Source organism: Coregonus clupeaformis, chromosome 21 (genome assembly GCF_020615455.1).
Source record: "Coregonus clupeaformis isolate EN_2021a chromosome 21, ASM2061545v1, whole genome shotgun sequence".
Taxonomy (NCBI): domain Eukaryota; kingdom Metazoa; phylum Chordata; class Actinopteri; order Salmoniformes; family Salmonidae; genus Coregonus; species Coregonus clupeaformis.
The window spans coordinates 13,012,879-13,157,057 of record NC_059212.1 but is presented as its reverse complement, the minus strand read 5'-3'; the positions used below and the strand labels follow the sequence as shown (position 1 = coordinate 13,157,057).

Below are 144,179 nucleotides of genomic sequence, written 5' to 3'. Positions count from 1 at the left end.
AGGGCAAAATTGTGAATGAGACCCTGGTCTCAATTGGGTTGAATAAATAAAAGTTAAATAAAAATGGATCCAGCCAACTTCCACCACACAATCAGAGCAGCGAAAGCTGTTTCTGGCTTTGACAGTGATAATAATACACTGAAGACACCTTCACTAGCCTTGAAACTTGGCCAGAGCCTTCAGAAGGTCACAGACATAGTTAGTTGTGAGGCTAGGATCTCCGCTAACAAGATAAAGGTTAAGAATGTGGATGTAAAAAAGGCTGTCCTGCTCCTCTCCTCTCTACCTAACTTCCCCTTACAGTCCCTTCAGTTTTCCTTAAGTCCCGTTAGTTTGGCTGCTCAGCTTATCTTAGTTATCCCTCACCCATCATAGCGCTGCCATTCCCAACCAATCAGAGCGCTTGGAAATGTGCATCTGGACACTGCACCCGCCCATTCAGGTCAGAGTGTCATCATCGTCCAAAGGGAGAAGATGCATGTTTCTGAGGACTTTGTATTGTCCACAGTAACACGAATGTCTGAATGTTGTGCATGCATCGAAATGTAAGTTGCAGGGGGGGTTTATTGGGGTTCTTATATGCTGTGTAATAACAGGTAATTACCACTAATTACTTAATGTTACTTTGATAAGTTTCAGCCATATGTTCTACTGTATGGCTGTTACTATTCTTTAATGTTGCGAGTTGCCAATACTGCTTTGCATATTGTTTACCGTGTGTAGCATTATTCCGCACTGCCATAAGTGTTATTATTGCATTGCTTGCACAAGTACTTTTGCAGGAGTGGTTTAATTGTTGTATTGGTAAACATCACAGGAGGTTGGTGGCATTTAATTGGGGAGGACGGGCTCGTGGAAAAGGTTGGAGCGGAATGGTATCAAAGTAAGTGGAATGGTATCAAGTACATCAAACACCTGGTTTCCATGTGTTTGATGCCATTCCATTTGCTCCGTTCTGGCCATTATGAGCCGCCTCCCCTCAGCAGCCTCCTGTGGTCTTTTGCATGCACACGCTACCGCAGCATTTTCCATAGTGGCCTTTATTAAGGTTTTTTATTGCGCTGCCATGTGCGAGATTCTAGAGTCATCCTAGACAGTTCTTGAACTTGCTCATGCACAGAGTAATTTACGATCCTGTGGCGTCAGCGGCAGATTCTCACATCAGGCCGGAGAGAGAGGGTGCCATGAATCGTGACCCTTTGTCAATCCAAGTAATTAGTTTCTCTCTCTTCAAGAGGTGAATGTTGAAGTTTATATTGATGCTGTGTTTATAGCCCTTTATAGACATGCTGTGTAATGTGTAATGCCATTAGCTATTTATTCATGTACTGTACATATATGTATATTGCATAGTTATAACCCATAACTAATACTGTGTATATGTCTGCATACCTTTGCCTTATAGAACCACAACAATAAGATTCCAAGTCATTCGGATAACCACAATCATATAAACATCCATAGTACAGTGATGGGCCTTAACATCACGTTCTAACCGGACAGCACTATAGTGGGCAGAACCAAACCAATCAGCATTAAGTATATAGCGGGTGAGGCCATTCACAGCCGACCGCTTAGACGGGTGAGGGCATACCATCCAGCTGTTTTTACATGGTGCTTCATTTCGGCGGATTAAGCGACCAACCGTTTCGACATGGTCCTTTATTTTGTCGGATTTAGCGACCAATAGCTCTTACAGTGGAGGACTTCAAACATGTCTATAAGACATGCTGGAGAGAGCGCATCGTGTCATGCTCACAATACATTGGAAGAAAAGTACAGATCTTGCCATTTGCTGACAATGTCAAGAAACTTAATATGTACCTTGAAGAAAAATTAGAAAACACACTACAGCCAACTTTCCAAAGAACCTAAGAGCGAGACGTGGGCACAACTGGCTAAAGTCACTCTTTCACAAATAATAGTATTTCACCGAAGAAGACAATGGAAAGCCTCCCTGATTTGAAGTGTCCTCATTCGTGTCGAGACAAAACTGCTTTACACACAATGTTGCCGGCTCCCTCTCAAACGTTGAACAGGCACTATGCCAACAGTTTAGTCACATAGAAATACGCGGAAAGCGAGCAAGAAAAGACCCAGTGCTTCTATCACTTCCAATGATCAAATCAAAGGAGCTGCTCATGGAGACGCGTGAACCTAGTGGGGTTCTGAAGAAGAACATATATATGTTCGCCATTCCAGGCTGTGAAACATCATTCCACTGATCAGACTGCCTGCGTCGCTGTGCCAAGAAGTGTGGAGATAAATGTCAAAAATCCTTCTCATCCACCAAATTGCGTAAACACATCCCCACGATGTACTCAACTTAAATGACACTGACATGGACCAGCTAGCAGATTTTCTGGGACATGATAAAAGGATCCAAAGGAAATATTACAGGTTACCCAAGGGAACACTTCACCTGGAAAAATTCACCAATGTCCTTGGTTTTGCACATCCAGGTTTATGATTTAAATATGAGTAAGTAAGAAATAATAAAGGTAATTGTCTCCATTTTTATATTAAGGGGTTTAGCTGGACACATCTACACGATAGTAAGAAATAATAGAGGTAATTGTCTCCATTTTTATATTAAGGGGTTTAGCTGGACACATCTACACGATAGCCAAGGAAGTCATAGAAGTACAGTGCCTTCAGAAAGTATTCATACCCCTTGACTTATTCCACATTTTGTTGTGATACAGCCTGGATTTCATAATGGATTAAATATATTTTTACAATGTCCCATCTACACACGATGCCCCTTAATGACAAAGTGAAAACCTGTTTATATAAATGTTAACAAATGTATTGAAAATACATAAGTATTCACACCCGTGAGTCAATCCTTTGTAGAAGCACCTTTGGCAGCGGTTACAGCTGTGTGTCACACCCTGATCTGTTTCACCTGTCTTGTGCTTGTCTCCCATTTTCCCCCATTATCCCCTGTGTATTTATACCTGCGTTTTCTGTTTGTCTGTTGTCAGTTCGTCTTGTCTTGTTCAGGTCGTACCAGCGTGTTTCCCGTTTTTTCCAGTTTTCTAGTCTTCCCGGCTCTGACCTTTCTGCCTGTCCTGAACCTGCCTGCCATCCTGTACCTGCCTGACTCTGACCTGGTTTACGAACCCCTGCCTGCCCTCGACCTGCCCTTTGCCTGCCCCCTGTGTTACAATAAATATCTGAGATTCGAACTATCCGCCTCCTGTGTCTGCATCTGGGTCTTATCCTGAGTCGTGGTAATGAGTCTTTCTGGATAAGTCTCTTAAGAGTTTTCCACACCTGGATTGTGCAACATTTGCCCATTAATTTTTTTCAAAATTCTTCAAGCTCTGTCAAATTGGTTGTTGATCATTGCAAGATAATCATTTTCAGGTCTTTAAGTCAAAACTGTAACTCAGACACTCAGGAACAGTCACTGTCTTCTTGGTAAACAACTCCAGTGGAAATTTGGCCTTGTGTTTTAGGTTATTGTCCTGCTGAAAGATGAATTCAACTCCCAGTGTCTGGTGGAAAGCTGACTGAATCAGGTTTTCCTCTAGGATTTTGGCTGTGCTTAGCTTTTTTATCCTGAAAAACTCCCCAGTCCTTAATGATTACAAGCATACCCATAACATGATGCAGCCACCACTATGCTTGAAGCATGCTGACCCCTTAAGGATAAATAAATAGGTGTCTGAAACGAGGGTATTTGGTGCAGTGACACACACAACCCCAACCCACCCACCCAAAAGTGATGATGAGACAAGTCTTTCTGTCCTCTCTCAAAAAAATATTTGGGTCATTCCACCAATTAGCGTAACTTTGTGAGACATTTTTATTTAACCAAATATGAATATACAATCATAAAGAGCACTTTTCAACTTAACCCACTAGAATAAAAACATGCAAAAATGTCTAAAAACCTGTTTTTGCTTTGTCATTATGGGGTATTATGTGTAGATTGATGAGGGAAAACATTTATTGAATCCATTTTAGACTAAGGATGTAACGTCACAAAATGTGGAAAAGGGGAAGGGGTCTGAATACTTTAGCCTTATTCTAAAATGGATTCAATAAAAAAACATCCTTAGCAATCTACACACAATACCCAATAATGACTAAGCAAAAACAGGTATTTAGAAATGTTTGCAAAAAAATTAACATAAATACCTTATTTACATAAGTATTCAGACCATTTGCTATGAGACTCGAAATTGAGCTCAGCTGCATCCTGTTTCCATTGATCATCCTTGAGATGTTTCTACAACTTGATTGGAGTCCACCTTTGGTCAATTCAATTGATTGGACATGATTTGGAAAGGCACATGCCTGTCTATATAAGGTCCCACAGTTGACAGTGCATGTCAGAGCAAAAACCAAGCCATGAGGTCGAAGGAATTGTCCGTAGAGCTCAGAGACAGGATCGTGTTGAGGCACAGATCTGGGGAAGGGTACCAAAAAGTTTCTGCATCATTGAATGTCCCCAAGAACACAGTGGCCTCCATCAATCTTAAATGGAAGAAGTTTGGAACCACCAAGACTCCTCCTACGTTTCACATTTAGTCATTTAGCAGACACTCTTATCCAGAGTGACTTACAGGAGCAATTAGGGTTAAGTGCCTTGCTCAAGGGCACATCGACAGATTTTTCACCTAGTCGGCTCGGGGATTAGAACCAGCGACCTTTCGGTTACTGGCACAATGCTCTTAACCACTAAGCTACCTGCCGCCCACGAGCTGGCCGCCTGGCCAAACTGAGCAGGAGAAGGGCCTTGGTCAGGGAGGTGACCAAGAACCCGTTGGTCACTCTGACAGAGCTCTAGAGTTCCTCTGTGGAGAACCTTCCAGAAGGACAACCATCTCTGCAGCACTGCACCAATCAGGCCTTTATGGTAGAGTGGCCAGACGGATGCCACTCCTCAGTAAAAGGCACATGACAGCCCGCTTGGAGTTTGCCAAAAGGCACCTAAAGACTCTCAGACCATGAGAAACAAGATTCTCTGGTCTGATGAAACCAAGATTGAACTCTTTGGCCTGAATGCCAAGCGTCACATCTGGAGGAAACCTGCCACCATCCCTACGGTGAAGCATGGTGGTGGTAGCATCATGCTGTGGGGGTGTTTTTCAGGGGCAGGGACAGGGAGACTAGTCAGGATCGAGGCAGATGAACGGAGCAAAGTACAGAGAGATACTTGATGAAAACCTGCACCAGAGCGCTCAGGACCTCAGACTGGGGCGAAGGTTCACCTTCCAACAGGACAACGACCCTAAACACACAGTCAAGACAATGCAGGAGTTGCTTCGGGACAAGTCTCTGAATGTCCTTGAGTGGTCCAGCCAGAGCCCGGACTTGAAAAAAAAACAATTGAATCAATTTTAGAATAAGGCTGTAACGTAACAAAATGTGGAAAAAGTCAAGGGGTCTGAACACTTTCCGAAGGTACTGTATATGGAGACTGTTTAGTGCCAAAAATAAGGGGTTAAATACATGTAAAAAATAAACATAATATTTGTTCCTATATCTCTCAGGTATCGTTCAGACGCTTCAGAAAAAAACCTCCTTTTGATTTTTGTTGTTCCATGTGATGAATCTGTTATTTAATGCTTGTATGGGCTAAAAGCATTAAGGCCAAAAATTATTGTTAAAATATTTTGTTTAGATAATTTTTTTATATACTTCAAAGGGGTATTTTGGTATGACCTTCTGAAAACAATTCCATATAGCGTAGAAGAACCCCCTCCCTGGCTTAGACAGGGCTTAGACTGTTATAGGTTAATAAAAACATGTTTTCCCATCTCAAGAAGTAAAAAAAAAAATAGACTATAGTAAGTGCCAAATAAAGTAACAGGGTTGACCGTAAACAGGGTTGATGAATTCATCTTAAATCGGCCATAACTCCCCTTGTGACAGGGGGATTGGAAGCTTGTTGTGTGCAACAGAGAGGGGCAATTGAATGCAAGCTTCACTAAATACCTGAAATTGTTAAAACATTTCTAGCCTGTCTATCTTTGGGTAACAGGGTTAACGTGTTATGCTCGACCGCTAAGTTCTCCACCACAAAACACCAGAAAATTGCAAAAATGAGCACAACCAGATCACCTGCTTTAACACTATGATTTGACTACTAGATATTCAATGTTTCTTTTGAATTCTTAAAAAAATGAATAGTTTCACTATGTGACCAGTTTCAAGAAGCTAGGCGTATGTCGCACATCACTACTTCACAGGAGAGCCATTTTAACATATTTTTGTTTGTATTTTGGTTCATTGTTTAGCTAGGTAGCTACATGTCTACACAAGTAACACTTCCACTGTACCGTTTACACCTTCTGTATCCTGTGCATGTGACAAATAAACTTTTATCAAAACTTTTATCAAAACTGTTTACCAGAGACGGTAATGTGAAGAACATTACCTGCACCAAAGTTAGATTAGGATACAGTGCCTTCAGAAAGTATTCATACCACTTGACTTATTCCACATTTTGTTGTGTTACAGCCTGAATTCAAAATGGATTAAATAAATAAATAAATCACCCATCTACACACAATACCCCATAATGACAAAGTGAAAACATGTTTTTATAAGTGTTAGTAAATTTATTGAAAATGGAAAACATAACATAAATATCTAATTTACATAACTATTCACACCCCTGAGTAAGTACTTTGTAGAAGCGCATTTGGCAGTGATTACATCTGTGAGTCTTTTCTGCGTAAATCTCTAAGAGCTTTGCACACTTGGATTGTGCAACATTTGTCCATTATTCTTATCAAAATTCTTCAAGCTCTGTCAAATTGGTTGTTGATCATTGCTATACAACCATTCTCAGGTCTTGCTATAGATTTTCAAGTAGATATAAGTCATTTAACAGTAACTCGGCCACTTAGGAACATTCACTTGGTAAGCAACTCCAGTGTACATTTGGCCTTGTGTTTTAAGTTATTGGCCTGCTGAAAGGCACATTCATTTCCCAATGTCTAGTGGAAAGCATACTGATCCAGGTTTTCCTCTAGGATCTTGCCTGTGCTTAGCTCCATTTCGTTTATTTCTTAACCTGAAAAACTCCCCAGTCCTTAACGATTACAAGCATACCCATAACATGATGCAGCCACCATTACGCTTGAAAATATGTGACTAGTTTCAGGAAGCTAAGCGTATGTCGCGCGTCACTACTTCACAGGAGAGCCATTTGAACATAAACTTATTTTTTTGGCAGAAATGCCTTCTTGAACGTGAACTTTCATCTGCCTTAATAACAAACTTGTATGCTATCTGTAAATACGAATAAAATTGTTAAATTATGAGCCTAGTTGGTTTAGCCACGGAAAAAGACAGCAACCTTCCCGTTAGCCATGATTGGCTGAGATAATGAGTGGGCTGGACATGCCGAGAGATTAGTTCGGATTGGTCTGCCATGTAGCACACTTCTGTCTATAACATGAGCTGGTCACTATGTGTAGGTAATCCTTTCTAGATATCACGTAGTAGAACTGCATAAGTGTTGCTCTCCACTTTCTGGAGGACCGAGTTTGGAAATCAGTGGAATTAGAGTATGATAGCTAAGGAGATGCAGAAAATTCTGGCGTTTGATTGCAAATATGCAGACCGCGTCGAAAAGAGAACATACAGAAGGCTGTTGTATAAAACACCTGTCTCCGGATTACATCTTCAAACTAAGGGCAACCATGGCATCCGTGACAGAGAGGGTGAAGCGTCCATCCATGTATATGGGTAAGATGGTCTAGCTAGCTAAATTTTCAGATATTACACGTTTCTAATTTTGTCAGAAAGTCATTTTCATTTAAAGTTAAAGTGTACTGTTAGCTAACGTTACATGTATGATCTGTGTAGTAATATTATTCGTATCTCAGAGCCATTTGCATTGCTAGTTATAGCCTAATGTTAGCTAGCTGCAGATTCATGCAGGGTAGTAATATTATGAGTTGGGATTATGGTTCATTGTTTAGCTAGCTACATGTCTAAACAAAAGACTCCACGATGCAAGTAACCATTTCAATAGAATGTTCATGATGTCACTACGACAACTGTCGATAAACGTAGCTGGTAAATACGCTCTAGCTATCTACTCCGATTTCAGAGCACTCTTGTCTGAGTGTGCCAGAGCGCAGAATAACTGACAAATTTACAAATGCTCAACACCCGTTGAATATGGCCGTGTCAGTAAACGTTGGCAAAAAACGGTATTAAATTGTTGCCAGCAGCACAGTTGCAGTCACCAGCGCTCTGGATAACATAAAAACTGCCTAACCAGCTCTGCTAGGGCGAGTAAAATGGTCAGAGTGAGCTGTTCTCTCATTTGTGTCTGGAAGTAGCTAGCAAGCTAGCCAACGTTAGCCAGTTAGCTTGGGTGCTTGAGTGCTGTTGTTAGGTCAGAACGCTCTAAACAACCCTACTCCTCGGCCAGAGCGTCCAATGCACTCTGAAAGCTCCAAGAGCAAAACGCTCTGAATTTACGGTCGGACAATCTGACAATGACATGACTGTAAGTCGCTTTGGATAAAAGCGTCTGCTAAATGGCATATTATTATTATTATTATTATTATTATAATGTGGGTATAACTGACAGTGGCTACCAATTGTGGCTAACATTTAACATGATATACATTTTTAAAAGTCTGGGCATATAATTAAAGCTGCAATATGTAACTTTTTGCGCGACCTAACCAAATTCACATAGAAATTATGAGTTATAGATATGTCATTCTCATTGAAAGCAAGTCTAAAAAGCGGTAGATATGTTCTATGTGCGCTATTTCTATGCTTCCCGTGCTTAAGTTTAGTTTTAACATTGTTTACTTACAGCTTCAAACAGCTGTGGAAAATTTATTTTACAGCAGTTTAGTTGGTACAATGATTATTTGCACTATGCTTGCTTGTTTTGTCACATACGTTCAAATTTGGCTAACTAATAGAATTTTAGCAACCAGGAAATGGCGATGTGCATCTTTAAAACATTCTAGAAATCATTAATCAACTCGGTAGGTTTGGTGCTATACTGTCATTTCTGCATGGCTACAGAAGCCTATAGCTTGGGTCGCAACATTTATTTTCAAGTTATAAGCCAGCATTTCATAAACTTCACTTTGGAAAAGGTGATATGTTGATATGCATCAGTTTGCTGCCATATGACTGGTTTCACATTTGTCTCCAGCGATCATGAAGATAAAATACATCTAAAACAATTGTCATTTATATTTACAATCCCGTTACCCAAACAGCTTACTCATTTAGCTAGTAGCTCTTATCAATAACTCTTCTCAATTTTAATTTGTAAATTACAATGCATGGAGAATGGTGTTATTTCTATTGGGGAAAAAGGAAGTATTTGTGGTTCCACTTGGAATGACAGGTTGCTTGACCTTATTCATTGCAAGTAAAGTGGTGGAATTATGAGGGAATTGATTCAAGGTCAAAATACAGAGCATCTGTAGACACACCTGTGTCACACCTTAATTTATTTGATCTCCACCCCAAACGAATAGCGGGTGAATAGCATGCTATTCTCATGCTTAAATTCAAGCTCAGAATCTGCATAGAGAGAAAAGTGCATAAGAAAATAATGATGTTCCATTTATGCACGCTTAACTCTTGCTGGAATTGCACCCTATATCTTTCTGCCTCTCAGTCTCTCTGCTGCACATATCAGCCAACCAGACTAAATATTGATGAGGATGTAGGCTAAATCAAATGTTATCAAATGTATATTTAAACTAGGTAGCTAGTTACACACACTTACCGGTGACCGCATCTCTCAAGCCATGCATGTTTGGATTCCAGCCTCATGTAATCTCCATACAGGGCAGTCTAGGAAAAAAGTTGCAAACCGGCAGGTGAGAGCTCTGTACAGGGCAGGGAAAGTGAGAGCTCTGTACAGGGCTGGACCCAGTTTCCCGATAGCGATGGAACTTAGGCTAAAGCCTTGTTCACATTACCCATAAGCGCACCGTTACGTTGCAACGGATGTCATGCATTTCAATGGGGAAGTCCACAACGGGACGTCCACAACTGAGTGGAATCGCACCCCCCCCTTGTGATTGAAGTCTCCATTGCAAGGCTGACGCAGCATACTTTGACATTTTCCAAACTTTGTGTCTTCTTCCGTCTAGCCAGTCCATCAAATAACAGGAAGTTACCAAACCACAGAAGTATATATGTGGTTTTCGGCAGGGGTTGGAACCAGTTCAAGGAACAGAACAGAAAACTGGAGAAAAAAATTTTTTTTGGAGGAACAGAATCAAAACCGTGAACAAAATGTATCTATACTGTTCTTGAACAGAACCATTATTTTAAAAGCATGGTAAACGGTTAATAACCTTATTTTACACTCAGGGCATTTTTTCCCACAAAAAAACATAACAAAGTGCCTATGGTCTCTCACTTTGTCACTCAGAAACATATTCCAGTGTCTGCCTGCCAGCTGAAAATCTTTGCCAGTGTGTGTGCATATGTAGGCATCCTGCCCCTCCTCTTCCGAAGCATAGTCTAGTAGCCTACTGACCTTACAAGGATGATTCAGAAATTAGGAAGATAGATTTTTAATTAGAGATGAATGGATTAACCTTTTTAATGCTAAGGATAATATCGTTTTCACATTGGATTTATGAACTACAAAAAAGGGTATGACGTGTTTTTATTTTAATTCTGGGGCTACTCTGCACACACAACCATGTTAGCTTGTTAGCTGGTCCAAAGTTAAGCCAACTATATGAAGTTCAAAGTTCCTTCATAGAAGCCGCTCCTCCATAGGTATAATTCTGTGGCCCTAATTCAGATTATGCATTTCATAGCAACAAGATGACCAGCGCTTCAAGCCAAGCCTCCTCCACCCTCTCTTTCTCTCTCCCCACCTGCAAAATGTCAGTTACATCTCGCACCCTACACTCGTCTGTCCAATGCACGTAAATAGCTTGCCTGCTCCATAGCAACCTGCTCTAGCCTGCATTTAAAAAAACGCATTTCAGAGGTTTAAAAAGGAACAGAAATAAACTATATAAACTAACTATTTTTTGTTTTGAACTAATTCAGCACTTTATTTTAGAGTTTTAGAGTAAGTACATTATTTACCTTCAGAGGTGAATGTATCAAACCAGTTGCCGTGCTAAGTTTTTTGTTGTTGTGCACTCTCCTCAATCAATAGCATGGTATTTTTTTTACTGTAATAGCTACTGTAACAGTGGACAGTGCAGTTAGATTAACAAGAACGTAAGCTTTCTGCCCATATAAGACATGTCTATGTCCTGGAAAGTTTTCTGTCACTTACAACAGTCATGCTAATCACATTAGTGCACGTTAGCTCAACCGTCTCGTATACGGGACACCAATCACATAGAGGTTCATGATGGTTTTGGGAAACAGCTCAGAGATTTAACAATGCTTCTACAAAGGTTCTAACGATGACCTTAGCCTTAACATGCTTTTGTTCATGACCCCCAAACGAACCGTCCCAAGATGGTTCACTGCCAGGTCGGGACAAAGATTACACACACACAGCAAAGATCAACAGGCGCAACCAATTTTTTATTTAATATTTAATTTAATTTAATATGCCATTTAGCAGACGCTTTTATCCAAAGCGACTTACAGTTATGCATGCATACATTTTTTTGTGTATGGGTGGTCCCGGGGATCGAACCCACTACCTTGGCGTTACAAGCGCCGTGCTCTACCAGCTGAGCTACAGAGGACCAATGGACGGGGTAAGGAGTGGTGTACTTGACGACATCACGAAGACTTGCGGGCAGTGGGTTTTGAACAGCAATGACAAAAAATGTATTTAAAAAAAAAGGGGGAAACTGGAAGGGCAAAGGGGCATGTGTTCTTCGCAGCTAAGAGCCCTATCTGTGCACGTGCCTGACAGCTTTTGATATTGACATTAAAGCTACAATTGTAGCAATTGTGTTTAAACACTTACCGCAATTAATGCAGTAAAGTTCTCTATAAGGACAGTCAGAAGATGGTTAGGTAACCCAGCGATCATACACTGTTTACCAGGGGGCAGGGATACCGACGTTAAGGCTAATCTAAAGATGGTGCTGGCTAAAGCTAAAACTGGCGAGTGTAGAGAGTATAGAGATATTGTTATCCACGTCGGCACCAACGATGTTAGGATGAAACAGTCAGAGGTCACCAAGTGCAACATAGCTTCAGCGTGTAAATTAGCTAGAAAGATGTGTCGGCATCGAGTAATTGTCTCTGGCCCCCCTCCCAGTTAGGGGGAGTGACGAGCTCTACAGCAGAGTCTCAGCACTCAATCGCTGGTTGAAAAACTGTTTTCTGCCCCTCCCAAAAGATAGAATTTGTAGATAATTGGCCCTCTTTCTGGGACTCACCCACAAACAGGATCAAGCCTGACCTGCTGATGAGGGACGGACTCCATCCTAGCTGGAGGGGTGCTCTCATCTTATCTACCAACATAGATAGGGCTCTAACTCCTCTAGCCCCACAGTGAAATAGGGTGCAGGCCAGGCAGCAGGCTGTTAGCCAACCTGCCAGCTTAGTGGAGTCTGCCAATAGCACAGTCAGTGTAGTCAGCTCAGCCATACCCATTGAGACTGTGTCTGTGCCTCGACCTAGGTTGGGCAAAACTAAACATGGCGGTGTTCACCTTAGCAATCTTATTAGGATAAAGACCTCCTCCATTCCTGCCATTATTGAAAGAGATCGTGATACCTCACATCTCAAAATAGGGTTACTTAATGTTAGATCCCTCACTTCAAAGGCAGTCATAGTCAATGAACGAATCACTGATCATAATCTTGATGTGATTGGCCTGACTGAAACATGGCTTAAGCCTGATGAATTTGCTGTGTTAAATGAGGCCTCACCTCCTGGTTACACTAGTGACCATATTCCCCGTGCATCCCGCAAAGGCGGAGGTGTTGCTAACATTTACGATAGCAAATTTCAATTTACAAAAAAAAAATGGCGTTTTCGTCTTTTGAGCTTCTAGTCATGAAATCTATGCAGCCTACTCAATCACTTTTTATAGCTACTGTTTACAGGCCTCCTGGGCCATATACAGCGTTCCTCTCTGAGTTTCCTGAATTCCTATCAGACCTTGTAGTCATAGCAGATCATATTCTAATTTTTGGTGATTTTAATATTCACATGGAGAAGTCCACAGACCCACTCCAAAAGTCTTTCGGAGCCATCATCGACTCAGTGGGTTTTGTCCAACATGTCTCTGGACCTACTCACTGCCACAGTCATACTCTGGACCTAGTTTTGTCCCATGGAATAAATGTTGTAGATCTTAATGTTTTTCCACAAAATCCTGGACTATCGGACCACCATTTTATTACGTTTGCAATCGCAACAAATAATCTGCTCAGACCCCAACCAAGGAGCATCAAAAGTTGTGCTATAAATTCTCAGACAACACAAAAATTCCTTGATGCCCTTCCAGACTCCTTCTGCCTACCCAAGGACGTCAGAGGACAAAAATCAGTTAACCACTTAACTGAGGAACTCAATTTAACCTTGCGCAATACCCTAGATGCAGTTGCACCCCTAAAAACGAAAAACATTTGTCATAAGAAACTAGCTCCCTGGTATACAGAAAATACCCGAGCTTTGAAGCAAGCTTCCAGGAAATTGGAACGGAAATGGCGCCACACCAAACTGGAAGTCTTCCGACTAGCTTGGAAAGACAGTACCGTGCAGTACCGAAGAGCCCTCACTGCTGCTCGATCATCCTACTTTTCCAACTTAATCGAGGAAAATAAGAACAATCCAAAATTTCTTTTTGATACTGTTGCAAAGCTAACTAAAAGCAGCATTCCCCAAGAGAGGATGGCTTTCACTTCAGCAGTAATAAATTCATGAACTTCTTTGAGGAAAAGATCATGACCATTAGAAAGCAAATTACGGACTCCTCTTTGAATCTGCGTATTCCTCCAGGGCTTAGCTGTCCTGGATCTGCACGACTCTGCGAGGGCCTGGGATCGGGAGAGACACTTAAGTGTTTTAGTACTATATCTCTTGACACAATGATGAAAATAATCATGGCCTCTAAACCTTCAAGCTGCATACTGGATCCTATTCCTACTAAACTGCTGAAGGAGCTGCTTCCTGTGCTTGGCCCTCCTATGTTGAACATAATAAACAGCTCTCTATCCACCGGATGTGTACCAAACTCACTAAAAGTGGCAGTGATAAAGCCTCTCTTGAAAAAGCCAAACCTTGACCCGGAAAATATAAAAAACTATCGGCCTATATCGAATCTTCCATTCCTCTCAAAAATTTTAGAAAAAGCTGTTGCGCAGCAACTCACTGCCTTTCTGAAGACAAACAATGTATACGAAATGCTTCAGTCTGGTTTTAGACCCCATCATAGCACTGAGACTGCACTTGTGAAGGTGGTAAATGACCTTTTAATGGCGTCAGACCGAGGCTCTGCATCTGTCCTCGTGCTACTAGACCTTAGTGCTGCCTTTGACACTATCGATCACCACATTCTTTTGGAGAGACTGGAAACCCAAATTGGTCTACACGGACAAGTTCTGGCCTGGTTTAGATCTTACCTGTCGGAAAGATATCAGTTTGTCTCTGTGAATGGTCTGTCCTCCGACAAATCAACTGTACATTTCGGTGTTCCTCAAGGTTCCGTTTTAGGACCACTATTGTTTTCACTATATATTTTACTTCTTGGGGATGTTATTCGAAAACATAATGTTAACTTTCACTGCTATGCGGATGACACACAGCTGTACATTTCAATGAAACATGGTGAAGCCCCAAAATTGCCCTCGCTAGAAGCCTGTGTTTCAGACATAAGGAAGTGGATGGCTGAAAACTTTCTACTTTTAAACTCGGACAAAACAGAGATGCTTGTTCTAGGTCCCAAGAAACAAAGAGATCTTCTGTTAAATCTGACAATTCATCTTGATGGTTGTAAAGTCGTCTCAAATAAAACTGTGAAGGACCTCGGCGTTACTCTTGACCCTGATCTCTCTCTTTTGACGAACATATCAAGACTGTTTCAAGGACAGCTTTTTTCCATCTACGTAACATTGCAAAAATCAGAAATTTTCTGTCCAAAAATGATGCAGAAAAAATTAATCCATGCATTTGTTACTTCTAGGTTAGACTACTGCAATGCTCTACTTTCCAGCTACCCGGATAAAGCACTAAATAAACTTCAGTTAGTGCTAAATACGGCTGCTAGAATCCTGACTAGAACCAAGAAATTTGATCATATTACTCCAGTGCTAGCTTCCTACACTGGCTTCCTGTTAAGGCAAGGGCTGATTTCAAGGTTTTACTGTTAACCTATAAAGCGTTACATGGGCTTGCTCCTACCTATCTTTCCGAGTTGGTCCTGCCGTACATACCAATACGTACGCTACGGTCACAAGACGCAGGCCTCCTAATTGTCCCTAGAATTTCTAAGCAAACAGCGGGAGGCAGGGCTTTCTCCTATAGATCTCCATTTTTATGGAACAGTTTGCCTACCCATGTGAGAGACGCAGACTCGGTCTCAACCTTTAAGTCTTTACTGAAGACTTATCTCTTCAGTAGGTCATATGATTGAGTGTAGTCTGGCCCAGGAGTGTGAAGGTGAACGGAAAGGCTCTGGAGCAACGAACAGCCCTTGCTGTCTCTGCCAGGCCGGTTCCCCTCTCTCCACTGGGGTTCTCTGCCTCTAACCCTGTTACAGGGGCTGAGTCACTGGCTTGCTGGTGCTCTTTCATGCCGTCCCTGGGAGGGGTGCGTCACTTGAGTGGGTTGAGTTACTGACGTGATCTTCCTGTCTGGGTTGGCGCCCCCCCTTGGTTTGTGCTGTGGTGGAGACCTCTGTGGGCTATACTCGGCCTTGTCTCAGGATTGTAAGTTGGTGGTTGAGGATATCCCTCTGGTGGTGCGGGGGCTGTGCTTTGGCAGAGTGGGTGGGGTTATATCCTTCCTGTTTGGCCCTGTCCGGGGTTTCTTCGGATGGGGCCACAGTGTCTCCGGACCGCTCCTGTCTCAGCCTCCAGTATTTATGCTGCAGTAGTTTATGTGTCGGGGGCTGGGGTTAGTTGGTTATACCTGGAGTACTTCTCCTGTTTTATCCAGTGTCCTGTGTGAATTTAAGTATGCTCTCTCTAATTCTCTCGTTCTCTCTTTCTCTCTGAGAACCTGAGCCCTAGGACCATACGTCAGGACTACCGGGCATGCTGACACCTTGCTGTCCCCAGTCCGCCTGGCCTTGCTGCTATTCCAGTTTCAACTGTTCTGCCTGCGGTTACGAAACCCCTACCTGTCCCAGACCTGCTGTTTTCAACTCTTAATGATCGGCTATGAAAAGCCAACTGAGAGACCTGAGCCCTAGGACCATACGTCGGGACTACCGGCCGTGGTGACTCCTTGCTGTCCCCAGTCCGCCTGGCCTTGCTGCTATTCCAGTTTCAACTGTTCTGCCTGCGGTTATGGAACCCCTACCTGTCCCAGACCTGCTGTTTTCAACTCTTAATGATCGGCTATGAAAAGCCAACTGAGATTTATTCCTGATTATTATTTGACCATGCTTGTCACTTATGAACATTTTTGAACATCTTGGCATGGTTCTGTTATAATCTCCACCCGGCACAGCCAGAAGAGGACTGGCCACCCCTCATAGCCTGGTTCCTCTCTAGGTTTCTTCCTAGGTTTTGACCTTTCTAGGGAGTTTTTCCTAGCCACCGTGCTTCTACACCTGCATTACTAGCTGTTTGGGGTTTTAGGCTGGGTTTCTGTACAGCACTTCGAGATATTAGCTGATGTAAGAAGGGCTATATAAAATAAAATTGATTGATTGTAACAACCAATGTCATACTTTGTCGTTGTTTGCAACAATGTTGCAATGTGAATATCGCGCAACCGGGTATCCATTGCTCGCCTGCTACCTCGCGAAACCATGGAGAGGAATTGATCAGGGCCCGGTTTCCAGATAGGATGGAACATAGGCTTGACATGCTGAACACACCGCCTGCGCGCATGTTTATTGTCTCCACCCACACCAGACACGATCAGGACACGCAGGTTGAATTATCAAAACGAACTCTGAACCAACTATATTAATTTGGGGACAGGTCGAAAAGCATTAAACATTTATGGCAATTTAGCTAGCTAGCTTTCTATTGCTAGCTAATTTGTCCTGGGATATAAACATTGGGTTGTTATTTTACCAGAAATGAACAAAGTCCTCTACTCCGACAATTCATCCACAGATAAAAGGGTAAACCTTTGCTCGTTTCTCGTAATCTCTCCTCCTTCAGGCTTCTTCTTCTTCTTTGGACTTTATATGGCAGTTGGCAACCAACTTTAAGGTGCATTACCACCACCAACTGGACTGGAGTGTGGACCTCAGTTCATCTTTCAATCACCCACATGGGTATATGCTCATAAAAACCAATGAGGAGATGGGAGAGGCGGGACTTGCAGCACGTCTAGCATCACACATAGAACCATGTTCTATTTTAGCGCCTGGCTACGCAGACGCTCATTGACGCGTGAGAGCAGTGTGAATGCAATGATTGAATAACATGTATGTGTACATTTATTTTGAATGCATGCAACGCGGGCAGTGTGGTCAGCATGTAAGAGTGTTTTAACAATGCATATTTTCTGCAACGGCTGAAGATGTAACATGCGATTCCCAAAACACCACGCAGAGCGAATGGTCAATGCTAAGCGTGTTGTTGGAGCATGTGTTGATACTGATAGGATCGAAGAAAGAGAGTGCTGCTCTCGGATCAGCTTTCTCCATTAAATAATTTCCTTAACATTAGAATTATTTCACAATACTGACGACAGATCAGCTCCTAGAGAGATATTACCACCTATGGCTGCAAATATTGAGGCGGCTTATTCTAATGATAACCAATTAAGATTCACTAAATCACCGATTTGGCACATCAGTGCGCACATGTTAGGCTACACATCATAAAATATATTGAGGCAAATTACAAACAGGAGCCAACAAGTAGAAAATCGAACTCAATTGAATGAACATGTATTTCAATATGATTAAAATAGGCCTATAGCCTACTGTTTATATTTTAAACGTTCACTATGCAGAAATCGCGCCACCATTTCCTGGTTGCTAATAGTTAGCCTCATTTCAGTTTATGTGATAAAACAAGCTAGAGAATGTAGAGAATCATTGTACTATCTAAACCGCTGTGAAATATTGTTTCAATAACACAATATTGTATTTTCAGCTCTTTGAAGCTGGTGTACAAAACTGAAAGTAGAAGATGTGAAAACGAATCTTAAGAACGGGAAGCATATAAATAGTGCACATAGAACATATCTACCACTTCTTAAGACTTGCTTTCAGCGAGAATGACAAATCTATAACTCACATTTCTATGTGCATTCATTACAGCTTTAATACAGTCACCTCGGTTTTCATTTGAAGCATATTTTTTATAGGTCGCTTGTTTGTATCAATTGCAAAGATATTGGCAACTTTTTATTTGAAGTCAACTTTGTTCTGAAGTTATCTGCTGTCACAGAGAGACGGATAAAATGTGATTCTGTGTTTAGCGGAGATCTTCTGTGTATAAAGTGAGGGCAAAAAAGCATCCAACAACGCATTTAGCTGTTCTACAAGTGGTCAGAGGCAGGCGTTAGATTACGAGCATTTTCAATTGCAACGTTAAGAACGATGGTTTTGGGAAACAGCTCGGAGATTTAACGATGCTCCTACGAAGGTTCTAACGATGACCTTAGCCTTCAGATGCTTTTGTCCATGACCCCCCAACCGAACCGTCCCAAGATGGTTCACTGCCAGTTTGGGATAAAGATTACACACACACAGCAAAGATCATATGTGCAAACAGTCCTCTACAACATACAGTTCACCCGCAGACCATAGCGCAGAACGGTATGTTATTTTAGAATTCTAGAACATCTTGATTCAGATTCAGTTCTAAGTAGGTCTATCTTGAACAGGCAGCTATAATTTACAGTATAATTCCTTTTCTGTGTGTAGACAATAGACAATTTGTGTGCGTTCCCCCCAAAAAGCATAATAAAACAGAACTGAAAGTAGATGATCTAACAGTATCATGTTACTTATATGTATAATGTTTTACTGCCACCTAGTGGGATATATATGTTTTAACAACTGTGCAACATCTTGCTGAGGTCCTAAGGGATGTGAGGATATGGAAGTTGGAAGAAGGAGGGGAAAGTTATAGGCTTTATTCATAGGATCACCAGGAGAGGAGTGTTGACTCCACTGGGACCAGATAAGGAGTATCGACCAACCTGGGCTTGATTATTGGCAATTGGACAGACTCTGGAATCAGCTTGCCAATGATCCCAGAAGTAGGTAGGCTAAAGAAAGTGGAATTGACCTCTGGGCTAGCTGCACTGCAGTCTCTGAAAAAGGAACTGCCCCATAACTTGCATATCACATGCATGACTTGTTCAGAGCTTGCTGCTGTAACTGACTGTACATTCCATCCTTTCACTCTGCTAACCTTTAATATACTCCATGTAGTATAAGTTGGGTGTGGACTGGGAAAAGAATAGGGAGAGAACAAGTACGAATCAATTTAAGAGGGGGAAAGAAAGAGCAGGAGATGGTGTTGGAGCATTAGACAAGGAGTCTACTGTGCACAATTGTGTAGGATATACTATTGCGCAACACCCCAAACAATTCCTTTAATTATTCTGGATAGAATGACAACAAATGACATAGCCTAGTGGACTTCTTCACAATATGACCTGGTAATGAAATAACATGACAAATACGTTTTGGTTTCCATGTTGCACCTGTAATTTGAAACAATACGAGGGGCTTGAAGACTACTTGAACTTGAATTTGAAGCTCAGAAATTCAAGTACTGGAATAGACCTATCTTGAAAATCAGACGTTTCCTCAATTTGGTACTTGAAAAGACCTTGTAAATATTGTAGCCAATGTATAAGTTCTCCTGCTCCCTTATAATTATCTGTGATTACATTTTTGATCCATTTTTGTGAGAGATGTGGCCACTTTTGTTTGTTTAATAATAACCGCAACATAGTAGCGTAAGACCCTTCTTCAATTGAAGGGTCTTACGCTACTATGTTGCGGTTATTATGAGGAGGACAACATCTGTTGGCTTCAACTTGGCTTTCCATACAAATCCTGCCCTTAAAAGGAACCTGGTCACTTTCTCATAAAAATAGCGATGGTGAGGTTAATGCTACCGCTGTTCATGGCTTTATTGTGTCCCTGTGTCAAGGGGTGCTGAAGGTGGGTGTGGTGCAGGAATCAAGCGCAGGACGCAGAAGCTCAGTCCAAAAGACTTTAGTGAAATATTCACGGAGTAAATGAGCACAATAAGCCCGGAGGCGAAATAACGGCGCACACAGGCGTCAAATAAACGGCGCACTAACATGTGCGAAAACCTCTCCAAACACTGGAGGGAAGTACGTAGCTCAAACACCAAACAGAAGAGCAATCACACACAAACACAGACACACACAACGAGACTTAAATAGGACACTAACGAGGACTAACTAGACACAGGTGTACAACATCAAGACAAAACCAAACGAACATGAAACATAGATCGGTGGCAGCTAGTACTCCGGGGACGACGACCGCCGAAGCCTGCCCGAACCAGGAGGAGGAGTAGCCTCGGCCGAAACCGTGACAGTACCCACCCCTTGACGCGCGGCTCCAGCCGTGCGCCGACCCCGGCCTCGGGGACGACCAGGAGGACGCGGAGCAGGGCGCGCGGGATGGTCCCGGTGGAACTCCGACAGAAGAGATGGGTCTAGGATGTCTCTCCGCGGCACCCAGCACCGCTCCTCCGGGCCGTACCCCTCCCACTCCACGAGATACTGGAGACCCCCCATCCGGCGCCTTGAGTCCAAGATGGACCGAACGGTGTACGCCGGAGCCCCCTCGATGTCCAGTGGGGGCGGAGGAGTCTCTCCTATCTCACCTTCCTGGAGTGGACCAGCTACCACCGGCCTGAGAAGAGACACATGGAACGAGGGGTTAATATTCTTATATTCAACAGGTAGATGTAACCTATAACACACCTCGTTCAATCTTCTCAGGACTTTAAAAGGCCCCACAAACCGCCGACCCAGCTTCCGGCAGGGCAGGCGGAGGGGTAGGTTTCTGGTAGAGAGCCAGACTCGATCTCCGGGTGCGTACACCGGCCCCTCACTGCGGTGGAGATCGGCGCTCGCCTTGTGACGACGGACGGCCCGCTGCAGGTGGACGTGGGCAGCGTTCCACGTCTCCTCCGAGCGCCTCATCCAATCATCCACCGCAGGGGCCTCGATCTGGCTCTGCTGCCAAGGTGCCAGAACCGGCTGGTAACCTAACACACATTGGAAGGGGGTTAGGTTGGTAGAGGAGTGGCGGAGAGAGTTCTGGGCCATCTCGGCCCAGGGAATGTATCGAGCCCACTCCTCAGGCCGGTCCTGGCAATACTACCTCAGAAACCTACCCACATCCTGGTTGACACGTTCTACCTGCCCGTTACTCTCCGGGTGGTACCCTGAGGTAAGGCTAACCGAGACCCCCAAACGCTCCATGAACGCTCTCCAAACTCGGGAGGTAAACTGGGGGCCTCGATCAGACACTATATCCTCGGGTACTCCGTAATGCCGGAAGACATGGGTAAATAGGGCCTCTGCGGTTTGTAGGGCAGTAGGCAGACCCGACATAGGGAGAAGACGACAGGCCTTAGAGAACCGGTCCACAACGACCAGGATGGTGGTATTCCCCTGAGAGAGGGGAAGGTCTGTCATAAAATCCACCGAGAGGTGGGACCATGGTCGTTGTGGAACGGGCAGGGGTTGTAACTTACCCCTGGGCAGGTGTCTGGGCGCCTTACACTGGGCGCACACCGAGCAGGAGGAGACATAAACCCTCACATCCCTGGCTAACGTGGGCCACCAGTATTTAGTGCTAAGACAATGCACTGTCCGGCCAATACCCGGATGTCCAGAGGAGGGTGACGTGTGAGCCCAGTAAATGAGTCGATCCCGAATCTCGAGCGGAACGTACTTCCGACCCTCAGGACACTGTGGAGGGCTGGGGTCGGTACGCAACGCTCGCTCGATTTCGGCATCGACCTCCCACACCACCGGTGCCACAAGACAAGACTCCGGTAGTATGGGAGTAGGCTCAACGGACCTCTCCTCCGTGTCATACCGCCGGGACAGCGCATCTGCCTTACCATTCTGGGACCCAGGGATGTACATGATTTTAAATACGAACCTGGTGAGAAACATACTCCATCGAGCCTGGCGAGGGTTCAGTCTCCTCGCTGCCCGGATGTACTCCAGGTTCCGATGGTCAGTCAAAATGAGGAAAGGGTGTTGAGCCCCCTCAAGCCAATGCCTCCACACCTTAAGGGCCTGAACTACAGCTAACAGCTCCCTGTCTCCGACGTCATAATTACGCTCCGCCGGGCTGAGCTTTTTTGAGTAAAAGGCACAGGGGCGGAGTTTAGGTGGCGTGCCGGACCGTTGAGAGAGAACGGCCCCTATACCAGCCTCAGACGCGTCCACCTCAACCTGAAAGGGTAATGCAGGATCCGGATGCGCCAGCACCGGAGCCGACGTAAACAGGTCCTTCAGTTTCCTAAAGGCCCTGTCCGCATCAGCTGACCACTGCAGGCGCACCGGACCCCCTTTCAGAAGGGACGTGATGGGAGCTGCCACCTGTCCAAAACCCCGGATAAACCTCCGGTAGTAATTCGCAAAACCCAAGAACTGCTGCACCTCTTTGACAGTGGTTGGGGTTTGCCAATTACGCACAGCGGACACACGATCCACCTCCATTCTCACCCCTGACGCGGACAACCGATAACCCAAAAAGGAGACCGACTCCTGGAAAAACAGACATTTCTCTGCCTTGACATATAGGTCGTGCTCCAACAGCCTCCTCAATACACGACGCACCAGGGTTATATGCTCGGCTCGGGTAGACGAGTACACCAGAATGTCATCAATGTACGCGACCACCCCTTGCCCCTGCATATCCTGGAAAATGTCATCTACGGAGGATTGGAAGACTGATGGAGCATTCATCAACCCATATGGCATGACGAGATACTCGAAATGACCTGACGTGGTACTAAACGCTGTTTTTCATTCGTCGCCCTCCCTAATGCGCACCAAGTTATACGCGCTCCTGAGATCCAGTTTTGTGAAAAACCGCGCTCCATGCAATGACTCCGTCATGGTCGCAATCAGAGGGAGTGGATAACTGTATTTCACAGTAATCTGATTGAGACCACTGTAATCAATGCACGGGCGCAACCCTCCATCTTTTTTCTTCACAAAAAAGAAGCTCGAGGAGGCGGGAGAAGTGGAGGGCCGAATGTATCCCTGTCTCAAAGATTCGGCTATGTAAGTCTCCATAGCTTTTCTCTCCTCTTGAGACAAAGGATACACGTGGCTCCGTGGGAGCGCTGCTCCTGCCTGGAGATCAATCGCACAATCCCCCTGTCTATGAGGAGGCAACTGCGTCGCCCTAGTCTTACTAAACACGAGAGCTAAATCCCCATATTCAGGCGGAATGTGCAGTGCGGGCACTTGGTTTGGACACTCCACCGAAGTCGCCCCCACGGAAACACCCAGACATCGCCCCTCGCACTGAGCAGACCACCCATCGAGAGCCCTCTGTTGCCACGAAATAGCAGGGTTATGGGTGCTTAACCAGGGAAAACCCAGCACCACTGGGTACGCAGGAGAGTCGATCAGATACAGCTGTATAGTCTCTTCATGACCCCCCTGCGCACACATCCTAAGTGGTTCTGTGATCTCCCTAATCAACCCCGACCCCAACGGGCGGCTATCTAAGGCATGAACGGGAAAAGGTTTGTCAACAGGTAGGAGAGGGATCCCTAAATCTAAACAAAACTTCCGATCAACAAAATTCCCAGCTGCGCCTGAATCTACTAGCGCCTTATGCTGGGAATGAGGTGCAACCTGTGGAAAACAAATAGGTATACAAAAGTGCGCAACAGAGAGCTCTGGGTAAGTGGGGCGTCTACTCACCTGGGAGGGCTCCCCAGTGCGTGGCCTGTTGTCTTCTCCCCCGGAGAACCCTCCCCAGCACCTGGCCGCAATGTGCCCTCCACGACCGCACTTGGTGCAGGAGACAGGCCCCCTCGGGCTCCTCCTCCTCCTTTCTCTAGCGCCGGCACCCCCGAGCTCCATAGGGCTCGGCTCGGAGGTGCCGGAGGGCGGAATGGACGGACCCCCCTCGGGACGTCCACGGGTGGCCAGCAGGGTGTCTAGACGGATGGACATATCGACCAACTGGTCGAAGGTGAGATTGGTATCCCTGCAGGCCAACTCACGTTGAACGTCCTCCCGTAGGCTACATCGAAAATGGTCGATGAGGGCCCGTTCATTCCACCCTGCGTCCGCCGCTAGAGTCCGGAACTCCAGCGCTAACGCCTGTGCGCTCCTCCTCCCTGTCTCAGGTGGACTAGACGCTCCCCCGCCGCTTTGCCCTCAGGTGGATGGTCGAACACGGCCTTGAAGCGACGGGAGAACTCGGCGTAGGAGATGGTGGTGGCGTCCATCTTCCTCCACTCGGCGTTGGCCCATTCCAACGCCTTGCCCGTGAGACAGGAGATGAGGGCGGAAACGCTCTCGTGTCCCGAGGGCACCGGGTGTACAGTGGCCAGGTAGAGCTCCACCTGCAGGAGGAACCCCTGACACCCGGCAGCTGTTCCGTCTTACGCCCTCGGGAGCGAGAGCCGAATCCCCCTGGGTTCCGGACCTGGGACTGGTGAACCGGCCGATGGGGTTGGCAGGGTAGGTGGAGGTGTGGGTACCCCTCTGGCCTCCCGTCGGTGCAGGGTGTTGATGACGTCCTGTAGAGCGGTCCCCAGTTGTCGTATCTGGTCATCCTGGCCGCGGACATGCTCCTCGAGCGACTCAGGCGTGACTGTTGATCCTGCTGATTCCATTCAATTGGTGTGTGATTCTGTTAAGGGGTGCTGAAGGTGGGTGTGGTGCAGGAATCAAGCGCAGGACGCAGAAGCTCAGTCCAAAAGACTTTAGTGAAATATTCACGGAGTAAATGAGCACAATAAGCCCGGAGGCTAAATAACGGCGCACACAGGCGTCAAATAAACGGCGCACTAACATGTGCGAAAACCTCTCCAAACACTGGAGGGAAGTACGTAGCTCAAACACCAAACAGAAGAGCAATCACACACAAACACAGACACACACAACGAGACTTAAATAGGACACTAACGAGGACTAACTAGACACAGGTGTACAACATCAAGACAAAACCAAACGAACATGAAACATAGATCGGTGGCAGCTAGTACTCCGGGGACGACGACCGCCGAAGCCTGCCCGAACCAGGAGGAGGAGCAGCCTCGGCCGAAACCGTGACACCCTGTTTCGGTCACATAGGCTACAGAAAAATGCCATGCATGTATCCAATCTATTTAGTCAGGCAACGTCCATATTATTCTCACATATTTTAGAATGTAATAATAATTTGAATATCAATGCATTGGCAAGGCCTAAAAAATGCATTATTCTTAAAGTGGTAATGGCCTACTTGTTGGACACGTTTTGCATGCTTTTTTATGGGGGGGTATGTAGAATTATAATTGTATAACATTGAGGCCCTTGAAAATTACAATGAAGTGCTTGAAAAAGTCATTGAATTTGACTTGCAAATGTCTGTATGAACCCTTCTTAAAGGATGTATAGTCCTAGACCTATGTTGTATAGGTGGAGTTATGGTACAATTTGCATATATTCACTTTTATTCCTCTGTGCACATGTGGAACTGCATGAAAATCCTTTTTATTTTTGTTTCAAACCATTCTGAATTTTTTATCCCAATGTCACACATTGGCCACATTATTTATAGAAAGACCCTACAGCACTGCAACAACAGTAAACACACACAAATATATGCGCACACACACACATTCTCTGTCTCCATCTCTCCCCCGTGTGGTGGAAAGATTTGTAGAGGACTTTGGGTTCCTCCCTGATCGATACAGTGCATTTTTCCCAGCAGTGGTCTGGTGTCTTCTTTCAGGTCCTCTCATCGATCTGCCATCAACAGACGCCAGCCAGGATCCTCTTCTGTCTGCATAAGGGCGGCAATGGCGTCAGTCATGTGACAGCAAGTGTCTTGTATGGGTGTGTTGGTGTGGACAGGTACAACTTGTCACCCCTTTGTTCTCTGTCTTCTTTCTCTCCCAATAACTAAACCCCCACATTGGTAGAGACGGCCCCAGGTGTAATCTAACAAACCACTAGTGTGACAAGATGGCCAGTTGGAGGGAAAAGGAGGGGGTATGACTCCCTTCTCTTTCTGACTGACAGACCGACCCCCTCCCACCACCATCTGGTGGCAGAGTTCCATATTAGGCTTTGTGTCCCGTGAGGCCAGTCTGTTTGACGTGACAATGACCATAAGAGTTGCCAAGACAGCACAAACAGATCTGGAACTGGGCAACTGTCCCCTACACTATAATTAAAAAAATAATAATATATTGGGCATGTAGCTGAACCAACATACATTCTCAAGTTGAATGTATGTTCACTCAACTTAGAATTTTAGGTTGAGTGAACATAAAATTCAACTTGAGAATGTATTCTACCTTATTTGCATATTTCCCAGTGTAAAATGTAACTATTCATGACAATACATTACATACTGTGTATCATAAGACCTTTCTTTGAGGGCCTAGTTACACCCTAACGCAGTGGTCTGAAACTCCTGGTTTACAGGCCAAATCAACCCTGCAAGTCACATTATGCTGGCTTGCAAAGTCATGTAATTCCTATTGAAATTCCGCCAGAGTGAGGATATCCAACAATTTGAACTTTTAATCACCGCAACCTGCATTGAATGACTGCCAGGTAGGAAAGATTGATTATTAAGACTACCAAAGTAATGTAAACTGGAACAGCCATCTCAGTAATGGGTGCAAAATGTCCCCAACTACTAACAGATTGGTTTAGTTTAGAAAAATGTAGGTAACACTTTAATTGACACCCAGTGTCATAACACATTACGACATGGTCATAACCATGTAATTTCATAACTTGTCATAGTATGGTCATGACACCTGTTGTGACATATATTTCGTTATTTTGTGGCTGGTTATGACACCTACAAAGGAGTTTCAAAACCCACATTTATTCAAATTAGTTTTTTCCTGCCAAGAAGTTTCCTTTCGTTTGAAAGTTTGTTTCTTAAATCTTTTGTTGTTGTTGTAATGAATTCTTTACAGTCATGTTTTTTCCATCATATTTTAAATCACTTGTAGAAAATACACTTTATGACACTGTCAAGAAGCAATATGACCATCAGAATCATATAAGCCAGATAGGCCTATCACATACATGCCCTTATATCAGTCATCAGTCAAAAAGAGGGTGTCTTGTCCTGCTCCTGAAATCTGCTCCTGCATTCAGCTCAGTCATCAGCAACAGAGCATTGGGATAGGTGCATGTCTCACATCAATGTGTGCGCAATTACAATGATAATTTAATATGGTCAATTTCCAAAAAAATTATATAACATAAAAATACTGTTGACATGTAGCCTATGGTGTTATGGATTGTTTTGCCTTGTGTGGTAGGTTTTGTGGGTTTTTACACTCTTATGTAGGTGTCATAACCAGCCATAAAATAACGCAATCTATGTCACAACAGGTCTAAATTTGTGTCATGACAGCGATTATGACATGGTTATGACCGTTTCATAACGTGTTATAACGCTAGGTGTCAAGTATTTTTTTAAACTTTGTGTTAAACGCTCTACAACAAAGCTTTCTTAGTGTCCAACAAGCTTTCTCTGGTCTTAACCTTGTTCTGAACACCTCCAAAACAAAGGTCATGTGGTTTGGTAAGAAGAATGCTCCTATCCACACCGGTGTGATTACTACCTCTGAGGGTTTAGAGCTTGAGGTAGTCACCTCATACAAGTACTTGGGAGTATGACTAGACGGTACACTGTCCTTCTCTCAGCACATATCATAGCTGCAGGCTAAGGTTAAATCTAGACTTGGTTTCCTCTATCGTAATCGCTCCTCTTTCACCCCAGCTGCCAAACTAACCCTGATTCAGATGACCATCCTACCCATGCTAGATTACGGAGACGTAATTTATAGATCGGCAGGTAAGGGTGCTCTGGAGCGGCTAGATGTTCTTTACCATTCAGTCATCAGATTTGCCACCAATACTCCTTATAGGATACATCACTGCACTCTATACTCCTCTGTAAACTGGTCGTCTCTGTATACCCGTCGCAAGACCCACTGGTTGATGCTTATTTATAAAACCCTCTTAGGCCTCTCTCCCCCCTATCTGAGATACCTACTGCAGCCCTCATCCTCCACATACAATACCCGTTCTGCCAGTCACATTCTGTTAAAGGTCCCCAAAGTACACACATCCATGGGTTGTTCCTCTTGTCAGTTCGCTGCAGCTAGCGACTGGAACGAGCTGCAAAAAACACTCAAACTGGACAGTTTTATCTCCATCTCTTCATTCAAAGACTCAGTCATGGACACACTTACTGACAGTTGTGGCTGCTTCGCGTGATGTATTGTTGTCTCTACCTTCTTGCACTTTGTGTTGTTGTCTGTGCCCAATAATGTTTATACCATGTTTTGTGCTGCTACCATGTTGTGCTGCTGCCATGTTGTGTTGCTAGCATGTTGTTGTCATGTTGTGTTGCTACCGTGCTGTTGTCATGTGGTGTTGCTACCATGCTGTGTTGTCATGTGTTGCTGCCATGCTATGTTGTTGTCTTAGGTCTCTCTTTATGTGGTGTTGTGGTGTCTCTCTTGTTGTGATGTGTGTTTTGGCCTATATTTTTATTTAGTTTATTTTTTAACCCAGCCTCCATCCACGCAGGGGGCCTTTTGGTAGGCCGTCATTGTAAATAAGAATTTGTTCTTAACTGACTTGCCTAGTTAAATAAAGGTAAAACAATTTTTTTTTAAAGTGTTACCGTTATTTATGTTTGTGTAGCATAACATTCATCAACCAATCAATGTACATGCAAAAACAGGTATTGATACAAACAATTCTGAAAATCAACCTGAAATAGAGCATGCTGGGAAATATGATAATGATGGGTGTGGTTTTGAGCAAACACCTTACTCAACAAGCTTGTTCAAATTCAGCTCACTTTGAGCAGAGTTTGTTGATTCAACTTACATTTGTAAGGCAACCAGCTGCAATAGGATTGTGTCAACATTTGGGTACGTAGCTGAACCAACATACAGTGTTGCCTTAAGGCAAACAGGAATTTTGTAAATCGACTCAATACGTGTTTATACATTCAGCTAGCTCACTGTGAGCAAAGTGTGTTGAGTGAACAAATGCTCACACATTAGCTACATTTTTTGTCTTTCTGAAGTCCACCCAACTCACAGAATAATGCTGAATAAGCAATTGGTTAAGTTGTCTTTTTTTGAGGGTGTAGAGTTTGGTTGTAAATATGGTAATTATAAGTGATGATGACCAGGAACACACTGTTGGTGTTAGTAATTTGTGGGCTTTGGTAACTCCTCTGCACCAACCTGGACCTATTTACACCATAAAACATTGTTAATCCATATCCCCCTGAACCTTTCTGCTTTGGATCAGGCTCTTTTGCATTACCCTGGACCAATTTACAAATACGAAACCAATAGCTTTCATGCAAATAATATGTATATTTTATATAAATGAGGGACTATAGCCAAAGGCAGATGCACTGTTGAGTTTGATTTGGCCATGGGGAACAAATATATACCATCAGGAAACACAATCTGTTATCATAGTGTCCTAACAGAGTGCTGACTAGAAACCAAATAGTATACCAAATTGTATTTGACAGTATTTTCAAATACTTATTTAAAATACCATTTTTTTAAAACCTGGGTTAAATGCATGGTAGTGAATTTGAGTTCAGTGTATTTGAGTATTTTCAAATACGTTCCAAGCGTATTTTCAAATACATTAAAATATTCAAATAACATATATCTGAATACTTACTTTGACAGTAATTGAGATATTGGAAATAGTATTTGAACCCAGGTCTGCACTGCACACACATTAGACATGTTCTTTCAGGGTGAGAAGTGGGGTCAAGGGCTGATTTAAAGTTCACACATTTAAACTGAAGTTCTTTGAAAAAATGTGCGGTACATTTATCTGCTAATAGTCTTTCACTTTAATGCTATATTAGATACAGTTAAGTAATGGAGCCCATTTACTTGAGACAATATTATTGATCCTCATTCATCAAATATTGATATCATTCTGCAAAACTTCCTCTTTCGCTAGGCTATTAATGGACTTACTGTACATTGTCATACACGCGTCATCTGCCATTCAAGATGGATTGCATAGAGACAGGTTAACTAAAGACTGCCTGTCACAAATGATCCTGACAGATGACTATACTAACTCAGAATTCTGACAGTATAGGGAAAGGATCAAGGTGAAATGAGGTGCAGATCAATGGAGGAATTGGCTTAGGTAAATAAATCACCTTACACCTTGACCAAACCAGCCCCACAAGTGCGCCATCATGCGCATGTTGATTTTGTCTATCCCCACCACACGCGTTCATGACACGCAGGTTAAAATATCAAAACCAATGGTGAACCAACTATATTCATTTGGGGACAGGTCGAAACACACATTCAGAATTCATGGACATTTAGCAGATGCTGTTATCCAGAGTAATTAGGTTGTAGTGCCTTGCTCAAGGGCACATTGACAGAATCTTCACCTAGTCAGCTCAGGGATTCGAACCAGTGACATTTCGGTTACATTTCGGTATACCTGAAATGCATATGGTCCTTTTTTTTTTGTTGCTGGATCTTTGTAGAATTTTTACCCATTTGTGAAATGATTGAATAACGTGTGTGTACATTTATTTTGCAACACTTGCACATGCAACGTGGCCGGTCTAGTCAGTCTGTTAGGCTATTTTAGGCTTACTGTAATTATTTGGGTTTTATAGTATTATTTATTCCATTTTCCATGTAGCAATATTCTTTCAATGTGAAAAATGTACTTCCCTTTACTGATATAAAGTCATATTCGGCAACAAAATCATGCAGAAATATTTATTAAATTGTTTGGTGTTAATTTTAGACCATTTTAATAAAGAAAAGTGCCACTGCATGAGTACATTTACATGCACACTAATAATTTGATTACAAACTGATTATGGCAGTAGGCCGAGCTTGGCAATAGTCATGAAAAACACTTTACTCTGCTTATCTTAATCGGCATAAGGTCAAAATGAAAGTAAGCATACGCCGATTAAAACACGTTTTTTTCTGAGTAATCTTTGGAATTATTAGGACATGTAAACAGCTTAATCGGCATTCCAGCTGTGTATTTGATCTGCTCATGTGCCAGCACCGGTAGCACAAGTTTCCCTCTTATAAGTGACTGAAGTGAGTTCGGTAAAACTGAAAGTATACATCTTAGAAATAGATTTCACATACAAACTGGAAAAACTGAAAGTATACATCTTAGAAATAGATTTCACATACAAACTGGAAAAACTGAAAGTATACATCTTAGAAATAGATTTCACATACAAACTTTATTGCAAAAATAACATGGTTGCTGTGGTGAACGTTTATGATTGGCGAATTTCTGCATTTATTTAAGTCCCATCAGGTAACCTGATTTCAGATGTGTCCATGTAAACAGGATTATTAGAGAAATCGTTCTTCTTGCAAAGCATGTAAACTATTATATTAATCTGACTAGCCACAATAATCATATTATTATGTGCATGTAGGCCTAACCCTAGTCAATGATTTGGCCATAGAATTAGGAAGTACAATACTAGAATGGATTTTTAACTTTCTTATTATGGTCCAATGGTCAGCCAGTGCTGTGATAAGATATTGTTTAAAACAATGAATGTGAAGAATGTAGCTGCACTGTAGGCCTATGTGTATTATCTAACTAGCCTGACAGTTTTAGAGGAATGATTCCATGAATTTTTCAAATTAATTGCTAATATGCCAACATTCCATTCAAACAATGACGTCAATCCACAGCCATACACGGACTCAAATCAGTTGATGATAGGACTTAGACAAGTTATAAATGCAACAAGTACTGATATTGTGTCATATAATAGGACTCACAGTTTTCCAAGAAAACCAAATCTGAGACATTTGTGGTCTGTTTACATATATTTTAGAGGCTATTTATACAGTAAATAAGAATACAACCTGTATAAACTGTATTTGTACTAATATGACAATATCTTAGGTTGACTATAATTCCATTACACAATTTCTGATAAATCACATGCCTTACATTTATTTTCATGCATAAGTAAAAGCAGGAAATGCATCATCTATGCCTCCACTCCCGTTCATGGTTTTGGATTTCTCCCTGACCAAGATGGTTGCCATTTTCGCCCCATTATGGAGCATTGAGGGGTTTATGACATAGCCCCTATAGTAATTTAATAGGATCTCTATGGATTTGGCGTACTCTCTTTGGGTTCCATTTGAAAATATATTATGGATTTGGCGTTCTCTCTTAGGGTTCCATTTGAAAATATATTACCACAGGTGCAATCCCTTAAAAAAATGAATCTGTTGCGGCAAAACTTCCCGCAAGACATTGAATCCATGATGTTTAGTATATTTAGTACATTTAGTAAGTTTAGTTTAGTTTTCTCTGTGAGAAGCAAGTTCGTTTAAAATGAAATGTGATATGGTTTATGTAGATACATTTCAATGTTGTTAATACATGAAGTAACCAAAAACCGGATCTAATTTGCATATAATGAGTTAGCAGTAAAATTGGCAGCAAACAGTAGAATGTTCACCACAAGTTTCCCAGAATTGTTTGCCAGAATTAGCCGCAACAGTTTGCCACATAACCAAATGATTATTTATTTATTTTTTACTTTTTTATTTTTTACTTAGGGGGTAGATCAGCTTTAATATTGCAGATAGATTGTAACTTCCATCAATGTAATTGTCTGCATCACTTCCAATCCCCCATTTGGGTTTTTTCTCTCGCAAATATATATACAGTGGGGAGAACAAGTATTTGATACACTGCCGATTTTGCAGATTTTCCTACTTACAAAGCATGTAGAGGTCTGTAATTTTTATCATAGGTACACTTCAACTGTGAGAGACTGAATCTAAAACAAAAATCCAGAAAATCACATTATATGATTTTTAAGTAATTAATTTGCATTTTATTGCATGACATAAGTATTTGATCACCTACCAACCAGTAAGAATTCCGGCTCTCACAGACCTGTTAGTTTTTCATTAAGAAGCCCTCCTGTTCTCCACTCATTACCTGTATTAACTGCACCTGTTTGAACTTGTTACCTGTATAAAAGACACCTGTCCACACACTCAATCAAACAGACTCCAACCTCTCCACAATGGCCAAGACCAGAGAGCTGTGTAAGGACATCAGGGATAAAATTGTAGACCTGCACAAGGCTGGGATGGGCTACAGGACAATAGGCAAGCAGCTTGGTGAGAAGGCAACAACTGTTGGCGCAATTATTAGAAAATGGAAGAAGTTCAAGATGACGGTCAATCACCCTCGGTCTGGGGCTCCATGCAAGATCTCACCTCGTGGGGCATCAATGATCATGAGGAAGGTAAGGGATCAGCCCAGAACTACACGGCAGGACCTGGTCAATTACCTGAAGAGAGCTGGGACCACAGTCTCAAAGAAAACCATTAGTAACACACTACGCCGTCATGGAATGAAATCCTGCAGCGCACGCAAGGTCCCCCTGCTCAAGCCAGCGCATGTCCAGGCCCGTCTGAAGTTTGCCAATGACCATCTGGATGATCCAGAGGAGGAATGGGAGAAGGTCATGTGGTCTGATGAGACAAAAATTTAGCTTTTTGGTCTAAACTCCACTCGCCACGTTTGAAGGAAGAAGAAGGATGAGTACAACCCCAAGAACACCATCCCAACCGTGAAGAATGGAGGTGGAAACATCATTCTTTGGGGATGCTTTTCTGCAAAGGGGACAGGATGACTGCACCGTATTGAGGGGAGGATGGATGGGGCCATGTATCGCGAGATCTTGGCCAACAACCTCCTTCCCTCAGTAAAAGCATTGAAGATGGGTCATGGCTGGGTCTTCCAGCATGACAACGACCCGAAACACACAGCCAGGGCAACTAAGGAGTGGCTCCGTAAGAAGCATCTCAATGTCGTGGAGTGGCCTAGCCAGTCTCCAGACCTGAACCCAATAGAAAATCTTTGGAGGGAGCTGAAAGTCCGTATTGCCCAGCGACAGCCCTGAAACCTGAAGGATCTGGCGAAGGTCTGTATGGAGGAGTGGGCCAAAATCCCTGCAGCAGTGTGTGCAAACCTGGTCAAGACCTACAGGAAACGTATGATCTCTGTAACTGCAAACAAAGGTTTCTGTACCAAATATTAAGTTCTGCTTTTCTGATGTATCAAATACTTATGTCATGCAATAAAATGCAAATTAATTAAAAATCATACAATGTGATTTTCTGGATTTTTGTCCATGACGGCGTAGTGTGTTACTAATGGTTTTCTTTGAGACTGTTGTCCCAGCTTTCTTCAGGTCATTGACCAGGTCCTGCCGTGTAGTTCTGGGCTGATCCCTCACCTTCCTCATGATCATTGATGCCCCACGAGGTGAGATCTTGCATGGAGCCCCAGACCGAGGGTGATTGACCGTCATCTTGAACTTCTTCCATTTTCTAATAATTGCGCCAACAGTTGTTGCCTTCTCACCAAGCTGCTTGCCTATTGTCCTGTAGCCCATCCCAGCCTTGTGCAGGTCTACAATTTTATCCCTGATGTCCTTACACAGCTCTCTGGTCTTGGCCATTGTGGAGAGGTTGGAGTCTGTTTGATTGAGTGTGTGGACAGGTGTCTTTTATACAGATAACGAGTTCAAACAGGTGCACTTAATACAGGTAATGAGTGGAGAACAGGAGGGCTTCTTAAAGAAAAACTAACAGGTCTGTGAGAGCCGGAATTCTTACTGGTTGGTAGGTGATCAAATACTTATGTCATGCAATAAAATGCAAATTAATTACTTAAAAATCATACAATGTGTTTTTCTGGATTTTTGTTTTAGATTCCATCTCTCACAGTTGAAGTGTACCTATGATAAAAATGACAGACCTCTACATGGTTTGTAAGTAGGAAAACCTGCAAAATCGGCAGTGTATCAAATACTTGTTCTCCCCACTGTACATACATACATACATACACATACATATACATATCCTTTAAAAAAAAAAAAAAATCCCTTTATTACTTTCCAACCCCACCACCAATTCCCTAATTGGAGTAAACTAGTGAACAACAATGCTTAGGCCTCTACGTCCAGCTTATACATACTATATACATTTTATGGACACAGTCAATTTTACAATAATTCTATTTTGTTTGTTTTTACTCCTGAACTTCCTCTACCTTCAACCTCTCCGATCATTTTCGTGACCCTGTGTAGCTCAGTTGGTAGAGCATGGCGCTTGCAACGCCAGGGTTGTGGGTTCGATTCCTATGGGGGGCCAGTATGAAAAAATGTATGCACTCACTGATTGTAAGTCGCTCTGGATAAGAGCGTCTGCTAAATGACTAAAATGTAAAATGTAACGATGTCCATCCGGTTTGCTTCTATATGCCATATCTTTCTAACTGTGCTCTTTCACAGAAGCTCTCAACCTATAACCTATATACTTATTACACAGTAAAAAATGGGGTGTTAATATTTCAGAGTAAAGTTATTTTAACCCAGATAGAGTATTTTCAACATTTTTGAGAGTAAAGTTGCTCTATCAGTGGAGTTAAAAGTGAGTGTAAAAATCTGCAGATACGCAGTGACAATTTCAACTCTACAGCAGTGATGAATACCCGCCACTCTGCTTTGCTGAAGTTTGGCACGTACGTTGGTGGAGGAAGATTGCGAAGGAGTAGCTAGGCCACAGATATTGCTAGGTAAGTTACATCCCCGTTTTTTCAACACCAAACCGGTATTTTTAACTTTACATAATTTTAGAGTTGTGCTGATGTCAAGGTCATATTTTAAGTTACGAGTTCCATGCGGCGGTCCCCCCTTGCAGTGACCTCGTCATCAGCCAGCTAAATTAGCTTGTAAGTTCAGATGGTTGACAGTAATAACTGTTATATGATATACCCATGGAATATGTTTGATATTTTTGTGAATGGCTTGCTGTTTCATATGGCTAAAAATAGGTAACGTTAACTTAGCTAATCAGTTCGTTTGAAGGACACCACCGTTTGGCATGAGCGCAGATTGTGCTTGTCATGCGGTTAGCTAGCTTGCAATCAGTATCGGTAACTGTCTTTCTTTGTGTTGCAATATTTTCACGAATGAAGTTTGTCAGAATGGTAAATACGTAAAATAACGTTCGCTAACAACAAAACATTTATACAGATAGTATTGTTAGCTAACGTTATTGTATAGCTTCCCAGGCTTCCTTACACTAACGTTAACTGTTTTTTATAAAGCTATATATAACGGTAATGTTAGCATGCTTCTGATAGTTAGCCAGCTAATGTTGGTGTTATAAAACGATAACTTAGATCACTGATTTGCATGACGGGTTTGTTTAACATTGCTTAACCATTTTAATGGTTAGCTACTGTTCGAACTAAAATGGCTAATGAGCTAGCTAACTTTGACACATAGCTAGTTATTTGGTAGCTAATGGGACAATGTGCCTCTAAACTTGAACTAGCCTACACCCATTTGCTGCAGAAAATGTCAGCTTAACGTTATATTCAACCAGCACAACTTTGTCTACTTCAGCCTTTGTAATTGCAGTGTAACGTCTAAGTAATGCATAGTGCATTGCGTAGCTAGTACTACTGAGATAAATGGATAGTTAGCTAACGCTTAGTTGAACCAGCACTAAATGATGATTTTGAATATATATTTTCTTTGTTAACAGAGGCAAAATGCTGTTGCGTGTTCAGCTCGGGGAAGAGCAGAAATACGTCAAGCTGTCTGAGCTGACATTCAATGCTTTCTTGAAAGAAGGTAGGTATAATAGGTTAAAGCAATACATATCACCCTAATGACAAAATAATACAGCATTAAGCTATTATCTTATGATATCTATTTAGGTCTATAGTCATTTCTGCTGTGCTTTATATTTTCAGTAACATAAAATCAGGTGCAGATCCTTGTCTTTCATCATTTTGTGAACACATGAGGCAACCTTAAGTATGAACTTGGATTCTTGTGAGAAGGGAATGCATGTTTTTCTTTTTTTTTCTTCTTTTTTTAACAGTGTGTCTAAAATTCAACATACCAGAAAGCAGAAAGCCAGACATTAAGGTGTATGACCAGTCTGACACAGAAGTTGACTCAGATGTTTTTGAAGAATTAGTAAAGGAGTCACCTGGAACTTTCAGAATCATGCTGGGCAATGGACTTGGTATTCATTCATTCAATTAGTTTTTTAGTTTAAAGGCCAGAATGAGAACCTTTATTGTCTTAAAAATAACAGTTTATTGTAATATGTTTCTATGTTTTGCACAAATTTCATAATGAACAGATACCTCTCATTCATCATCATGCTCGGGTACATCTGATGACACCATCATTCTGAATTTCACTGTGTGTGACGATGTTGAAGAAGTAGCGGCTGGCGAAGGAAGCCAGCCTAAAAGGCCATGCCACATAAACTATGAGGCAAAAGCAGTAAGTGGTGAACATTGCTGTTAAGTCCAATCTGAATGTTGTTTCATCATGTGACAGCATTACATATTGTTTTACAATTACGGAAAGCACATTTCTTTCCACCTATAGCTGATTGAAAAATCCTAACATCAAAGCCTGGTGGTGAACGCATTATGCAAGAGTATGGAAAAACCAAATCTCTGACAGATGCCACCAGAAGACAGATGATCAACATACTTGCTGCTGAGATGACCGAAACACATGGGTAAGCATTAAGCATATAGATGGGCTGTAAAGAAACATTGTTATTATTTTCCGGTTATTAATTATGTAAAATGTGTTGTGCAATATCAATTCAGTGTGATGTTAACTTTGAATTCATATGCTAGGACATCCCCCCCCAAAAGTGTCAGAGTGATGTATGCACAGGGGATAGTAGCTTTGTTTCCCTATCTAGAAGACCCATACTCACAACATGGATATGTAAGTAAATGGGTTATTGCAACATTATGCACATATTCACTCTATGAAATGGGAATAGTACTCCTTTATAATTTATTTATAATAATATAGGATCATTACTACGATCCGGAGAGTGGTTCCGGATACCTTGCATGGCGATTGAAGACCATACAAAGAAAAACAGCAGAGGAAAGAGGTGCCTCAGTCAGCAAATCTCCTAAAGGTATGTTTTCTGATCAGTGACATGTAATTATAATGGTGACCTGTGAATTGTACAGAAAGGATTTCTTAACACTGTATTTTGTCTTAAGTTGGTGGGCCAGGCCGTGATCGTCAGCCCTTCACCTATGACAGAGAGCCATCTGATGAGGATGTGGAAGCAGCTATTGCTGTTTTGAGACACTCTGCTGATGAAAACACTGTCCGTGAGAAGATGAAAATGACCTTCATATATCGGCAAGCAATGGTCAACGATGAAGCCAAATCATCAGATGTCTTCTCGGTCTTCCCAAGATTTCTGGACACACCAGGACTGGTATGACAACTTAATTCACTGCATCACCAAAAATATCCAATGAAGAATAAGGTAACACTCATTATTTCTGTCTTTGTGTGTTACATTGCAGATAGAACAAGATTTCAGACTTCTGTTTGGTGAGGCCACAGCCAACAAATTCTTGGAGAAGTGGCCAACCACTTTCAAAGCAAAAGTAATAAAGGAAAGCCATGGACTTGTATCCACCACAGAACTCTTGGATTTGATGCGCAATGCTGAGTCAGCTGCTGAAGTTGAGAATGGTATGAATGAACTGTTTTACTTTTTATGTGGATAATGTAGGTGTGCATTATATGTCCATAATGGTGCAAGTTGTGAATAAGAATGTTATGCTACGGCACAATGTTAACCAGGTTTTTATTTACTTATTTGTAGGCTGGGACAGTGACATGTCTGCCATCTTGCTGCTGCTACATTTGCTACCACCATCTGCACAAGGTAGAAAGAGGCCGGGAAAGATGTCTGCATATCAAGCTGTAGATCAGCTCATCAGATTTCAAAAGGTATGCTTAACAGTTGTTTAAAATATATATTCCATCATCTCAATCTTGTGCACAGTTTGAGGTGATCTTATCTATTGTCAGAGGTTAGTCACCAAAACAATTCTGTTGAATGTGTTTTTTTTGTAGGTTGGAACCAGTGTGCAGCAGCATCTTGACAACATCACCCAAAGCAGTCAGCCCTACCTTCTCGCCCAGGGATCCACACAGAGCAGCATTCACTCCTACTTCATTGTGGTTGACAAGCATGCTCTTCCATGCAAGGCAACAGGTTCAGTAGGAGCTTTTGACGAAGTCTTTAAAGCCCATTACGTATTTGGTACGTCATACAGTTCTTCCTTGAGCAGCTTTTTCACTTTTGTTCAAACAACCATCTATAACATCGACATGGGGGAAACAAAGGAGACTCCTAGAGTTGCTGAGTTGCGAGCAAGAATGGTGCGTTAGTTGAGATAAAACTATGAAGTGTTTTCTTTGCAAAAGTGACCATGGAAGTCCAAACAACCTTGTTAAGCACCTTAAGATAATTCATGGGCTATGTACAGGCAGGACTCTTTTTCTGAAATGTGGTCAAGAAGGATGCTCACGTTCTTTTGGTAGCTTTTCTGGTTTTAGAAAACATCTTAACAAGTGCCACGGAGAAAGTTTAGTAGATTCTATAGAAGATGATCTTTCAGACCCTCAAAGTACCGTCAACACCAGTAATATTTCTCATGTTGAAGTGTCGACTGAATGTTTAGAGGCTGAGTCAGAGTTATCTTCGCCATACATTGTAAATAGTTGTGCAGCTGTTATTTCTGATCTAAAGGCAGCAGGTGTTGGTCAAAGTACAGTAAATACTGTAGTGATTTCCATGGAAGAGATTGTTCAAGATATTCATCAGCATGCTAAAGAAACAGTGATAAAGCATGTATTTAGTAATGAAAGAGAAACAGAAATGTGCAAGAAAGTTGAGGCGTGTTTTGAGGGGTTAGAGAATCCTTTCACAGTTCTAAATTCGGAATACAAGCGATCAAAATTTATGACTGCCAAGTGGGAAATAGTAGAACCAGTTGAATGTGTGATTGGTTCAAGATTTGACACAAGACGAAATAAAAAGACTGGAACATATGATCAGGTAGTAGTTCAAGATAAATTCATGTATATTCCAATTTTATCTACACTGCAGTCAATATTTAAAAGTCAGTATTTTGCAGAAATGTTGCAAAGCTCAGCTACCAGCAACTCTAGACTGAGAGATATTTGTGATGGATCTTTTTTTTAAAAGTCACCCCCTGTTCTCAACTGAGAAGCAGACAATACAGGTCCAGATGTTCTATGATGATTTTGAGGTCGCCAACCCATTGGGTTCCAAGCGAGGTATTCATAAATTGGGTGGAGTATATTTTACTTTAAGAAACTTCTCTCCAAAATGGAATTCTTTTTTGGCTAACATACACCTGTGCGCCTTATTTCATACTCAAGATGTTAAACGATATGGTTTTAGTGAAATTTTTGCTCCCATTGTTCGAGACATTAAAGTGTTAGAGAGTGATGGTATTGAGATTCCATTATACAGTGGTTATGTACGTGGCACTGTAGTACAGGTAACAGGTGATAATTTGGGTTTGCATAGTTTGTTTGGTCTGGTGGAGTCTTTCAGTGCAAGGTACTGTTGCAGGTTCTGTTTAGCAGAAAAGGAGGACTTTCAAACAGAATTCTCTGAAGATTCTTCCAAAATAGTTTTACGCACCAAAGATATGCATACTGCTCACTGTCAAGAAATGGCTTGTAATCCATCCCTTCCGTATGTTTTTGGTGTGAAAAGGTCATGCATATTAAATTCATTGAGGTATTTTCACACAACTGAGAACTTCTCAGTTGATGTGATGCATGATGTGTTAGAAGGGGTTGGCCAGTACGAATTGAAGTTATTATTTCTGTATTTGAATGAAAAACATGTTACATCAGGAGAAATACATTCAAGAATATAAAAGTTTTGATTATGGTTTCACAGAGAGAAATAACAGGCCTGTGACTGTTAATTTAAGTGAAGGATCTAATGATCTGGGACTGAATGCAATTCAGTCCTGGTGCTTACTTAGGAATGTTCCTCTTATCTTTGGAGATTTGATAACTTCTACTGACCAACACTGGGGCCTGCTTCTTTTATTATTGCAAATAATTAACATTATATTCTCGCCCATGTTATCTCAAGGTCTATGTGTATATTTAAAACATTTGATTGTTGATCACCATACACTGTTTAAGAAGTTGTATCCTCAGAAAAAACTTTTACCAAAGCACCATTTTCTTATCCACTATCCCCGCTGCATCCAGAAAATAGGGCCTGTACTTCATAGTTGGTGTATGAGGTATGAAGGCAAACATAATTTTTTCAAAAAACAGCTTAAATCGTTTAAAAATATTACCAAAACGCTGGCAAAAAAGCATCAGAATCATATGGCATATAGTTGGCGAAGATCAACAACTTTTAGTCGGTTAGATATTGGTCCAGGGAAAATGGTGGCTTTAAATATGGTAAAAGGAGGTTCTGAAATTGCTTTGGCAATGCAAGTGCCCAGTAGCATTCAGGTTATGAAGGTTAATTGGGCTAAACATAATGGGTATGTTTATCGCCCACACTTGGTTATCTGTGGCGAAGTTGACTCTGAAGTGCCCTTGTTTTATCAGATTGAGTCAGTTCTGATAATGTGTGAAAAACTGTTACTACTCACAGTGCCTTTAGTTACAGTAACTTTTCAAGAACATTTCCATGCATATGAGGTGATCAGATCAAAGCATGATTTAGTTTTTTTCATGTCGACAACCTGCACTACCCTAGACCTTTTGACATACAAAGGTCATATGGAGGAAATGACACAGCTCTCCTTGTTGTGCCATATTGCTTTCTCTGGTGAACATTTTTATGATGTTATACTTCTGTCATAGACAAGGCAATGGGTGTACAATGTAAATTCACGGACATTGAAATTATACTTTTTTTTTCAATAAATGTGGGTGCTCTCATCTTGTATTATTGTGCTTTGTTTTATTTGATAGTATTGATATTTCTATAATTCAGTAACACTACATCATATGATTTAAATAAAAAAAAAAAAACACTGTAGAGAAATGAAAAGTAAATATCATTACACTTTAAAGTGTCATTTTTTAAAGTAAAATTGTAGTTGACTTAACTCTATACAGTGTAATCATATTACTCTCAACAGTGTGATTAAACTACAGTGTTAAATATTTTGACACATTTCATTGTTATTTTTTACACAATATGGAGTAGAATTAACTCTAAAAGTTTTACACTGACCAAAGAGTACATTTTACACTGATTTTGAGTGGGACCAAATGTTATCTGAAACAGAGTTAAATTCAACTCGATAGGAGTTAAATTAACACTTCTGTTTTTACTGTGTATGGACACAGTATGCTTACATTATTAGTTATCTTGTTGTTCTATTTGCCATATATTTTTCAACTGTACTGTGATGTTTTACAAAAGCTCTGAACCTTTCTATTCTCATTGTTTCTACAGGTTGTAAATTGAAAATAAACATTTTTGCTAAAAGTATTATTATATTATTGATCGATTGACTATGACTTTCAGATCACCCAGTAATGCTATCTGCAGGGTTAGCTCCAGGTAAATATTGCAATCCTTCAGCCATTCCTGGACCTGTGTCCAAAAACAAGCTACAAATGGACAGTACCAAAACAAATTATCTAATGATTCTGTCTCTTCGCAGCAAAATCTGCAGAGCTGGGAAGATTGTATCCCGCATATAAATAACATTATATTGGTAGCAAGAATTTTATATAATAATTTAAATTGAAAAATTCTAAGCTTTGAATCCGACATCGTTTTGCGTATCAGTTCATAAACACTATGCCATGGGATCGGTACGTCAAAAATCTCTTCCCAACTATTTTATCGATGGCTGTCAATCCTTTGGTCCTTAAATGAAACTGGTATACTTTTTTATTTATCACAGTTTTCTTTAACCAAGTATGCTCTTTAATGCAAGGCCGACAGACAAGTTCATTCCTTTTCCCCCCTCCACTTTCCTCTTCCATATTTGCTGTAATGCTGCAGTTATGTGGTTGTAATTTTGGGTAGAGCAGACATTTCCATATGTTTTTGTTAGCTGCATGTGCAACATAACTCCACCAGTCCTACCGATGATATCATTTATGAAGATTATACCTTTTTAAAAACATTTTGCAAACAATTGATGCAAACATTTTGGATCAAAATAAAAAGATGATACGCGTGTTATGTCTGCACAGCAAGCCTTGGTCACAGTGACCCTAAACATCACATTTGTAAACAAACATGCATCAAAATGGTTTACACTTTTAAAGTTCATGACCCTACCTTTACCTGGGACCAAAGTTACTGAATCAAAACCAAATAAAAAGGTCAACAGTTTTTTTTTATACATCAGGATGCTGTGTCTGGTCAGAAAAGCTTTTGATCACTTTTGTTTTCTTGAAAGCCACAGTTAACTTGGACTTGCATTTCCTGAAACCCTAAAAGCCAAAATTATGATAAATTAAATTAGCTGAATATACTCCCCTGCTGCACATTGTTTGCCACTATTGCAGACTCAATGGATTTTAGCATAGTATTGATGCTTTATTTTCGATAGGCTGCTACACCACAAATGAGGAGTGGGCAGCACATCTGCAGCTTACTGTCAAGATATGTCCTGGCATTTTTAAACAACTCTACTTTCTGAGATAAGCCTTTAAAACCTCATCAAGCCGCTTTATTTTATGTCACCCCTAGTTCAGCGGAGCTGCAGCATACGAGGGATCAGCTTCTGACAACAGCGTCCACACAGTCAGGTACAGTACCCTATGGCAGGCTATAATATTCCAGCCTGCACCAAAAATACTTTTCTCGACTATTCTCGGGTTTTCGCTTTCTCTCTCTCACACACACACCTGAACACCCGCCCATTTCAGTCATAAAACTCAAGCACAACACAGACACGCCAAAATAGCTGACGCGTTTACAGCGTCTCTGTCGGATCTCGTCTGTTTATCGATCTCACTTCAGCTCAGCATCCCACTCCTCTTCTGCTGTCCCTGCTGCCCCATATGAAGAGGAGGAAAAAAACGCACCCCAACCACACACATTCACATCGAAGCAGTCTTCAGTTTAATCGCTGACCAGCTTTTACGCAGCGGAACATGAGTGATAAAGATAAAAACGCCGGTAAGAAACTTTTATGTGCTTTTTTATTTGTGTCGTTCTATCTGCGAAGGTGCCGTGGATGCAGGCTATTGCAGCGTGTGTGTCAGTCAGTGTGTGAGTGGGTCTAGAGGCGAGGACCTTCTGTATGGACTGCGGTAGCCGACAGCAATCCTCAACTCCCACTTTTCTGTATTTTTATGTCCATTGCAATAGGTGCTTTGCGCGCAGTATATAGGCTATGGTGCAATCCTTTCCGCGTAAAAGGCCAGGGAAGTTGCAAATGTGGGCATTTCACGTTACTGTTGTGCAGAAGATAAATGCATTTTTGTATCAGTTGAGCGCTTCGTCATGTCAGGTGGTGAGGAAAAGTGCTTGCTGATCACTTTTTCGGCGCGAGATAAATGTTCTGTTCCGCCTGTCTCGAGCTCCCTGATTACATCAGCATGCGAGCAGTGGAGGGATCATTGTTGCAGGAACAAGTTCCGAATCTGCTAACATTTCCGACAGGCGTTAGGGCACAGCACCCGAGGTTGCCAGTTGTGAAAAATATAGTTTATTTATGACCCCCAAGACTTATACTACCCCATTTTGTTTTAATATTAGCTTATAATGAGTTGCATATTGCCAAGATAGTGATTTGTGAATAGTCATTAGTGAATACTGTATACAGTGAATTATTTTGTGCATTTATTGTGTGTAGGCTAGTTCTAGTTGGCTCAACGTTTTCCAGTGAACATGTTGTCTTTGTACTTCAGGTATTGTGTAATAGCCATGTGTAATAGCCTACATTAGCTGCAAAAAGTAATACCAGAAACGTGTTCACTGAAAGGGGACTTTCAAAGTGCTGAGGGCAGGTACATGTACTCTAACAATAAATAGGGCCTACATTTATGTACTCTATGCACGTAGAGTACATGTACACAATTATCATTCATACTTTGCAGCCAACATGACACATGCTGATTTAAAGCACATGCAACATACTTTATAACAAGCACATTAAATATGATCATAAACATACCCTATTCATTGCATTCACAAACGCACAGAAACGAATATAGAACAATTGAATCGATCCATGAATATGCTTATACCAGATCACACTCACGCAGAGGCATATGCATGCAAGCCAAACCTTTGTTCAAATACTATTTCAAATCTTTCAAATACGTATAGGTGTTTAACCTGCCTGGGGTGCCAGACATGGGTCTTGTATTTCTGGGTTTTGTATTCTATTGGTTCCATTGGGCCAGGTAAGCACAATCAAGCCCAGTTAAAGTACTTTCAGTGTTCTGCGTTTCATTAGCGAGCTTAGCCTACCTTTTACTGACTTAGGCATCTTTTCTGTTTACCCCTGGTTTTCTTATTAAGGACTGTGAGATTCTCAAACAGTCATGCTTACATCTTCATATTTCACATCCTGCCTCCCCTCCTCACTCTCCTCATCTTTCAAAATCCCCTCTATCTGTGTCATGCCTACCACAGCTGTCATCACCTTTAATTGCTTCTCCTCTCTCTCACACAGAAAGAGTTTGACAATCTTTCCAAAACATGTGACATATCGTTTCAATATGGTGTGCTGACGGATGCAACCTCAACCAATTAAATGCATTGGAATGTAAGGGCATTTATAATGCAATTCTTGAAGTAATATATTTTAAGCTTTACTTGCATATATTGAGTTGGGCTAGGAGTTCCAAATCCAAGTTTATTGGTTGCACACACAGATTTAGAGATGTTATCGCAGGTGCAGTGAAATGCTTGTGGGATGGGAGGAAAGCCCTTCTCGTGGTATTTTATGCTTGGGGGTGAAGATTCCCCTAGGTACAGATCTAGGCTCCGCTTCCCCTCCCCAATCCTAACCTTAACCATTAGTGGAGAAAATGAAAAACTGAATCAAGATCAGCGTCTAGGTGCAACTTCACCTTATTACCGTAACACTCCCTGAAGAGACTTAGTTTTCATCTCATGGGAATACATACACAACAGAATACAGTATGCATGTGTCACAATTGATTCATTAATAGTACTATCACGGTTCAGGCTAAGACCCAGATGCAGACACAAGAGGCAGATAGTACGAGTCTGAGTTGATTATAGTTCAAGGGGCAGGCAAAAGGTAAGTCAAGGCAGGCAAAGGGTCATAATCCAAATCAGTGTCAGGCAGGTACAGAACGGCGGGCAGGATCAGGGTCAGGACAGGCAGAAAGGTCAGAACTGGGAAGACTAAGGAAAACAAACTAAAGCACAGGAATCACGGGAACACGCTGGTAGGACTTGACGGTACAATATGAACTGGAAACAGGGGACAAAGGGCTGTGAGACATAGGTTTAATCCTAGACACATGAAAAGTTGAACGTATACGGAGAGTGCGGGGCAACAGAAGGCGAACAGCAGAGGGGGCTAAGGACCTTAGAGATGGGTAAAGGTCCGATAAACGGGGGGAAAGTTTGCGGGACTCCACCCGGAGGGTCAGATCCCGAGTCGACAGCCATACCCTCTGCCCAAGACGGTAGCCGCTAGACAGGAAGTAGGGAGGATGGTCTCGGGGTCCGATGGTGTGGTAGAGGGGCTGTACAGACGTGAGAGTGCGTCAGGCTTCACATTCTTGGACCCCGGGCGGTAGGAGATAGTGAAATGGAAACGAGTGAATAACAGGGCCCATCTCGCCTGCCTGGAGTTGAGGCACTTGGCGGTGCAGAGATACTCCAGGTTCTTATGATCCATCCACACCAAGAATGGCTGTTCCACCCCTTCTAACCAGTGCCTCCACTCCATAGTTCCTCTCAGCGGGGTTCAGGTGATGGGGAAGGAAGGCGCAGGGATGCAGCTTCTAGTCCTGGGGCAGAATGCTGGGACAGGACAGCCCCCACTCCGACGTCCGAGACGTCGACCTCCACCACGAACTGACGGGACGGGTCCGGATGGATTAAGATGGGAGCTGTAGTGAACCGATGCTTGAGGTCTGAGTACGCCCAGTCAGCTGCTGGAGACCATATGAACGGAACCTTGGGAGAGGTGAGTGCAGAGAGGGGTAATCAAGGGTGCTGTAACCCCAGACAAAACGACGGTAGAAATTGGCAAACCCCAGGAAACGTTGCAGCTGCATTCTAGATGTGGGTTGAGGCCAAACCACCACCGCTCTCACCTTGTCTGGGAGATTTTACGTATGGGTGGTCCTCTGTAGCTCAATTGGTAGAGCATGGCACTTGTAACACCAGGGTAGTGGGTTCGATCCCCGGGACCACCCATACGTAAAATTGTATGCACACATGACTGTAAGTCGCTTTGGATAAAAGCGTCTGCTAAATGGCATATTGTTATTATTATCTGAATATTCCCTGCAGCAATGATGTATCCTAGGAAGGAGATGGTGGAGCGATGGAACTCACATTTCTCCGCCTTCACGAAAAGCTGGTTCTCCAGGAGACGCTGGAGGACCTGTCGGACATGGAGCTGACCGGGAATAGATGAGGATGTCGTCGAAGTAGACAAACACAAATCGGTTCAACATGTCTCGAAGCACATAATTGACCAGGGCCTGGAAAACTGCGGGAGTGTTGGTCAGTCCGAACGGCATTACCAGGTACTCTTAGTGCCCACTAGCCGTGTTAAAGGCAGTCTTCCACTCATCTCCTTCCCGTATCCGAACCAGATGGTAGGCGTTCCGAAGGTCCAACTTTGAAAAGATGATCGCCCCCTGGAGAGGCTCGAAAGCTGAGGAGATGAGTGGTAGCGGGTAAAGTTTTTTAACCTTAATGTCGTTGAGACCCTGGTAGTTGATACACGGACGCAGGGTCTTGTCCTTCTTCTCCACAAAGAAGAACCCTGTGCCGGCGGGGAAGGAAGTTGAACGCATAATCCCTGCAGCGAGAGAGTCCTCAATATACCTTTCCATCGCTTTGGTCTCCGGACCCGACAGGGAATAAAGTCGCCCACGAGGTGGTGCCCGGGAGAAGGTTGCGCCGACTTCAGACAATGAGCATGGCAAAATGGGCTCCAACCCATGATGGACCCCGTAGCCAAGTCGATAAGGGGATTGTGCCTCTGGAGCCATGAAAACCCCAAAACCATCGGAATGGAAATGGGTTGAGTGGAGATACCCAGCTCCGACACCAAGGTATTGTCCATAAAGCTCTCGTCGGCCCCAGAGTCAATGAGCACCCGGATGGATTTGGACTGGCCTCCCCACAACAGGGTAGCATAGAGGGGGTTACGAGTAGTAAGGGATTGGAAACTCCCCGTATGGCTCATCAGGGTACGCGTACAGTGGGGAAAAAAAGTATTTAGTCAGCCACCAATTGTGCAAGTTCTCCCACTTAAAAAGATGAGAGAGGCCTCTAATTTTCATCATAGGTACACGTCAACTATGACAGACAAAATGAGAAAAGTATTTCCAGAAAATCACATTGTAGGATTTTTAATGAATTTATTTGCAAATTATGGTGGAAAATAAGTATTTGGTCAATAACAAAAGTTTCTCAATACTTTGTTATATACCCTTTGTTGGCAATGACACAGGTCAAACGTTTTCTGTAAGTCTTCACAAGGTTTTCACACACTGTTGCTGGTATTTTGGCCCATTCCTCCATGCAGATCTCCTCTAGAGCAGTGATGTTTTGGGGCTGTCGCTGGGCAACACAGACTTTCAACTCCCTCCAAAGATGTTCTATGGGGTTGAGATCTGGAGACTGGCTAGGCCACTCCAGGACCTTGAAATGCTTCTTACGAAGCCACTCCTCGTTGCACGGGCGGTGTGTTTGGGATCATTGTCATGCTGAAAGACCCAGCCACGTTTCATCTTCAATGCCCTTGCTGATGGAAGGAGGTTTTCACTCAAAATCTCACGATACATGGCCCCATTCATTCTTTCCTTTACACGGATCAGTCGTCCTGGTCCCTTTGCAGAAAAACAGCCCCAAAGCATGATGTTTCCACCCCCATGCTTCACAGTAGGTATGGTGTTCTTTGGATGCAACTCAGCATTCTTTGTCCTCCAAACACGACGAGTTGAGTTTTTACCAAAAAGTTCAATTTTGGTTTAATCTGACCATATGACATTCTCCCAATCCTCTTCTGGATCATCCAAATGCACTCTAGCAAACTTCAGACGGGCCTGGACATGTACTGGCTTAAGCAGGGGGACACGTCTGGCACTGCAGGATTTGGGTCCCTGGCGGCGTAGTGTGTTACTGATGGTAGGCTTTGTTATTTTGGTCCCAGCTCTCTGCAGGTCATTCACTAGGTCCCCCCGTGTGGTTCTGGGATTTTTGCTCACCGTTCTTGTGATCATTTTGACCCCACGGGGTGAGATCTTGCGTGGTGCCCCAGATCGAGGGAGATTATCAGTGGTCTTGTATGTCTTCCATTTCCTAATAATTGCTCCCACAGTTGATTTCTTCAAACCAAGCTGCTTACCTATTGCAGATTCAGTCTTCCCAGCCTGGTGCAGGTCTACAATTTTGTTTCTGGTGTCCTTTGACAGCTCTTTGGTCTTGGCCATAGTGGAGTTTGGAGTGTGACTGTTTGAGGTTGTGGACAGGTGTCTTTTATACTGATAACAAGTTCAAACAGGTGCCATTAATACAGGTGACGAGTGGAGGACAGAGGAGCCTCTTAAAGAAGAAGTTACAGGTCTGTGAGAGCCAGAAATCGTGCTTGTTTGTAGGTGACCAAATACTTATTTTCCACCATAATTTGCAAATAAATTCATAAAAAATCCTACAATGTGATTTTCTGGATTTTTTTTCCTCAATTTGTCTGTCATAGTTGACGTGTACCTATGATGAAAATTACAGGCCTCTCTCATCTTTTTAAGTGGGAGAACTTGTACAATTGGTGGCTGACTAAATACTTTTTTCCCCCACTGTACATACTGATGAGCCTGGTCTTTTAATGGGCAGGTAGATAAGAAATGTCCCGTAGCTCCACAATACAGATAGCTCTTGGTGTTTAGTCTGCGTAAGGGCACAGCAGGAGACAATCTGGCCCTGCCCAGTTGCATGGGCTCCGGAGGCGAGTTGGCAGCCCTCAGTGATTCCAGAGAGAGCTCAGGTGACCTCAGATTCACTGGGAGCTTCCTTTTCCCCATCCTTCTGTTTCAGTTTATAGAACTCTATTCCCCTTCCCCTAGCTCTGATCCAGGGTGTTACGTTCGGCTTGCTGACACTCAGCCAGCCGCACGCCCTGGACCAGAGCTCCATCTACTCTCCAAGCAAAGACATCAGATCACCATACCATTTTGGTTGATATTTGATTGAGTGGTCAGCAAACTTAAATTCAATTAGAAATAAACCAACCTTTGGAACTCTATTGGTGACTTGTGGTTGAAATCTGGGTTCAAATGAGACAAAGACTGCGTACGTTGTTCACTTTTAGCAAATTCAACCAATCAGCTACGTTGATGGACCATGATGACGTTGATATATTAATGTAATAATGGGAAACTAGGTTGACTCAACCAATTTTTGCTTTGGCCCGGAGGGCATTGGGGGCTGCTGATGTATCGATCAGCAAAAGAGTGGCATGCTAACTCATTCATGTTTATTAAGGCCCCTGATTATTAACTTAGTGGCACACCAAGTCATGATCGTCACGATCATCAACATCATCATTGCACTCCCACAAACAAGTTTATTACAGCCAAACGCTTCATGAAATCCCAGAATTCTATCTATGAGTATGAATGGATCGTATAGACATACAAGGAGTTCTAGGGAAAGTGAGTAGGACAGATGTTGTTGGGGAGCCATGTTCGGCATTGACCAATTTGGCTGTACAGCAAAAACAGACATGGGACCAGGCTAATGCTGGGCCTCCAAGTTGGGGATAGCAGTAGAGAGAGATTGTTGTATATGTAGTTTCAAAGCATCACTGGAGAAGTCCAGTTAAATTATTTGCAGATTTATTCCAAATTCTTTACAACAAAGTTGAATAAAAATGGCTGAACAGTAGATAGTTTGAGGTAACTAGAACACTTAGAAAGCAAGGATGTGATTGAATAGTTTGGGTTGTTTACAGTCTAGCATAGTGTTTGTGTGGGAGTCTTCCCCCTCAGGCTTCTTGCTTCTTTCTTCCTGTGTAGGCCTCTTCTCCTCTTCTCACCTGAGACAGCTGCTGGGCACTGTCATGTTGGATTCCGATTTCGCTGCTGCTGCTGGTATTGAAATATCTGACCGCTGCTATTTGCTTGTTGTTTACTTAAGCACGATCATGACCCTTTACTCTTGTGACAAAGTCACCACAATTGTGTAGCAGTCTAATGCTTGTGGCTAGCTGATGAAGTGGAGCTGCTGCATGGTCTTAGCAGTTGCTGTTTCTGTAATCTGTGAGATAAGTTCTACAACTGTACAAATCCCCAAATTACCACTACGAATCTAATTTGTATGCAAGAGGAGTAGAAAAGCAGTATGAAGGTCTGCGCTCAGGCTTGAAAATGGTGGCCGGTACGTGAGAGAACAAATATTCAGCAGATACTCCCACTCAAACCATGAAAAAAGAAAAAATCAAGGAGGCTGAGATGCAAAAATATACTTAATTTAATTCCATGCTCAAAAGAATACAAAAAGTGCCAGTGTAAAGTGCAAAAAGAGCTAAACAAAAAAGAGCATACCTTTTGTTGCCATGCCATCATTGTGCTGTATATTTTTGCATCTTTGCCTCCTTGGCTTTTTGCTTTTTATGGTTTGAGTACGTGTACCTGCTGAATTCTATTCAAGATGAGTGCCAAAAGTCTGTGGGTGGAATACAGTTCTTTACGCTTAAAGAGAGAAACTTACACATGCAAGTGAAAGTTGAATGTGAAAAAGAAAAAAACACACAGAAACGATTTGTGCTTGCAATGATAATAATGTGTATTAGTTTGTTAAATAGTTGTATAATACTTTAAAATGTTAATTCATTTACAACTCACTTTTCTTGTTACAAAGGATGTATTTTTACATTCACAAAAGCCACCATTCACAGACTTTTGCTACTAAATTCACTCCATATGTGGAGTACGTTTTTAGTGCCTAAATACATAAAAAATGTATTGGAGACAGGTTATCAAGTCATTTCACATGCCATGGAACATGGCATGTGTTCATTTTGTATACAATTTCCATTATCTGTAATTGAATAGTTTGGATCATAAAAACTTGCTATAAAAAAAGATTATGCATGCAGCAGTGTGTAATCTAACAATAGCAGAGACGGACTGTCCATTTTTAGCCTAGTGGCCCTGTATAAATTGGGGTTTTAGCGCAGAATGATCATTATTTGGCTAATAATTGGGTCCTCAAATCAAAAAGTGGGCTGGTGTGGGGGGCCTCGAATAAAAAAATGGCCTGTTGTGTTAGAAATTCCCAGGACGATTTCTGTTCCCAGTCCCTCCCTGAACAATAGTGACCTTGCTGTTGTTAACAAGCTGCAGCACTATGACATGGCATGTTCCAGAAATTGTTATTGTTTATTCTATATCCACATAAATGGATATTGACACATTTGATTATTGTTATGAGGGATCTCAACTGATGTTTATGATTACTGTATATTATTTACTTATAATTATTATGGCGTATAATACGATTTAACTTTCACTTTTAACTTTGAGCGTTCAGCTTTACAGTTCCTGTTACTGTCTGGTTTTAAGCTCCTATCACCTTACAAGGTGAACATTTTAACCTCGCTTCTATTGACATAATGAAGCGAAAGGAGAGAGGGGTTGGGCCAAGCTTCTGGCAACACCAGTATCGCAGCCAATACTGAGTTGACTCAAATGGAAGATATACTGATAGCGTACTTATCAATGTGTAGGCCTATACATCAAAATCTACAAGAAATGTCTGAGGTCTACATTGCAATATTGCTCTTTTAAATGTATTCTTAATTCCATAATTTGGTAGGAAATAGAAAGAGGCAAGCAGCAAGCATTGGTATATTCCCATATGGAAAATAATCTATATGAATCAAATAAGGATTATTTTATGGGTACTCCTGCAACATGTAACAATATGTGGTATATGTCTTATAAGACATAGGCCACAATCATACACAGGCATAGTACAAGACTCATATGTTTTACTTATACGTTATACTGTAGATGTGATAAACACAGGAATTGCATAAGAATTATACATGTTTTGTGTGTTTTCTTATTGGAAGTAGGCCATAATAATCATATAAGATTGACTTATATGAAGACTGACATAAATCAAATGTGTATGATCCTTTCCATATGGGTTAGCAGAGAATAGTCTTGTACAGTTTATACTGTAAAAACAACAACATCATTGGTGTACACCCCTTCTATCTGCACACTGTTTAGTGTCTATGTTTTCTTCCCATAACTACCTTAGTGTCACCTTCCTTTGCCATTTCCACCTAAGGGCACAATCTGTGAGACTGCTGTTCAATGTTCAGATAATGATATATTGATTCTTGAAGAATTATAACTTATAAATAAAGAGCTTATCCATTAGGACAAGTGTCTTACTCTATCTTAACTCAAAATCTAAGGTTGTATTGCTCCATTGTTTTGTTGTAATTTGAGTGTATAATGTAAAGCCTCAAAATATGTTGTAAACTATCATATACCCTAGTTTCAGACTCCTAATTATCCTTGCACCTCTGAAGACTCTAGCCACTTCCATGCCAGTCGGAAGAACGTAGGTGTTTTATCTCTGAACACTCAAAAGCTGGTTTCTCCACCGACTGTTGGATAAGAGCAACCATGGGGTGTTAACAAAACTCGGTGGAGACTAGAGATCCTGACTGCCAATGTGTCCAGCCTGAGACATTCCCTTAACACTAGAACCGCTGGGCCTCGAGGGACGCCCCTTCAGAACCGCTGGGCCTCGAGGGAACCCTCCTTCAGAACTGCTGGGCCTCGAGGGAACCCTCCTTCAGAACTGCTGGGCCTCGAGGGAACCCTCCTTCAGATCTGCTGGGCCTTGAGGGACACCCTTTCAAGCTAAAGAGCAGTCATTCTGACTGCAACATTCTAACAGTGTAATTAATACATTTCATATATGCTATCGCATAAATAATCATTTGGTTGTGTTTATGAAGGCCTTGGGTAATATTAGAATAATGTTTATTTTGTTTCAAATAACACAATAGCATTTTCATTAGTTTATGTTACTGTAGGCTGTATGTAAAAACAAAAAACACAAAAATTCAAGTGTTCAATACATTTTATTCATGGAGTGCCTTTGTTACAACTATGAAACAGAAAGCATGTGTGTTGCAACACGGTAACAGCTTCTTTTTATAATGACAAAATAAAAAAATAACCCCAACCACCAAGACATATGGTCAAGATGTGCGGTCAAATGATGAAAACATCAGTAGCCTAAACATCATTATAAGTGCCAAGTGGCCTTGATAAATAGTGAAACTCTGCACAAAAGCAATAATGGCATTGACACCTTCCTTATATTGAGTTGCACTCCCCCTTTTGCCCTCAGAACAGCCTCAATTCTTCAGGGCATGGACTCGCTCCAAAGAGATGCTGGCCCATGTTGACTCCAATGCTTCCAACAGTTGTGTCAAGTTGGCTGGATGTCCTTTGTGTGGTGGACCATTCTTGATACACACGGGAAACTGTTGAGTGTGAAAAACCCAGCAGCGTTGCAGTTCTTGACAAAACCCAATGTGCCTTGCACTTACTACCATACCCCTGTTTAAAGGCACTTAAATATTTTGTCTTGCCCATTTACCCTCTGAATTGCACACATACACAATCCATGTCTCAATTGTCTCAAGGCTTAAACATCCTTCTTTAACCTGATTCCTCCCCTTCAGCTACACTGATTAAAGTGGATTTAACAAGTGACATCAATAAGGGATCATAGCTTTCACCTGGTCAGTCTATGTCATGGAAAGACCATGTTTTGTACAGTCGTGGTCAAAGGTTTTGAGAATGACACAAGTATTGGTCTTCACAAAGTTTGATGCTTCAGTGTTTTTAGATATTTTTGTCAGATGGTATACATTTTTACATTTTAGTCATTTAGCAGACGCTCTTATCCAGAGCGACTTACAGGAGCAATTAGGGTTAAGTGCCTTGCTTAAGGGCACATCGAGAGATTTTTCACCTAGTCGGCTTGGGGATTAGAACCAGCGACCTTTCGGTTACTGGCACAGCGCTCTTACCCACTAATAATAATTATAATAATAATATAATAATAGGTCATTTAGCAGACGCTCTTATCCAGAGCGACTTACAGGAGCAATTAGGGTTAAGTGCCTTGCTCAAGGGCACATCGACAGATTTTTCACCTAGTCGGCTCGGGGATTAGAACCAGCAACCTTTCGGTTACTGGCACAACGCTCTTAACCACTAAGCTACCTGAAGTATAATTACAAGCAGTCCATAAGTGGCAAAGGCTTTTATTGACAATTATATTAAGTTTATGCAAAGAGTCAATATTTGCAGTGTTGACCCTTCTTTTTCAAGACCTCTGCAATCCGCCCTGGCATGCTGTCAATTAACTTCTGGGCCACATCCTGACTGATGGCAGCCCATTCTTGCATAATCAATGCTTGGAGTTTGTCAGAATTTGTGGGCTTTTGTTTGCCCACCCGCCTCTTGAGGATTGACCACAAGTTCTCAATGGGATTAAGGTCTGGGGAGTTTCCTGGCCATGGACCCAAAATGTTTATGTTTTGTTCCCCGAGCCACTTAGTTATCACTTTTGCTTTATGGCAAGGTGCTCCATCATGCTGGAAAAGGCATTGTTCGTCACCAAACTGTTCTTGGATCCTCTCTGAGGATGTGTTGGTACCATTCTTTATTCATGGCTGTGTTCTTAGGCAAAATTGTGAGTGAGCCCACTCCCTTGGCTGAGAAGCAACCCCACACATGAATGGTCTCAGGATGCTTTACTGTTGGCATGACACAGGACTGGTGGTAGCGCTCACCTTGTCTTCTCCGGACAAGCTTTTTTCCGGATGACCCAAACCATCGGAAAGGGGATTCAACAGAGAAAATGACTTTACCCCAGTCCTCAGCAGTCCAATCCCTGTACCTTTTGCAGAATATCAGTCTGTCCCTGATGTTTTTCCTGGAGAGAAGTGGCTTCCTCGCTGCCCTTCTTGACACCAGGCCATCCTCCAAAAGTCTTTGCCTCACTGTGCGTGCAGATGCACTCACACCTGCCTGCTGCCATTCCTGAGCAAGCTCTGCACTGTTGGTGCCCCGATCCCGCAGCTGAATCAACTTTAGGAGACGGTCCTGGTGCTTGCTGGACTTTCTTGGGTGCCCTGAAGCCTTCTTCACAACAATTGATCCTCTCTCCTTGAAGTTCTTGATGATCCGATAAATGGTTGATTTAGGTGCAATCTTACTAGCAGCAATATCCTTGCCTGTGAAGGCCTTTTTGTGCAAAGCAATGATGACGGCACGTGTTTCCTTGCAGGTAACAATGGTTAACAGAGGAAGAACAATGATTTCAAGCACCACCCTCCTTTTAAAGCTTCCAGTCTGTTATTCTAACTCAATCAGCATGACAGAGTGATCTCCAGCCTTGTCTTCATCAACACTCTCACCTGTGTTAACGAAAGAATCACTGACATGATGGCAGCTGGTCCTTTTGTGGCAGGGCTGAAATGCAGTGAAAAAGTTTTTGGGGGATTAAGTTCATTTTCATGGCAAAGAGGGACTTTGCAATTAATTGCAATTCATCTGATCACTCTTCATAACATTCTGGAGTATATGCAAATTGCCATCATAAAAACTGAGGCAGCAGACTTTGTGAAAATTTATATTTGTGTAATTCTCAAAACTTTTGACCACGACTCAGTGTAGATGTCGATATGACAGCAGTTAAAAATAGTTATTGTCAGCTCGTGTGCGTCTTCACTCAATGGCATCAGTTGGATTTCATTTAGCGGTTATCCCTTGTCCTAACAGTTGACACAATTTTCGCAACTTTCACTTGCTTGACACACTTTGACATACCTTTGTTTGGTTGTAGTGCGTAATAGTTGTATCTTTATTGTGTGCCCACAGCTGTGTAGGTGCCTTATTTTGACAGAGGAAGCTCGCGTCTCACTTTGTTCATGGTGTCGACTAGGCTTGTTTTCTTTGCAGTAGTTGTTTGCCAATGACTGTGAAGTGATGAAATTGTCCATGGTGACATTTCTCCCCTTGCCAACGGAAGGTTCTACAAGCCTCATCACCACATTCTCAGAGAATCGCTCACCTGCTGCCCGATGTGGATATTTTCCCAGATATTGAAAGCTGTTCAGCATGTACAATTACGCATGCTCTCACTGTGTATCCTACTCCAAGTAGGCCAGAGTAGATTGATAAGACTGCTTGGATTCGGTGGACTGATATAGGGTACATAGCATTTTAAGACTATAATTAGAATGGATCAGTACAATAGAATGGCCCGCCCTGTTCTTCATTCACAACAGCTAACTTACCTAGTCCAGTTAGGCTAGCGTGCTAGCTAATGTTACGTTACCTCTAATCGTGAATCTTCAGTTTTGTTGTTAAAGAAAAAAACTATGGTATCGCATCACTTCTCAGCTCTCGTCAAAATGGATTCCCCATCAGTTCAGCCTGAAAATCCCTCTGATAATCTTTGGTCACCGTGAACATAATTATTGTTAGCCGCAAGCCACTGGCAGCATCGGGGCTTGTTAGCACAGCCAGCAGAACACCACATGGGCATGATGACAAACGTTAGTGAAAAACAAAAGATTTTCAAAAAAATCTTGCCTAGAGAACTTCTGAGATTACTGTGTGTTGGTTGTTCGAAGTAAATAATGATCTAAGTTTGTGGGCACACCCAATCTACCAAGCGGGGCAGTATCTGCATTCGCTATGAATGCTGGACTTTGTGGTTCGCTATGAGCAGACAAATAAACAGGATGTCGAAACGTCCAGATTCTACCAGTGAAATTAAAATAAGCTTGTTCTAGTTTGTGAATTGGATAATGTTGATGTTTATGACAAAAACGTAATATTGTTAATATAGTGATGTATATATGCCGTGGCAGAGCCAGGGTGAAATTTGCCTTTAAACAAAAAAAAATTGGTTTGTGTGTTTGGAAAGTAAAAAAGACTTTACAATACTTTTCTATGCAGAAAAAATGCTGCAACAAACTTCCCCTGAAAGAACTGTTGCTGTCTAGGGTCTTGAAACATATTACTTCTTAAAATGGGAAATTGCCTTTATAATTACCTTGTAATTACTCTTGTTTATTTCGGCTTCATTAAAACAAGCACCTCTACATGTCATTTGGCATGTTACCAATTGTGTTTAATCATTCAATGTGTTAAAACATTTAAAGTAAGTACTTAAAAGTATCAATTTCTACCACTCAATTTCATTATGAAGTGAATTCCAGAAATAGAACTATAAAATAAACCGGATCGACCCCATCCCGCATAATCAATCTCTTTCCTTTCCTCTCTATGTATATCATCCTGTCTCTCTTTCTTTCTCTCTACCACTGCCAACTGCCTCCCCCTCCTGCTCCCTCTTTCCCTCCATCGTCTCCTGCTTTGTCTTCCCCTCTTCCTTTTGTCTTAACCCGCTCCTCCCTTCAGTGACTCCCTCCCACTCTCCCTCCTTCTGCTCTCTATTGTCTCTCTACCCCCCACCAAGCCCCCACTCATCCATAAACCCTCTTATACAAATTCCTAATTCAATCAAAGCCCACATTTGGTTTATGTCTGCTTCAGGGCTATCCAAATAGCAAATGCACACAAACTCATAAGCATGACTACAGTTCTACCAGTCCCTGTTCTCAATGTGTCTCTGAGCTTGGATACCATTACTGTGTAGTATTGTTCAACACATGTTCTTGTTCCAGCTTGTTAGTGTAACAGTTTTGCTTCCGTCCCTCTCCTTACACTAACCTGGGCTCGAACCAGGGACCCTCTGAACACATCGACTACAGCCTCATTGCACAACCACTCACGAAATATTGACTTTCGGCACCTACCAATGAATGATGGCATAAATCTTGGCAGGGACCCTTGATCGAACTTTGTTGATGTCTTGAACTATGCAACTTTCTCTACCTCTCCCTTTCCCATCATCCTTGTCTACCTCCCCCCTCCATGTTCAAATCTCATATTCTCGTCTCAGCTCACTCTCCATGGAAATGTAATTATGCAGCGCCCTCTACTGTAAAATGTGATGTATTGCGATTATTGTGTTAAGCAACGTTGAGCAATAATAGACACTACAGTGTCCTTACATTGCTTTATCATGACTTTTTAATGTGAGTACTGTCTAGCGAAACATACATAATGAAATTAATTAATGTTTGGAAACATTTGTCTGTTAACAAAATGGCGTGATGTATGCACTGTTTTGTTCTAGGGTCATAATCCAATCAAATCAAATCAAATGTTATTTGTCACATGCGCTGAATACAACACAACTTACCGTGAAATGCTTACTTACAAGCCCTTAACCAACAATGCAGTTTTAAGAAAATAGAGTTAAGGAAATATTTACTAAATAAACTAAAGTATAAAATTAAATATAAAAAAGTAACACAATAAAATAACAATAACGAGGCTATATGCATGGGGTACCGGTACCGAGTCAATGTGCGGGGGTACAGGTTAGTCGAGGTAATTTGTACATGCAGGTAAGGGTAAAGTGACTATGCATAGATAATAAACAGCGAGTAGCAGCAGTGTAAAAACAAGGGGGGGAGGGGGGTCATTGCAAATAGTCCGGGTGGCCATTTGATTAATTGTCACACCTGGTCTTGGGTCATTTTTAGTTACCTCATTCTTTTGGCTGTTAGTTTCCAGGGTTAAAGCGAAATTAAACTCTTCCCACGCTGTGAGAAAGCACACTATGGTTTTACCGGAAACTAAAAGGCTCTGTGCTGAACCGGTGACAGTACAGTTTTTCTCAATAGCGTACAAGCATTTTTTGGAACAATGTTGTCGATTTTCAAACAGAGTCCAAAAGACACAGAACTCTGTGGAATTTTGCAAAACAGTAAATGCGTTTTCAGATTGTAGTTGCCTTCTCAAAACATAAATACATTAATCAAAGCTATATTATACCGTCAAAATTGCAAATACATTCATCGAAAGAACATAACTGTCTGCAAAAAGATTAATGCAACCATACTTATCTCTTGAGTCCAAGCAGACAAAACATAAAGTTAGTCTGTCTTTTAAAAATCCAAGTAGATCAATACATTTCATATATGCTATCGCAAAAAATAATAATTGGGTTGTGTTTATGAAGGCCTTGGGTAATATTAGAATAATGTTTATTGTATTTCAAATAACACAATAGCATTTTCATTAGTTTATGTTACTGTAGGCTATATGTAAAAACAAAAAACACAAAAAACACAAATATTGTAGCTCTGTAGCTCTATTGGTAGAGCATGGCGCTTGTAACGCCAGGGTAGTGGGTTCGATCCCCGGGACCACCCTTACGTAAAAATGTATGCACGCATGACTGTAAGTCGCTTTGGATAAAAGCGTCTGCTAAATGGCATATTAAATTATGTACAATTACGCATGCTTTCACTGTGTAGACTACTCCAAGTAGGCTACACAGGGGGTGTGGCTTAAGGCACATACATGTAGGGGTGTGGCTTAAGGCATATACATTCTACAGTCTTTCAATGTGTGTTTCGGTAGTGACATCAAAGGTGGGACAGCATCTTTTGGAGAAACAATAGTGTTTAAAAAATTACAATAATCATGATTCTCTTTATTTTCAAACATGAAGTCAGGGTCAGGGTTTGGGATAGCCACTTCTCAATACAAATATGTGTATAAACAATTACTTTGTAATATATAAATGCCTTGGATTGAATTAGAACATATCATGATGTAAATAAATGTCCTAGGTTTGGAGACTTAACTTTTGTTTAAAATAGTTTTTTAGGGGTGGGACTGCAATTTGCATCACTTCTGTATAATCACCATACAGCCTCGCAGGAGAGTCCCACTAGCACTTATCAGGAGTGGACTGAAGCCCCCTTTGTCAATGATTCACTATCTATTTACTATATACATTTTTTATGTGGCTTATCTCTTAACCTATCTGAGGGAGTACATTTGCTAAGCATTTCCACAGCCAGCATTTACTGGCTGATAGGTATGCTGGCACACCCTATTGGCTATAAGACTGGTTGGAGGTGACTCATTTGCATATGTAGATAACTTTGCACACTCTGAATATGGAAGGGTCAAAGTGCAAAGTGCAAAATGTCAAGTTGTGGTTAGAAATCATCTGTTGTTTCTCAATTATTTTATTTTCATAATCAACTATGTGAGGAAATTTACATCAACAACAAATTGCATGCTCTGTTTCATACATGATTTCCCCTAATGTTTATGCAATTTGTTTGTGGTTAATTAAAAACATGTCAGTGACATGTTGCTACTTCAATTAAGCGCGTGTTGGGGGTACATCCTTCAAGAGACAAGGATATTTTATATGAATATGTCATAATCATATTATTATATCACTTATCATTAAGATATTCATAAGTCACAGAACCTTTATGTCTGTTTTATTTCACCTAAGATTGGAGAGCTCAACAGAATTGGTACTGGTACCTATTGGTACTGCAAGAAATGATACAAAATCAGTCCTGGCCAAAAATAGTCTTACTACTCAGATGTCTAGGTTGCCTACGTCATCACCAGACAGTGACCACTGCTATGTCTATGTACAGTAAACTAATAGTTGATGCAGAGCTCAGAGTGCACTAGGACTCTCTCTCTCTCTCTCTCTCTCTCTCTCTCTCTCTCTCTCTCTCTCTCTCTCTGTCTCTGTCTCTCTCTCTCCCCCTCCCTCATATTACGTCCGCTAGTAAAGACGCGGAGACAGGAGCTGTACAAATTAGGAGCACATTCTAACGTCCTTGCGTAGCCTAGCCTTGGAAGACAGAGTGTTGTGAATGACCGTTAGTGAACGAGAATAGAAGAGGAAAAAACCACTCACTATGCCTCATTTTAGCGTAATTTGTCCTGGAGACGGTGCCCTTCCGGCGTTTTGAGGCTTGTGAACCTAGAGAGCGGCTACTCTAAATCGAGGTGGCTATAAGCTATGCTACCTCACCCAGTGTTGTGATAGCGTGTCCGGATTGCTTGGATTGAGGAAGGCTCCCACCAACCCAAATCAATGAGGATTCTGAGGCCATTCCTTCAGAAAGGAGCGCATATGCTGCAGTGTTTCTGTGGAGAACGATCGAAGCCGACCACAATCACCGCCGGTGAGACATAGCCTCTACCCTTGCATGCTTTCTCTCTTGGCCGATGATGAAAAAGAGGGGTGAAACGATTTCATTGGCCATCCGAGTGTGTGAGTAACATCTTCCGAATCTGCATTAGAACAGGCTCCCCTCGCACTTGCCTCTGTCCCGAGTTTTGCCTCTCGCCCGCCGAAGCGCGGCGCAGTGACGGCAGTGCGCGAGACTCGTCATCCCCGCACTACCATAGAAAGACCCAAGTATTTGTGTTCCAAGTCCTAAAACAATCTAACACACCTCAGATATGTGGTTTTGTTCAGCGGCTTTATGTGAGATACCCGGCATTTATAGAGCTATTAGGAAATGCTATTTTAAGAATGAGTCATTTACAGCACTGCATATTAAGCAGGCCAGCCGGACAGCCAAAGGCGACAAAACGGGTTCACGTCTTAAACTTATGCGGCCCGGAATGTCAGTTTTATGCCCCTCAGCAAATATATAATGCATTTCATCACCCTAGACAGCAACCCAGAGCTTTCAACACGTTTAGGTTTAAGCACCATAGACAACGACTCATATCTTTCTATGTGTGTTTGCGTTTCAACACCATGGACAGCATACATAGTGACAGTCTTGAACTCAGTTATTTTGGGAGTATATTCCCCTGCTTTTACTTTTTCACTCAATATTTATGTTTCAGCACCATGGAAAGCGTACATATTCATAGTCTTTGTTAGTGAAAGATGCCAGTATCAGTTCACTCAGTTAGGCTTGAGACCCCTGTCAAGTCCTGCAGTCCCCTCAACACACTGCAACGCTGCTCTCTGCAACGATCCAACTCACATCCTTCTTCAATGACACTAAACACTATTAATATTCCTCATCATGATCTGATCAAATGAAGTTGACGTTAAATTGAAACAAAGGCAACACCATCCCATCACACTTCATTCTCCTCTCGTCACATAGGACCTCAAGTCGTTTCAGTTCTAACGCTTCTCAAATTCAGGGCAGAGACAATTAGAAACTCCATTAAGCACAGTTGATTCCTCGGGGGGTAGTTGGACCAAAAGCAGTATGCAGACTGTGATCTCCTGGATAGAGAAGCACTGTCACTGACTGTTCTATACAGCAATTTTTAAGAAGTTCAAGTGAACTTATTAGACTTGTAATTATACTTATACAACAAGAGTCAAATCATGTCTTAAACAGCATATGACTATGACTATTGGCATAGTATCGTAGTGTCAATTTAAGACATCACAGATGAGTGGTAAAAAGGACTTAATGTCTTAAATAGTGACGATACCCTTTAAGAAGTTCAAGTGAACTACAACAACCTCCTCCAAAGCTAATTCAGCATTTCATGTTGATTGTCATGTGATTGGTTTGAGACAGATAGGCCCCTATAGGGAAAGCAGTATATGGACTAAAGTCATCCCTGTCATTTTCAGACAAGATGAGTTATGCTAAAGCTTAATGGTGAAACGGTGCCTTATACAGATGTCTTGGAAGTTACACTGTCCCATATTCTTACTTCGTTTTAAGTTTCACAATGAGCATTTTACATTCTTCCACGTGACAGGAAATGGTATCTGCAGCAACTTGGAAATCTTACTGAAGCAACTTGGAAACAACGAATAAACTAGCTAAGTTGATTTTGATTAAACAATGGTGCATGACTGAGGTTTTGCAGTCTAAACTAGGTTTACTAGAACTAGTCTACTATTGCAGGTTTCTGACAGTATGCAATGCAGATTATTCTTGGGGTTAGCTTTGTCCCCACTACCGAGAACATTGTTCTGTCATTGTTTCACCACTTCTGTTTGAGAGTGTTAGGGGAGGGTCCATTCCTAGCCTGGTCCCAGATCTGTTTGTGCCGTCATGCCACTCCTTTCCACTCATTGTCATTTGGCATGACAAGGAGTCGACATGATATCACAAACAGATCTGGGACCAGGCTAATTCAATAGATACAAGGGGCAATCTGTAGGATGTGTATAATGCAAATAGCCATTTATGTCAATGAAATATCTATAGTAGTCCCAGGAACCATCATTTCAATTTACAATGAAGTAGGTAAACAGTTCAGTAAGTGTATGGTTCTCCAATTTGTTAAAACCAAGTGCCTGTCTTGCTAAGTGGTTTCACCTGTGCAAAGTTTGCACCTGTTTTTGTTTCCATGTTTGTTATTATGTGCAGTCAGTTGGTGGTCAATCAGAAAAAAACTGGTACTAAGAGAAGAGTTTTTCAGTTTTGTTTTGCTGAAGAAATTATTCAGTTTACTAGCAATTATAAATATGTGGGTCTTGGATGAATATATTACCTTTCTATATGGCAGCTCAGCAAGTAGAGATCTTGGGGGAGTTATAAGAAATAAAAAAACTCTCACAGATATTGGTTATGCCAAACTGTATCAGACATGCGTGTGTCCTGTCCATAACAGAGCAGGACGTTATTCTTTTAGGTGTCCACAAGTTTGTGCCTATATTGGCAATAACTGGGGACATGGGCTGGGAACCCTGTGAGGTGAGATGGAAGGCGTGCATGGTAAGACTTTGGAATAGACTGTTGGATATGCCAATTGCCAGAATAGCCAGCAAAGTTTTTCAATGGGATCTCTCCATAGGGGGAGCCTGGGCAATCAAAATGTCTGACCTTTTCCAACAGTCTGACTGTGAACATTTGTACGAAAACCAAATGTAGGGACCCTTACAAAAAAAAGACATGAAAATATCACGTGTTTTAAAGAAATATTCACAAATCAGATAAGGGATTGCACCATATAATAACACTACTACTCAATTATACTATTACTCCCCGCCACAGTTTAAGTTAAAAGCTGGGGGATGGGGCTGGAGAAATGCAACCACTCTCAAATCCATAGATGCAAGGACTGACCATCCATGATATCAAAATTATAGTTTTAGGGCTGGATTCAATCTGTATCGCCGAAGTATTGCGGATCTTCAGTGCTACGGATTGAATAAAGCCCTTAACCATGTTTTTAGGCTAAACTATGGTTGTTTACATTTACTTTGTTTACAAACATTGGAGTAAAACAAGCTTATATTTTGGGTTCTGACGGGGTACGACAGTTGAAATAAGCTCATGAGGCATTTATACGTTATATTCTTCAAGAATCAATGGGTACATACAGTATAATTAATTTCATTAAAGTCCGAAAATTGATGTAGCAACTAAGGATTGCCCCTTTAACAGGCAGTGACCATCATGCAGCAGAACTATGTCGCCATTTGAATGGGATCCATTAACCTGCCCCCCAAAAAATATTATTCTGTTCTGCAAATGTCCCACAAAATCGTTCCCTTGTCCCACATTTGGGCCTTTTAGATGTGGTGACCCTAATTCCACCGATGGAGACATTGCTACTGTAATATGTTAACACCATCTTTTCACATGGGAGGAGAATAACATTATTTCTACCCCACAAAGTGAGATTTTTACAGTTGGAGTTTTCTTACATGTGAAACGGCAAATTAGATTTTCACGTGATTGTTTTTCATATATGAACTTGCAATTCCACATGTGAAAGTGAGATTTTAAAATGTGTATGTTTTTTTCACATGTAAAACTGCATATCCAATATTCACATGTGAAAGTTAACGTGAAACCACAAATTTCACATGTGAAACTGCAATTCACATGTGAGGTGAAAGCATGTTATTCTCCTCACATGTGAAAAGGTGGTGTTATCATATGAACTCTGAATTTAAAACATTAGAAAATATGCTTTCACATGTGAAATTTAAGCTCAACATGTGAAAACTGTGATTTCAAATGTGAAAATGCAATTTCACATGTGAAAATGCAAATTTGACATGTTTTTTTTGTTGCACGCTATTAAAAAACAACTGACGATGCAGTATGAAAAGAAATGGGTGGAGGAGATTAATCATAAACCCAAATTGAGAACCTTTTGTTTGATTAACCTTTTACTGCAGTAGGCTAAATCAGGGTCACACAGAGTGTTTCTTGGTAGTCTTAAACAAATCTACTTTGAAACCAAAGTATACACCTCACAGACATGGTTATCGGCTTAAGAAAAACAAGACACCTGTACCATGTCAGATATAGAGTTGAAATGTATTCAATTTTGAGTTTGCACCCCAATATTACACTTCACAGAAGACTGAAATATAACAAAACCGTTTGACATACAGTGAGGGAAAAAAGTATTTGATCCCCTGCTGATTTTGTATGTTTGTCCACTGACAAAGAAATGATCAGTCTATAATTTTAATGGTAGGTTCATTTGAACAGTGAGAGACAGAATAACAACAAAAATATCCAGAAAAACGCATGTCAAAAATGTTATAAATCGATTTGCATTTTAATGAGGGAAATAAGTATTTGACCCCTCTGCAAAACATGACTTACTACTTGGTGGCAAAACCCTTGTTGGCAATCACAGAGGTCAGACGTTTCTTGTAGTTGGCCACCAGGTTTGCACACATCTCAGGAGGGATTTTGTCTCACTCCTCTTTGCAGATCTTCTCCAAGTCATTAAGGTTTCGAGGCTGACGTTTGGCAACTCGAACCTTCAGCTCCCTCCACAGATTTCCTATGGGATTAAGGTCTGGAGACTGGCTAGGCCACTCCAGGACCTTAATGTGCTTCTTCTTGAGCCACTCCTTTGTTGCCTTGGCCGTGTGTTTTGGGTCATTGTCATGCTGAAATTCCCATCCACGACCCATTTACAATGCCCTGGCTGAGGGAAGGACGTTCTCACCCAAGATTTGATGGTACATGGCCCCGTCCATCGTCCCTTTGATGCGGTGAAGTTGTCCTGTCCCCTTATGATCCTCTGAATCATTCAGATGTTCATTGGCAAACTTCAGACGGGCATGTATATGTGCTTTCTTGAGCAGGGGGACCTTGTGGGCGCTGCAGGATTTCAGTCCTTCATGGCGTAGTGTGTTACCAATTGTTTTCTTGGTGACTATGGTCCCAGCTGCTTTGAGATTATTGACAAGATCCTCCCGTGTAATTCTGGGCTGATTCCTCACCGTTCTCATAATCATTGCAACTCCATGAGGTGAGATCTTGCATGGAGCCCCAAGCCGAGGGAGATTGACAGTTATTTTGTGTTTCTTCCATTTGCGAATAATCGCACCAACTGTTGTCACCTTCTCACCAAGCTACTTGGCGATGGTCTTGTAGCCCATTCCAGCCTTGTGTAGGTCTACAATCTTGTCCCTGACATCCTTGGAGAGCTCTTTGGTCTTGGCCATGGTGGAGAGTTTGGAAACTGATTGATTGATTGCTTCTGTGGACAGGTTTCTTTTATACAGGTAACAAGCTGAGATTAGGAGCACTCCCTTTAAGAGTGTGCTCCTAATCTCAGCTCATTACCTGTATAAAAGACACCTGGGAGCCAGAAATCTTTCTGATTGAGAGGGGGTCAAATACTTATTTCCCTCATTTAAAAAATGCAAATCAATTTATAACATTTTTGACATGCGTTTTTCTGTTGTTATTCTGTCTCTCACTGTTCAAATAAACCTACCATTAAAATTATAGACTGATAATTTCTTTGTCAGTGGGCAAACGTACAAAATCAGCAGGGGATCAAATACTTTTTTTCCCTCACTGTAGAAACACTGTATTTTCAGCTGTTTTTTGAAAATAATGTTTAATATTTATTAAAATAGAAAAAATATTATTAACATTCCACCTATGAGGCCACTAGGTCATTTGACTGCAGGAAAGGTCTTCGAGTGCATTTGTGTGTGCGAGATATACAGTTGAAGTTGGAGGTTTACATAACTTAGGTTGGAGTCATTAAAACTCGTTTTTCAACCACTCCACAAATGTCTTGTTAACAAAGCTATAGTTTTGTTATGTCGGTTAGGACATCTACTTTGCATGACACAAGTAATTTTTCCAACAATTGTTTATAGACAGATTATTTAACTTATAATTCACTGTATTACAATTCCAGTGGGTCAGAAGTTTACATACACTAAGTTGACTGTGCCTTTAAACAGCTTGGAAAATTCCAGAAAATGATGTCATGGCTTTAGAAGCTGCTGATAGGCTAATTGACATCATTTGAGTCAATTGGAGGTGTACCTGTGGATGTATTTCAAGGCCTACCTTCAAACTCACTGCCTCTTTGCTTGACATCATGGGAAAATCAAAAGAAATCAGCCAAGAACTCAGAAAAAAAATTGTAGACCTCCACAAGTCTGGTTCATCCTTGGGAGCAATTTCCAAACGCCTGAAGGTACCACGTTAATCTGTACAACAATAGTACACAAGTATAAACATCATGGGACGACGCAGCCGTCATACCGCTCAGGAAGGAGACGCGTTCTGTCTCCTAAAGATGAACGTACTTTGGTGCGAAAAGTGCAAATCAATCCCAGAACAACAGCAAAGGACCTTGTGAACATGCTGGAGGAAACAGGTACAAAAGTATCTATCTCCACAGTAAAACGAGTCCTATATCGACATAACCTGAAAGGCCTCTCAGCAAGGAAGGAGCCACTGCTCCAAAACCGCCATAAAAAAGCCAGACTACAGTTTGCAACTGCACATGGGGACAAAGATCGTACTTTTTGGAGAAATGTCCTCTGGTCTGATGAAACAAAAATAGAACTGTTTGGCCATAATGACCATCGTTATGTTTGGAGGAAAAGGGGAGAGCTTGCAAGCTGAAGAACACCATCCCAAACGTGAAGCATAGGGGTGTCAGCATCATGCTGTGGGGGTGATTTGCTGCAGGAGGGACTGGTGCACTTCACAAAATAGATGGCATCATGTGGAAAGAAAATGATGTGGATATATTGAAGCTACATCTCAAGACATCAGTCAGGAAGTTAAAGCCTGGTCGCAAATGGGTCTTCCAAATGGACAATGACCCCAAGCATACTTCCAAAGTTGTGCCAAAATGGCTTAAGGACAACAAAGTTAAGGTATTGGAGTGGCCATCACAAAGCCCTGACCTCAATCCTATAGAAAATGTGTGGGTAGAACTGAAAAAGCGTGTGCGAGCAAGGAGGCCTACAAACCTGACTCAGTTACACCATCTCTGTCAGGAGGAATGGGCCAAAATTCACCCAACTTATTGTGGGAAGCTTGTGGAAGGCTAGCCGAAACATTTGACCCAAGTTAAACAATTTAAAGGCAATGCTACCAAATACTAATTGAGTGTATGTAAACTTCTGACCCACTGGGAATGTGATAAAAGAAATAAAAGCTGAAATAAATAATTTTCTCTACTATTATTCTGACATTTCACATTCTTAAAATAAAGTGATGATCCTAACTGACCTAAGACAGGGAACTTCCGACTTCAACTGTATGTTCAACCTACCTAAAAGCAAGAGATCGCTATGTGCACAGATAAGATCAGCGTATTGAAACAGGTCGGTATTGTGGTGAAATGGAAGAGGAAAGACTATGTAATCATTGTGACCTCGAAGAGATAAAAAATGAAATTAATATTATCCTCTATTGCCCTTTCTACTACGATATGCGCTTGCCCTTATTCCAGAAAGCCCACCAGATTTACCCTGGCATTATGTGGCTGAGCGATGAAGAGAAACTGAAATGTTTTCTAGTCCATTGTGTATTTTCTTTTGCTGAATTTTTAGATAAAGCCAAGAATAAAAGAAAAACGGTGACCTATAATTAAATTATAAAAAATATTTATCTCTAGACATATAGCAAAGTGCACATGTAGGTGTATGGGCCTATATCTCTCACACTTTAATATTCTCTTTGTGCCAGGCCGGGTTTAAACACCCTCCGTTTCATTTTTCTGTATTTCTTTATCTGTGTTTATTTTAATTGTATAATTTAGGGTTATTATTATTGCTTGGATAACTGTATTTACTATTATGTATTGATTGATTTTTCATTCTTTATGCGGTGTGCACTGCACAGAACACCAGAAGAATTATCACTGTGAATTATCACTGTGAATCATTATGTGTCAATTCATCCCGTAAGGGATGGGTTGCCAACTGCCGATTTGACACAAAAATAAATTGTCATTCATTCATTCCAAGAGGGACTAAAATGCTAATATTTTATTGCAAAGTGTAAATTACGGTGCATTCTGTGATCTGTTCCCCTCTGTAAATAACAGGTTGATACATTTACACAGGTGCAAACCTTTAGTAAATCTGGCCCCAGGTTCTTTGCTACTTCATCCCTTACAGAATCGTTTTTGTCAACAGTATTGTACTGGTTTTAAAAGGTGGATACACCTGTTAATATCATACACACTTCAAAACCTAATAGCTACATGACTTTATATTTGTGGCCACTTTTATGTAATTCTCACATGGAAATGAAAGCAGAGTAGTAACTGGGTTTAATGTAACTTCCCATTTTCCATTTTTTGTGATCAAATTGTTTTATTTTATGGAAATGATCAGGGAGTACATTATTCACATTGATCATCTGGGCATTTTTATACATGACCCTGAGTATGATGAGATGTTAATTGCTTAATTAACTCAGGAACCACACCTGTGTGGAGGCAACTGCTTTCAATATACTTTGCATCCCTCATTTTCTCAAGTGTGTCCTTTATTTTGGCAGTTACCTGTATCTACTCGCAGCTTTCACATAATAGAGTTCAACGCTATCAGTATGTATGCTGTCCATTTAGCTGAAACCTAAACGTGCTCAGAAAGAGCTGATTTGCTGTCCATGGTCCTGAAATGTTTACTTTATTTCCTGAGGGCCCTAAAGCTGACATTCCATCTTGCTGCATTATGTTTCTGGAATGGGGGAGAGGGTTGCAAATATGTATACCAATAGTGACAAGAATGCCAATAGAGTACATAAAGTAACACAATCTAAGATGCACTTCTTATTATATATCATGAAACAGTTCAGTATCACACTTCCCTTTGTGTCACATGGTCACATTTTCAAACAAAAGCAGTACGCTCTAATGGCAAGACAGCTAAATTGAGATAGCACTAAAATACTTGACGCATGACAACGACGCAATGCAAAGGTTTGTCCACAAGATGGCGGTAGATATAAGGACATCTGTAGAGCTCTTCTTGGAACGCTGTGGCCTGCTGTGGCACTGCACCGCGGGGTTGACAGGCTCACAGCTGGTGAACAAGATCACTTTGGCCACGTTGTTGTAAATGTTCCAATATTTTCAGAATTTGAGGGAATCTATTAAAATTCTAATTTTGTCAGGGATATTATGAGTTCATATCTAGTAAAACGAGAATCACTCCACAACAGACTGAATGCTGATTTAAAGGCGCTGTGCAGTAAGAAACGTCATTTTCCTGTGTTTTATATATACTGTATATTTCCACACTAAGCTGGAATAATACTGTGAAATTGTGAAAATGATGATAATGCCTTTTTTGTGTAAGATCTGTTTGAAAAGACAGCCTGAAATTTCAACCGGTTTTGGTGTGATGGAGTTTTGGCCTGCCTGGTGACATCACCAGGCGATACATTTGTTAATAGACCAATAAGAAAGAGAGTTCCGAACCTCTCTGCCAATAACAACTAGTTTTTAGTTTTCCCCTCCCCACTCAGACCACTCCCAGACAGTCCTAGCAAAATCCTTGCTTGAGAAATTGATCTTTGCTAAGAAGCTATTTTTGTATCTTTTTGACCATTTTTATTGAAAACAATCACAGGAAGATACATAATTGTTACCCAGAAATTATTTGATATTGAGATAAAAACAGCTGCATTGGACCTTTAAACTTTGTTGAGACAAAAATTACTTCATTTTGTTGATAAACAAATAAAGGAGAATTTGTACCTCACTGGGCAAAAACTGGTCATTTCAACCCCCAAAATCTATGTGATGTTGTTGAACCAACGTGGGAAACTAATTGGAATTGCAAAAAGTCATCAACGTAAAAGCATTTCTTTTTTCCACCCAACTTTTAACCTAAATCCAATGACATGGTGACACATTTGTTTGATTTCACGTTGAATTCATGTTAGTTGACAACTCAACCAAATGTAAATCAAAACTAGATGTTGAACTGACGTCTGTGCCCAGTGGGATTTGCACAGTGACAACTACACAAAAAGTATTTACTAACATTACATACACATATACTGATATGTTATGATATATGTTAATTATTGTCTACAATATCACAAATATTGTTGTAGAAAAACATAAAACCTTAACAAACAAGGATTGACAAAAAAAAGAATATCACTCACTGACGGGAGACATTTCAGGTTATTGATAGTATAGAATAATGAAGGTCAATGCTACACAGTTACATTTTAGCAGACGCTCTTATCCAGAGCGACATACAGGAGCAATTAGGGTTAAGTGCCTTGCTCAAGGGCACATCGACAGATTTTTTCATCTAGTCGGCTCGGGGATTAGAACCAGCGACGTTTTGGTTACTGGCACAACGCTCTTACCCACTAAGCTACCTGCCGCGCTATAGGGATACATACTATAGAGAGAAAAAACAAGTTAGGTAATGTAATAGAGACTGTTTAATGTTGACATTTCAGCACAATAATGTTGACATTTCAGCACAATAACATCCACAAAATGCAAACAAATGATGAGGGATTTCTCAACTACTTGTGTTACTGTAAATAGCACCACACACAAGAAGACATTGTGTGTGGACAGAAGGAATGAGGCAGTAGGCATCTTGAGGAGAGCGAACTTACATGAAAATATAATTTACAGTTCACATTGTGTAAAGTAGTTCCCCATTAGGGAAAAGCTTAACTTATTGTGACAATGACATATGTACCATTTGAGCCTGGTCTTTATTTGGCACCACAGTGGAGCCACCATAGAGAGCTATTCTATTTGTATTCTATAAGAGATGTTATATCATTTAATTATGTGGGAGCCACTTCCCCTTTCTAAGAATTCTCCATAATACCCATGAACCCCTTCTCCACCGAATGGTATATCAGATAATTACATGGAGTGAAAGACAGTGATTGCATCCCAAATGGCATCCTAATCCTTACATAGTGCACTACTTTTGACCAAAGCCCTATAGGCCCTGGCCAAAAGTAGTGCACTATATAGGGAATAGGGTGCCATTCAGGGCGACAAACAGTAAAAATGATAATTGAAGTAATTTGAGGTTTGTTATTGATTATATTTTCTGGTAGTAATTAAATATCAATTTCGACATATATGCGCTTGGATCCCCCCCCCCCCCCACCTAACAATATGCATGAACACTTAGGCACTAACGCACATGGCAAACACACACACACACACACAAACCCCTTTCACCGCCCCAGACCTATAAACTATGGACCCCAAGTGGCCCCTGGGTTGACAATTTTGTCTCTTACTTTGAAACTTACTTGAGAAGACAGGGGGTAGAGTCGAGACAAGGAGGGAGAGAGTAGCTTCCTCCATCATTGATTCCGTTTCGGAGAAGAGATGTCAAACCCAGACAAAGTTTGCCCCTAAATGTTTCATGCCAATTCTCTGTGGCAGGGAGGCAAGAGGTTTTCCATGTACTGTATGACTCACGTCCTCCTCCCTCCCACCCTCTAAGCCGCTGTCCTGTGTGTGCTCCTACATGAGGACACACACGTGACATAGTACACAGGACCAGAAAGAAAATCGCACACACACACACATATACAAACACACACACACACCCCGACTTTCATCAGTTAATGCAACAGAGGTCAGGAGTTGGCATTTTCCTTAAGAAGGCCTGCCACTGCCAGAACAATTTAACACTGGCAGACTTGATATAACACTTGTTATAACGTGCCATAACACCCTTGTAATGTAATGACACTCTAATAACGCATGGAACAGAAAATATGACTTTCACCAAATTCATATTCACATAAAGTCACTGTATTTCATGTGGTCCATATGTATATGTTATTTGTTTATGTTGTATTGTCGCTGCCTTATCAATATGGCCTTTCTTTCTACCAGTATCTGCATTGCATTGTGTGCTGGGATTCGTATAGGGTGATATTGCATAAAACATTTAGCCATCAGGTGCCCATTGACACTTCGAGCTAATGTAAGACCCAATTAAATAGGGATGTACTTGAATACTGCAGTGTATAAAACAATATAATATAAACTGCTGTATAAGAAATTAAGCCAATGGAATTGGGATGGTATAGTGGGAATATCATTGGGCCAAGTTGTCTCTGTAGCACTAGATGATATAACATTATTCACTGCTCCATTTAAAATTGAAGAAAGTCTCTAGTCCCATTGTCCCATGAAAACATGTGGTACTGACGTGCTTCTGAAATTCGTGGACAGTTTTGGGTTGACCGCGTGTAGGGACGACCACAGCACACCGTTATTTTGGAGATGCGCGCTCTCCCTCTGTCTCTCTCTTACGCATGCACTACTCTCTCTCGCCCTCTCTCTCTCGAACATGCACGTGTACAGACACACACTCTCTCCCTTGCTCCTCTCCCCCTCCTGCCTCTCTCTCTGTTATCTCTCTCTCTCCGTGCCCCTCTCTCTTTTTTTCTCATCCAAACCTCAATCACGTATGATTGCGTAGAGCGAGAGAAATAGAAAGGTGAGCCCATTCACGTCACACATCCATACGGAACGCATTGGAAATAATTATTTAGGCTACACCAATCGTTTTGTAGGCAATAAGAAAACAGGCGTTTTATAGCCTACCTACGGACAATATTAACAACAAAACGCATATTTGTTTTCTTTCATCATAATAGCCCAATCACCATGTTGCTGCTGCATTCTCGCAGACCTTTATCTTTCCCCGACAGTGCTCGGAGGGTATGCAACTGGTAGAGGGGCTGGCACAAATGCCCGGAGTCTCGAGAGTGAGTGGGGCAGCCAAATTGACAGCCGCCTACCTCTTGTCGCCTCTCGATTCGGCGTTGTATTTGGCTTAATAAATTGAAAGTTTGAGGTGTTGCATTAACGCAGCTGTTGATACAATTGTTTACAGTGAAGTTTAAGGTGTCTCGAATGCATTATGGTGCTGGATATTTTGCCACTTACCGAAATTCCGTGCAAATGAGGATTGTACAGAGGGGACAGTCGATCTTGTCAGAGTTGGCGCTATTCAACTGGAATACCTGAGATTCAATTTTGTGCACGCACGCTCCGACAACAAACTTATTTACCACTGTTGTATATTTTTTGAATAGCCTACATTTTGTAGCCAAGCTTTTAGCAGTGCGTAAATTGTTATATGTTTTATGAGTCAACGGCATTTGATGCTTTCCCTGGAAGTATCGTTCCCCAAGAGGATGCAGTCTAAAGCCCGATGATGCGCTGGACTTGGTGGATCGGAATGACATTTGAGTAAACCCCCGTGGACCGTAAATTCGATTTTTTTCCACCCGGTTCTTTTTGCACCAAACAGCCATCAAACAGTCGCACACAACTCGACCTCTGTCCAACGACTCTGGGCTCGGTTTCGGTTCGGCTCGCCCGCGAGGGAGATGGCCGCAATCGCCAGCTCCTTGATCCGACAGAAACGCCAGGCGAGGGAGTCGAACAGTGACCGGGTCTCCACTACTAAACGGCGCCCCAGCCCCAGCAAAGACCCTCGTTCCATATGCGAGCGGCATTTCTTGGGGGTCTTCAGCAAAGTCCGTTTCTGCAGTGGCAAGAAAAGACCAGCCGCTCGGCGGCGACCAGGTCAGTGCTGTAGTTTTGTGTGCAACGGTTCCCCCTGCCCCTCGACCGAGCCGAGCTAAGGCATTACCGCAGTCGAAGGCTCTTGCCTATCTAAATGGCTGGAGGTAGATTTCTCCGCGGTGCCTGAGAATGCGATGCGAAAATTCTACCTGTTCCATAGCTCACGTGTTGTCTGTCGAGAACCACCGCACGACACAACAGTTTACCCACATCCTACCGTATCAGCCTCAATGTAAAATTATGTATATGTTGTGACGTTACCAATATGTATGTTATATTGCTGTGGTCAGAATGATCTGTTATCTTAGCACCATTATTGCCATCCTATCCTATAGTCAAAGGCTGTGCATTTCTATAAGAAAGCAAGGCAAATATTAACATATATTTTTAATCCTGCAAATTTTTTACATCTCCCCTGCCAATTAGAAAATAATGCTACCTTAAAGAATTCAATAATTAATGCAAATTGAGACTTAGCGAAGATAAGTTGCACCGCAGTGCACCAAGGCTCTTTTGAGATGAAATGTTTAATGGTAAATGTTTATTGCAGCGGGGATGTTTACTGCAGTTTAGGGAGGTAGCTATAGTGATTAAGAGGCTACCCAGCCATAGTGATGGACACGGGTGCCGTGCCTACTACGCAAAGGTATCGTTCTTCCTATGCTCTTGGTGCACAGATAAAGAGGAAAGGGCAAATCATTCCTCTCCTTATCTAACCAAAGGCTGTCATGTGATGTACGGCAGGTGCACCGTCCCCACAGACAGACAGACAGACAGACAGACAGACAGACCAAAACCACAGACAGACAGAACAGAAACACAGCCAGACAGACAGACCAGAATCACAGACAGACCAAAACCACAGACAGACAGACCAGAACCATAGACAGACAGACATACCAAAACCACAGACAGACAGACAGACAGACCAGAACCACAGACAGACAAGACAGACCAGAATCACAGACACACAGACAGAACAGGACCATAGACAGACAGACAGAACAGGACCATAGACCGACAGACAGACAGAACAGGACCATAGACCGACAGACAGACAGAACTGGACCGTAGACCGACAGACAGAACAGGACCATAGACCGACAGACAGACAGACAGAACAGGACCATAGACCGACAGACAGACAGAACAGGACCATAGACCGACAGACAGAACAGGACCATAGACCGACAGACAGACAGACAGAACAGGACCATAGACCGACAGACAGACAGAACAGGACCATAGACCGACAGACAGAACAGGACCATAGACCGACAGACAGACAGAACAGGACCATAGACCGACAGACAGACACAACAGGACCATAGACCGAACAGACAGACAGAACAGGACCATAGACCGACAGACAGAACCTATACTGCTATAATCATTTGAACATTTTGACAAACAGCCAATGCTGGAGGAATTTGTCTGTTAAAAGAATCTTGTTTTTCCTTCTATCCCCCCCTGTAAGATGCACCCTCCAAACCTCCACAGGTGTCCCGTAAGGGCGGCAGGCTAGGTCAGTAGCTCAGCCTCCATCCGTGTGTGCTGTGTTGATATTACGTCTCCACCCCCCCGCTCCATCTCGCGCCCATGTTGATACCCCTTTTGCGAGGGAGGGGAGGTGGGTGGGTGATGGCTTACAGCACCTGTCTGATGCCGGTGACCCCTCTGCTGATTTTCTTGACACTATGCTTTCAATTTTGATTTTATTTCTCTTTTTTTTTGTCTTTTTCTTTATTCCTTGTAACGCTGTCTTCCAGTAGTCTCTTTTTCCTTGGCTACTCTCTCCCTTCTCTCCTTAGTTGTTTTGTCTCAGTCTTTCAGTTCGTATGTGTCAGATCCGTTTTTATTCTCACTTCGTTCTGCTCCTCCAGTGTGTCTTTGTTTGTGTTTCACATGTGTGTTCAACATGTGTGTTTCACATGTGTGTCACATGTGGAGTATTGCTGTGTTACTGGGTAGAGATCTGTTTATTTGTGTGCATCGACCTGCTGTGTATTCCCTGTCTAACTTGTCGACTATAGCAGTTGAGGTGATCATTCACCATTTCATGGTCATAACGCCATTTGTCAACATACCCAAATGTCCCTGTTTATGTCTCTGCATTGGGACATGTAAAGTTGTGCAATTTTGAATTGCTCCAGTCAACATTCATACACACAGGCACATTCTCCTATACTAAGCATACCTTAAGCACAAACACAGGCAATTTGCTCCTTCACTGTCCACACGTCTCCCTCAAACTCATACTTAAACACTCCCTCTATTTCTTTCTCCTCTCACACATACCAGCATACTTCACTTGCACGTCAACGCACCCGCACACAAAACACAACACAACACAACACGCACGTCCGTTCTGTTTCCCGCCTCCTCTGAATGGAGCTGACGTGCTCTGCTGTCAGTGATCACTTAGCCCTTTATTTACAGAAGTGCAGTTATCACATGTGATTTAGTGAGGTCGCCCAGCTAGCCCCCACTCTCCCTGCCCTACTCATGATGGATGATGGCGGGCCTGTCCCAGAGATTGATGGCTCCGCCCACGAGGGGAGGTGAGTTGTGGATTGATGGACAGAATAGTGTACAGTTGAGGCGACATGAACCTCCACTGCTGCGAGGTCAGCTCGCAGGCCAAACCCTGGGCTCAACTACAGCATGGATCAAATGCCACTAATCTGCTCCAGGACTAGCTCTGGAGGCCTACAGATCCACTGTGGACACTGGCCATGATTCTGATTCTGTTCTGATGTCAGATGCTACGCTGTCAGTCCTATCTGAACCCGTCCACATGTTCACACTTCACCTCTAAAGATCTGATCTTGATCAATGAATGGTTTGTTTCATTTAAAGACCAAGAAAATTCAATTGAATAATGAACTTGCGTCCAAAGACAATTTTGTTTGTTTAGCTCAGGCAAAGTAAAGGATTCATTATTTCCAGATTGCGACTTTCCGTTAACTCTCAGTTTGATGATGAAGATTATTTTGAACGTACACAGTTTATAACAGCCTGGTTGGATCACAACTGCCTTAACTTCAGCCGTGCTTCAAATGAACCTTTACATGACTCCATAAGCAGCATCACATCCACAATATAGGAGCTCCTTTCGTGCCTCTACTGTTCAATCCAAATCTAACACATGCGCTTTCATAAAGGCCAAATATTGAAGGGCCAAAAATCCCAAATGCAAGATAGTTTACTCAGAATCTATTTTCACTTCTAAGTGCTGCTGGTGATAAGCTCCATCAAAATGAAACTATCCACACAATCAAAATAACTGTGTGTGAATCATCACTGAGAGTTCGCAGATCGTTGTTTCTCACAGCGTGATCTTCTAGCACCCCCCCACCCTTTCCCAATGATAAACAGTCTTATTCACACATACATTTTGTCTTGCCTTGGGCGAGAGGACTCCCATAACCTTGGGCTAATACTCTGTATCCACCTGCTCCCTCCCAAGTGTTGATTGCTGCAACCTGAGCCCAGCACTATCTCGGCTCTCCTCCAAATATCACCAGCACCACCAAGTTGGAAGGTAACTCAGGGTTATTTCTAGATGGTATAACATTTTGGGCCGACTCTCCTCAGGATATAACCATAGCCTTTGATTGGGGATCAGTTGTGGTTTTGAAAGCCCTAAACGGCACAATGAACAGTAGTGGATTTTTGTTAGTCAAACCCACATTATGAAGTCCCGGCTCACCAACGTCGTCAGGCCCATCTAGGAGCAAACAGTTACTTAGGACAGGATACCAGTTTGAGATTATTGTGCACAACTGTTGTTTTTGCACAAATATCCCAACGACATCAGTGCATGATTTACGCAAAAGTTCAATTTAAGCGCATAAAAGGTTAGGATTCATCCCTTGGTGAACAGTGACAAAATCTGAATGCTTGCACAAGGCACCCATCTGATAAGAATTATGACGATCAGGCAAATCTCAACCCTCAAAACCCAAACAATGTCAGATTACATCATTACCTTCAAGAACGACCCATTAACATCACCAATGTACAAGAGTGCAGTAGATATATAATTTTTACAGGTGCTTCCGGATTCGAGGGTCAGTGTGTCATATAAAGGTTAGGAGATACCTTAGCAAGCAAGTTGGCAGTACAACAAGATAACAGTTAAGATGCGTAGGTTACTGTCGGCCACCCATTGATTCCCTTGAATTTTCTTGTTCAACACCAAGTCAATTCTCACCCCTGACCCTGACCCCAATCTGATACCCAGTCTTTTTACCGTTAACCCCATCCCCAACATCTGTTTTACTAGTTTGTCAATGTGAGCAGCAGTGGCGAGGTGTGAGGTCTTAGGGGTGTGGTCTGACGTGCCCCTGGGGGGTGGGGCGTGGTGGGGGTCTGTCCTTTGTTTCAGAGCCGCAGCTGAAGGGCATCGTGACACGGTTGTTCAGCCAGCAGGGCTTCTACCTGCAGATGCAGCAGGACGGCTCTATCGATGGCAGCAAGGACGAGAACAGTGACTACAGTGAGTAATTGGGGTCGGCACTACGACTCCCAGCATGCCGCATGGCTACCACGAGTCACTGGCCCAATTCCAATTCCTTAAAAGTGTGTCCTTCCTTTCTTGACATAATTACTGGTTAGACATGATTCGACAGGTGAACGCAAGGGCACCACCACATGGCTTTCACCTGTCTAGTCATTTCTAATCAGTGATTACTTTAAGGAAGGAAGGATGCACTTTTAAAGACTCTGAACTGGGATACTCACGTTACCCTATTTAGTATGACTTCCTTTATGGTATTGCATGATCAAAGCATGACAGAGGGGCTGACCTGCTAAGCTAGAAAATTTGGCCTGCTATTTAGTATTTACAGTGAAACAAAATGTGTGTGCAAATGTGTGTGCAGTTCTGTTATAGTTAAGTGCCAACATCTAATAGCAAGATCTATAACTATGTAAAATAGACCAGCTACGAACAATCAATTGGGTCAAACTTTTAAACAATGTCTTGCAGATTAGTCAATTTGAATATATCATTTTTTGCCTCTTGTGACAGTTTTAGACAATATTACACATCAGTGTAATATTGAGAAATAAACAGCCTAGAGTTGGGGTAAATTCCATTATAATTTAAACCACAGATAACATTAGCTAGCTAGATAAGGTTAACAAAATAGATAGTTAGCTATTTAGCTATTTAGGTTAGCATGCTAGCAAGCTACACTGACAGTTGTCAGTGCTGTGCCCTATTTGTTGATGTTTATCAACTTAGTGGAAATTCCCACACCCAATTATTGAATATGTATAAGTAGCCTTCATTCTTCGGAGGTGGAACCTAAACATGCGTTTCATCTCTAGGACAGGAAATTATGTCGAAATAGTGGCAACAATTTCCTCTGGGGTGGGGCTTTAAATTAGTTATTGGGCTCTGTTGCAGTGTTCTGGGAGTGATGCTGCACTGTAAATGTGTTTCCGTGAATTTGACAGTAAGTTATAGGCAGCTCGGTGGCATGTAAAATTCTGTATTTCATATTACAGTACACCTACTGTAATATAAATACAGTATCAAAGCAAGTACTGTGTAATAGAATTGACTGTATTATACAGTAAAAAATAAATGCTACCATAATCGGAATGAATTAATGAATGAATGAAATTCGTTTGAGGGGAGGGGTTTGCATTTCACTGTAGTTTACTGTAATTACAAGGAATTGGTGCAAGCAGGTTAGCTGCTACACTGTAAAAATAATCATATTTTTGCGGTAACTTACTGGCAGACAGTTACCTGAAAGTTACTGTAAAAAGAAAGTACAGGATGTTACCGTAAAATCCAAAGAAACTTTGGTTAAACAGTACATTCTTTGGAATTTACGGTAACATACTGTACCTGTTTTTTTTTTACAATAACCTACAAGTAACTGGCTGCCAGTAAATTACCGTAAAAACAACAGGATTTTTTTTACAGTGTAGGTCAAATGTTTACACATTCCAGCATAGGGCTGCAGGTAGCCTAACGGTTAGAAAGGTGAGCCAGCAGCCGGAGTGTTGTCAGTTCGAATCCCTACAATCAGGATTGCGCACCCGGTAAGTAGATCAGCACCAAACTACTTCAGTTTGGGAAGTTTGCTCAAAAAATCTGTTGGGAAGTGAGCTGTATTAAAGTCCTAGATTCCGTTGCTTGCCAGTGTGTCCTTGAGCAAGGCACTTAACCCCCCACAACAACAGCTCCCTGTGTGGCTGCACCTCTTCAAAACATACATATATATGTATGCGTGTCTTTTTTGAAAGCAGAAGTCAAATTTCAGTTGAACCTTGTGTGCAATTGACCAATAAAGTTATCTTAATTAATGTTTTGGGTTTTATATCACTTACACTTCTAGAGGCCTTAACAAAAGTTTGCAAACTGGCAGCAACTACAGGACAAAACAGACCAAAAGGACATGACAAAATGCTCAACCATTTGAGACTTGCTGCCACTCCAATCTGTCCCCTATATATTTTACAATTGATGGGGCTCTATAACCACATAGGAATAAATGTTGCCTCTTACAAGACATGCCTCAAAATATGTTAATGAGCTGGAAACAACAAAACCATGTACCCACTAGTGGTCAAAAGTTTGTTGGCACTCCAAAGATACAGTACCGAGTGGCGCAGTGGTCTAAGGCACTGCATCGCAGTGCTAGCTGTGCCACTAGAGATCCTGCTTCGAATCCAGGCTCTGTCGTAGCTGGCCGTGACCAGGAGACTCATGGGGCGGCGCACAATTGGCCCAGGGTAGGGGAGGGAATGGCCGGCAGGGATGTAGCTCAGTTGGTAGAGCATGGCGTTTGCAACGCCAGGGTTGTGGGTTTGATTCCCACGGGGGGCCAGTATGAAAAATACAAAAATAATGTACTGTGGGGAAAAAAAGTATGTAGTCAGCCACCAATTGTGCAAGTTCTCCCACTTAAAAAGATGAGAGAGGCCTGTAATTTTCATCATAGGTACACGTCAACTATGACAGACAAATTGAGAATTTTTTTCTCCAGAAAATCACATTGTAGGATTTTTAATGAATTTATTTGCAAATTATGGTGGAAAATAAGTATTTGGTCACCTACAAACAAGCAAGATTTCTGGCTCTCACAGACCTGTAACTTCTTCTTTAAGAGGCTCCTCTGTCCTCCACTCGTTACCTGTATTAATGGCACCTGTTTGAACTTGTTATCAGTATAAAAGACACCTGTCCACAACCTCAAACAGTCACACTCCAAACTCCGCTATGGCCAAGACCAAAAAGCTGTCAAAGGACACCAGAAACAAAATTGTAGACCTGCACCAGGCTGGGAAGACTGAATCTGCAATAGGTAAGCAGCTTGGTTTGAAGAAATCAACTGTGGGAGCAATTATTAGGAAATGGAAGACATACAAGACCACTGATAATCTCCCTCGATCTGGGGCTCCACGCAAGATCTCACCCCGTGGGGTCAAAATGATCACAAGAACGGTGAGCAAAAATCCCAGAACCACACGGGGAGACCTAGTGAATGACCTGCAGAGAGCTGGGACCAAAGTAACAAAGCCTACCATCAGTAACACACTACGCCGCCAGGGACTCAAATCCTGCAGTGCCAGACGTGTCCCCCTGCTTAAGCCAGTACATGTCCAGGCCCGTCTGAAGTTTGCTAGAGTGCATTTGGATGATCCCGAAGAGGATTGGGAGAATATCATATGGTCAGATGAAACCAAAATAGAACTTTTTGGTAAAAACTCAACTGCATCCAAAGAACACCATACCTACTGTGAAGCATGGGGGTGGAAACATCATGCTTTGGGGCTGTTTTTCTGCAAAGGGACCAGGACCACTGATCCGTGTAAAGGAAAGAATGAATGGGGCCATGTATCGTCTCTCGGTCTCCCGAGTGGCGCAGTAGTCTAAGGCACTGCATCGCAGTGCTAGCTGTGCCACTAGATATCCTGGTTCGAATCCAGGCTCTGTCGTAGCCTGCCACGACTGGGAGACCCATGGGGCGGTGCACAATTGGCCCAGCGTCGTCCAGGGTAGGGGAGGGAATGGCCGGCAGGGATGTAGAGCATGGCGTTTGCAACGCCAGGGTTGTGGGTTCAATTCCCATGGGGGGCCAGTATGAAAAATAAAATAAAAGATAATGTAAGTCGCTCTGGATAAGAGCGTCTGCTAAATGACTAAAATGTAAATGTATCGTGAGATTTTGAGTGAAAACCTCCTTCCATCAGCAAGGGCATTGAAGATGAAACGTGGCTGGGTCTTTCAGCATGACAATGATCCCAAACACACCGCCCGTGCAACGAAGGAGTGGCTTCGTAAGAAGCATTTCAAGGTCCTGGAGTGGCCTAGCCAGTCTCCAGATCTCAACCCCATAGAAAATCTTTGGAGGGAGTTGAAAGTCTGTGTTGCCCAGCGACAGCCCCAAAACATCACTGCTCTAGAGGAGATCTGCATGGAGGAATGGGCCAAAATACCAGCAACAGTGTGTGAAAACCTTGTTAAGACTTACAGAAAATGTTTGACCTGTGTCATTGCCAACAAAGGGTATATAACAAAGTATTGAGAAACTTTTGTTATTGACCAAATACTTATTTTCCACCATAATTTGCAAATAAATTCATAAAAAACCTACAATGTGATTTTCTGGATTTTTTTCCTCATTTTGTCTGTCATAGTTGACGTGTACCTATGATGAAAATTACAGGCCTCTCTCATCTTTTTAAGTGGGAGAACTTGCACAATTGGTGGCTGACTAAATACTTTTTTTCCACACTGTACTGTCCCCGTCCACACAGCCAGCTGTGTTCTCAGTACATCGCGCAGACAGTACCCGGAACTCTCTGGGAAAAAGAAAGGCAGAAGTGGTAACGTACAGGAACTCAAGTCCTTTTGTTCACCCGACATAGAATACCTCACAATCAAATGCTGACCACATTATCTCCCGAGAGAATTCTTACAGCCGTGTATATTCCCCCTCAAGCCGATACCATGACCGCTCTCAAGGAACTACACTGGACTTTGGGCAAACTGGAAACCGCATATCCTGAGGCTGCATTTATTGTAGCTGGGGACTTTAATAAAGCAAATCTGAGGAAAACGCTACCGCAGTTTTACCAAGACATTGCCTGTGCTACTCGCACATCAAAAACATTGCTACTATCCCTTCTGGGACGGCTACAAGGCTCTCCCCCGCCCTCCCTTCAGCAAATCAGATCACGCCTCCATTCTGCTCCTCCCTTCCTATAGGCAGAGACTCAAACAGGATGTACCCATGGTAAGGACTGTTCAATGCTGGTCTGACCAATCGGAATCCATGCTTCAAGATTGTTTTGATCATGCGGACTGGGTTATGTTCCAGATTGCCTCTGAGAATAACACTGACGTATACACTGACATGTTGACTGAGTTCATCAGGAAGTGTGTAGGGGATGTTGTTCCCACCGTGACGATTAAAACCAATCCAAACCAAAAAACTTGGATAGATGGCAGCATTCACGCAAAACTGAAAGCGCAAACCACTGCATTTAACCACGGCAAGGTGACTGGGAATATAGTTGAGTATAAACAGTCCAGTTATGCCCACCGTAAATCAATCAAACAGGCAAAACTTCAGTACAGAGACACAGTGGTCGCAATTCAACGGCTCAGACATGAGATGTATGTGGCAGGGACTCCAGACAATCACAGATTATAAAGGGAAATCCAGCCACGTCGCGGACACCGACGTCTTGCTACCGGACAAGCTAAACACTTCTTAACTAAGCCACTCCTTCGTTGCCAGGGCGGTGTGTTTGGGATCATTGTCATGCTGAAAGACCCAGCCACGTTTCATTTTCAATGCCCTTGCTGATGGAAGGAGGTTTTTACTCAAAATCTCACAATACATGGCCCCATTCATTCTTTCCTTTACACGGATCAGTCGTCCTGGTCCCTTTGCAGAAAAACAGCCCCAAAGCATGATGTTTCCACCCCCATGCTTCACAGTAGGTATGGTGTTGACATTCTCCCAATCCTCTACTGGATCATCCAAATGCACTCTAGCAAACTTCAGACGGGCCTGGACATGTACTGGCTTAAGCAGGGGGACACGTCTACCACTGCAGGATTTGAGTCCCTGGCGACATAGTGTGTTACTGATGGTAGGCTTTGTTACTTTGGTCCCAGCTCTCTGCAGGTCATTCCCTAGGTCCCCCCGTGTGGTTCTGGGATTTTTGCTCACCGTTCTTGTGATCATTTTGACCCCACGGGGTGAGATCTTGCGTGGAGCCCCAGATCGAGGGAGATTATCAGTGGTCTTGTATATGTCTTCCATTTCCTAATAATTGCTCCCACAGTTGATTTCTTCAAACCAAGCTGCTTACCTATTGCAGATTCAGTCTTCCCAGCCTGGTGCAGGTCTACAATTTTGTTTCTGGTGTCCTTTGACAGCTCTTTGGTCTTGGCCATAGTGGAGTTTGGAGTGTGACTGTTTGAGGTTGTGGACAGGTGTCTTTTATACTGATAACAAGTTCAAACAGGTGCCATTAATACAGGTAACGAGTGGAGGACAGAGGAGCCTCTTAAAGAAGAAGTTACAGGTCTGTGAGAGCCAGAAATCTTGCTTGTTTGTAGGTGACCAAATACTCATTTTCGACCATAATTTGCAAAAAAATTCATTAAAAATCCTACAATGTGATCTTCTGGAGAAAAAAAATCTCATTTTGTCTGTCATAGTTGACGTGTACCTATGATGAAAATTACAGGCCTCTCTCATCTTTTTAAGTGGGAGAACTTGCACAATTGGTGGCTGACTAAATACTTTTTTCCCCACTGTATGCACTCACTAACTGTAAGTCGCTCTGGATAAGAGCGTCTGCTAAATGACTAAAATGTAAAAATGTATTATGTGGGGTGGATTACAGTAATGTACTGTTAAACCAAAGTTTATTTGGAATTTACAGTAACATACTGTACCTTTTTTTACAGTAACTTACAGGTAACTGGCTGCCAGTAATTTTACAGTGTACCATTCGAAATACAGCAATTCTTACCCCACCCACAACATTTTCTCACAATGGACCATCATTTACAGTATGCTGCAGTAAAACATTTCAGAGTATTTTACTGTTGATAATACCCAACATTACCGTATAAATGATTGTTTTCTTTTACAGTGTGGTTTAGCTCAGTGGTATCTGGGAAATCCTCTCAATACCCAGCAATGCTGGCCCAGGGATAGAGGAGCGCAGTAAACTGCAGTAAATAATTCAGCAAATAGAACTAAAAATACCTCCTTCTCCATTTGTACCAAATTAATAATTCCCTCTGCGAGAAGCTTCATGCTCAGAGACTGAAGACGACAGACAGAGGAAAGGAGAGAAAGAACTGGCCCAACTGGCTCATGATGTCTTAATGCTATCATTTCTGTTTAAGAAGTTATTGTATAACCAGATTGCAACCAACTGCACTGTTGTTCATCTGAAGTGTTTTTACTGATCGGAATGATCGAAAATTGCGCTTTGGTTCATTCAACCTTCTATTAAATTTGTCTGAAATCAAATAATGAATTTGTCATATCAATTAGATTTTTTTAATTGAATGAACACTTCTTAGTTGCTTTCAACACCTTGCGCATGTGCATTGAATAGCGGTGGGGGCAATATAGCGGTGGCAGCCTATCAGAGTAGTTGGAGGTGTGGCTAATTAGGGGTGTGGCTTTCAGAGTGTCCTTTTTTCTAACCATTAGAGTGAATGTCATTCCAGTTAATGTGGTGTATTGTAGTTGCAATTTAAACTTATATATGCCAACTGCTAGCATCTGTAATGGTGTGTCTAACATAAACACTAGAGGGCTTAGGATCCCTATCCTCAATTTGCTTCTCTGTGTGTTTTTTTACAAGAAGTACATTTAAAAGATAAAAATGTTGTGTTGTGATTTACAAGGGAATGGGTTCAGGGAGAGTCAAGGTGGAGTGTCGGCGGGGTGCATTCTGCAGGGGTTGGTGTTCTAGGTGGAAATAGGGTTTTAAAAATAGTGGGAAGTTTTCCGGCAGTACACGGGAGGGTTTTAATAGTAGTATTGATTGGAGGGGTAAATGTCTTCGATTAATTATTGTATATGCACCATCGACACGTTAGAGGAAATTGTTTACATGCTTCTCTTGAATGTGGGCCTATAAACTGGTCAGGTTCCGCAGAACAGCACTTTTTTTAGGAGTTTTGCTATTTTGATACGGTTAAGGTACTGTTTTTATAAATCCATGTTATGTACAATGTTATGCACTGAATTTGTACTTGTATTTGAATGTGAAATGAAATACAAAAATATTTTTCCACAACAACAAAAGAAAAGTTATACTGAAGAGCCTGAAAAGGTTTCTGTGTTAAGGTAGCCTTTGCTTGGTTATGATATTGTGCTTCCTAAATGTGAAGATCTTTTGTAAATAATATTATACTGTATTATTATGTTGTTTAATACACTTAGTTTACAGGGATTTGATTTAATATGGTTTGTACTTACGTTAAATATTAGTCTGTATTTGTTATTTATTAGGTTTAACCAAAGGGAAAAGTAGGTTGAGTGTTGAAAGAATTAGGAAATATAGGTTTGTTAATAGTCAAATATAACAGTTGGCATTGGATCATATATTTTTGGTTTCAACAAATGTTTTTTTTTTTCAATTGAGAAACATAAACTCATTTTTTGGGGGGGGTCATATTTTACAGTGTGGTTTCTTTCAAAAACCAGGTAAAGATGTATTTTTGCCATGATTAAATCAAATTAATCAAATTGTCATGGTTAATATGTTCTATTTTGGTTGTTACCTGGTTAGATATCCAGATTACAACCAGATAAAAATTATTATTATTCTGGTTGCTAAAAACCTTTCCCTAGTCAACCAGTATACAACGTGACCATGATGTCTGTTTTTCCCACTGGGGGAAGGATAGAACATTTAGGAATGAATAGAGTAAGAGAGAGCTGGAGAACTGGCGAGCAATAATTACAAATAGGCATGAAGGGAAGGGAGGGAGGGAGAGGGGAGGATGAGAGAGATTGAGAGGGAGAGAAATGGAAGGAGAAAGCTTGGCATTCGGGGACCTATTGATCTGTGTGATGGATTATTAGAATAACCGATGACCTCCACCCTTGAACTGCTCAAACTCCTGACCTCTGCCATGTGCTGCCGCGATGGCAGGAATAATTTACTTTCAGGAGGCGGTTTGGTTGTACTTTTGGGATCAGCAGAAAAAACACTAACTGCATACTAGGTGTGACCGGCTATGGTGAAACCAAACAGACATTTCAATTACATTTATTTGGCCTCTAATTTTCCGACAATAGAAATGGTCCATGCTTATTCTCTAGGCAGCAAGCTGAAGGCAAATCTGGCAAGGATAAACTGTTTATTTCAGAGAACAGGAGGAATTCATGCACCAATGCAAACCATTCTGTTTAATTATCCAAAATTAGGCATTTAGTTTCTAAATGTCATGATATTTGTTGGTGGGTTGATAAAGCTGGTTTAGGGTGCAGGTGACTGCATTTACAGTACTGAGTGGGTGTCTCATTTGTAATATGATTGACTGATAGGGTAGTACACAATTACAAGAGAGTGCTGGAAACCACCATTAAATTAATTAACAACCGTGTTACATTTTGAGTCAGCAATCCGACACTCTAATTTCATCGTGTCGTCGGTTGATCGCTCCTCTATAATTACCTGCACAAATTGAGGCTCATGAAGACATCGCTGGTTTTGAGAGACCAACTCCATATACAATGCTAGTTCTTCGCCTGCTCTAGCATGCTATTGTTTAGCATTAGCTGTTAGTGCAGCTGAGAGAGCCTTCTCTATCTGTCACAGTAAGCCCCCCACTTCCTCCCTCCAAATTTCACCCAAAGGATGTCCCTCAGGATTATGGGAACTGCCCTTCCCATTTGCACGGCCCATACTTTCTAAACCGTCCCGGGGTTATATTATCTACCGAGCCCATATTAGCGCATCAAACAGGCTTACCTTCCCTTTTGGATTTGCCTTGGCCGATTACAGCTTCTTCGGAGGGCTGACATTCATAGGATTTGGCTTCCTCAAGTCACTTTGACACATTTGTCTGCCCTTTTGATTAATGAATATTTCTGGAAATCCTTTTACGCTCACATATGTTAGGTTAGGCCAGCTTTAGCTAAAGTTAAAGTTGCAGTTATAGACGTGTGAGGTACAGGGTCGACGTTAACTCGACGTTTGCCCATGTCTTTGCATGCATAAAGGCCATGATTGTTGAATCATTCGATAAAGTAGTCAAAAGTAGGGTTTTCTCTTTTGAATTCAAATGTAGGACAGCTACTGTCTCATTAGTTAAGTCACAGTTGTTGAACAAGTCAAATGAGAGCTGTGGCAGCTGATAATTATTTCATGGGGATGCAGATTTCTACTCCACACGTCCTACCACTTCTCTGATCTCAGGCAATGGCAATGTAGGTCTGCCTGAGGGGACTGCATCTGATCTGATTGAACCCTACAATATGTCTGTGCGGTTGATGGCTGATGTAGCGGCAGCTCTCATCCAGAACATTCTGTCTCACTCTCATGGAGTCATGCACGAATCCTCGGAGAGACAAGTTTGGTCATCAAAGCAACAGAGGCCTACGTCTGAAAGTACAACAGAGCGAGGAATGAATGAAAGAGAGAGTGAGAAAATGGAAAAGAAAGGAAACTAAGAGGTGCTGGACAACCCCGCCACATTGGGCCCAGAGTACAGTAGCTGAACGATCCAACAAAGCCTTTTCAGTGTAAGTGTATCACCTGCCTGGAGATCCTCAGGGGCAGATTTATACTATAGCTAGGCGAAAGCGGCACGTCGATATTTATTGAGTGAATTTGAATCTGCTGGGCAGACAGACGTGTGTTGGCACCTCTCCTCTCATCCCTGTGAGCTTTATCTGAGCTTTATCTGATTCTGTCACCACTTACAATCTTCTTAGTGCTCGTGCTGTATCCCTAACCACTCGACTTGGACATCCACCACTAGAGGAAGTCCACTTTAGGAAAGAGTCCACCTGAGAGAAGGATGTTCACTTTTTGTCAAATATTTGCTTTCAGGGAAGTCCACTTCAAAAGGAGTGTCCACTTCAGAGGGAATTCTGCCTCAGAAGGAAAGGACATATGCTGTATAACTGCAATGTCAGCCACTGTTCAAAAGCCCCACTTTAAGAGGTGCCATAAAGGAACATCAGTCAGGTCACACTGGTGTCAGAAGTGGGATCCATCTCCTGGGTAATTCAGTTATAATTGCGCACAGCAGGCCGTTCACAGGAAAAAGTTAAATACTAAAAGTGCGAGGTCAAAAGGTCTCAGATGAGGGTCTCAGATGAGTAATACCTCTCTCTCTCTCTCTCTCTCTCTCTCTCTCTCTCTCACAGCCCTGTTTAATCTAATTCCTGTGGGTCTGAGGGTGGTGGCCATCCAAGGGGTGAAGGCCGGCCTCTACATCGGAATGAACGGAGAAGGATTCCTCTACAGCTCAGTAAGACCCACCGCTTCTCACGGGCGTGTGTTTGTTGTGTGTCCATGCGTGTGTTTGTTGTGTGTGTATGGGTGTGTTGTTGTGTGTCCATGCGTGTGTTGTTGTGTGTCCATGCGTGTGTTGTTGTGTTTGTATGGGTACGTGCTACTGTTGTGCAGTGTGCATGCATATGTTTTTGTATTTGTTGTTCTTGTTCAGTTTTGTAAAATGTTTTCCTTCATTGTACATTACTACATTCATTCTACATTGATACATATTTCAATTTCTGTATTTGTGTGTGGGGCTGTGTAAAACACTTGTTTTATTGTGCAATAATTGTTACCTTGTTCATCGTTTCTTTCTAGTACCGTGCATGTACTTAATGCAAAAACGCGTTTCACTTTAAAAAATAATACTAACTGCCCCTAAAAACAAACTTCTCCTTTTGAAAACTGCCTATGTGGCATCGATATGTGTCAGAAACATGTATTATTGTGTCAAAATTTACTACAAAGTGTAAATAGGATCATTTTGGTCACAAAGTCAGACTCGTCCAAAACAGAGTTTTGTGAGTTTGTCACGACTTACTGGAGGGTTGGGTATGGGCTACTTACATGCCCACTTTTGCCGATGATGCCCAATTGCCCAGAGACAACACGTTGTGGTCCGCCCCCAGCTGCCAAGTGGACATTTGTTGTCAAGTCTGCATATGGGTGCCACACACGCACATTTCGCTCGGCAAATAGGAGAGAAAATTGCCTTCCATAAAGTTGATGCAATCTTCCAATGCATTTCAACAATATTGCCAAATGACCAGGAATGGATTACCGCCGACACGGTCACTTCTGCTGCATGTCAACCGTCAAACCACTGGTGTTGGTGAGTACTTTAGCAAAGTAGATAGCTGGTACTAGCTAGTAGCTACCTTTGGTTATACAACATTATTTGATATTGCTATCGAGCCAGGCTAGCTATGATACCACAGATGAAAGGGGAATTATACTGTACTGTAGCTAGCTAAATACATAAAGCTAACGTGTAATGTGATGTAGCTTGTCAGAGGAAGATGTGCAGCTCACGTTAGCTAGCTACCTTGCTAACAACAGCTAACTGTAGCCCATTGGCATTTAGGGTCAATACAGGACAGGCATTTGGATACTAGCTTGCTAGCTAATCATAGGATGTAGTTAGCTTGCTTTCAATAATGTTTCAACTCAAACTGGCTAGCTTACGTTAGCTAGCTAGCCAACTCCTTTCAACTCAGGCAAACATTTTGATAACTAACCCGGATTTGCAAGAGCTAGCTAGCGAGGTAATATGCCTGTTCTCATAAAAGTTTGTGTATTTTCTAGGGCAAAAATAAATGAAGGATGGTACCTATCTACTACAAATATAGCTATGGCTCTGTCAGCAAGCATTCAGCAACGTACACAGTTGGTTGCAAATTAACAGTGTAAGCATCACCGGCCTGGATCTATTCTGTAGTTACAGTCCCTCTATTAGCATATAAATTACTTCCAAACTAAAGTAACTTATTTTTCTCGCTATATGTTTATTGATTATATTTTATTTAATTCACAGGCTACGTACAAGACCTGGTGGATTCGTTGTTCAGCAGCGTCGTGGGAACCCCCTACCATATCAGGAGCTGTTACAGAAGGCTGAGGCAGTGGCCAGACACCAGTCCTGCTTCAGAGTAATGGAGGACACTTGAATCAGGTTGGTCACATTTGATCTGGTCAAAAGTCCTGGAATTCACCTAACCACCATTGATAATGTAATCAGTGCTGTGTGTACAGTATATGTGTGTCTTGTATGTTGTAAGGAGGTGCCCCCTTCCACTGTGCCAATGGACTACTCCTGGGCCTGAGTGAGTAATGCCAACCAGTCAGTGCCATGCTGGCACATGTCCCTTGTGAATTAGCTGTGAATCATAATCTCTGATTGGCTATGTTCAACCGTGTATTTACTGTTGGCTTCCATGACTGTATGGTGACGGTCTTTCTCTCTCTCCCTCCCTCTGTGATAAAGGAGCTGGGTCAGATATAGGAGCCTAAGTCAGGCTCCTTCATGACCAGGATCCTGGAGCTGATCTACGCTGCCATGGACATCAGGCATTGGCAAACACCTCAGAAGGGACAACAGTTGATAAGTAATAAGATAGTACACCCCAAGTGTTTAGTAATATCACTCTTTCAATACGTCACTCATCAACTCTTCCTCGTTTTACTACAGATGGAGGACAGAAGAGATACTTTTGAAATGGAGACCTCAGGTTGATACTGATGTCTGAACTGGGACAGAGATCTTGCACTCAGCATTCAAATTATACAAGATATCTATTACTTGTTATGGTCTTTTGTTATTATTGAATTGGACGGTACTATCAATGGGGGGGGGGACGAAGCCATACAGAAAGCACATTGTTATATTAGCAGAACACTGCTTCTACAGTGTTATGTGAAGTATGGTTTATTCTACATGGAACTGTTACAATTGAACATTATCTACGTAAGTGGCTCTGGATAAGAGCGTCTGCTAAATGACTAAAATGTCAAATGTAAATGTAATAAGTTCAGCAATTGCACTCTTCTCATATTACTGATTAGGCTACTAACCTCCTGGAGGAAGCTTTGAATTTGTCAGTAGCCTACAGAGTGGTATGAGAAGTGTGCCATCCTCCACATCTGCCTGTAGTTATTGAACTCTGCCTGCTGGACCAATGGGTTGAAGCAAACTGTCATATCCAGGATGGAGTGTCATGCACTCCACTTCTCCGGTCCCCTGACTGCACCTGTCCATAACCTGTAATACATTACATAGATGGAAGGGACTTCATCACCCACTGGAGACTTGAAGACATAACCTCACCCAGTGTGTGGTTAGACAGCCATTCTAGTTCTGGATAGACAGCTGAAGTTGTACACTACATACAACATATTGTTATTTGCTAGGTAAGTGTAGGCATACTGTCTTCATAAGCACATCAATATGATATTTACAGCATAAACTGTTTTGTCTTTGTAACACGAACACACTCCACATGTAGCCTACACCTGTAGGGATGTTAGTAGTACTAGGATTTTCCCCCCGGGAAAGATCTAACAGAGGACATAAGGAGAGACAAGACGAGACAAAATTAGCCAGTTATAGAACTAGTGTTTCTACAGCTAGTGTTGTAGGAGAGCTGAGCTGGCTCAAGACCGGGCATTGAACTCACAGTTGTCACCGTTTTCACAGTAACATGTCTTTACATGAAGTGATGAAACATTGAAACTAAGTTGCAAGCTACTTTGGTAGCAAGGTGTTGTAGAATGAGTGTCTTATGAAACACATTCCAGACACTGGCTCTTGCTATCTTGCCTTAACTGATTTCACAGAGAAATATCAGCTGGATAGGCTAGTCAGCTGCAGCCATCCCCAAGCTATGCTAGTTAGCTGCTTTCAGCTTGGCTAAACACAAGGTCAGCGCAGGCTTTAGCCTACACATAGAACTGAATTAGCTGACCATCTTGAGATTACAAATCAGTCGGGAGGGGAGAAGTCCTTAACTTCAACATTTCGTTCTCGCCATAGCAAAGCTATGGCAAAGACACACCCAAGAATGGCAAATGGCAAAGACACACCCAAGAAACACCCACATCAAACCACACCCCCAAGACAACTCTCGTTTGGCTTCAGTCATGGGCGCTAACATTTATTAATGACCAAACTTAAAAATGAGGCCAAATCAGGAAGTTCAGTCGTTCTTTAAGTTTAGGATGATGCAATGTTTCTGTGGGGCTCAATTGTGGGTGGGAGGGGGGTTGGTGTGTGTGTTTGTGTGTGTATGTGTGATAGCTGTGGTGAGGGTGTCATAGCTGTTCCCATTGGTGACGAATGCATGCCTCTGCACTGCCAGGAGAGGCTTGAGCACGTTTGTGGGAATTTGGTGCAGCAGAGAGGGAGAGAGGAGGATCTCCAAATGGTTACGTAACGGACAGCAGCACAACTTTCTAATCCTGTTAAAGAATATATATGGGGGAGAAGAGGGGTATGGGGTCCCCCAGGAGTGTCTGACTGCTGAGGGACCTGTGGTGCGGCTGTAATGGCCATCTGATCACTGCTCAGCCGTGATGAGTCTGTCAGAGAGGGTAGCTCAGCTTTAGATGTCTCTGGTGGCAACAAGTTCACAGAAATGCACATACACAAATGCATGCCTGCACGTACACACACACACACACACACACACAAATGTACAGTGAGGGAAAAAAGTAGTTGATCCCCTGCTGATTTTGTACGTTTGCCCACTGACAAAGACATGATCAGTCTATAATTTTAATGGTAGGTTTATTTGAACAGTGAGAGACAGAATAACAACAACAAAAATCCAGAAAAACGCATGTAAAAAATGTTATAAATTGATTTGCATTTTAATTACATTTACACTTACATTTTAGTCATTTAGCAGACGCTCTTATCCAGAGCGACTTACAGTTAGAATGAGGGAAATAAGTATTTGACCCCTCTGCAAAACATGACTTAGTACTTGGTGGCAGGCCCGTCGCCAGACCTCAGTCTTAGGGGGGCATATGAAATGCATGGGAGGGCAGGGCACAATTATTATTAGCCTACAGTACGTATATTTATAATAATCGCATACTCTATTTGCGCAGCACGTAATCATCACATTAAACATAACCAACAGCAATATGACCAGGTAGCCTATAGCCTACACCACATTACATAGAAGCAATGTTATGAATATCCATAAAACACTTGACTATACAACATATTAGATGTAACACCAGAAGCATCTCTCAAACATTGCATTTTAAAGCAGTCAACAGAGGGATATGCATTGCCATGAGACACACACACACACACGCACGCATATACACACACACACAGAGACTTTGAACCTACCGGTACTTTGAGTGGAGGCAGCGCTCTCCTCTCCTCTCTCCAGTCCATCCTGTCAGTACAGCGGGAGGCAGCGTTTCTCCGAGCAGAACCTCCTCATCAAAGTATCCTTCCACTCGGACTTAAACTTGTGAGTGAGGTCCTTTTCAAAAGCAAGCTGAATCAGCTGGGCCTTGCGTCTGTGCAGCATACTGCGCCAATGCTCTGAGAAGACGCTTTTGAGCGTGGAAAATGAGTTTTCACATATTGCTGTGGAAGCTCCTAAAGTTAGGGCAAGTGTGTAGGCTGTGAGAACATAGCCTGGAGTGCACAGTTGAATGTGCTGAGGATGTTGGCTATTGTCATTTTCTTCACCAGGAACTCACGAGCCACAGTATATTTAGATTCAACCACATCAGTTCCAGCTAATACCAGGAGAGGGGTTACCTTTGATGGGTCCAGGAAATTATCCTCGGCCTCTGGGTTCAAAGCAGCCAGTGCGCCAATGAGCTCGCTACTGCGCTCTCCAAAACGCGCATTCACCTCTCCTTGCACAGCATCGATAACACTGTAAAACAATCTCATGAACTCAGTCTTTTCATCTATGTCACTTTGTGGCTGACCAACTGTTTCTTCAACTGCAAATCCGCGGAGGTTCTTATTAATTGTGCGTCTTCTCTTGCTTGGACCAGGGTCGGCCACTGGAGGAGCGCAGAGATCCCACAGTGCAGAAAACTTGTTTTCTGTGGGCAGTGTCTTCACGCAGTCAGAAGCGCTGTTCACAAGTGTCACCGCAGTGAACAAGTCCATATCTTCGGCCTGTAGTAGTCTGTTAGGCGGCTCGAAAAGTGACAACAGTTTCATAACAAGGTGCGCAATGAAAAGAAAACTGCACTGCGTAATGGCACGAAGCAGCCCCGTAGCCTTGACGCGCACCTCCGCTCCAAGGCCTTGTGTGTTTTCCACCTCGGTCAGTAATGTGGATATGTCGTGAAAACTCTTCACCACAACTTTGACCGTTGCCAAGTGGCCAGTCCATCTCTGGTCCAAGAGACGTTTCAGGGTATCGCCTTTGTACAGAATAGCCACGGTTGGCTTCCTGATGAAGTTGTACAGCAAGTTACTCCAAAAAAATCATCGACAGCTGCTTCACTGGACATGGCATGAATCACAACCAGATGAAGTTGGTGATTAAAGCAGTGAATATATGGTATGTTACGATCCAGCTTGTTTTGGAGCAATTTCTGCACACCACCATGCCTGCCAGACATGAGTGATGCGCCATCATAAACTTGACTCAGGATTTTGTCCGTGCTGAGTCCGGCGCTGGTGAGCTCATCAGTGATGACACCTGTCAGATCCTCTGCATCACCTTTCTCAGATGTGGCCATTACCAAGAGGCGCTCACACAGACCATAGTTTTTGTCAACAAAACTCACAACTACAGATATGTTTTCTTGGCCTAAAGGATCCTGTGTGCCATCCACTTTAATTGAATACCAGCTATCGCCGACTTGTCTCACTATCTCCTCTGTCACGAGTTTGCTCATCATTTCGATAATCTCGTTTTGTATCTGTGGGCTGGTATAGCGTGCATTCTGTGGGATTGTTTTTGTAATCCGTGTCAGTTCAGGATCTTTGCGCATGGTGTACTCAAAGAGAGACAAAAACAGCCCCATTGAGCTATTATCATCTAGCACACTGGCAAAACCAGCATTATCTCCACGTAACGGCAATTGATTCACCACTAAAAACTCCAGCATATCAATTACAGCTGACATGTAGTATCTGTTGCGAGCCAGTTGCGCTGAATTTAAGAGAGTGGACATTTTTTTTCCTGTCTCTCTACGTTTTTCTGAATCTCTCCACATTGCTTCACAGGCTAAATGTTCTTTTGAAGCTGCATGCTTATTTAAGCTCTTGCCTGTTCCAATTGCATGTTTGCAATCATTAAATCCCTTAATGGAGAAGGTCGCGTCCGATGATACAGATTTGAATTTCCTGCACGCATAACAAAATGCAGAGTCCTTTTCCACCGAGTACTCAAGCCAGTCCCTGTTCAAATACCAGCTAGAGGAAAATGATCGTTTTTTTTTTACCAAACATTTTGACTGGATATTTCCTCAACACAACCTGTTTGGGTTTGTCCATACCGAGGTCACTCACACCCACTGATTCAACAGGCAGTTGTGGCCCAAATACTGCCCCAGTCGCGGTTGCAATTGACCTGCAGGTCCTGCCAGGCCCAGGGTCGGACTCCACGGAGCTACTAGCATCAGGCTCAGACTGTCGTCCAGGGTCTCCTTCTCCAACTACAACATCAGGAGGCGTCGGTGTCGTATCCAATTTGGCAGAGGAGACTGTCGGTGGGCTTTTCAACCACTTACGGATATCCATGACGAACTGAAGCGAGTAAGCCGGCGAAAACTCATCCAGCTTTCAAAAATGCGCGGTAACTGTTGAGCGGCTACACTGACGTAGGCTACGTCACGTACGTAGCCTAACTTTCTTTTTATTAAGGCCGTGATAGCCTGTTGCAGTGTAGATTCCCATCAATCAAACAAAATCACACCATTGTTTCTTTATATTTTTAATGTTTTAATGATAAAGAATGCAACATTAATGCAACACAAAATTAGCAACTATTATAATATAAAATGAAAGTAATTTTTTTAAGAGATCTGTGCCTCAAGTGGGGGGGACACAAGCATTTTTGGGGGCGGGCCCGGCCCCCTATGGCCAGCCCATAGCGACGGGTGTGCTTGGTGGCAAACCCTTGTTGGCAATCACAGAGGTCAGACGTTTCTTGTAGTTGGCCACCACGTTTGCACACATCTCAGGAGGGATTTTGTTCCACTCCTCTTTGCAGATCTTCTCCAAGTCATTAAGGTTTCGAGGCTGACGTTAGGCAACTCGAACCTTCAGCTCCCTCCACAGATTTTCTATGGGATTAAGGTCTGGAGACTGGTTAGGCCACTCCAGGACCTTAATGTGCTTCTTCTTGAGCCACTCCTTTGTTGCCTTGGCCGTGTGTTTTGGGTCATTGTCATGCTGGAATACCCATCCACAACTCATTTCCAATGCCCTGGCTGAGGGAAGGACGTTCTCACCCAAGATTTGACGGTACATGGCCCTGTCCATCGTCCCTTTGATGCGGTGAAGTTGTCCTGTCCCCTTAGCAGAAAAACACCCCCAAAGCATAATGTTTCCACCTCCATGTTTGACGGTAGGGATGGTGTTCTTGGGGTCATAGGCAGCATTCCTCCTCCTCCAAACACGGCGAATTGAGTTGATGGCAAAGAGCTCGATTTTGGTCTCATCTGACCACAACACTTTCACCCAGTTCTCCTCTGAATCATTCAGATGTTCATTGGCAAACTTCAGACGGCCCTGTATATGTGCTTTCTTGAGCAGGGGGGACCTTCGCGGGCGCTGCAGGATTTCAGTCCTTCACGGCGTAGTGTGTTACCAATTGTTTTCTTGGTGACTATGGTCCCAGCTGCCTTGAGATCATTGACAAGATCCTCCCATGTAGTTCTGGGCTGATTCCTCACCGTTCTCATGATCATTGCAACTCCACGAGTTGAGATCTTGCATGGAGCCCCAGGCCGAGGGAGATTGACAGTTATTTTGTGTTTCTTCCATTTGCGAATAATCGCACCAACTGTTGTCACCTTCTCACCAAGCTGCTTGGCGAGGGTCTTGTAGCCCATTCCAGCCTTGTGTAGGTCTACAATCTTGTCCCTGACATCCTTGGAGAGCTCTTTGGTCTTGGCCATGGTGGAGAGTTTGGAATCTGATTGATTGCTTCTGTGGACAGGTATCTTTTATACAGGTAACAAGCTGAGATTAGGAGCACTCCCTTTAAGAGTGTGCTCCTAATCTCAGCTCGTTACCTGTATAAAAGACACCTGGGAGCCAGAAATCTTTCTGATTGAGAGGGGGTCAAATACTTATTTCCCTCATTAAAATGCAAATCAATTTATAAAATTTTTGAGATGCGTTTTGCAGGATTTTTTTGTTGTAATTCTGTCTCTCACTGTTCAAATAAACCTACCATTAAAATTATAGACTGATCATTTCTTTGTCAGTGGGCAAACGTACAAAATCAGCAGGGGATCAAATACTTTTTTCCCTCACTGTATATAAATCCATAAATAGAGATACGAATGCTAAAATATTCATAATCACATGACGCTAGTACACTCACATACAGATACATAAATTCAGCATCTCCCATATAGTCAGTCAGGTTATAACAGCCGGAAATACTTTAACCCCAGTGTCAAACAGCAGCTGTTAAGGCTCTGCTACACAATCCTTCATCATCACTTTTATGGGCCGGAGCACAAATCTTTCCTCTTACACAAAGAGGATGAGGAATCTGTCAGAAGCCGTGAAGGCTTTTCCAGTAGTGGCTGAAAGACCCATTTTAATTAAACAGAGAGCGGCCATATACAGTGGCCCGTCTCTCCAGACATGCATCATGGGAAATTATCATGCCGTGGTAGAACGCAGATCACAGAGGCCTCGGCAAACAGCCAAGCGGGATTCATTCAATATTTACCAAACAGCATTAACGCCTGAATTCTCACTTTGACCTCTCTACATTGTAAACCCCAAAGCATTTTTTTCTCAAATACTTCTACTATGTTGAACTCAAATTCAATGAAAATTCATTATTACTTCAAATGTTTATGTGGTACTGACTCAAAACTATATGAGAAGTCACATCACCTCAATTTTCTTAAGTTATGATAACAAATTAACTTGTGCTTCTACATCTGCATTGCTTGCTGTTTGGAGTTTTAGGCTGGGTTTCTGTATAAGCACTTTGTGACAACTGCTGATGTAAAAAGGGCTTTATAAATACATTTGATTGATTGATTGTTTCCCAGCATGCTCTACTGCTGGTAGATATTTTTCTGTTGTTAAATATCTGTGTTTTTGCATGTACATTGAATGATTGTGTAGCATATGATTAATCAATCAAAGGTAAATAACATTTCTTAACCTTTTCAGGCGTGAGTTCCAAATATCTTTAACTGTCGCCCCAGCATAAGTTTTTTTATGCACGTGATGTCAGAATGCACTCACTGTTCCAAAATGTGATTGTTATGCAACAGGACAGTTAAACCGCGCTGCCCTTCTAAACAAGACACATAATTTTTTAACAACAGTTTGAATTGAGGTGTGTTCCGCCTCCTCATTAATTCACATAGAAGTAGCCCATTTCACTGTTGTGGACAAATTTTGTTTGAGGCTTTACTGAGCCGGACAAACTTCTCTCTTCGAGGAGAGCCCAAGCACTTCCCCAGTTCTTCCATAGATTAAGTATGCAAACATTTGCGCAGTCTAGCACAAACGTTTTCCCACTGGCACATTTTCTGGCTGGTGCTCGCATTGCCTTCATTGTTGTTTTCCGTACAAATAATAACTTTGGACATGTGTGTGTTCCTAAGTGCCTTATTTTCTGTATATCGTGTTGTCGTTTCTAGTGGAGCATACCGTATGTAACTATGGAGCATAATGTTTTTACAGTTTTATTCACGCTTTCAAGTACTGGTGACAAATCATGCATTCCTATTCTTGCATAGATTTTAATGGACACATATGATGTGTGTAAGATACTTTTTGGAAGGTTGTACTGATTATGATGAGCTAATGCTAAGCTACACTACATGACCATAAGTATGTGGACACCTCCTCGTCGAACATCTCATTCCAAAATCATGGGCATTAATATGGAGTTTGTCCCTCCTTTGCTGCTATAACAGCTTCCACTCTTCTGGGAAGGCAAAACACTAGATGTTGGAACATTGCTGCAGGGACTTGCTTCCATTCAGCCACAAGAGCATTAGTGAGGTCGGGCACTGATGTTGGGAGATTAGGCATGGCTCGAAGTCGGCATTCCAATTCATACCAAAGGTGTTCGATTATCGCCCTGTAGCACTCACTACAGAGTCCCAAACTGTCTCTGGAAGCAACGTCCGCACAAAGGTGTTCGATGGGGTTGAGGTCAGGGCTCTGTGCAGGCCAGTCAAGTTCTTTCACACCGATCTCGACAAACCATTTCTATATGGACCTTGCTTTGTGCACGGAGGAATTGTCATGCTGAAACAGGACAGTCCCGTGTAGCTCAGTTGGTAGAGCATGGCGTTTGCAACGCCAGGGTTGTGGGTTCGATTCCCACGGGGGGCCAATATGAAAATGTATGCACTCACGAACTGTAAAGTCGCTCTGGATAAGAGCGTCTGCTAAATGACGTAAATGTAAAATGAAAGGGCCTTCCCCACAAAGTTGAAAGCACAGAATTGTCTAGAATGTCATTGTTTGCTCTAGCGTTACGATTTCCCTTCACTGGAACTAAGGGGCCTAGCCCGAACCATGAAAAATAGCCCTAGACCAATTTTCCTCCTCCATCAAACTTTACAGTTGACACTATGCATTGGAAATGGTAGCGTTCTCCTTGCATCTGCCAAACCCAGATTCGTCCGTCGGAATACCAGATGGTGAAGCGTGATTCATCACTCCAGAGAACGAGTTTCCACTGCTCCAGATTCCAATGGCGGCGAGCTTTACACCACTTTAGCCGACGCTTGGCATTGCGCATGGTGATCTTAGGCTTGTATGTGGTTGCTCGGCCATGGAAACCCATTTCATGAACTCCCAACGAACAGTTATTGTGCTGACGTTGCTTCCAGAGTCAGTTTGGGACTCTGTAGTGAGTGTTACAGAGCGGTAATCATTTTGTTCAGTTCTCGGGAGCGGCAGTGGCCCGCATTGAAGCGGGTGAAGAAGGTGTTTAGCTTGTCCGGTAGCAAGACGTCAGTGTCCGCGACGTGGCTGGATTTCCCTTTATAATCTGTGATTGTCTGGAGTCCCTGCCACATACATCTCATGTCTGAGCCGTTGAATTGCGACCACTGTGTCTCTGTACTGAAGTTTTGCCTGTTTGATTGATTTACGGTGGGCATAACTGGACTGTTTATACTCAACTATATTCCCAGTCACCTTGCCGTGGTTAAATGCAGTGGTTTGCGCTTTCAGTTTTGCGTGAATGCTGCCATCTATCCACGTTTTTTGGTTTGGATAGGTTTTAATCGTCACGGTGGGAACAACATCCCCTACACACTTCCTGATGAACTCAGTCAACATGTCAGTGTATACGTCAGTGTTATTCTCAGAGGCAATCTGGAACATAACCCAGTCCGCATGATCAAAACAATCTTGAAGCATGGATTCCGATTGGTCAGACCAGCATTGAACAGTCCTTACCATGGGTACTTCCTGTTTGAGTCTCTGCCTATAGGAAGGGAGGAGCAGAATGGAGGCGTGATCTGATTTGCTGAAGGGAGGGCGGGGGAGGGCCTTGTAGCCGTCCCAGAAGGGATAGTAGCAAGTTTTTTGATGTGCGAGTAGCACAGGCAATGTCTTGGTAAAACTGCGGTAGCGTTTTCCTCAGATTTGCTTTATTAAAGTCCCCAGCTACAATAAATGCGGCCTCAGGATATGCGGTTTCCAGTTTGCCCAAAGTCCAGTGTAGTTCCTTGAGAGCGGTCATGGTATCGGCTTGAGGGGGAATATACACGGCTGTAAGAATTCTCTCGGGAGGTAATGTGGTCGGCATTTGATTGTGAGGTATTCTATGTCGGGTGAACAAAAGGACTTGAGTTCCTGTACGTTACCACTTCTGCCTTTCTTTTTCCCGGAGAGTTCCCGGTACTGTCTGCGCGATGTACTGAGAACACAGCTGGCTGTGTGGACGGGGACAGTACAGTGTGGAAAAAAAGTATTTAGTCAGCCACCAATTGTGCAAGTTCTCCCACTTAAAAAGATGAGAGAGGCCTGTAATTTTCATCATAGGTACACGTCAACTATGACAGACAAAATGAGAAAAAAAATCCAGAAAAATCACATTGTAGGATTTTTTATGAATTTATTTGCAAATTATGGTGGAAAATAAGTATTTGGTCAATAACAAAAGTTTCTCAATACTTTGTTATATACCCTTTGTTGGCAATGACACAGGTCAAACGTTTTCTGTAAGTCTTCACAAGGTTTTCACACACTGTTGCTGGTATTTTGGCCCATTCCTCCATGCAGATCTCCTCTAGAGCAGTGATGTTTTGGGGCTGTCGCTGGGCAACACAGACTTTCAACTCCCTCCAAAGATTTTCTATGGGGTTGAGATCGGAAGACTGGCTAGGCCACTCCAGGACCTTGAAATGCTTCTTAACTAAGCCACTCCTTCGTTGCCCGGGCGGTGTGTTTGGGATCATTGTCATGCTGAAAGACCCAGCCACGTTTCATTTTCAATGCCCTTGCTGATGGAAGGAGGTTTTTACTCAAAATCTCACAATACATGGCCCCATTCATTCTTTCCTTTACACGGATCAGTCGTCCTGGTCCCTTTGCAGAAAAACAGCCCCAAAGCATGATGTTTCCACCCCCATGCTTCACAGTAGGTATGGTGTTGACATTCTCCCAATCCTCTTCTGGATCATCCAAATGCACTCTAGCAAACTTCAGACGGGCCTGGACATTTACTGGCTTAAGCAGGGGGACACGTCTAGCACTGCAGGATTTGAGTCCCTGGCGACATAGTGTGTTACTGATGGTAGGCTTTGTTACTTTGGTCCCAGCTCTCTGTAGGTCATTCACTAGGTCCCCCCGTGTGGTTCTGGGAGTTTGGAGTGTGACTGTTTGAGGTTGTGGACAGGTGTCTTTTATACTGATAACAAGTTCAAACAGGTGCCATTAATACAGGTAACGAGTGGAGGACAGAGGAGCCTCTTAAAGAAGAAGTTACAGGTCTGTGAGAGCCAGAAATCTTGCTTGTTTGTAGGTGACCAAATAGTTATTTTCCACCATAATTTGCAAATAAATTCATTAAAAATCCTACAATGTGATTTTCTGGAGAAAAAAATTCTCAATTTGTCTGTCATAGTTGACGTGTACCTATGATGAAAATTACAGGCCTCTCTCATCTTTTTAAGTGGGAGAACTTGCACAATTGGTGGCTGACTAAATACTTTTTTTCCCCACTGTATATCTGTGGAGCGCCATAATTCTGTGAAACAGAGTATGTTACAGTCGCTGATGTCTATCTGGAAGGAGATCCTCGACCTGAGCTCGTCTACTTTATTGTCCAAGGACTGAACATTAGCGAGTAATATACTCGGAAGTGGTGGATGGTATGCACGGCTCCTGATTCGGACTAAAAGTCCACTCCGAATACCTCTTCTCTGTTGTCTTGGAGCAGCCTCTGGGATAAGTGGAATCACCTTGGGGGTACAAAGGATCTAATATCCAAAAGTTATTTCCGGCTGTATGTAATAATGCAAAAAACTTTCTGAACTAATAATATGAAAAGTAAGAAAAAAAATAAAAAATAATGCAAAAGTTGCTTAGGAGCCAGGAACCAGGCGACCATGTCTATCGGCGCCATCTTGTTCGGGTGAATACAAATTCCAACTGTTGGATATCCCTAAATCTGGCTGGATTCCAATTGGAATTACCCATCACTTTGCAAGCCAGCATAATGTGATTTGCAAGTAGGGTTGCAAAATTCCGGTTGGAAGATTCCTGGAAATCCTTCAACCAGGATTTTTTTGAAAATCTGGGAATTTTAGGAATGTCTATTCAGAGATACCTTTGAGAAGATGGGAAACCCAATTGAATTCGTTTTGATGTTGCTAGGCCTCAAAATAAGGCCTTATGAGATACATAATGTATTTTCATAAAGAGTTTAATTATAATGATAACATTTGTCACAGTGACTCATCTTTTTGAGTAATGACTAGAAAATCACTTTAAGTAACTGTACTCTGGGATATTAAGTGCAAGGGGTTTCCTCAAATGTTTGGCTAATGACAGCACATTGGGGTTTACAATTTTAGTCATTTAGCAGACGTTCTTATCCAGAGCGACTTACAGTTAGTGGGTTCATACATTATTTTAATTTTTTTCATACTGGCCCCCCGTGGGAATCGAACCCACAACCCTGGAGTAGCAAACGCCATGCTCTACCAACTGAGCTACATCCCTGCAATGTAGTCAACTTGACCTCTGATTGGCATTAGGCATGCTTAGGGCTGTTGCGGTAACCGTATTACCGCCACACCGGCGGTCACGAGTCATGAAGGCCAGTAACGCACAATCCCTCCATCAGTGCTCAAACTGTCCGCAATAGGCTGAGAGAGGCTGGACTGAGGGCTTGTAGGCTTGTTGTAAGGCAGGTCCTCACCAGACATCACCAGCAACAACGTCAACTATGGGTACAAACCCACCGTCGCTGGACCAGACAGGACTGGCAAAAAGTGTTCTTCACTGACGAGTCGCGGTTTTGTCTCACCAGGTGTGATGGTCGGATTCGCGTTTATCGTCAAAGGAATGAGCGTTACACCGAGGCCTGGACTCTGGAGTGGGATCGATTTGGAGGTGGAGGGTCCATCATGGTCTGGGGCGGTGTGTCACAGCATCATCGGACTGAGCTTGTTGTCATTGCAGGCAATCTCAACGCTGTGCGTTACAGGCTCATCCTGACATGACCCTCCAGCATGACACTGCCTCCAGCCATACTGCTCGTTCGTGTGCGTGCAGGAATGTCAGTGTTCTGCCATGGCCAGCGAAGAGCCCGGATCTCAATCCCATTTAGCACGTCTGGGACCTGTTGGATCGGAGGGTGAGGGCTAGGGCCATTCCCCCCAGAAATGTCTGGGAACTTGCAGGTACCTTGGTGGAAGAGTGAGGTAACATCTCACAGCAAGAACTGGCAAATCTGGTGCAGTCCATGTGGAGAAGATAATTTTCACCATAAAAAGGCACCTTTATAATAAAAGCATTACATGCATAATTGCATTTGCGGTCACTTTTGATAATGGTGTTTTCCGCTAATGGAGAAATCACGCTTATAGCCTACTACCATGTGCACATTGCTGCGCTTATAATGTGAAGAAATAGCCTAATACACTGCTCAAAAAAATAAAGGGAACACTTAAACAACACAATGTAACTCCAAGTCAATCACACTTCTGTGAAATCAAACTGTCCACTTAGGAAGCAACACTGATTGACAATACATTTCACATGCTGTTGTGCAAATGGAATAGACGACAGGTGGAAATTATAGGCAATTAGCAAGACACCCCCAATAAAGGACTGGTTTTGCAGGTGGTGACCACAGACCACTTCTCAGTTCCTATGCTTCCTGGCTGATGTTTTGGTCACTTTTGAATGCTGTTGGTGCTTTCACTCTAGTGGTAGCATGAGACGAGTCTACAATCCACACAAGTGGCTCAGGTAGTGCAGCTCATCCAGGATGGCACATCAATGCGAGCTGTGGCAAGAAGGTTTGCTGTGTCTGTCAGCGTAGTGTCCAGAGCATGGAGGCGCTACCAGGAGACAGGCCAGTACATCAGGAGACGTGGAGGAGGCCGTAGGAGGGTAACAACCCAGCAGCAGGACTGCTACCTCCGCCTTTGTGCAAGGAGGAGCAGGAGGAGCACTGCCAGAGCCCTGCAAAATGACCTCCAGCAGGCCACAAATGTGCATGTGTCTGCTCAAACGGTCAGAAACAGACTCCATGAGGGTGGTATGAGGGCCCGACGTCCACAGGTGGGGGTTGTGCTTACAGCCCAACACCGTGCAGGACGTTTGGCATTTGCCAGAGAACACCAAGATTGGCAAATTCGCCACTGGCGCCCTGTGCTCTTCACAGATGAAAGCAGGTTCACACTGAGCACATGTGACAGACGTGACAGAGTCTGGAGATGCCGTGGAGAACGTTCTGCTGCCTGCAACATCCTCCAGCATGACCGGTTTGGCGGTGGGTCAGTCATGGTGTGGGGTGGCATTTCTTTGGGGGGCCGCACAGCCCTCCATGTGCTCGCCAGAGGTAGCTTGACTGCCATTAGGTACCGAGATGAGATCCTCAGACCCCTTGTGAGACCATATGCTGGTGCGGTTGGCCCTGGGTTCCTCCTAATGCAAGACAATGCAAGACCTCATTTGGCTGGAGTGTGTCAGCAGTTCCTGCAAGAGGAAGGCATTGATGCTATGGACTGGCCCGCCCGTTCCCCAGACCTGAATCCAATTGAGCACATCTGGGACATCATGTCTCGCTCCATCCACCAACGCCACGTTGCACCACAGACTGTCCAGGAGTTGGCGGATGCTTTAGTCCAGGTCTGGGAGGAGATCCCTCAGGAGACCATCCGCCACCTCATCAGGAGCATGCCCAGGCGTTGTAGGGAGGTCATACAGGCACGTGGAGGCCACACACACTACTGAGCCTCATTTTGACTTGTTTTAAGGACATTACATCAAAGTTGGATCAGTCTGTAGTGTGGTTTTCCACTTTAATTTTGAGGGTGACTCCAAATCCAGACCTCCATGGGTTGATACATTTGATTTCCATTGATAATTTTTGTGTGATTTTGTTGTCAGCACATTCAACTATGTAAAGAAAAAAGTATTTAATAAGATTATTTCATTCATTCAGATCTAGGATGTGTTATTTTAGTGTTCCCTTTATTTTTTTGAGCAGTGTAGTTTCAACATTTTAAGCAAAACGTTCTGATCTGTTGCGTCAGTCACATTGCATAAATACGTTTTTTTGATGCTAGTGGTTGTATTAATTTGGGATCTATCGCATCCCACAACTGTCCCAGACTATGTTTGGAATATGTATTTCTCGCACAGAATAGAATAGGTTGACTTTTGTACTATGGGGGATAGTAGATTGACATAGGCTAGTGGTTTTGCTGTTCGTTAGGCCTACTCATCTTGTTGGCTGACGAAAAGTAAATGTGGACAAGTTCTTCCAATATCTTCAATATGCACCTCGGAATTGGATAAGGACACGCGCAGTTGCGTCCCAGATGTGTCTGTTTTAATTTGTAGCCTGTGAACGTGACGGAGAGCCATGTGAGTGAGAGGTCTTCCGATTGCGAAGCACACTCAGAGAGAAGGGCACAACGCAGCACTCCGGGCCGCAAAAGGCATGGATTCTTTTAGTGTGCATTACGGCCACAAAGGGGATGCCGCCGCGAAATTCGAAGCATTATCAAGTGCTTGTCAAATTGTGAATGAGAGACTATTGGAGTGTGTACAGCCTGCGCAAAACCCAAAGCCGAACTCATGCCTTTCAAGCAACTTTTTTCAAATTATCATTAGAATCTCATCATGCAGCCCTACAATGTATTACAAATCAAAACATATAGCCCAACGTTTGTAGAACAACTAAAGTTACATTAATAACTCTAAGTTAAGCATATAGGAGTACCTATTTCTTTGTTAACCACTCAACATAGAATAGCCGCATGTTCGCACTCCTTCAAATCGTTTGGAGAAAATATTTATCTTTTATTCAGCTTTGTTCAATTGTATTCTTCATACTATGAAATAATATAAAATAATGCCACGGAATTCTAAGCAAATCTTGTCTGCTAAATGAACTAGTGTAGCCCACAGCCATATGGCATAGCCAGATCAGGACCTAACATAAGGACAGGACCTAACATAAGGACAACTCAGAGTATGCTATTCTGTTCTTCTGAAATAGACTACATTTCCTTCCTATCATGCTTCTTTAGAGCTGTCTAAAATAAATAATGGATTTATTGTGAAGGTGTAAGCTATATTACATGAATTTATTATACTAAAATGGCTTGTAGGCTATCTGTGGACGCCAGGAGATGCTAAATGTGTTTGTTAATTAACGGTCAATTACCCTGAGATGGACAGTTATTTGCTTGACAATCACCGGCTGACGAAATGTATTGACCACCATAGTCCTAGGCATGCTGCTCATGCTACCACGAATGAGATTCTTCACTTGTAGTGGATGGGGAGACGTTTTTCACAGTAATGGAAGGAGTATAAGGAGAGAGAATGGTAAAACATTCTAACTTCTTTCACTCTTTTTTTATGTCATGGTCTCTTCAAGTGTTGCTGTCTGAGTGGCTTTTCTAATGCTTTTCTTTTCTAATGTATCAGACCAGAGCTGCAGTGTTGTGGTCCCCTTGGGAAGTAATTACAGAGGGGTATCCCCCTACCTCTCTAACACTCCTCTCCCCCCCTCCGTGCTCCGAACCATAGGGACTAGTGGGAAGAAGTTGCAGTGTTTCTTTGGTCTGTCAACTTGGAGAAGGGCTGGGTGTGAGTGTGAGTTAAAGAAGTTGTGGGAAAGGGTGTTGAGTGATCGGTGTGATGTTGCTTGAGGGTGTTAAGGTCTGTGTTGAAGAGGGTATCTTGGAAAGTTAAGGGTTTTCAGTTGAGAAATTATAGACTTAAGGTTGGTTATAGTCCTGGAGCTCATTTCTGGTCCCAAAATGTATTGTTAAATGTAACAACGTAATTTTTGTGGGCTTACATATTATATTTTCGGGACTTGGCTAAAAAGAAAGTGGACCTCAGAGTGACAAATCTGTGGTTTCATACAAGCTTAAGTTGGTAATTGGTAACACCCCATGGAAGGCAATTAAGTTAACCCCCTTGAGACAATTGAGACATGGATTGTGTATGTGTGCCATTCTGAGGGTGAATGGGCAAGACAAAAGATTTAAGTGCCTTTGAACGGGACATGGTAGTAGGAGCCAGGCGCACCGGCTTGTGTCAAGAACTGCAACGCTGCTGGGTTTTTCAAGTTCAACTGTCTCCCGTGTGTATCAAGAATGGTCCACTACCCAAAGGACATCCAGCCAACTTGACACAACTGTGGGAAGCATTGGAGTCAACATGGGCCAGCATCCCTGTGTAACGCTTTCGACACCTTATAGAGTCCATGCCCCGACGAATTGAGGCTGTTCTGAGGGCAACGGGGTGGTGTAACTCAATATTAGGAACGTGTTCTTAATGTTTTGTACACTCAGTGTATGTTATTGTGTATGTGCCAAACTCACTACCAGGTGAGTGGGATGTAAAAAATATAGCAATTTTCTCAGTGGGGAGTGTGTATTTAGGGAAAGGTTTGGGAAATAGCGGTACTTGCTGCAATGCTCAAGAAAAACGGTACCACCTAAGAATATAAATTACATCATGTCAGCTGTTCAACAAAAATATAAGGTGGCAGAATTTTTGGTTTGATTCCATTATGCCTGGTGAAAACCAAACACTGCATTCCACAGTAAGAACCTCAATCTAATGGTCAACCATGGTGATATATTAGGTTTTGGTTGAAGATCTGATAACATTCAGTATCAAAAATATACAAAAATAGAGAAAATCAGAAAGGGAGCAAATATTTTTTCATGGCACTGTAGCTCAGTGCTCCATACAGACCGGACAAGTAGGCGGGCGCGCAATGGATTATGGTCATTGTAGTTAAACTATGTAGAATATTGGCTTGTTGGAAACTACAACTCCCTACTACATCGCACAGTTCAGGCTTGATCTGATTTATCTCTACAGAAACTACACATTGAGCTCATAGAAAAAAAACAGGACGAAATGGAATTCAAATAATTGAACTGAAGTCGGTCAATTAGTTGTTTAACCTCTACTGGAAGGGTGTCCCGAAATCGGGACAGTTGTTGCTCAATAAGGATAATGTGACTACAACTGCGTTGTAAACAAAAGCACATTTTCACATATGGGCAGAAAGCTTAAATGATTGTTAATCTAACTGCAGTGTCCAATTTACAGTAGCTATTATAGCGAAAAAATACCATGCTATTGTTTGAAGATGCACAACAACAAAACACTTTTATCAAGGCAACTGGTTTGATACATTGATACATCTGAAGGTAAATAATGTACTTACATTCAGTAATCTTGCTCTGATTTGTCATCCAGAGGGTCCCAGAGATAAAATATAGCATAGTTTTGTTTGATAAAATCCATTTTTATATTCTAACACGATCCATGTTGTATGCATGATCCATGTTGTATTCCCACTCATTCAACTTGCAAAGAAAGAAATCAAAAGCTAAACCTTGTTTCAGCCAGTCAAGTTAGGTTCCTATTTATTCGTCAGACACTCCAGAAGGTAACCAGCCTTGCCTTCATTCTGCATTAGGTATATCCGATACAGAAACAATTTTAGCCACAATGACACAACATCATTACGCGCCAATGAGACAGGCGGTGTTCACTAGATTGACTATATCTTGGTGAAATTACCACCTATCGTTTTGAAACATAGCTAGATAGATAGCCAATGAGCTGGGCTTTACAGAAGTATGAGATTGTCCTTTGTCTGAGGAAAAGCCTGTGTATTCAGCATGCTCAACGCGGTTTAGTGTCCATTGGAAATCTGAACAAGGAAGTGGTGCATGATGTTACGCACAGCTCGATTTAGTAGACATTTTGAAAGTACAATATAGCTACTAATACTGGAAAAGCTAAATCAAAGTCCAGGTATACAGATTTGGACGAGTTTGTAGCAGAAATCGACGGGAAAGTGTCACAGAACCAGTAGATGAGGACTTAGTGAATATAGTTTAGACTCAACAGCTGAAGATATGTTTTTGGAAGGAGAGGACGCCGCTTTAGACTGGTAAGTGAAATACGTTCTTTCTACTCATGCTAATGCAGTTGCTTGAATGGTTGCATATTATTCATTTGAGATATTTTTGAGATGTTTTCTTTGATTGCTATATATATAGTCACTAATGAAATATGTGTATGAATAGCAAACAAGGCACTCGAAAACCACAGCCACAGCATGTCAAAGTCAACATAAAATACACATTGGCTATATATACACTGCTCAAAAAAATTAAGGGAACACTTAAACAACACAATGTAACTCCAAGTCAATCACACTTCTGTGAAATCAAACTGTCCACTTAGGAAGCAACACTGATTGACAATAAATTTCACATGCTGTTGTGCAAATGGAATAGACAACAAGTGGAAATTATAGGTAATTAGCAAGACACCCACAATAACGGACTGGTTTTGCAGGTGGTGACCACAGACCACTTCTCAGTTCCAATGCTTCCTGGCTGATGTTTTGGTCACTTTTGAATGCTGGCGGTGCTTTCACTCTAGTGGTAGCATGAGACGGAGTCTACAACCCACACAAGTGGCTCAGGTAGTGCAGCTCATCCAGGATGGCACATCAATGCGAGCTGTGGCAAGAAGGTTTGCTGTGTCTGTCAGCGTAGTGTCCAGAGCATGGAGGCGCTACCAGGAGACAGGCCAGTACATCAGGAGACGTGGAGGAGGCCGTAGGAGGGCAACAACCCAGCAGCAGGACTGCTACCTCCGCCTTTGTGCAAGGAGGAGCAGGAGGAGCACTGCCAGAGCCCTGCAAAATGACCTCCAGCAGGCCACAAATGTGCATGTGTCTGCTCAAACGGTCAGAAACAGACTCCATGAGGGTGGTATGAGGGCCCGACGTCCACATGTGGGGGTTGTGCTTACAGCCCAACACCGTGCAGGACGTTTGGCATTTGCCAGAGAACACCAAGATTGGCAAATTCGCCACTGGTGCCCTGTGCTCTTCACAGATGAAAGCAGGTTCACACTGAGCACATGTGACACACGTGACAGAGTCTGGAGATGCCGTGGAGAATGTTCTGCTGCCTGCAACATCCTCCAGCATGACCGGTTTGGCGGTGGGTCAGTCATGGTGTGGGGTGGCATTTCTTTGGGAGGCCGCACAGCCCTCCATGTGCTCGCCAGAGGTAGCCTGACTGCCATTAGGTACCGAGATGAGATCCTCAGACCCCTTGTGAGACCATATGCTGGTGCGGTTGGCCCTGGGTTCCTCCTAATGCAAGACAATGCTAGACCTCATGTGGCTGGAGTGTGTCAGCAGTTCCTGCAAGAGGAAGGCATTGCCGCCCGTTCCCCAGACCTGAATCCAATTGAGCACATTCAACTATGTAAAGAAAAAAGTATTTAATAAGATTATTTCATTCATTCAGATCTAGGATGTGTTATTTTAGTGTTCCCTTTATTTTTTTGAGCAGTGTATATATAAGCCAGTGGGGGCTGGTGACGGGAGGATGGCCCTTAACAATGGCCGGAATGGCCAGAATGGAGTGCATGGAACAGCACCAAACAGCCGAAACCATGTGCTTGATACCATTCCACTCACCCCACCCCGGCCACCACTACATTTACATTTTTGTCATTTAGCAGACGCTCTTATCCAGAGCGACTTACAGTAGTGAGTTCATAAATTTTCATACTTTTTTTGTACTGGTCCCCCGTGGGAATCAAACCCACAACCCCTGCGTTGCAAGCGCCATGCTCTACCAACTGAGCCACACGGGACCATAAAGTTGTATTTTTCAGTGATCCAATTGACATTTTAGTCATTTAGCAGACAATTAGTGAGTGGATACATTTTTCATACTGGCCCCCCGAGCCGTCCTCCCCTCACCAGCCTTATTTACCATTGGTACACACACTTCACCACAGTGATTGTGTTCCCCCTACTCTATATAATATACAGTGGGGAAAAAAAGTATTTAGTCAGCCACCAACTGTGCAAGTTCTCCCACTTAAAAAGATGAGAGAGGCCTGTAATTTTCATCATTGGTACACGTCAACTATGACAGACAAATTGAGAAAAAAAAATCCAGAAAATCACATTGTAGGATTTTTTATGAATTTATTTGCAAATTATGGTGGAAAATAAGTATTTGGTCACCTACAAACAAGCAAGATTTCTGGCTCTCACAGACCTGTAACTTCTTCTTTAAGAGGCTCCTCTGTCCTCCACTCGTTACCTGTATTAATGGCACCTGTTTGAACTTGTTATCAGTATAAAAGACACCTGTCCACAACTCAAACAGTCACACTCCAAACTCCACTATGGCCAAGACCAAAGAGCTGTCAAAGGACACCAGAAACAAAATTGTAGACCTGCACCAGGCTGGGAAGACTGAATCTGCAATAGGTAAGCAGCTTGGTTTGAAGAAATCAACTGTGGGAGCAATTATTAGGAAATGGAAGACATATACAAGACCACTGATAATCTCCCTCGATCTGGGGCTCCACGCAAGATCTCACCCCGTGGGGTCAAAATGATCACAAGAACAGTGAGCAAAAATCCCAGAACCACACGGGGGGACCTAGTGAATGACCTACAGAGAGCTGGGACCAAAGTAACAAAGCCTACCATCAGTAACACACTACGCCGCCAGGGACTCAAATCCTGCAGTGCCAGACGTGTCCCCCTGCTTAAACCAGTACATGTCCAGGCCCGTCTGAAGTTTGCAAGAGTGCATTTGGATGATCCAGAAGAGGATTGGGAGAATGTCATATGGTCAGATGAAACCAAAATAGAACTTTTTGGTAAAAAGTCAACTCGTCGTGTTTGGAGGACAAAGAATGCTGAGTTGCATCCAAAGAACACCATACATACTGTGAAGCATGGGGGTGGAAACATCATGCTTTGGGGCTGTTTTTCTGCAAAGGGACCAGGACGACTGATCCGTGTAAAGGAAAGAATGAATGGGGCCATGTATCGTGAGATTCTGAGTGAAAACCTCCTTCCATCAGCAAGGGCATTGAAGATGAAACGTGGCTGGGTCTTTTAGCATGACAATGATCCCAAACACACCGCCCGGGCAACGAAGGAGTGGCTTCGTAAGAAGCATTTCAAGGTCCTGGAGTGGCCTAGCCAGTCTCCAGATCTCAACCCCATAGAAAATCTTTGAAGGGAGTTGAAAGTCCATGTTGCCCAGCGACAGCCCCAAAACATCACTGCTCTAGAGGAGATCTGCATGGAGGAATGGGCCAAAATACCAGCAACAGTTTGTGAAAACCTTGTGAAGACTTACAGAAAACGTTTGACCTGTGTCATTGCCAACAAAGGGTATATAACAAAGTATTGAGAAACTTTTGTTATTGACCAAATACTTATTTTCCACCATAATTTGCAAATAAATTCATAAAAAATCCTACAATGTGATTTACTGGATTATTTTTTCTCATTTTGTGTGATGAATATTACAGGCCTCTCTCATCTTTTTAAGTGGGAGAACATGCACAATTGGTGGCTGACTAAATACTTTTTTCCCCCACTGTATATGTTTATAGAAATGTGTTGTTTATTTGATGTATTGATGCAAGGGTTCTTACTGAATTTTTTTATTTATTCAGTCCGACCCCTGCTGCTGTCTCTGGCTCCACACCTAGCCCCGCTGGCCATCTAGAGGTGTGAAGAGGCCAGCCCAGAAGATGATGTGGAGTCACTTCCACCAACATTTAGACCGAAAAGGCAGCCAGGACCTCAGCTGGACATGACTGGAAAGTACAGCCCCCTTCATCTTCACCCCTCTACTCCTGCCACCAGTGGTGTTCACCTGCCAAAATACATAACTGCTGACATGAATGTGCCTCAGGGCCAAAAGAGCACAGCAGGGAGGCGTTGTTGTATTTGTATTTGTATTTATTATGGATCCTGGGGTCCAGGAAAATTAAGGCAGTTTATACAATTTTAAAAACATTACAATACATTCACAGATTTCACAACACACTGTGTGCCCTCAGGCCCCTACTCCACCACTACCACATATCTATGTATGTTATTGTGTGTGTGTTTTTATGCGTGTGTATGTGCCTATGTTTGTGTTGCTTCACAGTCCCTGCTGTTCTATAAGGTGTATGAAAGAGAGAGCTACATAACATTTAGTATGAAGTCACCCAGGTGTCTTCACAAGAAATCTCCTATCACCTGCACTACTTTTTCTGTTACCCTCTGCTTTACATCAGAAAGAGACTGCTATGGGACTTGGCATCAGCAGCACAATATTGTGTAGAGGACTGTGGGTGTTCTAAATACTGTAATTGTAAATAGTGTGTAAATATTATTTTATTTATTCATTTTTTTTTAACTTTGTTTGTGGTGTGTTCAGTTATGACATTAGATCAGTGTTGGCTGCTAACTTGGCCCTTATCTTAAATAGTTAACTTCTGTGTTGGGAGGCATTGGATCAGCGTTCTCGTCACGTCTCTTGTTAGTACCTTTTATGTAGGGAAGCTAATGATCCATCATGGATGACATTCCTGGGAGTGTGTTAACTTTTATTTTATTGTATTACCATAGCATTTTTGTATGTTCTCTATAGTTATGTACTTGGAAATGTATCAGTTTACCAACTCAGCCACTTGGAGGCCACTTGGGTACATTTGGACAAACTCGTGAGGGACACCTGTGTGACTTCATACTAAATGTTATGTTATTGCACATACACTGTTGCCCTCTTGTAGACAACATCTAAATTACCTCCAGCTTCCTATCTGAATGTATGGCTTTTCTTTTTCATGTCAAAGATCATGCAATAAAAATAGAAAACGTATGTTTTTTTGTTTGTTTTATCTTTTACCAGATCTATTGTGTTATGTTCTCCTACATTAATTTCACATCTCTACAAACTTCAAAGTGTTTCCTTTCAAAATGTACCAAGAATATGCATATCCTTGCTTCAGGTCCTGAGCTACAGGCAGTTAGATTTGAGTATGTCATTTTAGGCAGAAATTGAAAAGAAGGATCTGATCCTTAAGAGGTTAAATACCGGTTAATCGCTCAGCACTATAAAACGGCCACTAGATTTCAACTTTTTCAACAGAAATCAACAAAATTAGGATGTTAACTTTTTGTGTGTAATTTTGAGTACTGCATATGTTGGAAGTATTGAGAGTATGGATGTGAGATTACGTAGTACAGATGCTGAGTACTGTAGCTAGTGTTGGTGTCCTACAGTGTATGGACGGAATCCAGAACGATGATCAACAATGCTGATGTTGGTTTGGTTTCAAGCCTTGACTTCACTTGAGTGTTTGTTTGGAGGGTGATGCTGGTGTTGAGTGTTGAGAGCTGGTGTTGAGAGCTGGGGTGCGTGGGGGTTTAGCTCCAGTGAGGAGATCTCCATTATTTATAACACTCACTGTGACCTACTTTGCAGCACAGCGGTAACCACTCTCTCGCTGTATTTTAAACGCATCTATCTTTAACTAAGGGACAGGGGCGCGTACACACTTACAGTTTATGTGCAACCTATCGCACGAGCGTGCACACTCACACATACATTTACACACTGCTGATAATCCCTGCCTGCATCTGCCCTCTGTCCTTTGTACCTGACCTTTTAAATGGTGTCTAAATTGTTCCCATTGTTTCTCTCAATCGCCCACTGACTTCATTGCTTCTTATTTATGCCTGTGCCGCCGGCGACAAAAAATTGTGCCGCAGTAAAACCATAGAGTGGAAGCTGTGGAGAGTAGGGGAAGGCGGGACTCCAGTTTTTCTTTTTAGGGACGGGGCCGCCACACCGCAAATGAGAACAGATAATTTTTTTGTGAGAGAGTGCTGTGCAGTGTCTCTGTTTTCCAACCAAAGACTGACGTGAGTGTGTGGAATGGAGAGGATTACTGTGAAGGTGCAGGCACTGCATTCTGATAAAGCGTTAAGACTGTGTTGCGGCTACTAATGAGATGTAGCCGGGTGGCCTTCTGTTAGACAGAGAACACTGGAACATAATTGTTCATTTAATTCTCTCTCAGAGGGAGCCCCATAAAAAATATTTGTTCTTGCTGTAAATTGTGAGTGTTTTTGTGAGTGTGTGCGTGTGTGCGTGCGTGTGTCTCTGTATGTACGGACGTGTCCTTGTGCATGTGTGGGTTCTGTCTGTGTGTGCGCTTGTCTGTTTTCGTGTGTGTGTGCAAGTGTGCGTTGTCTGTGTGTCCATTTTCATGTGTGTTTCTGTCCGTTTGTGGGTGTGTGTGTTTGGTCATTAACTGTGTAATATATGTCCTCTTTCTGGGTTCTTTGTCGTTCCCGAACTCCCAATGTCACTGAGGTAGCTGTCTAGACTAGAGTGGTATAGGCCCGGACTAGGAATAGTAATGATACCGAGTAGAGGGGAGTCAGACACATAGAACAACCCCCATACCATATCTAGATTCAGATCCAGATTCAATTGAAGGGCCTTTAAATTCTGATGTGGTTTCAATTGCTGTATGGTTTCAACATGAGAAGGGGAGTTCCAAAGCCTGAGGAAAGGTATGGGCTAGTCAGGTAACACAAAATGCTATATTGGTGAGTGAACTGGATTCACTCTCTGTCTGTTTACACTGAACTGGATTCACTCTTAGGCCGGGATTCAATCTGTTCGCGCGTTGTTTCTGATTGAGCCGACCTATGCAGCGTTTCCTGTGAATGCGATCTTCGCCAACGCGGGAACATTGCCATTAAAAGGCACATTGCCGAAAACACGCTGTTGGATTGAATACCGGCCTTTAATCTGTTTACACTGAACTGGATTGACTCTGTCTGTTTAACTGAACTGAAATCACTCTGTCTGTCCACAAACTACTCTACATTCTCTTCCCCTACTGTGTGCTTGGTCTACCATGTTCGCACCACATGCTCTGCGTATATCTACGCATCAGTCGGACTATTGTTTACATATACGTTGAAGCTCCGCATGTACAGACCATTCGGTCTTGTTTGTATACTCTGTGTCCATTCTATCTGCTTTATTTCTATCTCTAGTCTGTCCGTCCTGTCTATTTGCTCTGCACTCTTAGAATTAAAGGAGCCTGGTAGAACCATTTGGGGTTCTAAAAATTGCCACACTGGAGGAACCTTTCCAGTTCAAAAAGGTTCCTTGAGAAACCCCCGTGTAAAGGTTCAAACCGGAACCTTTTTTTGATGGAAGGGTTTCAATTTTGAACCTTTTAAAGAATATATTGTAGTGGTGGCAGCCTATCAGAAGATTTGAGGCATGGCTTATTGGAGGCGTGGCTTACAGATAGTTATTTTTGGCCACCAGTTAGAGTAAATGTAATTCCTGTTCATCAGGTTAAGTTTGTACACTGCAAATTTCAATTTACCTAGAATATTTACACATATTACATATTTGAATATATTTTATTATTTATTTATTTTAGTCATTTAGCAGACGCTCTTATCCAGAGCGACTTACAGGAGCAATTAGGGTTAAGTGCCTTGCTCAAGGGCACATCGACAGATTTTTCACCTAGTCGGCTCGGGGATTAGAACCAGCGACCTTTCGGTTACTGGCACAACGCTCTTAACTAAGCTACCTGCCGCCCTACTAATATAATATTAACATTGCTGATTACATATGGTAATAAAGTGGTAACTATTCACATTTTGGGATTTGCTCATTGAAGCAACAAAACTGTCAGTGTTCAACCTTAACATGTGATGACAATACAACAGAACAGATGAACAGGAATGACTCCCACCGGTGACCTAAAAATATCTAGCTGAAAGCCACGCCCCTACTAAGCCACGCCTCCAGTCCAGGGTTCCTTCTGGAATGGTTCCTTGAGGAACTCTAGGGTTCATCGAGTCAACACTAATTCTAAGAGTGTACATCTGCTCCTCCTGCATCTACCAGTTGTTTGCTCTCCACTGTTTCTCCACTGGGCTCTGGGCTAGCCCACCCAGCTTGTTTGTCCTGCCCCAGTGCCCCGTAATGCCGGCGCGTGAGAGCCCCCTCAGTTTCAATAACGAGTTAATTGCTTCTCCTTCAGAATCGGGGCTGAATATAATTGAGCGTCCTTTTAATCAGTTGACTCTCTTTAAGCACAGCTTGTTACTCTGAAAAATGGTTGGGTGTTTTTTTACCCTCCTCGGTGAGCCAGTAACAGCTTCTCTTCATTATGCATTCCTGGCAGAGGAGCCAACTGTTAGCACGGCACAAAGACCTGTGTGCGTTTACGCTCATGCCCTTACAATCTCACACCTCTATCACCATCCTATTCACTATCCATTCAACCACACAAGATAATAAATACCATACACACCTCCTATCATTCCCCCATCGAAGCCTCCTATGCACGTATAACCTTCCCTGCTATGCTACCGGCATAACAGACATTAATAGAGTGATGTCCTTGTCGCCAAGTTTGGAGGGGATTTCAGAATATGTCAGTGTGGCTGACAAAGGGAGGGGTGGTTCGGGGGTGTGGGAGCAAGGTGTGAGGGGACCTTGGCAGAGATGGGAAAAGGGAGATGGAGGTGGAGGAACCCTGGCTGAGTCGCCCACCGTGGGACAGGAGGGATGTGACCCCGCAACCTCCCATATAGAGAGGCGTCTGCTTTCTGACAGCATGTCATCAGGTCCAGATAAAACCGGCCTCTCTAACTCCTCACTGCGGCCTATCCACAGTCACACCCCTGCTGACCGGCTTACATGCCCCACACGTACCCAGAGTCCTTCACACTGCCGCCGCGTGTCGAACATCGCATAGGTGTTATAAACGAGCACTCACACAAACAGTGTGAGATAGTGCCATACAGTCTCGCCTATTCACATATTAAATATGAATATTCAGGCTTGAATGCACAAACATGCATCTCTCTCGGACTCTAACACACACACACACACATTCTCTCTCTCTCTCTCTCTCTCTCTCTCTCTCTCTCTCTCTCTCTCTCTCTCTCTGTCACACACACACACACACACACAAACAAAGTTCGCCTGTGGAACATCTCCAGCGGTGAGCAGAATTGGGCTGTCAGTCAAAGGGACATCCTTAAAAGGGCACATAACCCTGAAGGAGACAGAGATGAATGAAATATCACCAAACACACACACACACTGCTGAATCACTTAGCCCAGCAGTTCCAAACAAACTCATTCACCTGGACCATACACAGTCTGATACGCCAATCCAAGATAACCCAACCACACCTTGTCATTACACATACAGTAGCTAGTTCCATCTCCATTTGGCACTGGAGTTTTGTTGGATTTGAGTGACGGCAGTGCCTTCTACCCAATATCATCCTCAAAACAATATAATCCAAAGCGATTTCTCATAGGCTCGTCTATTCCGCCCATCTCTCCTTCATCTGTTGACCTGTGTCCGTTTGTCTGTCGTACGGCGTGTGGATCACCATCACCACCGTCTCGTAACTCAAACCATCTCGTTACCACAATAACCCTCACTTGCCTTGTCATGTTCAGTGGGGAGAAAACAGTTTGAAACGTGAGAGTGAAATCTGACTTTGTCTAATAAGAACACAGATTTCCATTTTCGGTTGCAAAACGTTTTGCGACGATGTTCCCTACTGAACATGATCCGACTTCCTGAACTTTGATCCGACTTCATGAACATTACTCTAACAACAAACTCCCTTTGTTGTTTGGCACCAAAACAGGAAATGTTCACGCCGGAGTGCAAGTTTAAGGAGTCGGTGTTTGAGAATTACTACGTGATCTACTCGTCCACTGTGTACCGGCAGCAGGAGTCCGGTCGGGCCTGGTTCCTAGGCCTCACCAAGGAAGGTCAGGTCATGAAGGGGAACAGGGTCAAGAAAACCAAGCCCTCCTCACACTTTGTCCCCAGGCCCATTGAAGGTAAGGTATCTGAATGTGTCTGCCATCTCATCTGTGTATTGTCTTTTGCAGGTTTTGATCGCCTGGAGTAAGTTGGTTGAAGCCCTATATGGTGAAATCAGGGGCCTCGTTTAAAAAACATTTTCATGCACAGACTTGATCGTACATTGTGCGTACGATGAAATCCACAACAACATGGTGATTTATAAATCTTAAACTTGACGTTGGAAATAAGTGATTTACTTGGATTTGCATGACATTTCATGATTTATAAATGAAACGCTTTTATGTGATATACACAACATTATTAGAGTGTGTACTCATTTAAAAAATTGCATTTCCTCACACTGCCGCTACAGTTTTCCTCATGCTAATATTAAGTACAAAAAGTTTTATAAACATGGGGAATAATGTTGGACCTATGTTGTTGTCAAATACTTTAGCTGTATTTGATTTACTTTGCACAATGGCACAAATGAAATACTCACAAAAGTGGGTAACGCTTTATAATTATATCCAGTAATAAATCATTTATAAGTTATTTAGAAATAGTCTGCCCACCATTTTATTAATCATTATTCCTATATTTTTAAATGTCAGAAACCTAGTTATTCATGCATTTATAAACACCTTTTTAAATGATGTATTGCTGGTTTATAAGGACATGTAAAAGGTGTTAAATATAGATACTTATCTATATTAGACTTTTGCAATAGGCTACCTGATCTAAAGCAAGTACTATCTATACTTTGTAAACAACCTGTTTATAAAGGACCTGAGTAATTACTCCCAAAAAGCTGGACATGCCATTAGACATTCCAGCAGTACCTGAGGTCTCAAAATAACTAAAACATATCAATGGTGAAAGAGTAACGATCCAACACAGGAAGTTACATTTTTAAGGACAGATACTTAATATTTTATTCCAAAACAGGTTCCAAGAGCAACTTCCTACACTCTGTGGGAGTCCCTGAGCTCGATCTGACTTTGTCTCTCTGTTTGCCCATTCATCTCCTCATTATTTGTCCTCCATGTTCTCCTCTATCCCCCCCTGCTTCCTGCTTCATCCTCTACTACATACACTGTCTGCAGTGTGTATGTACAGGGAGCCGTCACTGCATGAGATCGAGGAGAAACAGCGCTCCAGGAAGAGCTCAGGGACTCCCACCATGAACGGAGGGAAAGCTGTCAACCAGAACTCCTAGCAGCAGGGCCCCAAGGGTGGGGGGCCACTAGGGGGGCCTGCCCCCCCCTCTCTTAAATAGAGGGGGAGGGGCTACAGACCCCCCTCACCACCATGCCCTCTGAAGGGATGGACCACCACGAGGGGGAGGAGCTACACCCAAGATGACAAAAAACTGAACTCTTGCCTGTGAAAATCTTTTAGACGAATATCAAGATAAACCCAGAGGAAAACAAAAAAACAACAACAAACATTTTCAATCAGGAGTTGACCTACGTTTTATGCAAAAAAGAAAAAAAAAGCTGTGACAAAGGAATGGTGGTCTCTTCACAATACAAATATCTATCGTTTCCAATTTAAGCTGTGAAAAATGAGCTTTAAAGACGTTCAATTTCCCATGCATTGATTTTATGAATGCTAGGGCACCCTCACATGCTTAATTGTGTTACTGTTGTCCAATAATAACAATATTACTTATGTGTTGATAACTCTTCATCCCAATTTAATATCATGGGTATTCTGTTTTTTGTTTGAGACTGTAGACATTTGAAAAATTGTTGGTGTTTTTTATTGCTTGACAGTGAATGCACTTTCACACTGCATACACTTGTGTGAGGGTAAAGAATGAATACAGTGGGGAAAAAAAGTATTTAGTCAGCCACCAATTGTGCAAGTTCTCCCACTTAAAAAGATGAGAGAGGCCTGTAATTTTCATCATAGGTGCACGTCAACTATGACAGACAAATTGAGGAAAAAAAATCCAGAAAATCACATTGTAGGATTTTTAAAGAATTTATTAGCAAATTATGGTGGAAAATAAGTATTTGGTCACCTACAAACAAGCAAGATTTGTAGCTCTCACAGACCTGTAACTTCTTCTTTAAGAGGCTCCTCTGTCATCCATTGGTTACCTGTATTAATGGCACCTGTTTGAACTTGTTATCAGTATAAAAGACACCTGTCCACAACCTCAAACAGTCACACTCCAAACTCCACTATGGCCAAGACCAAAGAGCTGTCAAAGGACACCAGAAACAAAATAGTAGACCTGCACCAGGCTGGGAAGACTGAATCTGCAATAGGTAAGCATCTTGGTTTGAAGAAATCAACTGTGGGAGCAATTAGTAGGAAATGGAAGACATACAAGACCACTGATAATCTCCCTCGATCTGGGGCTCCACGCAAGATCTCACCCCGTGGGGTCAAAATGATCACAAGAACGGTGAGCAAAAATCCCAGAACCACACGGGGGGACCTAGTGAATGACCTGCAGAGAGCTGCGACCAAAGTAACAAAGCCTACCATCAGTAACACACTATGCCGCCAGGGACTCAAATCCTGCAGTGCTAGACGTGTCCCCCCTGCTTAAGACAGTACATGTCCAGGCCCGTCTGAAGTTTGCTAGAGTGCATTTGGATGATCCAGAAGAGGATTGGGAGAATGTCATATGGTCAGATGAGACCAAAATATAACTTTTGGTAAAAACTCAACTCGTCGTGTTTGAAGGACAAAGAATGCTGAGTTGCATCCAAAGAACACCATACCTACTATGAAGCATGGGGGTGGAAACATCATGCTTTGGGGCTGTTTTTTCTGCAAAGGGACCTGGACGACTGATCCGTGTAAAGGAAAGAATGAATGGGGCCATGTATCGTGAGATTTTGAGTGAAAACCTCCTTCCATCAGTAAGGGCATTGAAGATGAAACGTGGCTGGGTCTTTCAGCATGACAATGATCCCAAACACACCGCCCGGGCAACAAAGGAGTGGCTTCGTAAGAAGCATTTCAAGGTCCTGGAGTGGCCTAGCCAGTCTCCAGATCTCAACCCCATAGAAAATCTTTGAAGGGAGTTTAAAGTCTGTGTTGCCCAGCGACAGCCCCAAAACATCACTGCTCTAGAGGAGATCTGCATGGAGGAATGGGCCAAAATACCAGCAACAGTGTGTGAAAACCTTGTGAAGACTTACAGAAAACGTTTGACCTGTGTCATTGCCAACAAAGGGTATATAACAAAGTATTGAGAAACTTTTGTTATTGACCAAATACTTATTTTCCACCATCATTTGCAAATAAATTCATTAAAAATCCTTCAATGTGATTTTCTGCATTTTTTTTCCTCATTTTGTCTGTCATAGTTGACGTGTACCTATGATGAAAATTACAGGCCTCTCTCATCTTTTTAAGTGGGATAACTTGCACAATTGGTGGCTGACTAAATACTTTTTTTCCCCACTGTATATATGAGAACTCGTTGGTGGGCTCGGAAGGAATGGGTGGGTGGGATGGCTTTTGCTCAGGTGATGTACTGTCGGTGTGGAATAGGTTGGGTGGATCTCAATACTCTGTAATTTGGATTCCTTTCCTATCTCCTCATACTCTTTGATATGACAGGACTAGACAACTAAAAGCAAAATGGCGGCTACTGCACCAAGCCTCATAGTAGGCCTCTAACATATTATGGTGCGTTCGAGTGCTGTTGGTAATTTGGAAATACGGGTTCCCGACCCAGAAATAACAACTGAACGACCATCAAAAGCTGAGTTACAAGTGGGAAACACGGTCCGGAATGAAGATACTCGAGTTTACAAGGTGTGACGTTTCATCACTGACCTTTCACCTTTTCGACCACTAGATGGTAAAAGAAAGCCATTTACAACCTTAACCATCTGATGAATGTAGCTAGGTGGATCCATACAGTATATAGTTTGACATATTGTCAACATAAGCAACGTTAGCTAGATTAGCCATCTAGCAAGAATGTAATTGGTTGAAGAGTTATTCCGACTTCAAAACCACTTGAAAGCATTCATGTCGTATTTACAACTTCACCAACTGGGAAATAATAGATTCCGAGGACCATTCGAACGCACCATTACTCTCAATGATCCAGTCCTATGAACTTAATGGTCAAGAGGGAAAAGAGAAAAGAAAGGATAGCCTGGTAAGAGTATCAATACTCTGGCAAAGTGGGTATAGCCAGGAGGAAAAAAGGTTGATAGAGCTTCAGGTTGTTTTTGTTTGGTGTGCCAGCACTAATAAGGGTATTTTTCTCTAATAAGGTCTGGGTTGGCCAATTCTAGGGGGAAAATGTAATATTCTCTCCAAAAAACAGAGGGAAACTTGACTAGCATCCACCAATCAAGGATTCTTTCGTGATTATTTGGAACAGGTCTACTTCACCTCTGTATGAGCTTTGACAAAGACTTTGTTTGAAGTACGTCAGAGAATGCTTTTAGTCGGTACAAATAAATCATAAAAATGTCATTGGGAAGGCACGTTGTTGTGGCTTGTGTAAGGGCTCAGCAGACTCAGGCTGCTTGGGGCTAAGGTGATTGTGAAAGCTGTCCAAGTATTCGTCCCAATACTCTTAAGAAGTTTCCTCTCCTTGTGTCTTCATCTTCGTTGTCAGTACACTGAGCAGACTAGAAATGTCACAATAATTGGTTGATGGCGTATTCATTCTATGTAATTTGTCTCTTTATATCTGTGGCCATGAGGGATATATATTTTGAGACGAAGCCCCTGTGAGGCACTCCTCTTCTGTCATTACCCTTTCACCTACGACACTGTAATCAATAATAACCTACCACAATTCAACGGGAAGGAGCCCAGCCATCCAAAACCCACAAAAACAACATTTGGACGCCGGAAGGTGCGTTTGCCCTGAGAGTCTGTAAATATTTCACTGTTTTGTACTTCCAGGCTGGCATCCCAATGGCTTCCATCTCAGTAGGTTTTGTGAGCCATGAAATTAGCCGATTGCTGCATTGTGGAAATGAGCCCCCGCCATTTCATAAATCAAATGTAGGAGAGCGGCTGTACAAAGAGTAAAAAGGCTGGTTAAACCAGTAGGCAAGGCAGGAAGGAATCTCCCCCATCACCAAGATAGAGAAGTCGCTGTGTCCACTGATCCTATTGTTCGTCTAACTCAGGAAGTCCCACTCCAGTCTAATGAACGGAGTCTGACAACAAGGCGGGCCACCCTTGCCCAGCACCTAATGCACAAAGCCTGGCCAAAGGTGTGGTCTTGGGGGGGTTGGGTCAGGGGTGTTGGTGGCAGAGTGGGGGGTCTGGAAGTCTTGGGATCTGGCCAGGGCATGAGGTAGGGGATGTCAGGTCAGACACATCCTCCAGTAACTGTGGCAGGTCATGGCAGAAGACCAGCACAAGTCTTCCACTGGGGTCAGGAGAGAGTGGGGCTCAGTTCTGCAGTAGTTGCTCCAGTTTAAGTAGCTCAAAGGCACATATCTAGGATCAGCTTACTCTCCCTCAGTTCTAACCTTAACCATTAGGGGATAGGGACGCAAAACTGACCTTAGATCAGCATCAACTTCATACAACTTGGAAGGGGCTCAAGTGGGGTTGGGGGGGTAGAATGCAACGAAGCAGTGCATGAAACATGGATGTACTTTACATAACCTTCTGGCAGAGAAGAGGGACAGAAAGGATGTGTTGAGAATAAGGAGTGAGAGTAAATGGGGGATATGGGAGTGAACAAAGAGAGCACTTTTGGGGGACAAAATGAAATGAAAATGCCAGAGGGACAGCGCAGGGGCTCAATACTGTGTAAAGGGATATTATATTTATGTTTAAGTTTGCAAATGATTTCACCGTAAATGGAACACACGCATATATGCATTATGAATTGTGAGATGAAAAAAATGCATTGATATTTAAAATCAGAATGAAGTTAGTGATTGTTTAAGAATAAAATACGTTATCAAAAGCTTTCACCTATTTATTGTACCGCTGTGTTCTTGTTGATAACCTTGTATTCTTCCCCTGATAACAACATCCCCAAAAATACTTGATTTCGTGTAGAGTATAACTTTTTCTACCCCCTCCCCCAGATTTCAGGTAGTATCCTTTATGTATGAGAGAGCGCCCAGTATCAAATCATTGAAGGTGATTTATCATATAATTTAGGCTCGATTCAAATGTGTCATTTTGGGATTGCGCTCCTGCGCCCCTTAATTCTACTGTTGTCATGGAAACAAACTTTCAGGGCTGTCTTCTCCTCAGCCTGATGGCTGCTGATTCAATCATTATCAAGCTATGCTAATTTCAATGTTAGACTGGAGCAGTATTGCTCCAAGATATTACAGTCTATAGAGCTGAATAGATTTGTGCTTTTCAAGGTATTTTGATTGAGCAAAGACAATGTCCAACTCAAACATGGGGTACTGGAACAAATTCATCAGTTATTACTGTGTTAAAGTGATAGTTTGTTAGAAAATCTAACGTTTGTCAAATGTTTATAAACCTTTAAAGGTGCGGTATGTAGATTTGTGCTCGACCCATCCAAATACACATAGAAATGTGAGTTATAGACCTGTCATTCTCATTAAAAGCAAGTCTGATAAGCGGTAGATCCTTTTTATGTGTGCTATTTCGGCTTCTTTTTACTTTTGGTTTTGTACACCAGCTTCAAACAGCTAAAAATACAATATTTGGCATTATTGAAAATATATTTCACAGCAATTTCTGTCTACACCATACAATGCATGTTTTGTAACATAAAGGAAATTAGGTGAACATGCCATCTGTCCCATGCTATCTGTTGTTTAGATCCAGCTATTGTTATTACTGTATTATATGTGTCAATCGCAAATGAATGGGAAATCATTTATATATCTAAAGCAGGGGTTCCACGACCCCCATTTTGATATCTGAACATTCTCACGACCACAACCATGTGAAAAAAGTTATGTAATTAACAGCCAATTTTTTATTTTTTATTTGGGGCAATGGCAGTCAATTGAAAAACATTCTAACAGTATTTCTGATTGTCTTCTCAACTCACCATCACATCCTTTTAATGTGGGGCAATGATAGTCAATTGCAAATTAGTCTGACATAATGTCTCTTATCTCACTACCACTAATGAGATGGGTGTGGCTTGATTCATGTCGCGTCGAAGTTTCTCAAAGTCAGGGGGCGTGGTCGACAGTGCGCACCTCATCTTTGCTGTCACATCCAACCTGGATCGATATTTGGTTTTAATGCAGACGAGAGCTCTGAATCCAGCTCCACACAGATATGAGCTGGCGAAGGGTAGCCTACCATGAGTTTTGTGGTGCTTTTAAGACAACTGGGAACTCGGAGCTCTAGAAAGAGGCCAGAGTTCCCGAGTTGGAATTCTGAGTTGGATGACCTTTCAAAAAGATTTTTCGTCGGAGGTCGGAGATTTTTGAGTTCCCAGTTCCCAGTTGTTTTGAACGAGGCATTAATGCTCAGAGGGAGACGGCAGGATATTATTCCCTTTGAGTCAGGAACCAAAACTCCTTCGTAGTTGTCTGCAGCATTCGGTCACATGACAGCTCGATCAGCTGTTCGATTTCACTTACCGGCATGTCAACTGAGCCAAGATTACAGTCAAACGGATTGGGAAGTAGGTCCCAAAGTGCTCTTCCAAGCGTTGGAGGTGAGCAGTCATCACTCGTGTGGGACACTTACTGATGCTGTTTTTATTTATTTTTATTTAACAAATTTAGGGGGTAGATCAGCTTCAATATTGCAGATAGATTGTAGCTTCCATCAATGTAATTGTCTTCACCATTTCCAATCCCCCATATATATTTTTTGTAAATACAGTACCAGTCCAAAGTTTGGACACACCTACTCATTCCAGGGTTTTTCTTTATTTTTTACTATTTTCTACATTGTATAATAATAGTGAAGACATCAAAACTATGAAATACACATATGGAATCATGTATTAAACATATATTTTCTATTTTAGATTTAGGTCATTGTCCTGTTGAAAAACAAATGATAGCCCAAACCAGATGGGATGGCGTATCGCTGCAGAATGCTGTGGTAGCCATGCTGGTTAAGTGTGCCTTGAATTCTAAATAAATCACTGTCAGTGTCACCAGCAAAGCACCCCCACACCATCACACCTCCTCCTCCATGCTTCACGGTGGGAGCCACACATGCGGAGATCATCCGTTCACCTACTCTGCATCTCACAAAGACAAGGCGGTTGGAACCAAAAATCTTAAATTTGGGCTCCTCAGACCAAAGGACAGATTTCCACCGGTCTAATGTCCGTTGCTCGTGTTTCTTGGCCTAAGCAAGTCTCTTCTTCTTCTTGGTGTCCTTTAGTAGTGGTTTCTTTGCAGCAATTCGACCATGAAGGCCTGATTCACACAGTCTCCCTCTGAACAGTTGATGTTGGGATGTGTCTGTTACTTGAACTCTATGAAGTATTTATTTGGGCTGCAATTTCTGAGGCCAGTAACTCTAATGAACTTTTCCTCTGCAGCAGAGGTAACTCTGGGTCTTCCTTTCCTGTGGCGGTCCTCATGAGAGCCAGTTTCATCATAGTGCTTGATAGTTTTTGTGACTGCACTTTAAAAGTTCTTGAAATGTTCCGGATTGACTGACCTTCATGTCTTAAAGTAATGATGGACTGTCTTTTCTCTTTGCTTATTTGAGCTGTTCTTGCCATAATATGGACTTGGTCTTTTACCAAATAGGGCTATCTTCTGTTTACCCCCCCTACCTTGTCACAACACAACTGATTGGCTGAAACGCATTAAGAAGGAAAGAAATTCCACAAATTAACTTTAAGAAGGCACACCTGTTAATTGAAATGCATTCCAGCTGCCTACCTCATGAAGCTGGTTGAGAGAATGCCAGGAGTGTGCAAAGCTGTCATCAAGGCAAAGGGTGTCTATTTGAAGAATCTCAAATCTCAAATATATTTTGATTTGTTTAACACTTTTTGGTTACTACATGATTCCATATGTGTTATTTCATAGTTTTGATGTCTTCACTATTATTCTACTATGTAGAAAATAGTACAAATAATGAAAAATCCTGGAATGAGTAGGTGTGTCCAAACTTTTGACTGGTCCTAAAATACACTACCGTTCAAAAGTTTGGGGTCACTTAGAAATGTCCTTGTTTTCGAAAGAAAAGCCATATCTCAGACTGCCCATCTTAATCTTTTATTTGTATTGGCCAGTCTGAGATATGGCTTTTTCTTTGCAACTCTGCCTAGAAGTTCAGCATCCCGGAGTGTTCTCTTCACTGTTGACGTTGAAACTGGTGTTTTGCGGGTACTATTTAATGAAGCTGCCAGTTGAGGACCTGTGAGGCGCCTGTTTCTCAAACTAGACACTCTAATGTATTTGTCCTCTTGCTCAGTTGTGCACCGGGGCCTCCCACTCCTCATTCTATTCTGGTTTGCGCTGTTCTGTGAAGGGAGTAGTACACAGCGTTGTAGGAGATCTTCAGTTTCTTGTCAATTTCTCGCATGGAATAGCCTTTATTTCTCAGAACAAGAATATACTGACGAGTTTCAGAAGAAAGTTATTTGTTTCTGGCCATTTTGAGCCTGTAATCGAACCCACAATGGCTGATGCTCCAGATACTCAACTAGTCTCAAGAAGGCCAGTTTTATTGCTTCTTTAATCGGCACAACAGTTTTCATCTGTGCTAACATAATTGCAAAAGGGTTTTCTAATGATCAATTAGCCTTTTAAAATGATAAACTTGGATTAGCAAACACAACGTGCCATTGGAACACAGGACTGATGGTTGCTGATGGGCCTCTGTACACCTATGTAGATATTCCATAAAAAATCTGCCATTCCCAGCTACAATAGCCATTTACAACATTAACAATGTCTACACTGTATTTCTGATCAATTTGATGTTATTTTAATGGACAAAAAATGTGCTTTTCTTTAGAAAACAAGGACATTTCTAAGTGACCCCAAACTTTTGAACGGAAGTGTATATATATATATATTTTTTTTTTGTAAATATATTTTCCTATTTATTTTCCCCTAACCCTCCCTTAATTGGAGTAAACTAATGGACAACAACATTTAGGCTTCTACTTCCAGCTTATACATACTATATACATTTTACAGACACCATATATTTTACAATAGTTATCTTTTGTTTGTTTTTAGTCCCAGCCTTTAGCTACCCTCAACCCCTCCCATCTATCTCTGAAGACCATCCAGTTTTGATATATATTTCCTATATATTTATCAACTGTGCTGTTTCACAAAAGTTCTTAAACGATATACATTTTACGGACACAGTATATTTTACATGAGTTATCTTGTTATTTTTAGTCATAGCGATATTTTGGAGATTATTTCATTTTCAAATAACCGAAAGTGAGATGTTGCAATCTGAATAAAGGGTAAAAGGCCATTCTTGAACATGGGGTGAGACATTCTTACTAATCTGCTAGAGAACCAGTTCAGATTTAAGTATAACTTTTGTATGACTGAAGCCTTTAGTGAGAGGTCTAATGCTTTAATATTTAATAATTTCTGCCCTCCGAATTCATATTAATTATATAAATAGGCCTATATAATGTTGTTTGGCTTGCCGTTCCAAATAAAATGGAATATTTTGTGCTCATATAATTTAAAAACAGGTCACTAGCTGTAGACAAGGCCATATTCAAATAGGTAAACTGGGATATGACTAAAGAGTTAATCAGGGTGATTTTTCCACAAATAGATGTGGAGGGATCCAAATTGTGGATTAAAAATAATGAATTATAAGCGTACAATGTCACCTTTGTTTTTAAGCCCTGGATTTCTAGCCCCTTGATATTATTGTTGGATCTGATTTTAATAGCTAACATTTCAATGGCCATAATAAATAGATATGCCGATAGTGGACAACTTGTTTTACTCCTCTTGAAAGTTTAATACTTTCTGAGAAGTAGCCATTATTTACTATCTTACACTTAGGGTTACTATACATAACTTTAACCCATCGTATAAGAGATTCTCCAAAATTGAAATATTCCAGGCATTTATATATCAATTCCAGTCGTACTTTTCAAAGTCAGCTATGAATACCAGGCCTGGTTTCCCAGATTTTTCATAGTGTTCCATTGTTTCCATTACTTGTCTTATATTATCTCCAATGTATCGTCCATGTAAAAAACCTGTCTGATTAGGACAAATAATACCCAACAATACCTTTTTAATTCTATGCACTATGCATTTTTCTATAATTTTTGCATCACAACACTGAAGTGTAAGGGGCCTCCAATTTTTTTAATGGACTGGATCTTTATATTTACCACTTGGGCCCTGTTTCAGTACTGATGGTGTTTTCTATAATTTTCTTTTCATTACACAGAAAGTCAACGAAGTCAGATTTTTTACATCCATTGTGGATAACAACAGTTCCTCTCTCAATGCAACACATCTTTCCAACACTCCCCCTCGATAACCACCAAGCCTCTATGTGAAATAGAACATTGTCATGCTCTGATCCAATATCTCCACATAGTTTTGCGAACAGGCGTGCGTCCTGTAGATGTTGTTTGATGTAGTTTACAATCGAAGTTACCTGCTGCAGCATATCTCCCGAGTTTTGTGCTCAGCGCTTTTGCCGCCAGTTGCTCTGGGTGTATCATACAATGCGTCCATATGGCAGAGGGAGACATTCATAACTAGAGTGCAGAGGCCTGCTCGCCTTCCCGTGATAGATGAAGCCCCATTTGTGCAAAAGTCCACCAATCGATTCCATGGAATCTGTTTTTCGTCAATATAGCCACGCAGCACACTGAACATCCCCTATGCCATTTCATACTCGGGAATTGTGAGAAAGAACAATATGTCCTCGTGAATAGCATCCCCCAACATGTATAGCGAACAAAAGTCAATGCACGGCCATCTTGGCCCTCACAGCTAACGTCCATTTGGAGAGCATAAGCTGGGGAGTTTTTGAGTCATTCAGTTAGTTTCCTCTTGATTGCTCGCAATAGCATACATTGTTTGTTTAGTCAGACAAAGGTATTGATGTGAGTTTCTGTGCCTCTGCCACCCCATACATTGTTTTCACCATATCAATTGTGTCCAGTAATATTAAAGTCTCTGCAATAGTGTGTGGTTTCATAGCGTAGCAGGCCTAGCCATTCACCCTGGGAATGGTTTAAGTGCAACGGTCAAGTGCGGCCTCTTCCCAAGATGATCATTTTAAGTTTTTAGATTTAACCACATTACAATGATTTAGAGATACAAAGACGATATTATAAGACAATATTTTGTAGTTGTTGTGTATATGTTATTTTCATCACGATTTAGGAAATTCTCCCGCAACCCCATTTTCATATCAGGCGACCCCATATGGGGTGGCGACCCCTAGTTTGGGAGCCGCTGATCTAAAGGCTCCAGTTTATTTGGGATTGAGGCATATAGCATGATATCGTGGGACCCATCTCGACATTTGACCACCCTTGAGAAAGTTGTCTGAAAGTAACTGACAAACATTGTTAAGTGAACTGTGCCTTTAATATTATGATTCACAGAAATACAACATCTCTATTGCCTTATATGAATCTATGTTGTCCTTTTCAGCGTGCCTCCTGATAAACTTTTTTAATAGGAAGAAAACAGCTCACAGAAAACCTTTCCTCTGTAAGTGGAAAACAGTTGTTTAGACTCCCTCGGCACCCTAGGTGAGTGAGTTCAAGGGCTGCACTCAGCCACACTCTGCACCCTCCGACATGTAAACATGGAACAGTGCAAGGTATCGGAACTGCAGCCCTGCTTCGCACCTCCTCTCTGCTGCGTGACCATGAGGAAACACTGGATCGACAGCCAGTTTCCGTCCTCCATTGATTTTCTGAATACATTTCATTAATTATGACACCCAATTTGAGTTGATACCAGAGTGAGTCATCATCAGAAAATCATCAAAGCCTAATAAAGATCTAATATCTCTCTCTGTTTGCCTCATTATCTTTCTTCTCTTTTTCACCCTATTCCCTATATAGTGCACTACTTTTGACCAGAGCCCTATGGGAACTATAAAGGAAATAGGGTGCAATTTGAGACGCAGCCTCCATGTTGTTTAGATATGGGTTGGAGCCTTGGGAACCCTCCTTGTTTTCTTATCCTACCCTCTCTCCAGAGAGAAAGGGGAATTCCTAGCGCTGAAGTAGAACGAACATCCTCATTAAAAATAATTGGTCTCCGTTCAATTAAGACTTCAGTGGTCTGCCTTTGATCTAAATAGGCTCGCAGGTGTTTCTCATGTCTTTTCATCCAAATCTACTGTTCAGAAGTGAAGAAAGTATTGGATAATAGGCTTTCATTCTTCTATTTCCTGGAGCAAGGGACAAAAGCAAGTTGGCTGTAAATGAAAGGAGTTTTGGAAGTTTGTGCTAGTCAAAAAAGAGAGATGTTACCACAGAGAAAACAGAGAATTTCATCCTTTATATGCTATGAAACATTCTCTCCGTCTCGTGTTTTAGTATTCACCCAAAGAAACACACACACACACACACATAGCAACACAGACATATAGAAGTACCCACACAAATACTGATAAATGTAATCCAAAACACACATATACACGCCACAAAGACACAAATATATTCTGTTGTACGCACACTTCAACAGAGGCATGCATGTTCACACACGCCGGTCCCACATAGTCGAGGATTACGTCAGTCAGGCTTATTTTTATGTATCCGGAGGTGTACGTATACTCCAACACACACATGCATGTACACACATACACACACGCCAACTCTGCAGTATGATCATGTAATTCTGCTGTTTCCTGTTACATTGCAACGCTGTTCTGCTCAATCCCATTAGCCCAGGGACAGAACAGATACTAAGCCAAGCTTTGGCGTAAGCTCTGCTACACTGCTGCTTTAATGATTCACACACTCTCTCTCCATCTTATTCCTTCTCTCTCTCGTTCTTTCACTCCTCTATTCACTAGAATTGTTCTTTCTACTTTTCCTTCCTCTCCCTCTCTTCCCCCTCTCCCTTCCCCCTCTCCCCTTTTCTCTCTTGCTCTCTCTCTCTTGCTCTCTCTATCTCTCCCTCTATTCTCACACTCTCTCACTACTTTCTCTTTTAGCCCAATTTGATATTAATTAATGCATATTTATTTCTCTCAAACCCAAGCTCATGCAGTACTACATACATACATAAATATACACATACATTTTACATGCATAATACATGCATACTGGACGTATAGTACATAGCTCCCTACATACAGTACATACATGTATGCACGCTCACTCATGCACACACAGAGGCGTGTGCATGTGCACACACGGTACACTCACACACCACAGGAGGTTGGTGGCACCTTAACTGGGGAGGACAGGCTCGTGGTAATGGCTGGAGCGGAATAGGTGGAATGGTATCAAATACATCAAACACATGGGTTCCATGTGTTTGATGATATTCCATTCGCTCCTTTCCAGCCATTATTATGAGCCGTCCTCCCCTCAGCAGACTCCACATACATAATAATAATAATATGCCATTTAGCAGACGCTTTTATCCAAAGCGACTTACAGTCATGCGTGCATAAATGTTTTTTAATGTATGGGTGGTCCCGGGGATCGAACCCACTACCTTGCTCTACCAGCTGAGCTACAGAGGACCACACATGTATCAGGTATATTCAGAAACACAGACTACCTAGTACAGGCAGCATACTAAATTGTAGTCCAGTTAATGTCATATCGTGCACGGGCAAGTGAATATCCATATAGAACGATGGGTTTTTATATTTACTACTGTACTGCATAGATCATTGAAATAAATCTAGGGTACTGCAGACATTTGATGGATTTCAGGTAGATTCAGTGGTGCACCAGGCAAAGAGCCCCCCCTGCTGATGATGAGGTGCTAGAGCGCATGATACACCAGCTATCAAAATCCAATACAAGGAATAAACCTTCCTTGATTTTAATTAAAGGTAAAGGGGCAATCTGCAGTTTGAACACTAAAAAAATGGCCACCCCACTTCGTATCCAAATCAAAAGTTCTATAGCCACGTCAAACTGGGGACAGGAGTAAACACGTGTATCCCAAAGAAAATAGTTCCGTATTCTATAATCAATTAAATTCTATTCACGTTAGGCTAGGCCTACTCACTGTTTAGTGATGATTGCGTCGGGTCCAACAGGTGTTTGATAGCAGAGATATAGTTCATACAAACCAAAATGATATAAAGTTCAAATAAATGACAATTCCATCAAAAATAAAGTAGGCTTTATATTAAAAACATGAACCATAAAAGCCTGAAATGAAAAGTATGATTCGAAATCAAACAAAATGGCCGTGCCGTGCATTCGTTAACTGCAGTCAATTAAGGTGGAAAACTGTGTCGCTTCCGCCGGACTAACAATCCCGCCCACGTAGTAGGCTACCCCATCAGTCTTATTATACAATAGGTAGGCTATGTCACAGGGATATCAAAGCCTATTTGGCATTTCAGGTAAGTACATACTTCCTACATTTCACCTTCTTATAACAATATTTTCTTCAAACATAAAGGTCAATATTTTCCTATACATATTATCTTTCTTTCAAAATAATAAACATAGGCTTTTTCATAAACGGCTCCAACACCACCACTGTTTCGGTAAACAGCTGAGGTATGGGGCTGAAGAAATGTAACCACTCTGAAATTCACAGACAGAGCTATGGATACAAGGCTTGACCATCCATGATATTACAATTATAGTTTTAACAATGTTTTGAGGCTATACAGTGTTTGTTTACAATTACATTGTTTACAAACTATGGAGTAAAACATGCTTATATTTTGGGTTCTGATGGGGTATGACAGTTGAATTAAGCTCATGAGGCATTTATAAGTTATATTATTCAAGAATCAATGGGTAGCCTATACATCATTAATTTAAAAGAAAAAAATGGATGTATCAATTGCAGGTTGGTCCTTTAAAGTGCAGTCTAATCTGTAAGAAATACTACTTACCATTCTAAGAAATGAGAGGGGAGGGAGAGAGAGAGAGAGAGAGAGAGAGAGAGAGAGAGAGAGAAAGATTCTGGAGACAAACAATGAATCAATAATTCAGATTTTTTTAAAGCTTGACAGATACAGCCTCACAACCACGTCAATAAGTTGATAATAAATTACAATTCATAAAAATAATAAGTTACATTAATTGTTGCGTGAAAACTTTGGTACGCTGATTTGGGATGAAGGCTGTCGATTCGAAAACCATCTGTTTTGGACTAAACAAGTCTGTCAAGTCTGTCAGCATGCGGTCCATGACTTCCAAAAGAATACTCTGCATCTGGCTTTGCGAACGCGCTTGTCCTTCTGTGGCGTAGTCTCGTGCCTACTCTCCTGTACCCCACCACTCTCCGGGCCATGAGGGAGAACGTTTGATTTGAACTGGTCGCTGTGTGACTTTAAAAGCTTGTATAGCAGCCAGGCGAGGTGGTATTTGTCGTCGGTGGATACCTGTGAAAGGAAAAAGCTTATTGTCAAATCCTGTAATGTAAGTTGAGTCTGCATAGATAGACAGTGGACAGTGTTAGCAATATTTGATGTGTAGAATATAGCCTAAATATAAGATGTTAAATGCATTCCTTGTTAATTAAAATAGTCTATAGCCTAGCATAGGTAGGCTAGCCTGCTAAAAGAAAACATCTAAAGTGAAGTAGCCTATCATGTTGTGTGTTTACTACCAATGAGCAATTTCAGGTCCATGGACAGATCCACTCATTTCATTCAACACAAGCACGTTCCACAAAATAAACGTTATATCGCCTAACTTTCACAAACCCTAAAAAGGTACAGAACACCATGCTCCTTACCTGTTTCTCCTGTAATGTTTCGAGCCACGATAGTTTCATCCTGGTGGTCGAGCTTGAGATCCGACAACCCTCCGACATAGTCAATCTTCCCTGCCTGACACAGCGCGACACATACAAACACAAATGCGCACAAGACTCTGGTGAGGGCCATCTGATATTTCTCTTGAGCTGGTAGGTGAGATGTCCCAAGATTGAATGCAGAAGGATACTGTGACTAACTTTCAGCTACCTAGGGAGCCGGTCTTTTTAAACCAATGTATTGCGTAAGATGAGGGTGAGGTAATGAAGATAGTCCTCAAATTGTATTTGTCCTTAGTGATGCAGTAAAGCATGTGACAGATCATTTACAACAGTCATTAGGGGTCAAAATATAAGGGGTGAAACTAAAGGCAACTCTTGTTCTTTTCTTATTTGCAATACTGAATATTTTACAAGAAGATAACATGTTGGATTATAGTAAAAACATTTTACAGGTCATTTTTATTTGTAACCTATAGCCTTTAATGCACCATTTATCCAGACCATAAATTCCACTTGTGGTGTGTTTGTTTGTTTGTTTGTGTTATATATACTGGCAAAAGCACATCACGATTCACAGCATACTAAAGGTTGCAGAGGGAGAATGACTGAGAAGTCCGTTCCGATGACTTTTGAAAAGGAACATCCTACTCCAAAATGAATGAAAATAAAATGCTGAAATCTAAAATAGAATTCCCCCCTCCAGAAATGAGCCCAATAACATTGGTCCATATTATCAGGCAGGTGTGCTATTTAGCAATCAGCATTATCACCTGATGTAGCCCACCTGATGCAGCATGGTGGCTATAAATAAATAGGCTGACGGTTACCCATCTGCATTTATCCCATTGAGCAAATAATTGTAACCTACCTGTTACACCTAACCCGTGTTACATTTAGCCTCGGTCTTCCCTATGAATTCAATGCCATTGGCGAGTGCTAAAACACATAAACCATGCCACTATTAAAAACTCAATTTCTAAAATGGTGCATTTTACAAATGTATTGGATTTGAGAAATAAGTGTAGCCTAGTAACACTAGAAAGCTCAGGGATACTCCTCTTTTAACAGTGGCCATCAACACTTATTTCAAAGGGGTTTTCCCGCAACTGCATTATTAAGAATGTTGTACAATGACTGGCCATATTTCTTTCTTTGTGTGGCACTCTCAATTTGAATGCGCATCAAGAGGAATATTATTTTCTCGCATAGAATGCAACAGGCTCAACAATTGAATAGGTAACTATTCTACTATGGAGAGAACAATTTTTCATTAGATATAAATTCAAATAACCAAAGGTACCGTGTCTCAGCATCCGCCTGGCTCTCATTTGGATCATAGGTGCTGGGTCTTGGACCCAGCAGGACCCGGCCCAATTTAACCCCTGGCCGTGCCATGTGCGTTCACTTGAAATAAAACGTTAATGACGCTGACACGGTGCAACAGGGATCTCATTAACCCGCTTTCCACTCCATAAAGTTGAGGCAACGGATGTCCACTTGACCGGAACACATTAGGGAATCCAGAGGTCGTGGAAGTCGCTCATCGTCGCAGCATGCTCACACCGGTTCCCTCTGCCCATTAATTAGATTTATGCTCTGTTTGGCGTTCGTCGTTGTCCCCCCTCTCCCACCTCTCTTATTACAGTTGTAGCCTACACAGCTGGAGACTTTCCATGCACGATCTCTGAGATCTATTATGGGTATCCGGTGGCAAGACAAGGTTTCCAACTGGGAGGTACTGCAGAAAGCTAACAGCACCAGCATTGAGGCTAAGATCAGCTCCGATGGACCGGCCACACCATCAGGATGCCCCAACACTGTCTCCCAAGAAGGATCTGCAGCAGAGGCACCGGAAGACAGGCCGACCCAGCTCGCCAAAGAAGATCCTTCTTGGGAGACAGTGTTGGGGTGTCCTGATGGTGTGGCCGGTCCATCGGAGTTCTGCAATATCCAGCCCAGCCAACTCACAGACATCATCTCTACCCGATCCACCTGGCACTCCAAAACCCTCACAGGAGTAGACAACTTTGTGCAGGTCAGAAACAACCGTCTTACTGCAGCCAGAGCAAAGCGTAATTCCCGCACAACCGGACCAACAAGACCAGCGGAAGCACGTCTGTCCCTCATGCCTCAGTCTGTGCTTCAAAACTTGGACTCCTGAGCCACTCAAGAACCTACAATAAACCGAAGTGACATGCACGAGTCGTCATCGTCGAAACTGATGGACTACCAGAGAGAGAGCCTACACTCTAAGAAGTAAAGGAGCCTCAAAGAACCTTTTGGGTTCATAACAGTTGCCACTATGGGGAAACCTCTCTGAAAAGGTTACTTGAGAAACCCCTTTGTTAAGGTTCAAACAGAAACCTTTTTGTGATGAAAGGGGTTTAATTATTAACATTTTATTAATATATTGTAGGTCCAGCAGCCTGTCAGAAGATTGGAGGCGTGGCTTATTGGAAGCATGGCTTTCAGATATATATTTTGGCCACCCGTGAGTGTAAATGTCATGGCTGTTAATCTGTTCTGCTGTATTATCATTATAGGTTAAACTTGTACATAGCTAGTTTTGAAGCCTTGTTTAAGGCTTATATAAATGCATGTGATACTAAAGGGTGAAATAGTCACCATGAGAATCTCCAGAGTTCCTTAAATCACCTCAAACGTTTTATAAAAACACAACAGAACAGATGAACAGGCATGGCATTAAGAGCTCAATTCAATCTGTAGCTCTGAAAACACTGCCTATGTTGGCTCAATCAGAAATTACCTTTAAATTCCAATCACGCTATAGTGCTGAACTTCAGTGATACGTATTGAATCAAGCCCTTACCCTCATGGTTGGCCAAAAATAACTATCTGAAAGCCACACCTCCAATAAGCCAGGCCTCCAATCTTCTGATAGGCTGCTGCCACTTCAATATTATTGCTGTTATCGATGTTATTACTATTATTATTATAGTAAATATACTTTATATTAATGTTTTAATATTATAATAATTGTTATCAATATTATATATATACACTTCACTATATAACAAACTAAGAATTCAATATTATTACGTGACAGAAAAACATGTGCTAACACAATCTATTTAACCACACAATATAAGTTAAATATCATAGCTGTCATTCTTCAAAATGCTCCATACCCTTTGCTACATTGAAACATTAAAGGTCCCTCCAAGAACCCCTCAACTAACAAAAGCTGCAAATATGAACCCACTGACTGCAAATGGTTCCTTGAAGAACTCCAGGGTTCCTTGAGGATCTCCAGGGTTCCTCGAGACACCCCTAATTCTACGAGTGTTTATGTAGTCACACAGGGGCCGATTCAGGAAATGTACACCTTTCCTACGCACGCCTTTCCTATGCACTTCTCAGTAGTTGGTATTCAGACTTACCTTATGGAGGTGTATAACGAGGTTTGCGGGCCAGGCTCCCTTGCGCACACTGAATAAATGTTATTCAACCCAAGAAAACACACCCACTGGGTGGCCTTCCAATTTGATCATGGAGTTATTGTTCAATTAGTTTTTCTGTTCATTTATCTAAAGCGTTCCCTTTAAAAACTGTGTACCTTTCATTTGAATTTGATCGGCAGAAGACTACAATGTAGACTATGGAGAATGCGTTCAGGATATGGAAAGACAACCATGCATATGCATATTTGTCTCAGTTTCAGAACACATGGGTAGATTAAAAAACACAGATTTTACACATGATTTATGTTTAGGGAATCATCATGAATGGTTTGATTCATTCTGAAAGTTGTCACATTCAGTTCATCAATGGCAATGTTGAAAGTAGTATACAATATAATAATAATATGGAGAATAATATACAATAGTATAATGTAATAAATATAGCCGAATTACCAGCACTGATCATGGAGCTGTGTGACTACAAGTGCCAAGTTTTTTCGTTCAAACTAACATTTAAGAAGCCTACATGTCCTGATTTATTTGTACTACAATTTGTATTTTGCCTTCATTAAATAGTATCCACTATTACTTGACCCTCAACAACAACCACAAGGAAGTGACAGCATATACAGAGGAAACAAATAAAGCTAGGCTAAATCAAACAATGGAATGGAATGATACGAATTTAGGGTAGGGCCTACCAACTAAAGGGAATGTACAGTAAATTGGCAGTTAAATATAGTATACATAGTTATTACTTACGGTCGCTACTGATAGTGGCTAAGAATATTTAACATACAGTATAGCCTACAAATGGAAGGAAACAGGAAAAGTCGGGGCATTTGATTAAAACGTTCTAGACAGCACAAAGGTTAAATTTGCCGCAACTGTTTGCATTGTCATCCCATTGGTTTGCGTCTCCAAATTTTATTCCTGCAAGTTACAAGGCCATACAATAAAAATTCAGCCTAACGGCACAGCATTTCATTCTTCACTGTGGGAAAGGGGCATAAATATCTGTCATTTTGATATGCTTTTCAGTTTCCTGCCATGTGACAGGTTTCACATTCATCTCCAGTGATCATAAGATAAAATACAGTACATCTAAAACAATTGTCATTTAGCCTATATTTACAATC

General features: G+C 42.2%; 2 protein-coding genes and 2 long non-coding RNA genes across 6 annotated transcripts; all 4 read left to right on the top strand.

Annotated features, from left to right (window-relative positions):
- The first annotated feature begins 35,698 nt into the window (after positions 1–35,698).
- Positions 35,699–37,785, top strand: LOC121534944. The gene is made up of 4 exons (XR_005994699.2): positions 35,699–35,940; positions 36,918–37,006; positions 37,260–37,406; positions 37,527–37,785. It is a non-coding gene; the product is annotated as an uncharacterized LOC121534944 (long non-coding RNA).
- Positions 37,786–37,824: 39 nt separating this feature from the next.
- LOC121534943 lies at positions 37,825–42,178 on the top strand. The gene is made up of 7 exons (XM_041841575.2): positions 37,825–37,916; positions 38,041–38,134; positions 38,225–38,336; positions 38,425–38,648; positions 38,740–38,911; positions 39,045–39,172; positions 39,299–42,178. Exons 1-7 carry the CDS (start codon positions 37,825–37,827, stop codon positions 39,614–39,616), a joined length of 1,140 nt encoding a protein of 379 aa, XP_041697509.2. The 3' UTR covers positions 39,617–42,178.
- A 20,007-nt stretch (positions 42,179–62,185) lies between these two features.
- On the top strand, positions 62,186–124,626 carry LOC121534940 (fibroblast growth factor 12). Of its 2 annotated transcripts, XM_041841572.2 has the most exons (6): positions 75,032–76,180; positions 77,658–77,705; positions 80,571–80,681; positions 91,573–91,676; positions 122,641–122,839; positions 123,911–124,626. In XM_041841572.2, exons 1-6 carry the CDS (start codon positions 75,982–75,984, stop codon positions 124,021–124,023), a joined length of 774 nt encoding a protein of 257 aa, XP_041697506.1. In that variant the 5' UTR covers positions 75,032–75,981; the 3' UTR covers positions 124,024–124,626. The 2 variants fall into 2 exon arrangements, with proteins under 2 accessions (XP_041697507.1, XP_041697506.1); XM_041841573.2 differs by lacking the exons at positions 75,032–76,180; positions 77,658–77,705 and adding an exon at positions 62,186–62,574.
- On the top strand, positions 92,300–95,002 carry LOC121534942. Of its 2 annotated transcripts, XR_005994698.2 has the most exons (4): positions 92,300–92,534; positions 93,237–93,525; positions 93,687–93,807; positions 93,891–95,002. It is a non-coding gene; the product is annotated as an uncharacterized LOC121534942 (long non-coding RNA). The 2 variants fall into 2 exon arrangements; XR_005994697.2 differs by having other exon boundaries at positions 93,237–93,807.
- Positions 124,627–144,179: the final 19,553 nt, after the last annotated feature.

Bases quoted from the DNA above. Each gene is read 5' to 3' on its own strand.
- LOC121534943 (XM_041841575.2), top strand. From the start codon at position 37,825: ATGCAAGAGTATGGAAAAACCAAATCTCTGACAGATGCCACCAGAAGA. The intron at 37,917-38,040 runs GTAAGCATTAAG...TTCATATGCTAG, and splicing joins GAGATGACCGAAACACATGG to GACATCCCCCCCCAAAAGTG. The intron at 39,173-39,298 runs GTATGCTTAACA...TTTTTTTTGTAG, and splicing joins AGCTCATCAGATTTCAAAAG to GTTGGAACCAGTGTGCAGCA.
- LOC121534940 (XM_041841572.2), top strand. From the start codon at position 75,982: ATGGCCGCAATCGCCAGCTCCTTGATCCGACAGAAACGCCAGGCGAGG. The intron at 80,682-91,572 runs GTGAGTAATTGG...TCTCTCTCACAG, and splicing joins GGACGAGAACAGTGACTACA to CCCTGTTTAATCTAATTCCT. The intron at 91,677-122,640 runs GTAAGACCCACC...GCACCAAAACAG, and splicing joins AAGGATTCCTCTACAGCTCA to GAAATGTTCACGCCGGAGTG.